Source organism: Mobula hypostoma, chromosome 24 (assembly GCF_963921235.1).
Source record: "Mobula hypostoma chromosome 24, sMobHyp1.1, whole genome shotgun sequence".
Lineage (NCBI taxonomy): Eukaryota > Metazoa > Chordata > Chondrichthyes > Myliobatiformes > Myliobatidae > Mobula > Mobula hypostoma.
In genome coordinates, this window is record NC_086120.1 from 28,881,461 (window position 1) to 29,025,639 (window position 144,179).

At 40.7% G+C, this 144,179-nt stretch overlaps 2 protein-coding genes across 4 annotated transcripts; one reads left to right on the top strand and one right to left on the bottom strand.

Moving 5' to 3' along the window:
• Window positions 1-3,469: 3,469 nt before the first annotated feature.
• LOC134337583 (semaphorin-4E-like) lies at window positions 3,470-80,025 on the bottom strand. Of its 3 annotated transcripts, none has more exons than XM_063032726.1 (16): window positions 79,960-80,012; window positions 73,219-73,294; window positions 50,455-50,846; window positions 49,042-49,187; window positions 45,639-45,701; window positions 43,418-43,516; window positions 37,024-37,123; window positions 34,111-34,221; window positions 32,889-33,040; window positions 31,532-31,707; window positions 28,886-29,042; window positions 20,589-20,811; window positions 16,475-16,590; window positions 16,200-16,366; window positions 15,954-16,006; window positions 3,470-12,770 (listed from the first exon to the last, which is right to left on the bottom strand). In XM_063032726.1, the coding sequence occupies exons 3-16, from the start codon at window positions 50,564-50,566 to the stop codon at window positions 11,980-11,982; spliced, it is 2,466 nt and encodes an 821-aa protein (XP_062888796.1). In that variant the 5' UTR covers window positions 50,567-50,846; window positions 73,219-73,294; window positions 79,960-80,012; the 3' UTR covers window positions 3,470-11,979. The 3 variants fall into 3 exon arrangements, with proteins under 3 accessions (XP_062888796.1, XP_062888798.1, XP_062888799.1); XM_063032728.1 differs by lacking the exon at window positions 79,960-80,012 and adding an exon at window positions 79,530-79,953; XM_063032729.1 differs by lacking the exon at window positions 73,219-73,294 and having other exon boundaries at window positions 79,960-80,025.
• Window positions 80,026-107,783: 27,758 nt separating this feature from the next.
• LOC134337564 (growth arrest and DNA damage-inducible protein GADD45 beta-like) lies at window positions 107,784-109,699 on the top strand. Its single transcript, XM_063032693.1, has 4 exons — window positions 107,784-107,983; window positions 108,131-108,232; window positions 108,368-108,581; window positions 108,849-109,699. The coding sequence occupies exons 1-4, from the start codon at window positions 107,907-107,909 to the stop codon at window positions 108,960-108,962; spliced, it is 507 nt and encodes a 168-aa protein (XP_062888763.1). The 5' UTR covers window positions 107,784-107,906; the 3' UTR covers window positions 108,963-109,699.
• The last annotated feature ends 34,480 nt before the right edge of the window (window positions 109,700-144,179 follow it).

Here is a 144,179-nt window from a genome sequence, read left to right on the forward strand (position 1 = left end):
TTGGAAGCAGGATAAAGGAAAACCCCAATGCATTCTACAAGTATGTGAAGAACAAGAGGATAAGACGTGAAAGAATAGGACCACTCAAGTGTGACAATGGAAAAGTGTGTATGGAACCGGAGAAGATAGCAGAGGTACTTAATGAATACTTTGCTTCGGTATTCACTAGGGGAAAGGATCATGGCGATTGTAGGGATGACTTACAGCGGACTGAAAAGCTTGAGCATATAGACATTAAGACAGACGATACGCTAGAGCTTTTGGAAAGCATCAAGTTTGATAAGTCACAGGGACCGGACGAGATGTACCCCAGGCTACTGTGGGAGGCGAGGGAGGAGATTGCTGAGCCTCTGGTAATGATTTTTGCATCATCAATGGAGACAGGAGAAGTTCTGGAGGATTAGAGGGTTGTAGATGTTGTTTCCTTATTCAAGAAAGGGAGTAGAGATAGCCCAGGAAATTATAGACCAGTGAGTCTTGCTTTAGTGGTTGTAAGTTGATCGAGAAGATGCTGAGAGACAGGATTTATGAACATTTGGAGAGGCATAATATGATTAGGAATAGTCAGCATGGCTTTGTCAAAGGCAGGTCGTGCCTGATGGAGCCTGATTGAATTTCTTGAGGTTGTGACTAAACACATTGATGAAGGTAGAGTAGTAGATGTAGTATATATGGATTTCAGCAAGGCATTTGATAAGTTACCCCATGCCATGCCTATTGAGAAAGTAAGGAGGCAAGAGATCCAAGGGGACATTGTTTTGTGGATCCAGAAATGGCTTGCCCACAGAAGACAGAGAGTGGTTGTAGATGGGTCATATTCTGCATGGAGGTTGGTGACCAGTGGTGTGCCTCAGGGATCTGTTCTGGGACCTCTTCTCTTCATAATTTTTATAAAGTACCTGGATGAGGAAGTGGAAGGATGGGTTAGTAAATTTGCTGATAACACAAAGGTTGGGGGTGTTGTGGATAGTTTGGGGGGCTCTCAGAGGTTACAACAGAACAGCGATAAGATGCCATCTGGGCTGAGAAGTAGCAGATGGAGTTCAACCCAGTTAAGTCGAGGTGGTTCATTTTGGTAGGTCAAATATGATGGCAGAATATAGTATTAATGGTAAGACTCTTGGCAGTGTGGAGGATCAGAGGATCTTGGGGTCTGAGTCTATAGGACGCTCACAACCATGGGATTGAGTTCAAGAGCCAAGAGGTGATGTTACAGCTTTATAGGACCCTGGTCAGACCCCACTTGGAGTACTAAGTTCTGGTCACCGCACTACAGGAAGGTTGTGGAAACTAGAAAGGGTGCAGAGGAGATTTACAAGGATGTTGCCTGGATTGGGGAGCATGCCTTATGAGAACAGGTTGAGTGAACTTGGCCTTTTCTCCATGGAGCGATGGAGGAAGAGAGGTGCCCTGATAGAGGTGTATAAGATGATAAGAGGCATTGATCGTATGGATAGTCAGAGGCGTTTTTCCAGGGTTGAAATGGCTAACACGAGAGGGCACAGTTTTAAGGTGCTTGGAAATAGATACAGAGATATCAGGGGTAAGTTTTTATGCAGAGAGTGGTGAGTGCATGGAATGGGCTGCCAGTGATGGTGGTGGAGCCGGATACAATAGGATCTTTTAAGAGACTCCTGGATAGGTACATGGAGCTTAGAAAACTAGAGGGCTAAGGGTAACCCTAGGTAATTTCTAAAGTAAGTACATGTCTGGCACAGTTTTGTGGGCTGAAGGGCCTGTATAGTGCTTTAGGTTCTCTATGGAAATGATCAGGCAACGTTTCATGACAAAGGGTTCCGGCCTGAAACGTTGACTGAGGATGCTGCCTGACCTGCTGAGTTTCTCCAGCGTGTTGTGAGTGTTGCTTTGACCCCAGCATCTGCAGATTATTTTGTGTTTAGGTTTTCTATGTTTTGTGAAAAGTAAGAATTTCAGGTTGTATACTGTATACATCCTCTGATATTCAATTGAACTATTGAACTTGAATAATCATTCTCTTGAAGCTGTTGTGCAGAGTCAGCATTTTCTGGTTTTATTATACAGTACATTTTTGTATCTGCAGCATTTTCTTCCTACATCACCATTTAGTTTTAATTATTTCAAATCAAACAGTTTAGTTTTCAAGCAACATACATCAAAGTTGCTGGTGAACGCAGCAGGCCAGGCAGCATCTATAGGAAGAGGCGCAGTCGACGTTTCAGGCCGAGACCCTTCGTCAGGACTAACTGAAGGAAGAGGGTCTCGGCCTGAAACGTCGACTGCGCCTCTTCCTATAGATGCTGCCTGGCCTGCTGCGTTCACCAGCAACTTTGATGTATGTTGCTTGAATTTCCAGCATCTGCAGAATTCCTGTTGTTTGAGTTTAGTTTTCAAAGTTATTTTAAATCAATGTATTTTAAACTATCCCACTTTGTTCTTTTAAACTTACTCTCGAATCTGGAGTCAGATACAGGTCAGACCAGACAAGCATGGAATACTTCCTTTCCTGAAGGACATTAACAATTTAGACATGTTTCTATGACTACCTAATAATTGCTGTTTCCCATTACTAAAACTAGCTTTTTCTTAACCTCAACTACTTACCTTTACTTACTTTTAAATTCCCCAGTAACCAGGAGATGATTTGAACCAAGGATCCAGAATTCGAGATATGATTCCAATAATTTAACTTCCATACCAATTTATCCCCATATTACTCACCCCAAAGTAGAGTTACCTGTGAAATCTTCAAATCCTAGTCCAAAATTTGACACAAGATCCGGCTGACAATTCGCTACAAACCTGAGGGAATGTTAAACTATCCTTAAGATGAGACAATAGATAGAGGTTATCTCAGTTGGGCTCAAAATGATCCATACTATTTAAATCAAAGGATTTCTCCCCAATGTCCCAGCCAGTAATATTGGTTTAATCCACATTTAGAAGAGTTGTCTAGTTATGGGCACTCAAAGGTTGCCAATGACATCCTACATCCATGACTTCATTTCACATATAATTTATTGACAGCACCTTGGTAATTTGAGATCATGAAATGTGTCATTAGATAAATACAGTTTTATTCCTTCATGCTGATCCATTATTAGGTTTTGTTGATACCACTCATGAGATAATATGAAACATACCTGAGGGATTTATGAAATAGTAAAAAGTGTCCATTAAACCACCAGGTAAAAACTTTTTTTTAATTCATAAATTGACATTTTTAGAGCTTTTTAAAAAAAATTGTGCTCCTCCTAATGCAGGTATCTGGAGACCTGCGTGACATTTTGTTCAGATATAGGAGATAGAATTAGCAACAGACCTCACGTATAAATATTCCTCTGAATTAAAGTATACTGAAGCTGGCATAATTTGTTCAAATCTGTTTCATCAATAATAACTGAGGTAACCTGTAGATTTCCTCTTCATTGCTGATTCACATTAAGCCCACACAACAATTTCTAAAAGATTATGGCACTGATATGTTTAGGGATGCAGTTCTACTGCCTCCCTTGCCTGAAATGTCATTCTTTATAAAACAGCCTAAATAATATGTTAATTATTTGGTTTTCAAAAAAAAGATTGTTGACATCACATCTGTTCACATGACGTACTTGAATGCATAATAATAGATGGGAGCACAACTGAAGTAGGCAGATCAAATCATTACTGAAGTGACTGCTGGGGCTATTTAAGTTCTTGTACAAGAAAGGCAAAACAATTCAGAAAACAATAGTATTTTTATCTTTATTATAAAAGAATTTGAATTCAAGAGAAGAGACATCTTGCTCCAATTATATAGGACCTTGGTAATACTGTACCTATAATATTATTTACTAGTCTTGTCTATCCAACTAAAGAAGAATATATTTGAAATAGAAGAGTGCAATTAGTTTGCCATATGTGTGGGCCTATGTTCTGGTCAATTTAGAGAAGTCAAATTAATTGAAAAATGCCAAATACTTAAGGGTTTGACAGGGTTGATGTGGATTCAATTATTTCTTGTTCTAGAATAGAAGAAGACATTAGAAGAAATGTCTTCACCCAAAAAGTAGTGATCTTTGGAATTCTTTACCAAGAAGCTTGTGGAGAACCAGTCATGACCAGTATATTCAAGACAACAATCAATAGATTTTTAGATATTAAGAGATTCATTGACAAAGTGTTTGTGCAGGAAAGAAGCACTAAGATGAAAGATTAATCATGATCTTACTGAATGGCAAGAGGGTGTGAAGGTGAACAGCCTTTTCAAGCTTGATAATCGGGATAATCAAGGACATGACCCACTCAGCCAACACAATTTTCGTCCCTCTTCCCTCCGGGAGAAGGCTCAGGAGCTTGAAGACTCGTATGGCCAGATTTGTGAACAGCTTCTTTCCAACTGTGATAAGACTGCTGAACGGATCCTGACCCAGATCTGGGCCGTACCCTCCAAATATCCGGACCTGCCTCTCGGTTTTTTTTGCACTACCTCACTTTCCCTTTTCTATTTATGATTTATAATTTAAATTTTTAATATTTACTATCGATTTGTAATCCAGGGAGCGTGAAGCGCAGAATCAAATATTGCTGTGATGATTGTACGCTCTAGTATCAATTGTTCGGCGACAATAAAGTAAAGTAATATGTTCTTCGGCTTGGAAGTGCTATAAAAAGAAAATGTATCTGGCATAAGATTAAACTTTAAATTCTCATTTAATCACAAACTTTGTACAGAAATTTTTTCTGAATGGATAGTAGAATACCCAAAATTTAAAAAACTTTAAAACAAGTCTAAATTATAAATCATTTTTATAAAGATTTCCAGAGATAATGTAAAATTTTAACAATACGTTGCTGTAGCATCTCTTCATCAAGATGTTTTTTCCTTTTACTTCCAAAAATGTTTCATTTAAAACTATTCTTGAGAAATATTTTGTTTTTGTTATATTTGATACTGAAATTGATTTAAAAACTGCCACTATCGTTGCAGAATTTAACACAATTTTTTGTTTTAATCCACTTTTCATACAAAAATTGCTTACATGTTGAAAAGATGCTAATTTGAAAACAACTACTAAAGCTTTGATTAAAATATTTACAAAGTAGAACTGTACAATTTTTATGGTTTTCAGAAAAACACAGTGGAAAAGTTGAAAACATGAGGCCAACTCATTTTCAGTTTTCATTATGGTACCCTCTTGATCATGCACAATAGATTCTTCCTTTTGTACCACTTTCTTCCCTTGTATATTACATGAGTCTAACATCTTTAACTTTCTATTTTCCAAACCAGTTTTCCCTTCCTTCATCTGCTTCTGAACTCAGACTTGTTAGGATGCAATTCCATAAGCACAACTCCATTGTGCTGTTTCATCAGAGTAAGCAGTTCTCTGATGTATTTTGGTTCCATTGATCATTGAAGATATAATGGTCATTCCTAGCACTGTCCTCATCTCTGGGCATAGAATCCACAACTCAGTTCTTTTTATTTTCCCAGCCATGGAGGTGTAGACCCCAGGTGTAGCTCTGCTCTGGCTTTGGATTCTCTGATATTCAGTTAAGATTTAATAGTGGAATGCTAAACCAAAGGGAAAGGTTTTACAAGTACATAGCTATGAATGGCCCTTTTGCTTTCTCTTAAAACTGTAGCTCCCTGCAGTAAATAGACAGTGAAAAATATTGTTTAGAATAATGTAATCCATTCATATTCTCTAGTAATATTTGTCTAATTTAAAATAATGACAGGTAACAGACATGAATCAGTAATAATAAATTTGAAACACAAACAGGAGAAAATCTGCAGATACTGGGTGTGTATTACTATAATAAATTTGATTCTCATTCTGAAGATTATTATATTATTCACTGGATACTGAAGACCAAGATAGAGAGCTCAAAAACTCGGTAATCATGGCTAATAGAATGTTGTGATTGTAGCTGATACTACAAGTTCTAGTTCCTGCTTTCAATTATGCTACTGGGACCAGTGTCAGACTTCCTCACAGGAAGAGAAAAGAAACAAAACACATACGTTAGGTCAAAAGTCTCAAGTTGTTAATTCCTTTCTATCTGCACAACTGAGTGCTTGGGCTGCTTCCTAGTCTACTTCCTAGGGCTTAATATGGAGCAAGAAATTTAAAAAAAAATTGTATGCCAGGTCTGACAACATCCCACAACATGGAATACCAAAAAATGGAGGTCAGCAGAAAACATGCAATAGCATAGCATGTTTACTGAGAATGACAGTAGACTGAGGGTAGTGGTACAACCACCACCCTAATTTTAATAAAATACACCAGCAAGCACAGATCAACATGTCATATTTAACCAAGACAATGATAGTATCCCAGAGATGTACAGGATTTCAATGGAAAATGCCATTTTCAATCTTTAAAAAGGTTGATGGCATTTGACAAATATTGCGTTTCATGGGTTTTACAGGATATATAGCTCAAATTTATATATATATATATATATATATATATATAGCTCAAAGTTCTCATATTTAAGTACAATATGCAAGAATATCAAACCAAAGTTCATTTGTATATAATATAAATGTACAATAAGGAATTTATGTGGAGTTGTGAGGTAGAGATGATCTAATAAAACAGCACTTTCAGCTACAATATGCACATTGAGTGTAAATTTGGTTGCAACCAGTAAATCCTCTTTCAAGGAAAAACAAATGAAAAGTCATAATTTAAAATAAAAAACATTTTTGTAATGTATCTTCAAGACAGCTTTTCTGGACCAGCAACTTCTATTTATGTTGAGCCTTGAAAACCCAATCTACTCAACTAGAGAATTAGCAAACAAATTTCCACACTGAGCATAAATATCGGGATAAATGAACTAAACTTACAGCAAAAGCTTGGTTTCAACATTCACATTAAAAGAGAGAGAGGTAGAGGAGAGGATGTAATGAGAGTATCCCGGAGTATAGAATCATGGATGATGAATTATGGAAAGTAAACCATGGTGGAAGCATGGAAGTTGGAAATGCAAATCACCAGAATTGAAGGTGCAGAGATCTCAGACCACTGTGGAGCTGAAAATTATGTTTACAGAAAAATGTTGAGAACTCTGGGTTCAAAAACAGAATTAGATGCCAATTATGCAAATAAATATAGGGAGTTAGGCTGAAGTTAAAAAAGCATGACCTCTAGGGTTCTAATCTCTGGATTACTCACTTTGCCACACATTCGTGAGGGCAGGAATAGGACAGAGCAAATGAATGCATGGTTGAACAGCTGGTATAGGTAGGAGTAATTCAATTTTTTTTTGCTATTGGGATCTCTTCTGGGGCAGGAGAGGGACAGGTTGCATGTGAAGTAGATGGGGATCAATACCCTGGCAAGATATGCTAGAACTACTTGAGTAAGTTTGAACTGGTCTGGCAGGGAAGTGGGACCCAAAGTAGTACTGTAGCAGATGTGAAAGATGAAGCAAATAAAAAGGTTAGAGCGATCAAGGCCAGATAACGGCAGCACAGGCAGCAAGGAAGGTCTGACAGGTGTATTAAAAGCAAAAGGGTAATTAGGAATAGAGTAATGATCAGTGTGCTTATACAGACCACCCAGAGGAAACCCATATGTTCATAGGGAGGACGTACAAACTCCTCACATATGGGATCGGAATTGAACTCCGAACTCTGATGCCCCGAACTGCAATAGCATCACACTAATTGCTGTGGAGCTGTGGGAAATGGGTGAGGTTTTAAATGAAGACTTCTCATCTTCATTTATTGTGGAGGGCATGGAAGCTAGTGAGTTTAGTGATGCCTTGAAGAATATTGACAATATGAAGTTGGAGATGTTGGCAGTTTTGAATCACATAAAAAGAGGACAACTCCCCAGGGCCTGACTGGATGCAAATTAAATATGTAGCAAGCAAGAGAGTGCTGGGGTCCCAGCAGAGATTTTTGTAATTTCATTCTCCACTGGTGAGGTACCAGAAAATTGGAGAATGACTAATGTGCCGTTATTTAAGAAGGGCTATAAGGATAAGTCAGTAAGTTTCAGACCAGTAAGCCTTACAACAGTGGTGGATAAGACAGTGGAAGGGATTCCAAAGAACAAGATTTACATTAATTTAGAAAGGAAATGACTAATTAGGGATTGTCAATATGGCTTTGTTTATGGGAGCTCATGCCTCACAAATTTGATTTAAATGTTCTGAGAAGGTAGCTTAAAGGATTGATGAGGGTAGAGTGGTAAACGTTGTCTACATGAACTTCAGCAAGGTATTTGACAAAGTCCTGCATGTTACCCTAGTCCAGAAAGATAGAGTATAGGGATCCAGGGCAAACTGGATACAAAATAGGCTCAGTAGGAAGAGGCAGAAGGTGATAGTGCAGAATGCTTTTCAGATTAGAAACCTATGACCTGTGTTGTGCTGCCAGGATTGGTGCTGGATCCTTTATTGTTTGTCATGTATATTAATAATTTGGAAGAGAATATAGGAGACATGATTAGTAAGTTTACAGGTTGTCGAAGGTTACAATAGGATCTAGATCAACTGGGAAAGTAACAAGGGCGATAGAATTTATGCCGACAAGTGCAAAGAATTGCACTTTGGGAAAGTAAACCAGTTCAGACCATACACACAGTGAATACCAGGGCCATGGGGAGTGTTACTGAACAGCAAGACCTAGGTGTACAAGTTATATAGTTCCCTGAAAATGTTAACATAGGTATACTGAGTTGTGAAGGTGTATGATGTGCTTGTCTACATTGGCTGAGTATTGAAGTTCATACATATTCATAGAGTTGTACAAATGATTGGTTAGGCTGCCTTTGGAGTATTGTGTGCATTTCTGGATGTAATTTTGCTAAAGAGGGTGAATAGAAGATTCACAGGAACATTCCTTGAACTGGACAGCTTAAGTTATAACAGGCTGGGCCTGTTTTCTCTGGAGGGAAGCATGGTGAGAGACGACTTTACAGAGGTTCATAAAACGATGAGGGGCATGGATAGTCGAATCACAAAACATGGGAAAACCCAAGCAACACACACAAAATGCTGGAGTAACTCAGGTCCTGATGAAGGGTCTTAGCCTGAAACATTGACTGTTTACTTTTTCCCATAGATGCTGCCTGGCCTACTTAGTTCCTCCTGCATTTTGTGTGTGTTGCAGGGGCATAGATAAGGTTGATAGTCGCAATGGTGGTTGAGACAGGTACAATATCTAAGAGATATTTTAACAAGTACATGGACAGGAACTTTTTAAAAGAATGCAGACAAATGGGATTAACATAGATAGCCATCTTCAAGAGCATGGATGATTTGGGCCAAAGCCCTGTTTCTGTCCTGTATAACTATGCATTAAGAATGTTCATAAGTCCATAGCTGCATGGGATTTCTTTATAATAAGGAAACAACACTGCATGATTTGTCTCACCATTGTAATTAGTGTTGGATCATTTAAAAATTTGAGTAGTTGCACGATTTAAAGAAAATCTTTATGATTTATTACAATTGAAAAGCTACTCAGTTCAGGTGCAAGAAATACACTTGACCTTGTATTTTACTATCAGTAAGGCTGTTTGACAAAACAATGTTGCCTCATCCAACATTATTTCTCCCCAGATGTTCTAACTCATGTTAGATTATATCCCCATGACACCATTCTAGTACCTTACCATTCATATGAGCATGTTAATTGGTGAATTAGATTCAGCAACTGGATGCATGCAATCAAGAATAGGACCCTCGGAAACTTTTATCCTTCTGATGTAGTCCAGAACCTCTGAAGAATAATAGGGCCACTGTATACTTCTTTACATCCCAAACCATTGGATATTTTATATCCATCTCAGATCCAAGTGGTGAAAAAAAAAGAACAGTTAAAGTTACAACTCAAAAAGGACAATAAGCTTCCCAAAAGGGAGGTCCATCAAAAAAATGCCTAAAGTTATCAGATTTGTCTTTATATAATGACTTTGAACAAAAAAGTCTTAAGGAAACTTTAAAGCTTATATGATTTCCATGAGCACTAAATAGTCCAGGCCTACTGGTCGCAGGAGAGAAAAGTCTGACATTTCATAGATTTTTCACACCTTTCCATTTTCAAGAGACAAAAATACCTTTACAGACTGGTCCATTATATACTTAGCAGCTAACATTTGATTGTGCTTACATTACTATGAATTAGTGAAAATAATGCACAGGATACTGCAAACTGGGGTTTAATTCAAGTATCTGTAATCTAAATACTGTTAAGACCTGTGCTCGTTACAGTGGATCAGATTTAGGGAGAATATGGGAAAAGTTATGTTTATACAAAGACTGGCAAAACAGATAGTGTTAATCCTAGCATTGCATTTCTATGCAGATATTTTGGGGAAGATTTATCGCTGCCAATTTTCTGCCTTTATTTCCTGAAGGTGTTGACTCAGTTGGGAATAAAGTTCCTGCACCTTGCTCAACTAACTGAATTTTACGCACGAGCATAACATTAACCCAATATTAACTGGGAAGAAGGCCCTACTTTGTCTGATCCTGTCCAAAGCTGATATCGCCATATGGTCATTCCACCAGGAATCTCTGTGAAACAACAGGGGCAGGAACTAGAGCTCATTTCCTACCTCTCCAGTAATGTGAAAAGGTGACTGGTTGTTAGAGTCTGACTGATGCCTTTAAATGTTACTCTCAATTACAAGGATCAACTCTACTTGTTGCTCCATCTCCAGGAGTAGCCATACATAATCATAATCTCAGAAGCAGGGAAAGTAGTCAGAATAGATGAATCCCTCAACAGCTTCATGCATGAAACTCTGAATACAACTTCTCCATACCAGAAGCAGTCTTACAAACAGGTTCTTTGTATTTAGTGCCCAAAGATTGGGAATACAGGACTGAAGAGCAATCAAAAATTGTAGAGCATCCCCTTCAATTGATGTCTCAGTTGCAAACATATAGATCCTTGGATATTACATGTTTCATATACATTCTAACCTGTTTAACACAATCAGTGTGCTGCCTAACTAACCACAGAAATACTATTTTACACAAAACTACAGGTTTACCCTTCGATTTCTGATAGCTTTGCTCAGAATATCACTGTGGTGACTGGCTCAGTGTCAAAGGTCTAAAGTTAAATATACAAAAGGAGAGAATAAAAAAAGGCAGGACAACTTAATCCAGAATGTTATAGAAAACTGAGATATGTTCACAAGCAAGACTATTGAAGTGATGGCTAAAGCGCATTCAAGAGGCAAGTGAGTGAATAAGTGAATTCAATTGAATAAGTGAGAAAGGATTGAGATCTGTGATGATAATACACAGGGAGATTGAAATAATCCACTTGTAAGATAGCGTTTTTTCCTGTTCTTAATAATTCTTGTGTTAAAACGGTTTATGCCAATATTAGTCATAAAACTAAAAGTTTGACAAATGTATATTCATTGTGATTACATGAATGTTAAATGTTTTATCACATGCATTTTAATACTACATGGAAGGACCTAAAAAGAGCAAGCAAAACACAGCAAGATTCAATCCTAGTAGCATTAGTATTTGTCTAGAATGAAATTCTAAGGAGAAATTCAGTGATTTCATGCTCCCAGGGATTAGCTAAACTCACACATGCGTATATGAGAATTAATGTTGCAACTCCATCTTTATTGACCATCCACAGTGGTTTCAAACAAGCTTATTGGGAATATACTGTATGAACACCTAACTAAACCAATAGTACCCAACTATGAAAAGCCCATGGCACTTTTAAGTTTAGAGTTTTTTTTAATATGCACTAGACTAAAGGAATATTGATTTTCTCCTGGGGTGAAATATATAAAACATATATTACTGTGCCCTTTTACAGAACTTATAATGAGATATAGTCTATTATTGAATGTATGATATGGCTCCTTCTTCCATGTTAACCCTAGATCAGGTAAAACAGCCTCTCTCACAAGAATATCTAAGTGAGAGACGTATTACGGAAAGGATGAAAAAAGGCTATACTGCATTACCCAATATTCACAGCGTGTAGATTTTGTCATTTCCATAGTCTTACCCTTTTGATTCAGTCTGATCAGCATCAATGTATTCCAATTCATCACAAACAAGTAATGGTCTAGCACAGCTGGAGTTAGTATTCTCTAGTGGCATTGAATTATTGTTGCTGTTTGTCACAAGTGGGCTTGTATTGGTGATACTTGTAAGTGGAAGGTCAATATTGTTCAGAGCACCCTTTAGTTGTGGACCCCCTGACAATGGTGTTTTCACCTCCAGCTGTTGTTCCAAGTTGTTCAAAATGGTAGCTTCTGTTCTTCTTCTATTTTCACTTCCAGATGGTCGCAATAATATTGGCACATGACCTTTATAAATATTCCATGCAAGAAGTAGTATGAACATAATGATGAAAAGTACCAGGAAACCTTTCAGTGTTAATTCAGTTTGAAGGTTATCTTGTATCACAGGCAAGTTGCCCCTGCGAAGAGTATTGCCTGGTGAAGTTGGCACACTGGCTGATTTAGCACCAACATCTGTCTTATTTAGAATGGGATATTGACCCACTCTAGGTTTATATGTAGATGAGTAGAGAAAATAACTTGCTGAGACTTGTGAAAGTAGTTTACCAGCCACTGTTTCAACAGAGAGGCAGTCATACTGTCCTTCATCTTCTGCAGAAACATTAAATATTATTAAGCCAACACTGAAGTGGTGGTATCGTGAATCTGCTGCAGGAATTGCTCTTCTTTTGTGTAACCATTGCATTTGAGCCAAGTTAGATGCAGGATAACAATTCAAAACCAGGTTGTTTCCAGGAATAATTATCTGCTTTTCTGCTTTATAGATTTCTGAACAAGAGAATATTTGTGTTATTATAATTACTATCAGCAAAATAGTACTACTAAGAAATGCTAAAAACTACATATTGCCAAAAATTACTTAGACATGGATAGAAATTTGAACAAATGTAGTACAGTTAACATTTCATGCAACACATGATAAAATATGGATATCACAGGTCTTTGCAACATGGATCAATAGGTAATCATTTAGCAGCAGAAACTCATCTGATTCTATACTTCCTGGGCCAGAAGGTACAGAAACCATTGTCTCGTGATCTTGCTTGATTTTAGCCCCTCAAAATATTGTGAGTTGCCAGTCTTATTCCACATCCAAATAAATTTGAGATAACTTACTGACAGAACAATCTACAGTAATTTGCTACATTAGATTGCAAAAAATGAAGAAGCAAAATGGTGGTATACATGTAGTACTTTTTAAATATTCAGTCACAGGACATAAGTTTGCAGGCTGAGTCAGCATTTAATTGCCACTCTCTAGTTGTCCTTGAGAAGGAGGCAATGAGCTGCCTTCTTGAATTGTTTCATTTCTTGAGGTGTAAATATACACCAAAATGCTGTTCAAAGAGAGAATTGCAGGATTTTGACCTAGCAACTGTGAAGGAGCAGTAATATATAAGTCAAGATGCAGTGTGACTTAGAGGACGTAGAGGTGGTGTTATTCACTATAAAATCACTATATCTGAACTCTTAAGGAAACAACTCTGTGAGCTTGAGGGAAGGTGAGGTTGATGGGCAAGAAGATGAAAGAAAAACTGGAAGGAGAAAGAGAAAAAGTAGACAACTCAGACAACCCATTGCTCTACTCTCCCTACAGTCATGACTGTGTGGCTAGGCACAGGTCAAACGCTATCTATAAATTCACCATTGATACCACTGTTGTTGGCAGAATCTTAGATGGTGATGAGCAAAATAGATCAGCTGTCACAACAACCTTGTACTCAATGTCAGTAAGAGCAATGAATTCATTGTAGACTTTAGTAAGCAAAGTTGGGAGAACACAAACCAATCCTCATTGAGTGGCCAGTGTGGAAAGGGTGAGCAGTTTCAAGTTCCAGGGCATCAACATCTCAAAGGATCTCTCCTGGGCCCACCATTTTGATGCAAACACAATGAAGGCATATCAACAGCTATACTTCATAAGGAATTTGAAGAAATTTGATGTGTTACAAAAGACCCTAGCAAATGTTTACAGATGTAGATGTTCTGTCCATTCACCAACTGGTATGGAGGTGCCAATGCATAGGATTGTAAGAGGCTTCTGAGCATTGTAGGACCAGCCAGTTCCATCAAAGGCACAAGCCTCCCCACCACTGAGGATGTTTTCTAAAGGCAGGTGATTCAAGAATGCAGCATTCATTATTAATTGCTTCAAGACTTTGGCCTCAATATTTCCTTGTGCAATTGGATCTTTGATTTCGTCACTTGCAGACCCCAGTCAGTTCAGATTGACAGCAACATCTCCTCCATAATCTTCATCAGTACAGGTGCACCACGAGGCTGTGGGCTTAATCCCTGCTCTACTTGCTTTACACGTATGACCACAGGCCATATCAAAGGTGATGACGGATCAGTACATTGGAGGGAGATTAAAAATCTGGCTGAGTGGTGCCACAACAACAACTTCTTATTCAATGTCAGCAAGACCAAGGAGATGTTTATTGATTTCAGGAGGAGGAAATCAGAGGTCCATGAACCAGTCCTCATCAGAGGATCAGAGATGGACAGGGTCAGGAACTCTAACTTCCTTGGTGCTATTATTTCAGAGGTCTTGAAGATTTGGCATGACATCTAAAACTTTGACAAACTTCTACAGATGTATGGTGGAGAGTATATTGACTGACTGCATCACAACCTGGTATGGTTTGTCCTGTGTTTCTTGTGATATCTTTCTGGAGGAACATTGTATCATTTTTAAATGCATGTATTTCTAAATGACAATAAACGAGGACTGAGTGTCCTCATAATCTAAAAAAAATACCAATGCCCTTGAACGGAAAACCCTACAAAAAGCAGTAGATACAGCCCAGTCTATTATGGGTAAAGCCCTCCGCATCATTGAGCGCATCTACACAGAGCGTTGTCACAGCAACCATCATCAGGGACCCCACCCGCTAGGCCACGCTCTCTTTTCACTGCTGCCATCAGGAAGAAGGTAGAGGAGCCCCAGGACTTGCATCATTCAGGAACAGTTAGTACCCCCCCATCCATCAGGCTCTTGAACCAGAGGGGATAACCACTCATCTTCATTAACACATAGGCTGTTCCCACAACCTATGGGCTCACTTTCAAAGAGTCTTCATCTCATGTTCTCGAAATTTATTGCTTATTTATTTATTATTGTTATGTGGGCACATGGCCAAGTGGTTAAGGTATTGGACTAGCAACCTGAAGTGAGTTCGAGCCCCAGCCGAGGCAACGTGTTGTGTCCTTGAGCAAGGCACTTAACCACACATTGCTCTGCGACGACACTGGTGCCAAGCTGTATGGGTCCTAATGCCCTTCCCTTGGACAACATTGGAGTCGTGGAGAGTGGAGACTTGCAGCATGGGCATCTGCAGGTCTTCCATACAACCTTGCCCAGGCCTGCGCCCTGGAGAGTGAAGACTTTCCAGGCGCAGATCCATGGTCTCGCAAGACTAACGTTATATTGTTATATTTTTATTTTTCATAGATCAAGCCGGTAAAATTATTATTGTTGTTGTTAATACTTCTTTATTTTCTTTCTTTTGTATTTGCACACTTTATTGTCTTTTGCATACTGTCTGCCCTGTTGGTGCGGTCTTTCATTTATTCTGTTATGATTATTGGATTTAATGAATATGCCACAAGATTTGTATATGGTGACATATATGTACTTCGATAATAAACTACTTTGAACATCTGGGACATGTTATCTTCTCATTACTACCATCAGGGTGGAGGTATCAAAGCTTGAAGACTCAAACTCAATGTTTTAGGAACAGCTTTGCCCCCTCTGCCATCAGACTTCTGAATACTTTTTCTCTTTTGCACTGTATGTTTATTTTCACTGTAACGTATGCAGTAATAAGTTGTTATGCCTGTATTGTATTGCTGCACAAAACAATAAATTTCACAAGTTAAGTTATTAACAATAAATCTGATTCTGATGTAAGCAATATCTATGAAACAGATAATCATGAAACATACCCTGGTCAGGACATTTTGAAGGATATCCATCATCTATATTCTGAACTAAATTCCTAAGGGTGGTAAAAATAAATATTAAATTAGAGCACACAATAATGCATCAACAAATAATAATCATAGTAATTGATACAAAGTTCTGTAGCTGAACAGCCCTGACCTTATTAAAGACATTTAAATGCCAAATGATGAGAAATTAATTTAAAACTATGGCACAAAGATATTCATATTCTTGCATAGTTTACTCACTGTATATCAATATTTTTCTTTGAAATGTAAACACATTGGCCTGTCATTTTATCCCATCCACAGTAAGGGTCTCTAGAGAGTACACAGTCCCAACAGTTGATGTATTGTGTGCAAATAGCAACCGGCACTTGTACAACCAGTGATGGGGATCCAACATACAACTGACCCTAGGAGACAAATAAATGTTCTGAAACTGATACATTGATAAATGAAATTCCTATTCAAAGTAGAATACCACAAAAGCAGAAAGGTATTTGACTTTATGGTTGTTATACCCTTTCTGAAGAAAGCTGTAAGTTTTGTACTGGCTCTGCAGAAAGGAACAGCTGCATCTCTTCAATGATAAACATATCTCTCTCCAAACTAAGGGCTTTGTGCAGGTATCCTGTATCTATAAAAGAACACAGCTACATTAACATGCAGTGGTCATAAAAGTATATCCTCATGATTATAAATCCCTTGCTATGTTCTGGAAATTATTATAATACACTACAGGGTCATGCTTTTGCTGCAAAACTGAATTTGGTCTGATGAGTGATACTTCCATCCTTCTTTGCTATAAGGTAGGATGGAGTACCCAATTTAAGTAAAACTGCTGCAAAAATCTTAGCCCCCTATCTTTTTTTTTTAACCAATCACCAGCCATTGAGCTGGTCCCTTTTCTTTCAAAATCAGAAGCTAAAGATCAAGAAACAAGAACTGAAAATATCCAGTTAATTGGAAGTCTGCATTAAACATATGAATCTGCCCTGTCTTTACCAGACAGAGGATACAAATTGTAATTCAGTTCTCAACAAATTTGTTCAGAACTTATAATGTTGTGAAAGGAATTGATCATCTTTGTGTAGACAAACTATTTTAGCAAGAAAGTCAGGCTCCTATTCTCAAATTTTGTAAAGGTGTAAACTACATTCAACGCTAGAACACATTTTCCCAAATATCAGCAGACCTACAAAATAGAATGACCTCTCACGCCATGAACATGAATGTGTAAGTTCCTTCAAGTGAGAGACTGTTCCCTTCCTGGCTGAGAAGAAGATCACATAATAGAACAGGAAGGTATTGTATAATGCTTATCAGAGCTAAAGTTCTTTCCTGGACAAGTCTGATCACCTAAGGAAGAAGGTAAGGTACTCAATAGGCCAACTTTTTAATGAAATGCACTTTCAGTTCTCCATATACAGTACTGTGCAAGAGTCTGAGTCACATATATATAGCTAGGGTGCTCTGATCTGGGTCTCTATTGTGGACTGAGAATGGGAAGATGGCAGGGAAAGGGGAATCTTGGATGGGAAAAGGGGAAGGGCGGGGGGAGTGGGAAGCACCATCCAGGCATTCTGTAATGAACAATAAACCAATTGTTTGGAATCAAATGACCTTGCCTGGTGTCTCGTGGCTGGGTGTGTCTGCACCTGCGCCACCCCTCCTGCACTCCTTCTCTGCCACCTGTCCTACACCCCTCATGTGGTGCTCTACCCTCTCCATTCCCAATATCCTTTGCTGCCGTCAGATATACAAATTCACTCTTTGCTCCACATCGACAAATATAGTACTGTGCAGAAGTCTTAGGCAGCTTAGCTACGTACAATAAATTTGCCTAAGACTTTTGTACAGTACTGTAGGTTATATGGCTTCTGCTCAGCATTTCAACTCAGCATTCAACGCTGTTGTCCCACAGACCTTGGTGAGCAAACTCCTATTCCTCAGTCAAAATACACCACTGTGCAGCTGACCTAAGCAACAGACCTCAGACAGTCAGATGCACCTGCTTCGCACTGCCCATCATCCTCAACATAGGCGCCCTCCAGTACTGTGTGCTGAGCCCATTGCTGTACATTCTGCTCACACATGACTGCCTGGCCAGATATCTGAGTAATCACGTTCTGGAGTTTGCCAATCACATGAAAATGGTGGAACTCATCACCAACAACCATGAGATGGCCTACTGAGAGAAGGTGAAAGAGCTCAAGAACTGGTGGCAGGCAAATGACTTCCTCCTCAATGTCATCAAGACAATAGAGATGGATATCGACTTCAGGAGAACTTGCAGCACGCACACCCCTCTTTACATTGGTGACCCAGCAGTGGAAACTGCAAGCATTTTCAGACTGCTGGGATTGCATACCACGCACAACTTCTCATGGTCCCAGAACACGTTTCACACAATCAGGACAGCTCACCAATATCTCTGCGTTCTGAGGGGGCTGAAGGGAGCTGGACTATGCACATCTATATTAAAGTCAATCTACAGATGCACAGTAGAGAGCACCCTAACATGCTGCATCACTGCATGGTACAGAAACTCAGAATCAGAATCAGGTTTATTATCACTGGCATGTGACGTGAAATTTGTTAACTTAGTAGCAGCAGTTCAACGCAATACGTAATATAGAAGAGTAAATAAATAAATAAATCTATTCTGTATACGTATACTGAATAGATTAAAAATCATGCAAAAAACAGAAATACTATATATTTTTAAAAAGTGAGGTAGTGTTCACGGGTTCAATGTCCATTTAGGAATCGGATGGCAGAGGGGAAGAAGCTGTCTCTGAATCGCTGAGTGTGTGCCTTCAGGCTTCTGTACCTCCTACCTGATGGTAACAGTGAGAAAAGGGCATGCTCTGGGTGCTGGAGGTCCTTAATAATGGACGCTGCCTTTCTGCTCCTTAAAGATGTCCTGGGAACTTCGTAGGCTAGTACCCAAGATGGAGCTGACTAAATCTATAACCCTCTGCAGTTTCTTTCAGTCCTGTGCAGTAGCAGGATGCTGTCTATGGTACATCTATATAAGTTTTTAAGTGTATTTGTTGACATAACAAATCTCTTCAAGCTCCTCATAAAGTATAGCCGCTGTCTTGCCTTCTTTATAGCTGCATCAGTATGTTGGGAAATTGCACTCTGGTGGACAGGAAAGCTCTACAACAGCTGGTCAAAATTGACAAACACATGACCAGCACCAGCCTACCCACCATCAAGGATGTATATACAGAAATATGCCTGAAAAGGGCTAGTAACATCATAAAGGATCCCACCCACCTTGCTCATGGAATGTTTGTCCCACTCCCATCAGGATCACCAAAAAACAATTATTTTCCCCAAGCAGTAAAGCTGATCCACAACTCCATCCACTATCCCACCTCTCTACACCACAACCACCACTACTATATGGACGACAATGAAAACAGCTGGCTATCATGTCAAATATTATTCTCTCAGTGGAGTATAAAAGTGCACTTGTAGAGATAAATTCATCTTGTGATGTCATTACCCATACAATCTCATATGAAATTTGAACACATTCTTGCAATACAGCTTTTTAATACTTTTAAAAGAATTGCATTTCTCCAGTGCCTTTCAGATCACTAGCAGAACATCCCAAAGCATTCTGTAACCAATGTGTAGTCCATGTTGTAATGGACAAATTGCAGCATTCAATTTGTGCACTATAAATTATCACATAAAGCCATAAGATAGCATCAAAATAATCAGTTTTAGTAATGTTGTTCTACCTAAGCTGTATTTATTTTTTCGGTAGAAAAGGCATTGCAATGGTTCCTTAAATCTGAAACCAGATCACATAAGATTACAATTAAAGGATTTCATTAAAATCATTTTAAAAATTTGAGTGTCATGTTACAATTGCATGTTAGAAATACAGCCTTATGTCATGAAATGAGAATCATCTCTGTTCAGCTCCCAGAAATGTTCACTTGGGGATAAAACAGGATTCAAACTCATGTAGTCCTCAGTGTCACTTGGCTGTGTTTATACTGCAAATGATCATTTTAAAATAAAAAGGAGCAGGCTAAAAATAATTACATCTTGCAACCAAAAGACAGACAATGGAAGATGAATTTAAGTCCATACGAAGTTATCAAAGCTACCCACAGCATCAGTGATTCATCAGTAAAGTGACGAATGCATTTGATTTGGTTTACACAAGGGAAAATGCAGCATCAAAATGGTATTCTATGTGCAACCCATTCTAAACTGACTTAAGAAGGTAAATTGCTTAGTGCTAAATATACATGGCAAGCAATGAACTATAGTTACTTTCCAACATTTACTGTCTTATTTTGATTAGTGTATGCACAGCAAGCTGAAAAATGAATTGCCACCTAAATGTCAGGTATCTCAAGATGTGAACTCAAACAATACTGATTATTTATTTAATGAATCAATGCCTTGAAACCCAGTGTTAGTCATTTAGTCAATGCTATGCATAGTGCAGATCTCAGTATAATGCAAATTCTCTGAATAAACTAGTTTCAAATCTTCTGTAAGCCACATTCTTAGGAGGCTATTAAGCCATGATATACTAGTTTAAGCAGTTAATATGTAAAAGGGATTACTGACTGTACAGTATATGCACAGAAAATAATTTACCTGTTCCCAGAAAAATGACATCATATTCTTTTCGGTTGACAGTTGTAACTCTGTCCACAACTATCTGGGTGTACTTCACACCCTGCTTGATTAATTTGGGTTGGTTGTTGATGGGAGTCACTAAATCATCCATTAAAGGGTGATCTCTAACAAACTGGAGTGTTTTGTCTGGCAGATCCAGTGAAGTCTTAAAACCACTCTTTCGGATATTACTGTTGATACACTAAGGGGAAAACAGAGGAAATAAGTTGTCAATGTTATTTGAGGGTTCAAATGTTACAAACTCAAAATTTTTACAATAATATACAGTATGTGAACATTATTTGTAAATATGAGATGGAGCTGGAATTGTTGGATAAATTCATTTTTTTCAGCCATTCTTGTCTTCTTAATGAAAATGCTGGGTTGAACTGGAGGATGGTCTCTTGTGGGCAAGCAGAGGTTCTTGCAGGAAAGTGAGCAATGAATGTTGGCTTGCTACTTTCTTTGGAAATGGCAGAGCTAAACAGGAACCCCTGTACTTGCTCAAAAACCACACATCTGAACTGAAAGTTAAGCAGTACTATTTAGTGTTTGGGTGTGGAAAACATAGATGATATTCCCCATTCCTAACCACTGGAGCTTAAGACAAAATGGAAAGTACATTTTCTTTCAACTTGGAACATCCGATGATCAAACCTAAACTTTTGTGGACTGCAGGTTGTGGTACATGTATTGTTAAAGTAGACAGGAAAGCTGCTTCATTGGAATTCTTTATACAGTATATTAGAATTTTTGGGTAAGTCTGCTGAAAGGATCAACATACAGAATACAGTTTTATTTTACATATTAATTTTTTGGCTAAAATGCTCAGATCAAATTTAATAACACAAAATGCCAACATGTGGCTGTACAGAAAAACAATCTAAATAGTCAGCACGGATCATTGAAACCCTTCTGTCATTATTCAATATGTCAGACAAGCTATTATTTCAGAACGTTATAGAGGACTCTGTTTTTCAATCAAATATAGTTGATTTTAGCTGAATTAACGCAAAAGTAATCAAGTAAACTCTCACATTAGGGAGAGTAGTAAAGCATCAAGCTAAAGTTCTGATAGCTGTTCAGTGGTATACTGGAATGTGCCGCATGAGAATTTCCTTCAGGAAATGAAATCATCTGTAAAATTCTTTCTGACATGGATCAGTTCATATGTGCAAAGAGGAAACTTATGAGGGGAAAGAAGTGTTAAGGGACACAAATTAGTCTGTGGTCATTTGTGTTAAATGTGTGATAGAGGATCAGTTACAAATTGCACTCCCACATGACATTTACTGACTTCAATGGATCAGAACATGTGCTTTCAGTTTAATCCTTATGATCAAGGTAAATGTCTATCTCTAGGTCATGGAATTGTACACCACAGGCACACACTTTCTCTACCTTGTTCAAGCTGACTGTAATATCTATCTAAGCTAACCCCATTTGCCTGCATTAATCACACATTCTTACCAATCCAAGAATCTGTTCAAATGTTTTTTAAATGTTGTGTTTCTATCTGTCACTACCACCTCCTCGGAGGGTTTCTTCCAGAAAACCAGCAACCTCTGTGAGGAAAAAAAAACAACTCTCAGATCCCCTTTAAATTTCTCCCTTCCTACTTTAGACCTGTGCCCTCTAATTCTAGACTCCCCCGCCCTGGGAAAAAGACTATATATGCTAACCAGCTCCATCATCATTTATCAACCTTTAATAGTCATATCTCAGCCTCTTATGGTTGGTGAGCATAAAGCCAGCCTATCCAATATCTTCTTATAACTAAAGCACTCACTCCGGTGAATGTCTTCTGCACTCTCTCTATTGCTTCCTTCCTGTGATGTGGAAAACCAGAACTGTACACAATACTCCAAATGCAGTTTAATCAATGTTTTTTTTTTCACAGCTGCAACCCAACATCACAATTTTTACTCTCAATGCCCAGCCTATGAAGGCAATCATGCCAAAGGCCTTTTTCACTACCCTATCCACCTATGAAGTCACTTTCAATAAGCCATGGACTTGAATCCCAAAGTTCCATTGTAATCCAGTGCTCCTGAGGTCTCTGCCATTTACTCTATATCCAGCCACAATATGACTTCCTAAAGTGCATCTCCTGACGAAGGGTCTCGGCCTGAAACGTCGACTGTACCTCTTCCTAGAGATGCTGCCTGGCCTGCTGCGTTCACCAGCAACTTTGATTTGTGTTGTCTCCCATGCTTGTCTGGATTAAATTCCATTTGCTTCCACTCTGCCCCACTTTTCAGCTAATTTATGTCCTATTCTATCGTTTCTTTGCTAACTATGACTCAACTCACTGGGTTTGTACTGACTATAATTCCTATCTATACTAATCCCAATTGCCTGTATTAATTTTATGATCCTCTAAGCCTTGCTTATTCAATCGTTCTTCAAAGTTGCTATTGTTTCTACCTCCGCCTTATTCTAGATGCCAACTACTCTTTGTGTGGAATAATTACCCTTTAAATCTCCTTTAAACCTTCTCTCTCTCTCATCTTAAACCAATGTTCTATAATTTCAGATGTCCCTACCATGGTAAAAAGGCACAGGCTTTCTATCCTTATCTGTGCTTTTCATGATTTTATGTACTTCTGTCACAACAACTCTCAGCCTCTTTCAATCCAGGAAAAATTGACCCACCCTATTCAATCCCTCCTTATAACTCAAATCCTGCAATCCAAAAAACACAACACATCTTTTCTGCACCTTCTCTAGTTTAAACACATTCTAATGTAGTGTAACAACCAGAACCTCACACAATATAGTACTCCAGGTTCAGCATAGCTAATGTTTTGTATGACTGTAACATGACTTTTCAATTCCTGTCCTCACTGTGTGTGTTCTTTGCTGGTTTCACTTTCCAAGGTGCATCACATTGCACTTTGCCAAGTTAAATTCCCTTTCCTATTTGTCTGTTGTAACTTTAGACACCTTCTTTACTGACCACTACATGAATAACTTGGACATTATCCAAGTTATTAGTCATATACCCTACATTCTCATCCAAATTAAAAGATGTGATAGAGGACTCAGTATTGATCTTTGTGGCAAACTGGCCTTAGGCCACCAATCTAAAAAAAAAACCAACACTTCTGTCCTCTATTTCTCACCACCAGATCAATTTTGAATCCAGTTCACTAGCTCTCCCTGGATATCATATGTTTTAACCTTCTGGAGTAGCCTACTCATTGAGACAATGTCAAAGGCCTTGCTAAAGTCCATGCATACAACATCTCCTACTCCACCCTTATCAATCCTCTTGGTCATCTCTTCAAAAGAAATCTCAATCAAAGTTTGTGAGAGGTGGGGGGAGGGGAAGGAGGGCAAGCTAGCAGGTGAGGGGGGAAGGGGGAAGTGATAAGCTTGGAGGTGATAGGTGGGAAAGGTAAAGGGCTGAGAAAGAAGGAATCTGATAGGACAGGAGACTGGACCATAGAAGAAAGAAAAAGAGAAGGAGCACCATGGGGAGGTGATAGGCAGCTGAGGAGAAGAGAAGAGGGGAGCCAGAATGAAGAATGGAAAAGAGAGAAACGAGAGTGGAGAAGTTACTGGAAGCTAGAGAAATTAGTGTTCATGCCATCAGGTTGGAGGTGACCCAGACGGAATAAGAGGTGTGCTTCTCCAACCTAGGAGTGGCCTTGTCAGGGCAGCAGAGGAGGCCATAGACTGACATATTCAAATGGGAATGGGAAATAGAATTAAAATGGGTGGCCACCAGAAAATTCCATGTTTTGTGTGGATGGAATGAAGGTGCTTGATGAAGTGGTCCCCAGTCTATGTTGGGTCTCACTGATGTAGGGGAGGCTGCACTGGGATCACTGGAAGCAGTAGATGACCCTGACATACTTACAGATGACGTGGCACCTCACCTGGAAGGACTGCTTGCGACTGTGAATGGTGGTGTGGGAGAAGGTGTAGGAGCAGGGATAAATGCCTGGAGGGAGATCAAGGGGGAGGACAAGTGAACAAGGGAGACATGTAGAGAGCAGTCTCTGTGAAAGCAAAGGGGGAAGGGAAAGGTGTGTTGAGTAGTAGGATCCCATTGAAAATGGCGTAAGTTATGGAGAATGGTATGCTGGATGCGAAGTCTTGTGGGGTGGTAGGTAAGGACAAGGGGAGCTCTATCCCTGTTTTGGTGGTGGGAAGATGGAGTGATCGTGGATGTACAGGAAGTGGAGGAGAAGCCCTACCTCAAGGACCAATCTTACCTTACCAAGATATGGTCACTGTCCCCTAAAAGTTCATGTACAGATGCTTCTTTCACTTGTCTATCTTCATTCTTTATGATAACGTCTAATAGCAGGACTCTCGGTATACTGCTTCAAAATTTACACCTATCTAAGCCCCTTGCATTAAGGCAATACTGGGCAAATTAAAATCCTCCACTACTACAACTTGATTTACATCCATTTGAAATCTACCTACAAGTAGAACATAGGACAGTACAGTACAACACAGGCCCAGGCCTTTTAGCCTATGGTGTCTGTGCCCAATGTGCTATCAAATTAAACTCAGTTTTTTCTTTATGCACATGATCTCTATCCTTTCATTCCCTGTGTGTTCATGTGCTCATATTAAGGGCCTTCTTAAATGCCCTTAAATGTAAATATTTTATCTTTTGCACCCCGTCACATCGATGTTATTGCTCTGCTCATTGAGCTGCCAGTCCTGCCATGCCATCAAACATGTTTCCAAGATTGGAATAATATCATAATCCTTTGTTTGATCCATGCTTCCAACTCGTCCATCTTATTTGAACAACGAACAAAGTGGATGAGCTTAGAGCGTGGATCAGTACTTGGAGTGATGATATTCTGGCCATTTCAGAGACTTGGATAGCTCAGGGGCAGGCATGGTTACTTTGAGGGCCAGGCTTTAGATGTTTCAGAAAGGAAGGGAGGAAAGCAGAAGAGGTGAGGGCGTAGCACGGCACTGCAGATTAGATATAGTGTCACAGCTGCAGAAAAGGAGGAAGTCCACTGAGTCTCTGTGGGTGGAAGTTAGGAATGTGGGGGGGGGGGTCAATAACTCTACTTGGTGTTTTTTTATAGACCACCCAATAGTAACAGGGACATTGAGGAGCAGATAGGAAGACAGATTCTGAAACAGTGCAATAATAACAGGGTTGGCATGATGGGAGATTTTAGTTTCCCCAATATTGATTGGCATCTCCCTAGGGCAAGGGGTTTAAATGGGGTGGAGTTTGTTAGGTGTGTTCGGGAAGGTTTCCTGACACAATATGTAGATAAGCCTACAAGAGGAGAGGCTGATCTGATATTGGGAAATGAACCTGGTCAGGTGTCAGATCTCTCACTGGGAGAGCGTTTTGGAGATGGTGATCACAATTCTATCTCCTTCACCATAGCATTGGAGAGGGATAGGAAAAGACAAGTTAAGTGTTTAATTGGAGTAAGGGGAAATATGAAGCTATCAGGCAGGAACTTGGAAGCACAAATTGGGAACAGATATTCTCAGGAAAATGTACGGCAGAAATGTGGCAAATGTTCAGGGGATATTTGCGTGGGGTTCTACATAGGTACATTCCAATAAGACAGAGAAAGGATGGTAGGGTACAGGAACCGTGGTGTACAAAAGGCTGTTGAAAATCTAGTCAAGAAGAAAAGCAAAGCTTACGAAAAGTTCAAAAAGCTAGGTAATGATAGAGATCTAGAAAATTATAAGGCTAGCAGGAAGGAGCTTAAGAATGAAATTAGGAGAGCCAGAAGGGGCCATGAGAAGGCCTTGGTGAGCAGGATTAAGGAAAACCCCAATGCATTCTACAAGTATGTGAAGAGCAAGAGGATAAGATGTGAGAGAATAGGACCAATCAAATTTGACAGTGGAAAAGTAAAATTTGACATGGAACCAGAGGAGACAGCAGAGGTACTTAATGCATACCTTGCTTCAGTATTCACTACAAAAAAGGATCTTGGCGATTGTAGAGATGACTTACAGTGGACTGAAAAGCTTGAGCATATAGACATTAAGAAAGAGGATGTGCCGGAGCTTTTGGAAAGCATGAAGTTGGATAAGTCTATTGCTGAGCCTCTGGCAATGAGCTTTGCATCATCAATGGGGACAGGAGGATTGGAGGTTTGCAGATGTTTTCCCCTTATTCAAGAAAAGGAGTAGAGATAGCCCAGGAAATTATAGACCAGTGAGTCTTACTTCAGTAGTTGGTAAGTTGATGGAAAAGATCCTGATAGGCAGGATTTATGAACATTTGGAGAGGCATAATATGATTAGGAATAGTTAGCATGGCTTTGTCAAAGGCAGGTTGTGCCTTATGAGCCTGATTGAATTTTTTGAGGATGTGACTAAACATATTGAAGAAGGTAGAACAGTAGATGTAGTGTATATGGATTTCAGCAAGGCTTTTGATAAGGTACCCATGCAAAGCTTACTGAGAAAGTAAGGAGGCATGGGATCCAAGGGGACATTGCTTTGTGGATTCAGAATTGGCTTCACAGAAGGCAAAGACGGGTTGTAGATGGGTCATATTTTGCATGGGGGTTGGTGACCAGTGGTGTGCCTCAGGGATCTATTCTGGGACCCCTCCTCTTTGTGATTTTTATAAAGTACTTGGATGAGGAAGTGGAAGGATGGGTTAGTAAATTTGCTGACGACACAAAGGTTGGAGGTGTTGAGGATAGTGTGGATGGCTATCAGAGTTTGCAGCGGGACATTGATAGGATGCAAAACGGGGCTGAGAAGTGGCAGATGGAGTTCAACCCAGATAAGTGTGAGGTAGTTTCATTTTGGTAGGTCAAATATGATGGCAGAATATAGTATTAATGGTAAGACTCTTGGCAATGTGGAGGATCAGAGGGATCTTGGGGTCCGAGTCCATTGGTCACCCAAAGCTGCTGCGCAGGTTGACTGTGTGGTTAAGAAGGCATATGGTGCATTGGCCTTCATCAATCATGGGATTGAGTTTAACAGCCGAGAGGTGATGTTGCAGCTATATAGAGCCTTGGTCAGACCCCACTTGGAGTACTGTGCTCAGTTCTGGTCACCTTACTACAGGAAGGTCGTGGAAACTATAGAACGGGTGCAGAGGAGATTTACAAGGATGTTGCCTGAATTGGGGAGCATGCCTTATGAGAATAGGTTGAGTGAACTCGGCCTTTTCTCCTTGGAGCGACAGTGGATGAGAGATGACCTGATAGAGGTGTATAACGTGATGAGAGGCATTGATCATGTGGATAGTCAGAGGCTTTTTCCCAGGGCTGACATGAGAGAGCACAGTTTTAAGGTGCTTGTAAGTAGGTACAGAGGAGATGTTAAGGGTAGGTTTTTTACTGAGGGTGGTGAGTGTGTGGAACGGGCTGCCGGTGACAGTGATGGAGGTGGATAAGATAGGATCTTTTAAGATACTCCTGGATAGGTACATGGAGCTCAGAAAACTAGAGGGCTATGGGTAACCCTAGGTAATTTCTAAAGTACTTGTTCGGCACAGCATTGTGAGCCGAAGGGCCTGTATTGTGCTGTAGGTTTTCTATGTTTCTATTTGTGAGGCTCCTTGCATTAAAGCAAATGCTGTTAAGCCCGCGGGTTCCTTTACGCTTCCTCTTTTGCTGCTGATTGCTGTGCTTACTGGACTTGGCTGTTCTATTTTCCACAAACGAGTCAGCATCCTCACTAACTACACTGCCTCATGAGTTGAAAACCTTCTGTGTAGCACTACCAAACTTTCCTTGAAGGATTCCTCATAGGTCCCCTTCCAGAATCATAAAGAAATCTTCACAACTACACAAAGAGAGGGGGAAATCAACTTCCAATACAGGCAACAGGGATTAATGACATCTGAGCGCTGAGTAGGTGCACTGCTCACCCAAGCCCACACTATGAGTCTTCGTAAACTCTGCACATTGACCAACGCATAATTCATTTATGGGGCATGCTTCTTGACTGCAGGGTTTCACTTCAGGTTCCTAGTATAGCAATGGTGTGGGCAAGGACTTGCACCATGTTCTGGTCTGACAATACCCTCAGAACATCTCTATATATATAGTGGCATAATGGCCCCTTTTGATGCTGATTCCATCCATTTCTCATTTCTGGGAAAACTTCCTGAGCATTGAGTAGAGTAATAACATAAAGCCTAAGCTCATTTCAATAGCCTTGAAGTTGAACTTTAAATTATTGCTTATTGAATCAAGGAAAAATGTCAATATACTGTGGAAAAGCCTGGAAAAGTACCGTATCTATTAAATTACTCAGAAGACTCATTTTCTTTCAAGGGAAATCTTAATACTTACAGCACCTGGACGAGGGACAGGAACTGTTCCACTGTACATCACCCACTTGATACGAGATTGTTCTACTGTTACAGGTGCCTTGAATTTCCCTTCATTGAACACCTCCTGAATTTTTGACATTCCAAAGGCACAAACTGCAGACATGTCTTGTTTCCCCCTAAACAATTTAGTGTTACATTATATTTTTATCAGAAGACAACTGTTCACAAACCTGCATGCAATTTTCTCTCCATAACCAACATTATGCCTTTTATTAAATGATTGCTGACAGACCCCATTCAATTTTAAAATACTTCTCATTTACCTCATTATTAATGTAATGATGAACTGACATAATTATGCACCTTACTGATTCAGTGTGGTAAGTTTGTAAAATTATTCTTTCTTTTCTCCAGTCAAGTTACAACACTTTTTTTGACCGAGAGTGGAATCAATCAGCACAAACACAAGTACACTGTTGAGATACAACTGTTAAGTGGTCTCCAGGTTTAGTCAGGCCTTCACACCTGGGTCTTACATGCTCTTTGCTGAATAGATGAAAGAATAAATGCCATTGGCATATTAGGCAATGACAAAGTAACGACAATGCTGTGATAAAATAAAATTTTAAAAAAAACATGAGCAGCAAACTAGTAAATTATAAAATGCTGCAGATGATGAACACCTGAAACAAAAACAAAAAAATGGAAACAGTTATAATTCCTGGCCAATACTCTTAGTTGATCTCAAGCAGAGTGACAAATAGAACATTATAACAGTACTCGTTTTTACTGGACCATAGAGAAGGAAAATTGTCTGATTCATCAGGCCAAATTGCCATCCATTTGCACCAAGAGTTCCTTTCTTTAATCTTTCAACTCTTTTGTAAGAAAAGCCAAAAATCTACTTTTGCATCATACTATGCATGATTTCACAGCACTCTTTTTCATTTTGGGATATGATGCCTTATATAGGTATCTTGCCAAATGAACACTGTGCTGTGAGCTTGGAACACTCTGTGGCACCAGGCTATTCAACAACAAAAAGTCTGATGACCAAATCTGGTCCTATCATTGCCTAAAATTCCCAACATGCTTTATTTTTCAAATCAGCTTTCTTGGTGTATAAGGACTATACCAATGCTTTCCAACATTAGGAATATTGTATTTATCCTTATTTTGCTCATTGACTTCTCCCCCGGTATAGTAAAGTCCAATTTTGCATCCCAAATAATGTCCAGATTAAGTTTAGTTAATTCAGCATGTCTATAGAACTAAATATGAAATTTAATGGTTTCTTGGGTTGATAAAAAAAGATGAACTTGTATATTCAGTAAGTCAGTGTTGGATTACTATACTGTATATCATTTGGGGCAAAGAATCAGTTTTCAATGGAATAATGCTGAACAAAACAAAGTTATGTAATTGAATTTTAAAGCAATTAAACACATCAGGAATTGCAGAGCACTGAGGGCCAGTGGCAGTGAGAAACCTAGAGCAATTAATAAAATTGAAAATACTTGACAAATGAAGATCACTAAAGCCAACAACTCCTCGCATGATATGGATGCCAGGATTCTAAAGGAGGTGGCTGCAGAAATAATCAAGGTTATGCAACAATTTTCCAGAATTTACCTGTAAAACCAATTTAGGAAATGAGCACATAGAAAGTAAAATCATATCTGGCCCTCTGTTGGTCGAGGTTGACCATGGATGTTGTGTCCTGGCTGTCAAAGTCAATACACAAGCCAGTATGCAAGTCAGGGCAGTACGATATGGAGAGTAATCTGTTGCCCATGTAGCAGGCTGCCCCTCTCCATGCAGGTGATGAATCCAAAGGAACAGCAGAGACCAATAGGGTTTAGCATCAGTGGCATCACAGGAGCTGCCAGTCATGTTGAACTCAACATCAGACTGACTGAGGGACTCCAGCACTGTATTTTTCTTTGGGGTTTACTCCCAAAACTATCCCCATGAATGGGTATAGCTGCAAGGAAGCAAGAGATTTCCTTGTCCTAGAGGAGCTGCCAACAATAGCTGATGAGCCCCAATTGCCTGAAGTGACTGGTTTTGAGGCACCAGTAATCTGCCTTTGCCCTTTCTTCCGTCAGTAAAAACAGTTCTGCCCAGCTTAGTAGCAAAGCCACACGTGAAAGCCAAGAGCCGGACTTGGCTGTCAGAGACTGTTTGAGATGCATGTCATTGGGAGCATTTAATAGGTAGTGGGAGCTTATCCCCACTACCCACTTGCCCCGGCTATGACAAACCTTCAGAAACACAATAGTAAAATAGTATTTAACAAATCTTATTGAACTTTTTTAGGGTTTAACTGAAAAGATAAAGGGGAACCACTGAATGTGGCATATCTAGATTTTCAAAAGGCTTTTGGCAAACTATCAACATAAATCTGAGCAAAATATATAGTTCATATATGTGGACAGCAGTGATTCAAGATGCTTATCGCCATCTTTCCATGGAGAATTAGGTTTGGATTGCCAGCAACAGCTTCATCATCTATCAACGCTATACCTAGTATACTCTAAAAAGAGTCATTGTAAAGACAAGGAAAACCTATTGAAGAAACAGAACTACAACATAACTATTAAAACTTTAATTTCTTAAATAGATTTTACAAGATTTTGGCTTACAAACAACTGGTTGTTCTTACCACTGCGGAGTAAAAACTGCATAGAAAATATTGTCTCTCCAGTTTGCTGCCCTCAATACAAAGACATCTTGAACAATATTAAATGGAAAGTTTATTTCAGGAGCAGAACATATTAAACTGGCTTTCAGGAAGCTGGTCCACTTCCTCTGGAGGGTTCGCTGGCCACCTAGATCTCCCTGAATAAAGAAATGGGCAAGAATCAACAGAAACTCATTTAAAGTCTCCATCTTAAGCTTGAGTAATACATCTGATTCAACTGCCAGATCTCTCTAATAGTAATACTGCACAGGGTACCAAGACGAATGATTCAATTTTGTGACATTTCATAACACCACAAAATCAAGCAAAGCTCTATATAAATCCAAGGCTTTCTTTTCTCCCTGGCTTACGATGCCTGTAGATCTTGTCACCATTACAACTTCTGGGTTTCCCAGCATTTTTTAAGGTACATGCATGCCACGTAACCTATAGCCATAAAAAATATTATAACATGTTCATGCCGTAGGTTTAGGGACTTCCCTTAAAACATTTAACATCCTACCCCTGAATCACTTCCCTCCTCCACACATAGATTCTCTGATCCATTATGTAGGGCATAGTTGGGGAAGGCAAATTAATATTCAAAAGGTTGTGGTGAAAGGTCACACATCCTAAAAGTTAATTTTGTTTGTTTCTGTCTCTAAATATTGTGTAATCTGCCAAGTATTTCTAAATTTTTCAGAATTTAAAATAAATGTGAATAAATATGACTGACTCATGTTCTTTGTGTAAAAGAAATAGTTCCAACACATATTTAGAATCCAGTTTAATATGCTAATGCAATTAAATTTAAAATGGTATACAATGGCCAGTTGTCTGCAGGGGTGTTTGAAATAGCTGCAATTGCTCCAGTCTCTGTTAATTGAATTAATATGCCTTAATTTCTGAAATTAGTTAACTACTGGGAACGTGAGGTCATATTCTCAAGGGATGAGACCCACCACATCCACCCTTTCCTCCCCACCCTTACAACAAACTATCATAAAATTACTGCACTGTCAGTAAAATGTAGTGAGACTACTAACCCAATGTGTAAAATTACTCTACCAGAGTGTTATATCAAGTTCTGGAGAATTTAGACATAGTGCAAAATTAATACAGGCAATCCTTGCAATATGGCCATTTGGATTATGAAAATTCACCCTTGCAAAATTCAGAAATCACAACCCAAAGATTTGAGAGTCAGAATAAAATTAGCTCTCAAGGAACTTATGTGAAGAAAACGCAGCTTTTTTCAACTCATACAGAAAATTACAGTATGTCATATATTCTAGAAGTGAAATCCCCTAGTCTCCATATGAGAGATACCTATGCCTACCTTACATACTCGTGCAATTCTCGAAACCAGAAGTTTATTGTAGAATTCGAACTCAACAGCAGTTTCACTGAAGAACAGGTATATCTTATCATCATCTCCGTCAGTTGTATCTTCACTTTCTTGAACCACATCCAAGTATATAAAGTTAGGCTCTGTTTCAAAATAAAGAACAATTATCTAACAACCATAATCAATTTAATAGAGGAATATTAAGTTGACATTGTATAGATAATGATACAAACCAAGTTTTTGGAAAAAACCTCAAAGCTCTAAAACAAATTAATATTACTGAAGAAAATATTGGCCTATACAGTATTTATATTGGTGATAGGCAGACCAGGTGGACAGAGCACGACAAGTGAATGGGGCGAGGGGATAGAAGCAGTGAACAAAAGTGAGAAGAAAACTAAGTGAACAGGTGAACACCTATCAGCCTCTGTTTCTTGACCCCCCCCCCCACCGGTTTCATTTGCCTATCATCCCCTTTCCATCTGGTTCCACCTTTCACCTATCAGCCTCTATACTGCACAATATCTCCAAAACTGCTATATACTGGCGGTCTCTCCTGCTTCCTCAGAGTCCTGATGCAGGTCTCAACCCAAAATATCAACTTGCACCTTTTACCTTCATAGATATTACTTGACCTACTGAGTTCTTCCAGTATTATTTCTTTGTTAGGGCTAAGGCATGTTGATTCCTTGGAGGCAGATACTTTTTTAATAATTAATCTTGCTGTGCTTCAATAAATAGCCTAGTTTTTCATTTCTCAGTCGTAGTATCTCTCACCTTGATACAAGATCAGCTGGAAAAATTTCACCCCACCTCTCCTGACCCCTTTGCTGTCTTTTATATGTTTCTCTTTTAGGAGTCAGTATTTCGATGATCTTACTTCATAATAAATATAATCAAAAAATTAGATTAGTGTTTAATTCACAAGAATACCAGATAAAAATGTTAGATTTAGTTTCTCGCATTTTTGAAGTAGATTAATGGAGAGGCCTATTTGAATCAACACCTAAACTGCAAAAAGAAAAACAATCTTCGAATGAAATTCACCATGGCTTTAGACTACATTCTGTACTTCTATACTGCAGTAAATGAAAACATCAAATTATATGCAGCTCTCCATCCCACTTCCCTCTATCTCTTACCCATAAATAAATCTGAATAACAAAAAAATTGCCACCGGGGACCTTCAACAAAGTACATAAGATATGCTCACCATTTAGCCATGAAGTCTTGTACTCGGTCCTCAGGTTGTTCTTCAGGCTACGGAGTAGAATAGGCTCAGAACCAAGAAAGTTATTTGCTGTTGCAGAGTAAAATTCTCCATCTAAAATATATTAAATCAAAATGGTGCTTTCATTCCTACTTGATAAATGGCTTTGAAATTATATTTATCACATCTTGCACTCTGAACTGGCTGGAAATTAGTGTTTGTTTCGAATTAACAGAATGTGATTTTGGTTTCGATCTTCTACCAGATTGATTGTATTCAATACTATTAACTACTTACAGCTCAATTACATACTTCATCTAGTTCAAAAGTATTTATGGCGTCAGGTGTTTAACAGATTTCACAATTATTCTCTGTTCTGTCCTATTTACCTTGAAACCAATAATTAAATTTGAAGCATAATTTTGCCATGGTTAATTTCATGTCAGAATCAAAAGACTTGGTTGGAGCCTTGTGCACCAAGAAGATGCTGCTTTATCAAATGTATTCTCTTTCAGACAAGATATTCAACCAAGGTATGCCTTTCATCTCATTTTATTCATTTACAACTCAAAAAGGATCATTAAAAGCAGATTAGTAATTATTGTTTTATTGCTCTCTCTGTGAGGAGGCTATCTGCAAATTAGTTTCCTTCTTTCCAACATAATATTTCATTAGTTGATCTGTTTTTGGAACAGTCAATGTTCAGGAGTGGCTCCTTCTCCTCCGCCATTGGATTTCAGAATAGACAATGAATCCATGAATACTTCCCCACTATTTTTCCCTCTCTTTTTTGTACTACTTATTTACTTTTTATTTATATTTATTGTAATTTATAGTCTTTATTATGTATTGTATGACAAGTTTCATGACATACAGTATGCAAGTGATATTAAACCTGATTCTGATTCTGATATGACGATCACGAAAGGTGCTAGTTATTTTTTTTCAAACAATAATTCTTTGGACAATGGCATAATCTCATGTACCTCAGCCAACAGGGTATTTTGAATTCTTGGCTTTTAAGGTTGATGTTATTTAATAATAAGCCTTATCTTTCATAAAAGAGTCTAAGTTTGTCTGCACCCAAAGATAATACATAATCATTGACCAAAAGGTCAAAGGACTTATTCTGGAGATCTGCTGCTAGCGTGTTCCACAGGCATCTATTCTGGGACCTTTGCTACTTGTGATATTTATGAATGACCTGAATGAAAATATGGATAGGTGGATTTCTAAATTCCCAAGTGATACAAAGATTGATAGTGTTGTGGATGGTGCAGAAGACTACCTAAGGATACAGCAGGATTTAGATCAGTTGCAGAGTATGGGGGAGAAATGGCAGATGGAAGTTTAATCCGGCCAACAGTGAGATGTTGCATTTTGGAAAGTGAAATATAAAAGGACAATATATTGTTAATTGCAGGATACTTAAGTGTGATGTTCAGGGGGATTTTGGAATTGAAGTCTATAGCTCCATGAAAGTGACTGCACAGGTTTAAGGGTAGTAAAGAAAGCATATGGCATGCTTGCCTATCTTTATTAATCAAGGCATTGAATTCAAGAGTCAGGAAGCTTTATTAAACCTAGGTTAGACTGCATCTGGAGCATTGCATTCAATTCTGGTTGTTCCATTATAGTAAGAATGTGGAGACTTTGGGAATGGTGCAGAAGAGGTTTATCCGTACACTGTTTGGATTAGAGGGCATGTGTTAAAAAGAGAGATTGGACAAACTTGGGTTGTTTTCACTGGAGTGGTGGAGGCTGAGGGAAAACTTCACAGAGGTTTATAAGATTAAGAGAAGCAAGGAAAGAGTAGACACCTAGTATCTTTCTCTCAGGGTTGAAATGTCTAATATATGTGGGCATGTATTTAAGATGAGAAGAGGCAAGTTCAAAGGAGATGTGCAGGTCAGGCTTCTCACTCCTCCATACAGAGAGTGGTGGTTGCCTGGAATGCCCCGCCAGGAGTGGTAGTGAAGGCAAATACAATATAGACATTAGGAAGCTCATAGATAGGCATGTGGATGTGCAGAGAATGGAGGGACATTGTGGGCTGAAGAGTTTGTTCCTGCGCTGTACTGTTCTGTCTCTTAAAATTACAGGACTGCTACTGTTTTGATATCCATCTCCTTGTCAGCTGAATGGTGTGGAGCTAATGGTGAATCCCCACCACATCCACAATGCTTAGTGTGCCTTCACTGCAAAACCACACTAGGTTGTTTCCTCTTACTCCACTACTAGGCTTAATACTTACATTTAAACATGCATAGAATATACTGCAAATATTCCAGTCAGGTAACTGCTATCGAGTAAGTTAATATTCCTATTGCTGCCTGATGTGCAGAAAGCATTTACAGATATAAAACATTACACTTTTAATTTAGGTTTCTAGAATCTGGAATTATTTTGGGGGAGTAGTTATATCTTCTATAGTCCGTTCTTTGGGCACACAACTGGAAGCTGCATTTTATTAAATTACTTTTCTTTTAGATTATGACTTCATTGTTTACTCGAGGATAACATCTAAACTGACATTTGAGTGTGATACTGAGGAAGTGTTGCATTGCCAGAGGTGTTATCTGTTGGTTATGACGTTAAATCAAATTCCTGTTTCCCAGATCAGGTACAACATAAGGATCCTATGGCACTAATCCAAGAGCCTTCAGCAGCATTTTCCTTTTGGTTACTACCAGAAAATAAGAATAAGAGATCAACTTCTTTACTGTTGTTTGTGGCACCTTACAGTATGCTGCCTCCAAAATACTACTTACAAAACAAGACGTAATGTGTTCGATCTCAAGGACACTAAATATAATAAGAAACATTTCATTTCTTTTACCAGGTTTCCCACATGCAATGTGACAGATTTAAATTGAAAAAAAATTTCATTTAGTTTTATTAAAGAACAGAACATACCGACCATTACAGATGCATACTTCTGAGTCGGGTCAAATGGACACTTCCCTTTACTTTCTTGAGGACTTTTTTCTAGAAGGATTTTGCCATTGTTAATCACCTGCCAAACAATAAATCATCATGGTAATGCTTTGTTCCATGTGTTCAGCTGAGGTAATTTCCTGATGACAATGTGACAATAGTTTTTGTTTGAAACTTTGTAGTGATATGAATGCGACAGCCCAGTAGTACTGAACATTTATATAGAGTAATTGCACACAACAGTTTTCCCTGTAAGAAGCTCTTTTTACACTGTATTTTGTTGTTGGTCAGAAAATTTTCTAGCCACCACTATCCAAAAAGGGCCAGTTACAAGATTAGAAATACTGGCATACTATATTTGCTTGCCAACCAAGTTCCTATTGGAACTGAAGCTTTACCCAGTATAGATAGTTGGCCTCACTATGTTTTGTATTACAAAGGAGAAAGCAGGCTGCATACAGAAAGAAAAATATATATATAATTAGGCTGATCTCCAAGTTTTGATCAAAATTTAAGATCACTGTTGCAAGATGGATGAACCTTGGGTGAAGAAAAATTAGGGTACAGCTGCAATTCCATTAGCAGCACAGTATCGCTTTGACATGAGAAGAACTGGATCATTCATAATCAAATAGGTAACGTCAGTTCTCAAGATCCTTGACCATTGCTTTCACTTATGAATAGAAAAACAAGGCTTTTGAGAACTAATATTACCCATGGATTGTTTGTCTGTACAAATCCATGACTTCAGGACACTTGAAAGGAAAATCACAGGAGGGAAGGAAGGAGGTTTTAGAAGAAGAAAATCCAACAAGTAAAAATGTACTTGAAAACTAAATCACAACTATAAGTAGAAAAATTATGCTGAGAATCTTCATAGAGAAAAAATGTGTAGGGCATTATTTACTTCACCATGATGTAAAATGGTGTAAATGAATCAAAAGAGCCAGCAAGTGCAGCCTTGAGTCATGAAATTCTCAGTTAAATGCTGAAAACATTCACTCACTGTGTTCTGGTACCCATGGTTAAATCAGCAATTTAACTTGTTTACTTGAACAATGCCAAGTTTCAAATAGATATTGCAAGCATACACATGGTGGTAACCAAGGGTTCAGTTCTTAAACAGATTTGGATGGATTTGGATTCTGTTCAAGATAATCCTAAAAATACAATTTCTCAGCAATGGAGCTAGTAGGCATTATCAAAAACCACACCCATCCAAAACATTCTCTCTCCTCCCTTCACAAAGCCTGAAAGCACGTATCACCAGGCTCAAGGACAGCTTCAATCCCACTGTTATCAGACTCTTGAACAGACGTCTTGTATGATAAGATAGACTCTTGACCTCACAATCTACTTCTTATGATTTTGTATTTTATCATTTACCTGCACTGCACTTTTACAGTGGCCTTTTCACTTTATTCTGCTTTTTTTAACGTTTTACATTATTCTACCTCAATGCACTGTGTAATGATTTGATCCATATGAACAGTATGCAAGACAAACTTTTCATTGTATCTTGGTGCATGTGACAATAATACTCATTTAGCATTCAGAAGAGGGTGAGGCTTTAGAATTCTCTACCCCAGAAGGTTCAGTCATTGAGTTCATTCAAAACAGAAATCAATAGATTTGATAGCATTGGACAAAGTTGCTATAGATGAACAGCAGGGTAGATTGAATAGTGAAATGGCCTACTCCTCCTCCTACTAATTTTTTGTGTTCTTATAAAATGTTTTAGAATAAGAGGAATTAAATTATTATGTTGAAATTTCACTTATAGGGCAGATATTACATGTACCAAGCTGAAGATGGTATTGCATATCATTGCATTATTTTTAGACAGTAAAACCAGATTGGTTAAAAATCTGCTCAGAACATCAGAGTAAATCAGCATTTCTCTTCTAAAAGAAAAAAAATCAAAACAAGATCTGTTAATTCTAAGATTTCCAGAATTTGAAGAAACTCTAAGACAAGAAAATCTGCAGATGCTGGAAATCCAAGCAACACATACAAAACGCTGAAGGAACTCAGCAGGTCAGGCAGCATCTATGGAAAGAGTAAACAGTTGCCGTTTTGGGCTGACCCTACATCAGAACTGGGAAAAAAAGATGAGAAGTCGGAGTAAGGCGATGAGGGGAGGAGAGGAAGAAGTACAAGATGGTAGACGATAGATGATAGGTGAAACTGGAAGAAGGGGAGGGGTGAAGTAAAAGAGCTGGGAAGCTGATAGGTAAAAGAGATAAAGGGCTGGAGAAGGGCGATTCTAATAGGTGAGGGTAGAAGACCATGGAAGAAAGAGACAGAATTATAATGTGTTGCTCTACCAACCTGAGTGTGGCCTCATCACGGCAGTAGAGGAGGCCATGGACTGACATGTTGGAATGGGTGCCCACGCTCCATCTGCCAGAAAAAAGTGTAACTCCTGGTGGCCACCCATTTCAATTCTACTTCCTAGTTTCATTCCTTATATTATACTGAATCCCATTCCTTATATTGTAGCCTCTAACCTGATGGCATGAAAATCGAATACTTGAACTTCCGGTAATTGCCCCCCACACCCTTCACCATTCCTGTTTCCCTCTCTCACCTCATTTCCTCACCTGCCCATCATCTCCCTCTGGTGCTCCTCCCCCTTCCCTTTCTTCCATGGTCTTATCCATGGCAGTTCAGGAGCCTAATGTTTGTAGAGTAGTAATTGTTCCTTAACCTGGTGGTGTGGGACTTAAGGCTTCTATGCCTTCTGCCCAATGGTAGTAGTGAAAAGAGGACATGTCCTGGATGGTGGGGGTCTTTGATGGTGGATGCTGCTTTATTGTGGTAACGCTCCAAGTACTGTAAATGCATTCAATGATTTATCGATGTAGTCAATGCTTGGAAAATTACAACTATAGAAACCTGCAAGGTTCTAAGCAATGCCTACCTCTTTGTGGGATACGTTATTTAGGCTCCCTCGCTCACCTGCTTTCCTGGTAACATATTTACTATACATGGCCATTTTGGCCTATCGAGCTTATCTGTCACCTAGAGTATCCCATTCTCAAAGAATTTTCCCTGTGACCTATTGTCCTCATCTTCCCATTAACTCCCCCTGATTCTACCACTCGCTCATAGAGCAGCAGCAAATTACAGTGGCAATTTACATCTCTAGGGTGATAGAGGAAACCAAAGCACTCAAAACCTACCCTTTGAGGAAGTTCCATTGACATTCAGTAGTGTCACCATCACAGAATCTCGTACTATCAACATCCTGGGGGTTACCATTGACAGAAAACCAAACTAGTTGAGCCATATAAACACCATGGCTACCAGAGCAGGTCAAAGTCTGGGAATCCTATATGTATAACTCACCTCTTGACTCCCCAAAGCCTGTCCATCATCTACAAGGCTCAGGTCAGGAGTGTAATGGAATACTCGCCACTCGCCTGGATGAGTGCAGCTCTATCAACACTCAAGAAGCTCGACACCATTCAGTACAAGGCAGCTCACTTGATTGGCACCCCTTCCACAAGCATCCAATCCCTCCACCATCGACGAACAGTTGCAGCAGTTGTACTATCTACAAGATGCACTGCAACAACACACCAAAGTTCCTAAGGCAGAGGTCGAGAACAGCAGATACCTGGGAACACCACCACTTGGAAATCCCCCTCCAAGTCACTCACCATTCTGACTGGGAAACATATCGCTGTTCTTTCATTGTCACTGGGTCAAGATCATGGAATTCCCTCCCTAACAGCACTGCGGGTGTACCTACACCTCAGGGACTGCAGCGGTTCAAGAAGGCAGCTCATCACCACCTTCTCAAGGGCAACTAGGGATGGGCAATAAATGCTGGCTTAGCTGGCAATGCCCACATCCCGTAAATGAATCAATTTTTAAAAAGTTGAAACTTCAGACAGATACACGTAGTGCTGAAGGTCAGGTTTGTCTCCGGATCTCTGCAACTGGAAGACAGCGGCCCTTTGATGCATGTAGAAATATAGGTACAGAATAAAGAGATGACTCTGTTTTGTACTGCTTCTTGCTCTCATAGAGAAAGAAAATTTCAGCATCTTGCAGTTAATTTCCATTCTACTTTCATTTTCACAGCATCCATCTCTGTCTCTTCTCTTTCCTTGACTTCAACACCTGATTTCAGAATCAGGTTTATTATTACTGAAATAAATTGTGCAATTTGTTATTTGGTGCTAGTATTACAATGCAAGACATCAAAATTATTACAACTTACAATTGATAGATAGATAGATAGATAGATGGAGCAGAAGAGGAATAACAAAGTAGTGTTCAAGGATTCATGGACCATTCAGAAATTTGATGGTGGAAGGGAAGGATCTGTTCCTGAAATGTTGTGTGTGGGTCTTCAGGCTCCTGTATCTCCTCCCCAATATAGTAATAAGAGAACATATCTCCGATGGGGAGGGTCCTTAATAATGGATATGATCTTCTAAAGGCATTGCCTGTTGAAGATGTCTCAATGGCAGGGAGGGTTGTGCCCATGATGGAGCTGACTGAGTCAACAACCTTCTGCAGCTTCTTTCAATCCTGCATATTGCAGCCTCTATACCAGGTGTTGATGTAACCAGTCAGAATGCTCTCCATGGTACTTCTGTAGAAGTATGCTAAAGTTTTTGATAACATATCAAATTTCCTCAAACTCTTAATGAATTCAAAAAGCTGCTGATGTTCCTTCTTGATATGTTGGGCCCTGGGCAGATCCTCTGAAATGTTGATGCCCAGGAACATGAAACTGCTCCTTCCATCAAGAACAAGATAAAGCTCCCCTTATCTTCAACTTTCATCCACTAGCCTGCATGTTCAGCAGGTCACTCTTCATCATTTCCACTGTCTACAATGTGATCCAGTATCAGAAAACCTTACTCTCTCCTTTCCTTTCAGTAACTGAACAAACTACTACTGGACAACTGTGACACTCCAGTTCAATCTTCTATCTTCACCAATTCTTAATCCTCATGGCAACTTTCTATGCAACCTTGGCCCTCTTCTTTCTTTCCCAAAATTCAGAGATCCACACATTTATTCCAGGTAAAGCTGCAATTCATTTGTACTTCTTCCAGTTTAGTGTATAACACTCAGTGCCCATTGTGATCTTTTCTTTATTGGAGAACAAAGCATATTTTGGATGAGTTTGGCCTCTTTGACGGTTCTGATGAAATCCAAGGTAAGCACGGGGAATAGCATCTCCATAGCAGGTCATTACAGCAATTAAAACATTTAAAAAACAGGCTTTCAGATTATTCGCCTTTCAGGTTAGCATCAGAACTGGCATCAATTTTAATATTAAATCTGTTTTATTTCTTCCTCCAGCACAACAACTTGAGTCACAACGTAGACAAGATATAAGAGGTGATTATGGACTTTAAGAAGGTGCAGGCTGACCAATCCTTGCTGTACATGCATAGCTCCTCTGTGGAGAGAGCTAGGAGCACCAAGTTCCTGAGAGTACACGTAATGGATGATCTCACCTGGTCTCTCAATACCACCTCTTTGGTCAAGAAAGCACAGCAGTGTTTCCACTCCTAAGGAGATTGAGGTGAGTAAGGCTCACCCCCACCCTCTCTTTTTAATCAGTTTTTACAGGAGTATCATTGAGAGTGTCCTGACCAGCTGCATCACTGTCTGGTATGGAAGCTGAAAGGCCTCTGACAGCAAGTCCCTGCAAAGGATTACGAGGACTGCTGAGAGGATCATCAGGATCCCTCTTCCACCCATTTGAGATATTTATCAGGAGTGCTGCATGCACAGTGCCCTTAGCATTGTCAGTGATCCCTCCCATCTGCTCCCATTTAATAATATCTTTGACCCTCTCCCATCAGGCAGGAGGTGCTGTAGCATTAGGACAAGAACTGTTAGGATGGGAAACAGCTTCTTCCCCCAGGCCTTAAGATTATTGAACTCCCTACCATCACCCAGGTCTCATCACGTATGAAGTACCAGTAGCGTTATACTGTTTACTTTATAGCTCGTGTCATAAATACACCTTGTTATTTGTTAATTTACCAGTGGTAATATTACTTTATGTGTTATGTGTGTGAGTTATACGTGCTGAGTTGTGCACCTTGGTCTGGAGGAACGTTGTTTCATTTGGCAGTTGAATGACAATAAACTGAAGTTCAACTTGAACTTATTATTGCTTAGTCAAATAAGTATCTGCAACATACTGCTTACTGTTTTATCTTAGATTTCTGTTATTAGTAATCATAGCTATAGAGAATTACAGCACAGAAACTGGGTTTTAGCCTACTAACGTACACCAAACCTAAGGGTACCCATTTTTACACTCAGCCTACAGTAAATAATTTTATTATCTCACTTTTGGATATGTAAAACATGTATCTGTATGAGTACTTACCAAATTATCACATGTTGGTTGAAATGCATTTGTTCCGCATACATATATTCTAGATTCATTTAACCAGTGGAGAATGCGTATATAGTTACGGCAATCGGTCTGTAATGCAAAAATATGTATAAATGCTGAAGACAGTGAATTTCCAAAATCAATTCAAACAGATCAATTCCATACACTTTTCTACCTTTAAATCATATAGCATATACTACAAAAACAAGAGTAAGGAATTTTACTATTGTTGAAGTTTCTATGTAGATTGATTTGGGTTCCAATTTTTATCCCTCATACATATCACCATTACATTAAAAACTGCATAATTGAGAAAATATATGTTAAATCTTTTACATCATTACAAAAGGGAAAGATATCTCTAGAATAAAATTAACTCTACATTATTTTCACTACAAATGACATGGTATTTTGCAACAAAACAGGCTCCAGAAGCTGAAATACACATTGCCACTGATGAAAAGCTATCCTTCTGACTGACATTATGCCATGAAACAGATAAATATAAGGTTGGACATATAAATAGTTCCTCCCTCTGAGGATCTGACCTATACTTACTGAACTCTTTCAAAGTATGAGTGATAAATTCAATTTATTACTAATCTATAATGACAAATGGCTTAAGTTTGAATGAGAAAGGAATGGAAAATGTTCTCACGGAGGTAGATGGAGAAGGAAGAAGAGGTTGGAAGAAACCATAAATATTGATTGGTTGGGCAACACACACAAAATGTTGGAAGAATTCAGCAGGCCAGGCATTTCCCATCCCCTTTTCCCTCTCTCACTTTATCTCCTTGCCCACCCACCACCTCCCTCTGGTGCTCCTCCGCCCTTTCTCTTTCTTCCATGGCCTTCTATCTCTTTCACCAATTAACTGCCCAGCTCTTTACTTCATCTCTCCCCTTCCAGATTTCATCTATCATCTGGTCGTTCTCTCTCCCCTTCCCCCACCTTTTAAATCTACTCCTCTGCTTTTTTTTCCCTCCAGTCCTGCTGAAGAGTTTCGGTTTGATACGTCAACTGTACTTTTTTCCATAGGTTCTGCCTGGCCTGCTGAATTCCTCCAGCATTTTGTGTGGGTTGCTCAGATTTTCCCTTGTTTTTGTATTGACTGGTTGGATTAACTTCTCTCTTTCTGTGCTAATTATGCAATTACACAAAAACAGTAAAGTAAATAATAAAAGCTGTGGAACATAAATTAAAGGTGCATAATAACTTCAAAAAATATTCAGGAAAAACTCAATTTAGACACAGGTGGAAAAATATTTTTAAATAAACCTGTTACACAAAAAAAGCTTACTTTAATTGGAAATGATATAGTCAATGATTTGAATGAAACACTGAAGTGTAATTCTTTCAATGATACCACATTTAATGTGATATTATAACCAGGGAGTAATAGTTCAAGTAAATCAGTTGTAACATAGAGGGAGGAAAGACTTAATAATGCTTCAGGTATTGTTGGAATCAAATCATGTTCAGTGAATCTAATAAGGATGAAATAATAGTCTGAATGTTCTGAACAACTTCCAATTGATCTTAAAGAAAATTGTTAGAGTTTACTATTCTTCTTGTTGAGGACAATAAAGAAAGCAAAAATTAAGAAAAGAGGCTGCAACCAAATATGAACAATTACCCTGTTCAGTCTCAGTGGAGGAAAAAACTGGAGATAGCACCCTTAATTTCAATAACCCTGGAATGAGCAAGAAAAAGAAAAGAGTAGGCTGGACTCACCGTCTTAATCATAAGCATTTATAAAAAGAGAGGCAAAAATCCACATACAAATATTTAAGTAGCCTGTTCCCACTTCTGTTTTTAATGTGGTGGCCAATGCAAAAGGCAACTGAAAATCTTCACCTGGTTTCACACTTGAAACACAATTACTTTAAGGCAGCTTAAAGTCATACCTTAGATAAGCACAGATATAAACATTTATTTTCAAAAAGAAATTTCCATTATTTTGATCCAAATGAATAAATTTAGGAAAGTTCACATGCTGTGTTTCTGTCATAAAGCCAGAACTGATGGCAATTATCAGATTATGGAAATTTTAATATTATGAACTCTAATATGTTTAAAAAGCATCCTTGATTAACTGAAAAACAATTCAAAGAACCTGCCTTTGTCAGTTGTCTGATTCTCAGCCATGCTTTATTTTATTATCAATAACTGTGATTTTTAGAACTGAGTATTTAATAATTGTGTAACGTACCTCTTGCGATTTTCCTTTGTACATGCATTCTTTCTGTTTCTGTTCCGAAACAGGCCACATCTCCTAGAATAATGGTTTGGAGATATAAAACTGTGCAATTTTAAGAATGAGCAGTCATTATTCAGACAAGATTGGAAGACCTTAAATAGAATTTTAAAAAGAGGGAATAGGATGTATTCAGCAGTCCAAATAAATATCATTAACCATCCCTGGGGCTAGATTTTACTGACAAAGGGCATTTATAAAAGGAACTTATAAAAAAACAAACACAAACACGTGGAAGAATACTCTATTATGAGAACAGACATTACAATCACATGTTAGATATAATGTTAGCCAAAGATAAAGGGTGGCATAAGAGCATTCAAAGAAATGAGAAACATATAATCAAGACCAAGTCTGATAAATGGAAATCAGAATCATAGGATTACTACTGCTAGGGAGACTGTCAACACAGGTGTCAACCTGCTTTTAAAACTAGATGTCCAAGCCACTGTAATCTCCAAAATGTTTTTCCTGTATACAGCTGCACGCCTCTTCCCTGCTGCATTTTTTGAATAGATGCATCAATAAAATCACTCAGTGATGAGGAACAGTTGTACATCCAGAACAAAGAGCGACTCCCATTTTTCTGCATATGTTGCCTGACCAGCGACCAAAAAGAACTGGAGGACTATACAAGAAAGTGGATTCTCAGAACTGGGTCATTCATGGTTTTACTAAATGATGGACCAGGATTAATAAGACACATTGTCCATTCCTGTTTCTATTTTCTGCTGCTTACATTGCTACTGTTGCATTATGGAAATTCTATCAGATAGGTGATTGAGAAAACGACATAATTACAGTAGCCAAACCATATTTCCCTTTCAAAATATATTTGTGGATAGATACTGCATTCTCAATATTTCCTTGAAAATTAATTATGTTTCTTTGCATTGACTGGAAAAAAGAACAAGGATGGAGCAAATCCTACTCCATCCAATCCCTTAGCACTGTGGCTGTCTCAGGTAATATTAGGGAAGATAGAATTATCTATCTATTCTTAAACCTCTATTATTTGTACATATTCTCCTTACATATTTTCTTCTCTAATTCCTACTGGCTACTGGGGGGAGGTCTATAGTACAATATCAACAAAGTGATTACCCCCCTTTTTAATTCTAAGTTCTACTCATATGGCATCATTGGATAATTATCCATGCATTTCCTCTTCAAGTGCTACTACTGTCATATTCTCCCTAACCATAAATGTAACTCCCCTACACACTTTCCTCAATAGCTATACTGTAATATCCCAGGCCGATGTACTGATCCACGTTTATTATCCTTACCTATCAGTTTTCTTGTTCCTAAATTTTATCTGCTCTTCTTTGACGTCTCTGCTCTTTCCTAATTTACATTAATTTTGACAACTGAATCAAAATGGTTTTCATGAAAATATTGCTTTAGCGGTTTCATATATAACCTAAACATTTAAAATAATTAGCCGGAAAACATTATCATAACAATAAACTGTGTCCCACTCCTTTCTCTCTCTCTCTCTCTCTCTCTCACTCACACACACACACACACAAAACATGATGAAACACTTCCATAAAAGTAAGGTTCCTTTTGCTAAATTAAATCTGAAAGAAATGACTTGGTCCCCATTAGTTAAATCTCAGTTCCCAACATGAAATTACATTAAAAGTAACTCCTTGACCTTGGATAAAGAAACTCTGCCAAAGTCAAAAAAGAGTTTCCAAAACAAAGACATAACAGAACAGCAACTTCCTGCCCTCTGTCGGAAAGACTCGTCCTAGCCAGCTGTACAAACGCGTGCTAATCCCATGGTACATGATGTCTGGAATATAATCGTGTAGTAAAATTTTGAAAATTATATTGTTATTCAATTTAATTATTTATTATAAATTAGAACAGTCAATGGGTGTATTTATTCTTCCACAATGGTTACGCTTCACAACACACAGGTTTAAATTCTTCCACTACATCCCTGTTCCTACACTTTTCACCACTGCACAAATCATAAGCAAAACTATTTTAAAGAGTCCGTGTCCAAGGTCAATTACCCTGTTAGCAGCAGGGCACTTCATCTGAGCAGGGTTGTAAACAGATGTCTCTCCTACCCAAATATATTGTTACCATGTTTTATAATACTAAGGAACTTTCTTTCATTACACCTCCTATTCACATCACAGCTACATTTAGTGAACATCAATAACATTTTTGGTAAACACTAAACCTGAGTTCATTAGAAAATGTGCACTACTCTTAAATCAAATTATTAAAAAAGTTAAATTCTTTGAAATTCGCCTTTTTCCTGTCATTTAAATAACACTAGAGAATACTTTTATAATAAAAGATATGATAAACAAGCAGTGAGTTTCAATATAAGCCATTTTTATGGGACTGAAAAAAGTTTTATTTGGGCTAAAGACTCATTGCATAACCTAAGAATATAAGATGGAGCAAATTTTATTTTGGTATAGAGCAGAACTAAAATTAAAAATAGAATTTTATTTCTTACATCCATCTCACAACATGAGGAAGTAATAATCTTTATACTATCTCAAAGTATAAAACTAAAGACTAAAAATATGGTGTTAGTATGTTTGAATTAGGTCATCTCTGAAACATTAATCATTCTTAGTCCTTCAGATATTTCAGCACATTTGAAAAATTTTATTTTATTCATAGATAGAGCATGGAATACGCCCTTCTGGCACAACAATTCTCTAGAGTACTGTCATGTTTACCATGATATCCTAAAGTGAAAAAGAGCAATAATTCCGCAAATGCCATCCCAAAATTAGCAACTATGCTTTCAAATGGACTTGTAAAAACTAGCCATCCACGGTACTCAGAAAAAGAGAGTCTTCACAAAACCTTGGAAGTTCACATTAATTCTATGGGCCTCAAATATCCTTCAGTCTCACACTCAACTCCCTTTTTATTAATTTGAAGTTCATCAATAAACTTTTCAACCATGTGTATTCTCATACTCGAACATAGCTTGTCCCTCACTGGCACTTATGCATTGACTTTCAGGGTCAATGGGTACTAGGTTATTTTCCTCTCCAATACATCCATATTCCTAGTTAAAATGACTGAACACAAGGAACTAAAGGACCATATGGCTCAGTTGCACAATAATTTTACAGGCAAACAAGGTGATGCCCTCAAACTTCTTACAAGCAGGAATTCCACTTATCTTTATGCGCAAGAAGCACAGACATATTTAAGATGTAAACAGTGATAAATGGGAATAATTATAAGAATCACCAGAAATAATTAACTTTGCATCATACCCAGTTCTACAAGCACTGATTCCGTAGTTTTACCAATTTGGTACTCAAAGCAACAGGTGTGAACCACAAAAGATTTTTCTTGATATCCTTACTTGTGAAATACAGTCTGAAACATTTTCAATGTTGAGGGCAAAAATGGCATCTCTAGCTCCTACCAACAAGAGGCCATGTTCTTCACTCAACAGCAGTGCTGAATAATCGGAGATTCCTTGTTCAGCAAATGTTTTCAAGTTTGCATCTACAAAAGGTAAAAACATATATCTTTGTCAAAAGTATTAAATGATAATATTGAGGACATTCTTAAATCAGATATGTTGTACATTAGATGTTTGTCAATATACAGATTATGTGCAATCTAAAGTGATTATGTTCATAATTAAGATTGCTTGAAGGATAATAAAGATACACTATCATGCTGTCATTATCTGCACATTATTTGCTTTCTACTTTTCAAGTATCAGAACTGTGGGCATTTTCTAAAATAATTATGCTTCTCATAAATGATCTACTGAGTATTTGATTAACTACTAGTTTCTGCTGTCTACAAAATTATTCTTCTAGAACATTTCTATGTATATGAAATGTATTTGCTTCTCTGTTATTCTGTACCCAGATATTTTGTTAGATTTCAGCAAAGTACAATTAGAAGTACATAAGTATTGCATGAACTGCCTATAATTTCATGAACTAGCAGTGTGTGACAGTGGATGACAAAACCAAAGTATGTCCAATATGGGAGATATATACACATATTGAGGGAATTAAAGCAGATATTGAAGTTTATGATTTTTAAAAATCACAGATATTTGATATTTGAGATAAAAACAGAAAATACTGGAAACTCTCAGCAGATCAGCCAACATCTATGGAAAGGGGAAAGCATTAATGTTTCAAGTCTAAGGGTCTTTGTCGGAACTGAGAAAGAGCGAAAACAAGTTAGTTTTCATTTCAGAGAAATAAGGAAGGGATGAGACCAAAACAGGTTATTGCAGCAGTTAGAAGCAGATTATGCTTTCTTGTCTGTGCTACGTATTGTTAAGAGAAGAGCTACGGGACATCCCTAGTAGGCCAGGATGTACTCATGAAGAGAAAGAGAAGCTGATCTGAAAATCAAAATGCATAATTTACAGCAATGGCTAATTTTGATACAGACTGAAAGAAAGAGTGAATTTACCTAAAAATTTAACATTGAGTCCAAAGGCTGCAATGTGACCAGATAAAGTATTGTCTCCCATGCTTGCTTTGGGCCTCAACATAATAGGAGGATGAATGCTTTGCAAACTTGAGTTCAGCCCACAGAAGTGACCCTGAGCTTCTGGTTGCCTGACATTTTAATTCTCCATCCCACTCCCACATTGACATGTGTTTTTTGTCTTGAGTTCTCATCCAGATCACAGGAAATGAAAAACAGATCAATTCACATAACTACAAAGTACCATTAGTGTTTGGGTGAAGAGGATTTGGAAGAATTAAGTATAATTTCTTAGACAATAAACTGTTCTTACCTTCATAATTCACAGTTTTTCTTGGTGTACAATCCAGTGTATAACAGGCTTGAGTATGTAGTAGAAATGTAAACAGCAGATTATGAAACAGGAACACAAAGCCCCTAAGCATTTTCAGTATCTATGTTTGGATAGTTAATGCTTTGGAACAATGTTGCTGATAAACACATTTAAGGTAATAGTTAATCATTTCTCCAGAGAGCTTCAAGAACCACTTTGCTGAAGAGGTTGTTGTTCTGCAGGTCCAGGGTCCACATCCATCGCTACCATGGTGCCAGATTTGAAATGTAGCTCCAGTAAAGTCATTAAAAAATAAGCATTCAAGTGAAAAGCAAGTGCCTAGGTTGTATCCTTCAATAACAGGTTGGTGGAATCTTCTGTGAAGCATTAATCTGAAATGAAAGTTGCTCTTCAGTATCTTTGTTAAGGTTCCCATTCTTCAATGCAAAAACTTTGCCTTATAATTTAAACCTTGAAAATTAAACTATTATAATAGCCTTCATAGATATTACTTCCTTGGAAAACCTAGAAAGATAAATCTAAACATTTTTATGACTTTTCTAAATGCAGAAAAATCTAAAGCTAATGCCTGTAATACCGAGAAGAAAAAAGCTACTGCTGCTTATGCTGCTGCTCTTGCACAAAACAAATATGCAAAAAATATTGATTTCTATAAGCCTTGTAGCTAAAAACTGTACTTACCGTTTAGGAACAAAGTGGAACTGAGCATAAAACTAATTGCTGGGATCAGCAGGATGAGCAGCATCTGTGGGGGGAAGGAACTGTGAATGTTTTTGGTTGAGGGGCCGCATTGAGACTTGGCAGTGGAGATGGAAAACAGCCTGTATGAAGATGAGAGGGGATGGGATGAGACAAGACAGGGGGCATTAGGTGATAGGTAGGCACAGGGGAAATGAAGTACAAAAAGCAAGTGGAGCCAGGTGAGAAACAGACGCAGATCGTTGATGGGTGGATGCAGATAAGGGAAAAAAAGGCATATGGAGCCAGGTGGAGGAGGGAAGGGTGAAGGTGGAGACACAAAGGCTGTCAGAACTGTACACTGATGAGCAAGAAATATGACAATGGGAACCATTAGGGGAAAGATGAAGGGCAGGTGGAGAAGGGAGCAATGAAAATGTATGATTGGGGCTGGAGGGGAGTATGGGAAAGAGTTCTAAAATGGGTGGGAAAGAGTTCTAAAATGGGTGGGACATAGGTGGACTGAAAAGGGTGAGGGAAAAACAAGCACAAAAGATAAGGGTTACTAGAAATTGGAAAATACGACGTCCGGATAATTGGGTTATAGACTACTCAGGTAGAATATGAAGTGTTGTTATTCTAGTTTCTCCATGGTGTTACCCTAGCAGTGGAGAAAGCTGAGGAAGGACGGGTTGGTGTGAGAATGGGAAGAGGAGTTGAAATGGCATTCAGCTTAAGTTTTGTAACTTAATTCCTGCCACACAGCTAGTTCTAGGTAGATTTATAGCTTGATCTAACTGATGACTTCCCCTCTTTATCATGTCTGTTTTCCAATCAATGTTCCTACATCACAGAATTAAAAATAGGGGAAATATGGGGAGGAAAAGGAAAGTGTCTAATTGAAATGGAAATAATTAACAGCATACTAGAACAAAGGCTTTCAGTTCTTTGTGACATCTCACCATTAAGTATCAGGTGAGATATCACTGCGCTCCTAGAACAAGGCCATAAAAAAGAAACAAGCATAAGCTATTCTGTTCCTTAAGCCTTCCTCCACCACTTCAGATGATCATCACTGGGCTGACCTTCCTTTAAACTAAAACTAAAAGATGAGACAATGGCCAAATTAGCCATGATCTTATTCAATGGCGGTGCAGGCTCAATGGGCCGGATAGCCGACTCCTGCTCCTATTTCTTATGTTCTTATATTCATTTCCCATTTGTGCAACACTTGATTCTCTTGTTGATTAAAAATCTATTTCAGCTTCAAAAATAATTCAGACTCCACAGTTTTCTGGAGAAAGGAATTCCAAAGATGGCCTTATGAAAAGAAGCATTTCTTCCTCAACTCAGTCTTAAAAAGGATGACCCTTGTTTTTGAGACTATTCTCTTTGATCCTAGAATCTCTCATGTGGGGAAACATTCTCCCAGAAGTTATCCTGTCCAGCCTACAAATCTTAAACCTTTCAATATAAATACCTTTCAGTTTTCTAAACTCCATTGTGTACACATCCAACATGATCACCATTTTGACAAGCACCCAAATGGAAGATGATCCACAAAGTTAGAGCCCATAGCAAATTGGATCCAAAAGTGACATGTAACATGAGCTACACACATAAAAGTTGCTGGTGAACGCAGCAGGCCAGGTAGCATCTATAGGAAGAGGCGCAGTCGACGTTAGCTGGAGGGTTACTTCAGTGATTGGAAGACTGCAGTCAATGGTGTACCACAGGGATTGGTGTAGGAAGCCTTGCTGTTTGTTTTATATACGACTTAGATAAGAATGAAGGAGGTACAAATGGAAAGTTTGCAAATGACATGAAAACTGGTGTGTGATTGATGATGAGGAAGATAGTCTTTGTTATGAAAATGATACTGATCAACCGGAAAGTTGGGCACAGCAATGAAAATTTAATTTAATCCTGGTAAGTGTGAATGACGTGTGTGAGACTTGGGCAGAGCAGACCTCTCAGCTGCTGGATGAGTGGCAGTGCTCTGATGATGAAAAAAGACAGCGATTGGTTGAAAGTTTGAAGGGGCTGGCTGCTGACGTAGTGAGATCTGTAAAGATCCGTAAAGACAGAGAACCCTCTTGCTATATCTGTGGCCTACATGCAAGCGCTAGAAAAGGTGTTTGGCATGACGGGAAGCCCATTGGAGCTTATGATGGGGTTTCAGAACATGTTTCAGGAGAAGGGGGAGAAGTTTTCTGCCTACATTTTTTGGCTAGAGAGGCAGCTAAGTTGCTTGCGGCGTAGACAGGCCATTCAAACAGCTGAGGCGAATACGTTAAGAATGGACCAAGTGGCGAAAGGTGCCCATTCGCTGGACCTGATTGCTTGGGGTCTCTGAATATCTCATAAGATGCGCCCCCCCCCATTTGTTGAGCTGATCAAAGAAGTAAGCGAGGAGGAGAATGCGATAGAGGCATGGGAAACCTCCGTCCGCAGGGTACATTCCTTGGTAGTAGTCAGCATGGCTGACAGCCCACCCAGGGAGTAGTGAAGGAGCTTGTGCCAGAGTTTAGGACTGAGTTGTCCCAGTTGTTATCAGCAGGTGTGGCCCCCCAGTACGATAGAGCTGATAGGGAAGTGGACCCCTAAGGGGATGAACTATGCAGACGGCTGCTAATGGCCGGGGTCCCACAAGAAAGGGAGTGGCCAGTATTGTCTGTTATAACTATGGTAAAGAGGGACAGTCCAGGCAGGAGTGTGATTGATGGGAAGCCCCTCAGAGGGTGAGACCCCGGGTACCTAAGCAGAGAGACCCAGTGAGGGAACAGCCTGGCATCTCAGGGGGAACATATTCCCAGCAATATATCCAGGAACACCCTATAGAAAGAAACCCTGTTCCTGAAGGCTTAGTAAGACCATAAGACCATAAGACAAAGGAGCAGAAGGAGGCCATTCGGCCCATCGAGTCTGCTCCGCCATTTTATCATGAGCTGATCCATTTTCTCCTATTTAGTCCAACTCCCCTGCCTTCCCACCATAACCTTTGATGCCTTGGCTACTCAGATACCTATCAATCTCTGCCTTAAATACACCCAATGACTTGGCCTCCACTGCTGCCCGTGGCAACGAATTCCATAGATTCACCACCCTCTGACTAAAAAAATTTCTTCGCATTTCTGTTCTGAAAGGGCGCCCTTCAATCCTTAAGTCATGCCCTCTCATACTAGACTCCCCCATCATGGGAAACAACTTTGCCACATCCACTCTGTCCATGCCTTTTAACATTCGAAATGTTTCTATGAGGTCTCCCCTCATTCTTCTAAACTCCAAGGAATACAGTCCAAGGGCCAAGATCCAGTGTATCGCTATGGATTGAGGGTATTTATGCTACAGCCATACTTGCCACCAGCTCTCAGGTTACTCTGCTGTACCGTTCATTTTACAACCGGTATTTAACGCATTTATCATTGCGCTAGAGATCTGAGGTCTTAGTACGGATGATTATCCGTACGATGGTTACTTGTCATTGAAGCTGGAGTTTTTGGAGGCGGAGGTGGGAGTAGCTGAGGTCCTTGTTCCATTAATACTCTTTTGTCCGGACCCCGTCGAGAGGAACAAAGCTTCAATTTTCGTGGGGATGAATACTCCTATTGTAAGGGGGCTAGTGGGACCCTACAAGGAGAAAGTTGGAGAGAGCTCTCTGAAAATATTGTCCATTCACCCTGTGTTCCCAGCTGCTCTTGAGGAAATGCATAGCCGCACTGGGCTGGATGGTGAGTATAAACAAGGGCCTGTGTGGTTCACCCAGTCAAAGCCAATCATGTTATGGCCTGGGGAAGTAGCGAGAGTGATGGGAAACCCCAAATTTCCAGGAGTGCTTGAGGCCGAGGCCTCTTGGTGGATGCTCCAGAAGACCCCGAAGAGGAGTCATGTTTACCTGCAGGGGCCTGAACTGCTCAAGCCCTTGGTTGTACAGGTGAACAGGATGACAGTGAATGTCAGGAACACTTCGGAGTGGGAGGTCACCCTCAAGCGGGGGATGCCAATGGTGCACCTCTTCCCGGTGACGGTAATGTCTAGAGTCCCTATGAGACAAGCCAGGGAGAAACTCTCTCCAAAAAGATGAAAGGTGACTGCTGAGTCATTCACCTTTGGGGACTCCCCGGTACCTGGACGTTGGAAGAAGAGGTTGATAGAGAAAATGTTGAAGCTGGAAGATGTCTTTTCTGCTGACGAGTTTGATGTGGGTTGTTCCAAGAGCACTCGCCACACCATCCAGGTGACAGAGGGCACCCTGTTCTGAGAAAGGTTGTGGCGACTGGCACCTGCAGAGGTGGAGGACAGTCAGCAGCATCTGCGGAAGTTGAAGGAAGCTGGGATCATCACTGAGTCCAGAAGCCCTTGTACGTCTCCAATAGTAGTGGCCAGGAAGAAGAATGGGAAGGTATGGATGTGTGTGCTGAACAGACATACAATCCCGAGAATCGAGGATGCGCTAGCCTGCCTGAATGATGCAACATGGTTCAGTATGCTGGACTTGAGAGGTGGCTATTACCAGATACCCATGAGTGAAGCTGACTTAAATGTTAAGTATGTGTCTAATTTAAGAAGGGAGCTGAAAATGGCTTATGAATTAACTGAGGTCTTGGCTGCCAAACATAATCAAGGAAATGAGCGGAGGTATGACCAAAAGGTGAGGTTCTCCCAACTCATGCCTGGAGACCGAGTCCTCATAAAGAATTTGGGGCTACCTGGGAGGCATAAGTTGGCTGACGGCTGGGCAGCTATGCCCTATGTGGTGGAGAGTCAGATGCCAAACGTATCAGTTTTCTGGGTGAAACCAGAGGATGGGAATGGGCCTGTCAAGTTCTCTATCGGAATCACCTTCTGCCTCTGGGACAAGAGGTGCTTGCTGACCCAGAGCTTGTTCTGGACCCTACACCTAGTCAGAGGACTCTGCGGCAATGTGGAGAGACTGAAGGACCAGCAGTAGGAAAGATTAGACCTGCCCCACCCCTGAGTGGGATATGGATTCGGAGGATGAGGAAATGGGGGTGTGGTATATGCTGCCTTTTGCTAACTCCCCGTTAATTGAGGAAGAGATTCCCAACCCTTCTCACGCTAAGGCAGATGAAATCAGGGGACTATCTGTAAACAGGCAGGCTTGCAGCTGGAGCACGAAGAGGGGCTGGGCTCTAAGGTAACTGGGAATGAAGCTGAGCTCAGCCAAGTGGCAGAAGGACCTGAGTTTCTGGAAGGCACGAGTGATAAGACAGGGGGAGGCTTCGCCATGTAGACCAGAGGTATCCCAAGGAATGTATGAAACTGAGTACATAGGTGATGGGATACAGAGGTCTCAAAGAGTCAGGAGACCCCCAGATAGGCTGGCCTATGTAGCACCGAGGTAACAGAGGGTTGCAAGTATCCCCCTGGTGAGATATGTCACTACCATTTACAAATGGGTTGGAGGTTCCAACATCACGGAATTCCTTTGAAAATGGTGTTTTTAATGATAGGATGACTAAATTATTTCAAAATCATGAGGACATGACTATTTTGGTGGGGGGAAGTGTAATTCCCTGGTTCATATTTTTACTGTTATGCTGTATGTATTTCATTTTGGTAGCTCTGTAAGAGCAGTCTGTTCTCTTTTCAAGCTTGTTTGCATTACTGTTCGAGATAAGAGAGAGGAGAAATGTGTGCCATCTGATTAGGATGGTAGGATCAAAGGGAGGTTTCTTTGGTGAGGGCCACTAAGGTTGGGCTTGGAGCTTCTGCGAGAGGAGATGAGAGGGAAGACGCTGGGGAGAACCCATACAATCTGGTGAGAGACCCATTGGTTTGAGATGGGTTACAAGCGACATTTGGAAGGTGGTATGTACTTTCACATTGCCCGAGGGCCCAGTGCAGTGAGTGACAGAGAAGTTCAAGATGAGCTCCAACTTGTGCACATTGGACTGTTTAATTAGATCAGCACTTTTCTTTTTGTTATTCTTTATTATCCCTTGAATTAAGATCCATAAATATAATTCCTTTAATCATATGCAGTGTGCTGTCTGTCATTTTGTGGCATTAATTTGTAACAGTGTAGTGAATTACACAGCATCCACGCAAACCGGGGTTTGGGTGAGATCGAGCATGCCTCAGACTCACGAGTTTGGCAGGGCCGGAGGTGGACTTCCCTAGACTTGTACAGACAAGGAAACCAGAGTGTTTCAGATGCATTCTGGTGGAGGGGACTTATTCAGTTTAAGACATATAGAATAAATGAGTATTGAGTACGAGGAACAGAAGGATCTTGATGTACAACTCCAAAGATTCTTGAAGATGGCAGCACAGGTAGATGAGGTGGTGATGGCACATAGGATGTTTGTCTTCATTAACTGGGACATAAAATACATATCCAGCAATCTTTGGAATAACTTTAAAAACATTGGTTAGACCAAAAGTGGAATAGTGTGTGCAGTTCTGGATGTTCCACTATAGTAAGGACATGCTAGGTGTACTGAAGACGATGCAGAAAAGATTTACCAGGAGTTGCCTGGATGATTTTTTTTTTAAGTTATGAAGAAACTACCAAGGAAATGAGGCCAGGTTTTCTTTGGAGCAGAGGAGGCTGAGGGAGGACCTGGCAAAAGTACACAACATTATGAGCTACACAGATTTGGTAGATAGTGAGAAGCTTTTTCCCATCTTGGAAAAATCTAAAAACAGAGGACATTGGTTTAAGGTGACAAACAAGAGGTTCAGAGGGGAGAAGAGGGAAAAACATTTTTAAACCCAGAAGGTGGTTGAAGCCTGGAATATATTGCCTAAGAAAACACTGGAGTCTGGTTTTCTCACAGCATCTAAGAAGCGTTTGAATGAGCACTTGAATCATTGAGTCATAGTAATCTACAGATATAATACTGGTAAACAAGACCTGCATAAATAGGTACTTGATGGTTGGAATAGATATAATGGACCAAAGGGCCTGTTTCTGTACATTACAAGGTAAGCAGTCCACGGTATCATCCGTACAAAGTTCCCCCAAAACCACACACCTTTCCCCCCCAACATCAGCTACTATTAACTTCTTAAAATTCTTCATATGTATATACGACACGTAGAGCTCAAAAAATAGTTCATGCACTGTATTCTTCTGGGCCATTTCGATGCTCCTTAATCAAAACAATTAATTCAGTGCCCACTATTTATTAAAAATGGCTAAATATTATCACTGGCACCCAACAAAGAGGGCCACCACAGGATCCCTGATTATCAGTGAGCTGAAAGCTTGTTTGTGAATTGAGGGTTTCTTTGGAAAGATGAGAATCTAGCATCCACACATAATGTCCAGTCCAGTGGAATTCTGCTGAAGAATCATTCTGATATTACTGACATTAGCTTCAGCAAGGCTATTGGCATTGGTGTGGAAAGCCTCCCACTAGGTACATAGGACCCTCTGGGAGTATTGCTAACCATGCCTCTCCTGACTCTTGCAGTATTGTCAGTAGGTCACAAAGGTTTTGCATTCAAAGAGTAGTGTTGGGTTACAATTGCAAGATGAATCAGAATCAGAAATCAGATTTAATATCACCAGCATATGTCATGAAATTTGCTGATTTACAGCAGCAGTACATGTCCTGGGTGATGGGGGTCCCTAATGATGGATGCCTCCTTTCTTGAGGCATCACCTTTTGAAGGTTTCCTGAATTCTGGGAAGGCTGGTGCCCATGATGAAGCTGGCTGAGTTTACAATTTTCTGCAGCTTTTTCCAATTGTGCAGTGGCCCCTCCATACCAGATGGTGATGCAGTTAGAATGCTCTCCACAGTGCACCTGTAGAAATTTGCAAGTGACTTTGGTGACATACCAATTTTCCTCAAATTCCTATTGTTGTGTCCTCTTTGTAAGTGCATCAGTACATTGGGCCCAGGATAGATCCTCAGAAATGTTGACAACCAGGAACTTGAAATTATTCACCCTTTCCAGTTCTGACTCTTGATGAGGACTGGTGTGTGTTTCCAAAACTTTCCCTTCCTGAATTCCGCAATTAATTCTTTGGTCTTACTGACGCTGAGTTCAAGATCTTTACTGCGACACCACTGAACCAGCTAATCTATCTCACCCCAGTAAGCCTCCTCCTCACACTCTAAAATTCTGCCAACAATAGTTGTGTTGTTGGCACATTTGGAGATGGTGTTTGAGCTGTGCCTAGCCACATAGTTGTGGGTGTAGAGTAAAGCAGAGCAGTGGGCTAAGCACGCATCCTTGAAGTACACCAGTGTTAATTGCCAGCGAGGAGGTGAGGTTATTTCCAATCCGCACAGACTGTGGTCTCCCAATGAGGAAGTCAAGGATCCAGTTGCCGAGGATGGTACAGAGGCCCAGGTTTTGGAGCTTCTTGATTAAAATTGAAGGTATGATTGTATTGAATATAAACTGTAGTCAATTAACAGCAGCCTGATGTAAGCATTACTACTGTCCAGCTGATCTAAAGTCGAGTGCAGAGCCAGTAAGATTGCATCCGCTGTAGACCTATTGTGGCAATAGGGAAATTGGAGCAGGTCCAGATTCTTGCTTTGGCAGAAGTTGATTCTAGCCGTGACCAATCTGTAAAAGTACTTCATCACAGTAGATGTGAGTCCCACTGGGCGACAGTCATTGAGTCAGCTCACTCTGCTTTTCTTGGGCACTGGTGTGATTGTTGCCATTTTGAAGCAGTTGGAAATTTCAGTGAGACATTGAGTATGTCCTTGAACAGTCCCGCTAGTTGATTGGCACAGGTTTTGAGAGCTCTACCAGGTACCTTATGCCTGATGCCTTGCAAGAGTTCACCCTCTTGAAAGATGTTCTGATGTCAGCCTCTGAGACAGAGATCACAAGGTCACTGGTTGCTGCTGGTATTTGCATAGATGTAGTTTTATTCTCCCTTTCAAAGTGTGCATAAAAGGAATTGAGCTCATCTGAGAGTGAAGCATCACTGTCATTCCTAATGTTAGGTTTCACTTTGTATGAAGTAATGGTCTGCAAACCCTGCCAGAGCTGACATGCATCCGATGCTGCTCATTTGGAATTGTTTTCTCACTTAAGATAGCCTTCTATAGATTATACATGGACTTCTTGTATAGTTCTGAATCACTGATCTTGAATGCCACAGATCTAGCCCTCAGCAGACTATGAATCTCTGGGTTCATCCACGGCTTTTGATTTGGGTATGTCTGGTACGTTCGAAGGCACACACTCATCCACACAGGTTTTGATGAAGTCAGTGTCAACTGTGGCATATTTATTCTCGCTTAAAGATGAATCCCTGAATATTATTCAGTCCATTGACTCAAAGCAGTCCTGTAAATGCTCCTCTGCCTCCCTTGACCATACCTTCTTTGTCGTCAGCACTGGTGCTGTGGATTTTAGTCTTGGTCTATATGGTGGGAGTAGTAGTACAGCCAGGCGATCGGACTTTTCAAAGTGTAGCTGTGGGATGGTATGGTAAGCATTCTTGACGGTGGTATAACAGTGGTCAAGTGCATTGGGTCCTCTGACTTCACAGGTGATATATTGGTGGTAGTTATTCAGACACTTCTTCATACTGACCTGGTTGTAATCCCTCTTAATGAGAGGAAAGGCACCAGGGTGTTCTGTCTCTTGCCTATTGATTATGGAGCCTAGCTCCTCCAGTGCCTGTCTGATGTTATTCTGAGGTGGAATATACACCGCTACCAGGATAATGGCAGAAAACTCCTTTGGCAGATAAAAGGATGACATTTGACCATAGATGTTACAGGTCAGGTGAGCAGAACTAAGACAGAACTGCCAGGTCTATGCACCATGATGAGTTAATAATGAGATAAAAAGCATTCTCCACCACCTTTGCCTTTAAACACAGTCCTGTCTTTATGGTGAATGGTGAAGCCATTGATTTCCAGCACTGCGTCCGAAATGGTGGGTGTTAGCCCTGTTTCCATGAAGCAAAGTACCTGGCAGTCCCTGATGTCTCTATGGTACATCAATCTTGTTTTGAGGTCTTCAGTTTTATTTTCCAAACACTGTACATTCACCAGAAGGATAGTCAGGAGTTGGAGTCTAAAACCTCTGCATATTAATTTTACTTGCAGCCCAGCACACTTTCCTTGCTTCCTTTATCTTAAAGAGAAACTGCACATGCAACCTCAGTCTGCAATTTGGCATCCGTCAATTTTGAGTATGGATAGATTCCTAAAAATGTCTTAAAACAATGTTGCTTACTGAAGTACCAGTGGCTGTGACTGTGGATTTCAGCTGTATCAGTCCTAAATGGAAATATCTGATGATTCTCATCGGAACTATACACAACAGGTCGCCCCTTATCATGCCATCTTTCCAGAATCATTATTTTAGTGTACTGGACCAGTGGTCTCATGTTTTGTTAAGCTCACTTTCTAAGCACAGCTACTGCTCCTTGTAAGATGAAACAATTGCACATTAATTTCCAACTATATTGCTTTGTTTATTTTCTGGTCGTAAATGGGAATCAGTCTTCAGTTTTTAAAATGTGAATAGCAAGCAGTAATTAGTTTGAATTAAAAACTGAGTGTTATCAATAGACCTGCTTAGCAGATGCTCTGTCTGTGAGAAGTAGGATGTAGCTCACTACACTTGGTTTATCAATGCTCAAAAGTGCAGTATAAGACAATAGGTCGTTTAATTTGGCTTGTTTCAAAACAGACCAGCTAACTAAGTGGCTTAGTTCAAAGAAGCTTGCAGACCCGATGAATAATATCATTTAGTGTATCAAATAGCTATAGTTTACAGTTATTGTAATAATTGGGAGTCTTATGCACTCAAGGAAGTTAGCTTTACAGCATTAGCTGAGATCTATGCCTCCAAGAGACTTTCAGACCATTTATGTAAAAAAGAGTATCTGAAGAAATATCATATACCTGTGAAGTCACTCAAGTAGAAGAAACTGTATGAATGTTGAGAGCAATTAAGGCTTATTAGGAATGAGGTAAAGACCATAAAGAAGTTATGGAAGAAACAGTGAGTGAACTAGAATCCATTCCTCTGGCTTCAGTTTCTGGGACATATGATTCATTCATCTACATCATTGGTAGGTCTTTTTAGCTTATAGGAATTGTATCGGTGTTTTGGAAATCCTTTGTGTTTTAGAAATGATTTGCAATTTGAAAATGTTTAAGATAGAAATATTCCGTGACTTTTAAATGTGTTCAAAAAGTGTTGTTTGGATTTAAATGTGCATCACTGAAAATAAAGGGACTATGTTTTAAATTATGTTGTTAGCTGGAAGTATCTTCTCCTTGGTTGGGAGAGGAGACCCACCGCTTGAATAGTGGGTATTAATAGGGAAGTAAATTAGTCTTTGAAGATTGGGTAATTACAGTATAATCCCTCTTTAGTGATAGTGCTTGTTGTTATCCATATCTGATAGGGTTTAAGGTCTTTGACTGAGTTTGGAAGTTTGCAGTTAGCAAACCTAATATCATTACATATGTAGGGCACAATTAGCAAAATGGTGGTAGAATAAAAAAAATGTTCTGAAAATCTTGGTTCAGTCAGTGAAAATATAGGTTCAAGAAAACAAGCTTGGATGAACAATTGATTAATCAGCCTCAATGTCTCTACATCCTCCATAAGGCAGTATCCTTGTTTGAGGCAAAACGGTACATGGAAGCTGAAAGGAGAGATGGAAAGAAAAGCAAAAATCCACTTTCAACATCTCCTGAAATGTCTGTACCTTCTGCAGGCATATCTGCATTTCTAGGATCAGGGATCAGAGAACGCAAATCACTGATGATGATGTACAGTGCAGCATTTATAGTTGGCATCATTTGGAATCAGAAATTTTATGGGATTTTGTTCACTGATATCAGGTAATTTTCCAAAAGTTAAGTCACTCCTCCAATATCCATGCAAAAAAAATGTACAAACAAATAGATATTTTTCTAGCTGCCACTTATTTTAAGTATTTTACTTAATGAGTATGTGAAAGCATGGTAGTAACAATGGATCTCTTTCAAATTGCAGCCACTTTTCTGCAGGAAAAAGTAATTTCTGCATTGAGTGGAACCTCACAAATACCAAACAAGTGAGCAGCTAGATAGTCTGTTTTGAAAGTTGGAAAAACTAGTTACATGTTGCCAGGGCTGAAGAATTTTTATTATGGTGAGACACTGTTTAAGTTGATCTTTCCCAAAAAGGAGATTTGGAGAAACTTTAACTGAGTTGTAAATGATTATGAGAGACCCCAACAGAGTTAACAGGAAATATTTTTTTCTTCACAGAGATTGTTAATTCAGAAACAAGCTTTAAGTTAATTGATAAAAGAGTATGAGGTAATCAAGGATTTTTTTTTAAACCAAAGAATAATGGAAGTCTTTTTGGTTAATGATCTGGATGAAGGAAGTAATGGCATTGTGTAAGAGTTTTCGGATGATATCAAGATAGGTGGAGGACCAGCTAGTGTCACAGAGGTAGGGAGTCTGCAGTAGGACTTGGACAGACTGGGAAAGTAGGCAAAGAAGTAGCAGTTGGAAACTGTGGGGTAATGCACTTTTGTAGAAAGAATCAAAGGTGTACATTATTTTCTAAATGGGGAGAAAACTCAGAAGTCAGAGGTGCAAAGATAGTTGAGAATCTTTCAAGTTCAACTTGCAGGTTAAGTCAGTAGAAAAGAAGGCAAATGAAAATGTATCATTAACTTCAAGAGGACTGGACTATACTGTAAAGGCAAGGATGTACTACTGAGGCTTTATAAGGCATTAGTCAGATTGCATTTGGAATAGTGTGAGTAATTTTGGGCCCCATATCCACGGCATGATGCACTGGCCCTGGCCAGGGTCCATAGAAGGTTCACAAGAATGATCCCATGAAAGAAAGCCTTAACGTATGAGGAGCTTTTGATGTCTCTTGACCTGTATGTAATGGAGTTCAGAATAAGGGAGCATCTCATTGAAATATATCAGATACTGAAAGGCCTAGATAGAGCAGACATGGAAGGGCTTTTCCATTAATGAGCATCTACAATGGAGGGCAAAGCTCAGAATAAATGGATATCTCTTTGAAACTGAGTTGAGCTGGAATTTCTTCAAACAGAGGGTGCTGAATCTATGTAATTCATTGCCACAGAGGCCTGTGAAGGTCAAGTCAGTTGGTGTACTTAAGGAAGAGATTGATAGGTTCTTGATTGGTAAGGGGGTTATGGGCTACAGGGAGAAGGCGGGAAAGAGGTTAAACAATAAATCAACCGCGATTGAATAGCTGAGCAGACTCAGTATGCTGAATGGCTGATCCTGATCTTTTAGCTTCTTTTATCAAACTGCAGATTCAGAGGCCTTATCACATTGAAATAGTTCCAGGTTGAACAGTAGAAGAACAGTAACATTCAAGGTAAAGTACTGAAAGCCGAGAAGTAGGAGTAACCTAAGCAGCTTAATTTTTCACCACAGTGGGCTCATTCTGTCTGCAAATTTGTATGATTCTATGGTCTCTTTGGAGAATAAAATTGGCCAGAATACATCTCAATGAAAACATGTCCCCTTTACCAAATTCTGAGCAAAACTACATAATGGCTTTAACCTTCTGACTCAGAGGGGATTGCTTCCAAATAAGACAGGTTTGAATTTTTGTAGGATTTAATCAGTCTCCTATTCCAACTCCATTCTGCCACTGCAGTTAGCAAGCCTGTAATTTTATCTGAAGTTTTATTGTTTTCTAACAATATGAAGTCCATTATTAAGACAGATATCTGCCAAGTTCTCATGTTTTCTAGACTTTTTTCCAAATACTTAGTATTTAGAATTACACATGTAGGATTCTAGAAATGGAATAAATTTGATCCTTCCTAAAACTGTGAGGTTAAATTTTTCTTGCAGATTTTTAAAGGTTCTTAATGGAAAATAACATAGCCAGGGTGATAAATCTTCTAATGCTCAAGCTTTTAGCTACCAAACTAAAAAAAAACAGAAACATGACGTTACACAGATTGGTTTAGTTATTAACATCAGATAGCACACCACACAGCTTGATTTAAAAATGATAAAGGGTGCAAAAGGTACTCAGACTGGTTTTGTAACATCTCAACTTACTCAAGCCTTAGAGAATTTAATAATGTTGGAAACCTGACATCTTTAATGGCTAATCTTGTAGGGTTTCAATCTTATTTGGTTTCCTTTCATATATTTTTTTCAAACAGCAAGTCAGTGTTTATTAGGATTTTAATTGGCAGAGTAACCGAAACCAAGGTCAGGTTGCGTTGAAGTGTTTGTGAAATACCCCACCAGCTACTGTACCAAGGAAGGGTACTCGCAGTGTACTTCTGTTGCACAGAACTGCTCATAAAATAGTTTGGATAAAGAGTCAAAACAGGTCATAAATAATACTGTGAGTGCAACAAGATGTTTCTCATTTTCAGAAATGCACAATAACTGAAGTAATGTACATCTCAGAAAAAGCAGGTAAGGAGGACAATAAATTATTCACCAGTCTGTAAATTATGGTACTGAATTTTAATCTGTAATCCTAAAATACCAAATGAAAAAGCCACTTTCATTAAATAATGTTCTTATCAATATGGATCATAAAGGAAATTTTACTGAAATATAATCTGGAGATAACAAAGATACACAAGGGTATTTGGCAACAGAACAGTGAACACAACATTAAAGTAAATGAAAAGAGTATTCATTTAAAGCTCAACTCAGGTCTCAGCAGTACAGTTTTATCCCAAGATTGTGGGCAAAAAAGTAAATGGTGCCAGAATATAAAAATGAAACTGGGTTTCAGCTTCAACAGTAGAATTAGTTTTCCTGCAGAATAAAAATATGAGCGTTTTCATCATGTAAAAACCTACATATTAATTGATTTCATACAATCATAGAGTTATAGAACACTATACTACAGAAACAGGGCCTTCGGCCCATCTAGCTTGTACTGAACCATTAATCTACCTAGTCTCATTAACCGGCACCTAGACCGTAACCCTCCATACCTCTCCTATCCATGTACCTATTCAAATTTCTCCTATCCAATCCTGCATCCAGCTCATTCCACACCTTCAACACCCTCTGAGTGAAGAAGTTCCCCCTCATGTTCCCCTTAAACATTTCATCTTTCACCCTTAACCTATGACCTTTAGTTGTAGTCTCACCCAACCTCAATGGAAAAAGCTTGCATTCACCTTATCTGTGCCCCTCATAATTTTGTATAACACTATCAAATCTCCCCTCAATCTTCCTATATCTCAGGTCCTCAAGTCCAGGCAACATCCTTGTAAATTTTCTCTGCACACTTTCAATCTTATTTTCATCTTTCCTGTAGGTAGATGACCAAAACTGCACATATAACTCCAAATTAGGCCTCACCAATGTCTTATAAAATTTCAACATTACAACCCAACTCCTGTACTCAATACATTGATCTATGAAGGCCAATAGGCCAAAAGTCTTCTTTATGACCCTATCTACATGTATCACCACTTTCAAGGAATTATGGATCTGTATTCCCAGATCCCTTTGTTCTACCACATTCCTCAGTGCCCTACCTCTCCCCATTTAAGACCTACCCTGGTTGGCCCTCCCAAAGTGCAACACCTCATGCATGTCTGCTTTAAAGTCTATCTGCCACTTTTCAGCCCATTTTTCCAGCTGGTCCAGATCTCACTGCAAGCTTTGATAGTCTTCCTCGCTGTCCACTACAACCCCAATCTTGGTGTCATCTGCAAATTTGCTGATCCAGTTTACCACATTATCATGCAGATCAATGAAAAAGATGACAAACAACAATGGGCCCAGCACTGACCACTGTGACACACCACAATTCACAGGTCTCCAGTCAGAGAGGTAACCAACTACAATCACTCTCTGGTATCTTCTGTGAACCCAATGTCTAATCCAATTTACTAACTTCTTGACCAACCTCCCATGCAGGACCATGTCAACATCCACTGCTTTGCATTCATCAACTTTCCTGGTAAAGTCTTCAAAAATCTCTATAAGATTGATTAGACACAACTTACCACACACAAAGCCATGTTGACTATCCCTAATCAATCCCTACCCTATCCAATTACTTATATACTGTCTCTGCTCCCTGGGAATATCTTCCAAAAACTTTTTCACTACTGATATCAGGCACACTAGCCTATAATTTCCTGACTTATTTTAAAGCCTTTCTTAAACAATGGAACAACATTATCTATCCTGCAATTCTCCTTAACCTGTAGCTAAGGATGTTTTAAGTATTTCTGATAGGGCCCCTGCAGTTGCTGCAGTAGCCTCCCAGGAACTGAGTAAACACTTTATCAGGCAATGGGGTTTTATCCACTCTAATTTCTCCTAAGACAGCAAACACCTCCTCCTCTGTGATCTGTATAGGGTCTATGAAACTCAGTGCTGCATTACCTCACACCTATAGACTCGGTGTCCATCTTCCGAGTAAATGCAAATGCAAAAAATCCATTTAAGGTCTTTCCCATCTCTTTCGGCTCCATGTATAGATTACCACTCTGATCTTCCAAAGAATGAATTTTGTCCCTTGCTATTCTTTCATTCTTAATATATCTGTATAAGCCCTTAGGATTCATCTTCACCTTGTTTGCTCAAACAAACTCATGTCTTCTTTTAGTGCTTCTGCTTTATTTCTTAAGTGTTCTCTTGCATTTCTTATATTCAAATGCCTTATTGGTTCCTGCCTGCTTATACCTGCTATGTGCCACCTTTTTCTTAAACAGGCCTCAACATCTCTCAGAAACCAAGGTTCCTGTTTTCCTTGCGTTTTATTCTGACAGGAACATACAAGTTCTGCACTCTCAATATTTCACTGAATAAGGACTCTCATTTACCAAGTACACCTTTGTCAGAAAACCATAAGACAAGATATAGGTGCAGAATTAGGTCATTTGGCCCATCGAGTCAGCTCCACCATTTCATCATAGCTGATTCATTTGCCTCTCAGCCCCAATCTCCTACTTGCCCCCTATATCCCTTCATGCCCTGACTAATCAAGAATTTACCAACCTTTGCCTTAAAAATACCCAATTACTTGGTCACCACAGCCACCTGAGCCAACAAATTCTACAGATTCACCACTCTATGGCTAAAGAAATTCTTCTTCATCTCAGTTCTAAATGGATGTCCCTCTATTTTGAGGCTGTGACCTCTGGTCTTAGACTCACCCACCATAGGAAACATCCTTTCAACATCCACTTTATTGAGGTCAACATCGATAGGTTTCAATAAGATCCCCCTCCCCATTCTTCTGAATTCCAGTGAGTACAGGCTCAGAGCCATCAGCCAACACTCCCAATCCACACTTGCCAGATCCTTTCTGATACCATCAAAATTGGCCTTTCTCCAATTTAGAATCTCAACCTGAGGACCATATCTATTTTTTTCCCATAACTACATTGAAACTAATGGCATTATGGTTATTAGATGCAAAGTGTTTTCCTGCACAAACTTCTGCCTGCCCTGTCTCATTCCCTAAAAGGAGATCTCATATCGCACTCTCCCTCATTGGGACTTCTACGTTACAATTAAGGAAACTTTCCTGAACACACTTGACAAACTTTTCCCATCCAGCCCTTTATCAGTATGGGAGTCCCAGTCAATATGCGGAAAGCTAAAATCACCTGCTATCACAGCCTTAGGTTTCTTACAACAGTCTGCAATCTCTCTACAAATTTGCTGCTCTAGATCCTACGGATGGTTAGGCAGGCTATAATATAATTCCATTAATATGGTCATACCTTTCTTATTCTTCAACTCTACCTTCACTAGATGAACTCTCCAGTCTGTCCTGACTGAGCACTGCCATGACATTTCCCTTGACTAGTAATGCCACTCCTCCCCTTTTAATCCCTCCCACTCTATCACGACTAAAACAGTGGAACCCTGGAACACTGAGCTGCCAGTCCTGCCCTTCCTGCAACCAAGTCTCACTTATAACTACAATATCATAACTCCACATGTTGATCCATATTCTAAGCTCATCAGCCTTTCCAACAATACTCCTTGCATTGAAATACATGCAGCTCAGAACATTTGTGCCACCATGCTCAACCTTATGATTCCTGACCTTGTATGTAGACTTAATGACATCTTTCTTCTCAACCACTCCATATCTATTCTGACGCTCTGGTTCCCAACCCTCTGTAACTCTACTTTAAAGCCCCCTGTGCATCACTAGCAAACTTTCCTCCAAGAATATCAGTCTCCTTCCAATTCAGGTACAAACTGTCCCTTCTGTATATAACCCACCTTCCCTGGAAGAAAGCCTAATGATCCAAAAAACTGAAACCCTCCCTCCTGCACCAACTCCTTAGCCATGTGTTAAAAAATATGATCTTCCTGCTTCTAGCCTCACTGCCATCTGGCACAGGTAGCAATCCTGAAGTCACAACAGTGGAAGTCCTGTCCTTTAACTTAGCACCTAACTCCCTGAACTCACTTTGCAGGACCCCATTACCCATCCTATCCATGTCATTGGTATTGACATAGCCCACAACCTCTGGCTGCTCATCCTCCCACTTAAGAACCCTGTTGTCTGGATCCAAGATGTCCCTGGCCCTGGCACCCGGGAGGCAATAAACCATTTGGGAGTCTCATTCTCATCACAGAACCTGCTTTCTGTTTCCCTAACCAACAAATCCCATATCACTACAGCTCACCTCTTCTTCTCCACCCACTCCCACCTCCCCCCCCCCCAACACACCGCCTTCTGAGCCACAGACCAAACTCAGTGCCAGAGACCTGTTCGCTGTGGCTTCTCCCTGGTAGGTCGTCCACTCCAACAGTACTCAAAGCAGTATACTTATTATTAAGGGGAATGGCCACGGGGATTCCCTTTCCCTCTCTTGACAGACACACAGGTACCTACCTCCTGTAGCCTAAGGGTGACTACCTCCCTGTAGCTCCTATCTGTCACCTTCTCATTCTCCTGTGTGAGCTGAAGGTCATTGAGTTGCAGTTCCAGTTCCGTAACAGTCTCTAAGGGAGCTGCAGCTGGGTGCACTTCATGCAGGTGTAGTTATCAGGGAGACTAGAGGTCTCCCAAAACTCCCAATCTCACACAAGAAGCATACCACTAACTCTAGATCCATTCTCAGTGCACTAGTTGTTACTAAAAGAGGGAAAAATAGTAGAAACTAAATTAGATCCTTTGTCTGTGCTTGCCAAAGCCTGTTCTTGCCCAAATGTGTTGAGGCAAAGCCGAACCACTCTAACACTACCTCGCTCACACAATGGCCATTCCACCAATGGCCACTCTGCTTACACCTCCTTTCTTTTTACCGGCTCAAATAACGATTCACTCTTGACAAGACTTGCTGTTTTCAAGTGGCTCCCATCTGTCAAGATGTCACTTTCTCACGTTATATCAAACAGTGACTCACTCCCGACGAGACTTACAGCTTTCAAATGGTTGTTAATCTAAATTTCAGATAATTTTTTTCACTACACCAAGAAGTCTATTTGCTGTAACTTTCTCTGCATCAAATGAAACTTCTACAGACCCTGCAGCTCCACATTCAATCACTGTGGCTAGGTATAGTATTCCAACTTACTGACACAAATACACAATGAAGGACTCCTCTTTTTCAGACATCCCCATTCTACCACTGAATTTGCCAGAGTAAAGTCAGTTAATACGCTCCAAAATGTGACATACAACACCCAGAGCCTTAAAGGAGATTATTGTGGACTTCAGGCATGCTAGGAGCCACATTCATGTCCCCATGTACATCAACGGAGCTGTAGTGGAGCATGTATCAAGCTTCAAATTCCTTGTGTTCACATTTCTGTTGATCTCACCTGGTCCCTGAACTCCTCCATCCTGATCAAAAAGGCACAACAGCACCTTTATTTCCTGCGGAGCTTCAAGGAAGCCCACCTCTGTCCCAGGATACTGACGGACTTTTACCGCTGTACCATTGAGAGCATACTCACCAACTGCATCTCAGTGTGGTGTGGCAATTGTCCCGTATCAGACTGCAAAGCACCCCAGCAGGTGGTGAAAACTGCCCAGCGGATTATCAGCACCCAATTGCCCACCATTGAGAACATCTACCATAAACGCTGCCTGGGCAGGGCGAAAAGCATTATCAAGGATGCATCTCACCCTAACCATGGACTTTTTACTCTCCTCCCATCTGGTAGGCGCTACAGGAGCCTCCGCTCCTGCACCAGCAGGCACAGGAAGAGCTTCTTCCCTGAGGCTGTGACCCTGCTGAACCTCTCATCACAGCGCTAAGCAGTATTGCATCCGTATTGGACTGTCTCAGTACTTTTATATTTGTGTGCTGTAGCACTTACTTTTTATTCGCAGTTATTTTGTAAATACTATTCTTTTGCACTTCTGGTCAGATGCTAATTGCATTTCACTGGCTTTGTATCTGTACTCGACACAATGACAATAAAGTTGAATCTAATCTAATCTAATATAAATGAAGATTTAAATTGAGGAATTGTTTCAGGGTTGAAATGAACAATTTACAAATATCAGTACCTCTTCAAGATTCAAGATTGTTTAATGTAATTTCCAGCTCAGAAGTATAAAGGAGAACAAAATAATTATTACTCCAGATCCAATACAGCACAAATCAAAACACAATAAGATAAAGAACATAATAATAATAAAAAACAATAAAGATAAATATATAAGATAGCTTATAAACTGTACATAGATTGGGTAGGTACGGGAGTGTCTGTACATTGACAGGAAATTGACAGGAGACGCAATCGGCGATCGCCTCTGATCTGGGCTGACATTTACGTGCCGGGCGGCACCTAATCAATTAGCTTGTTTATTTCGGCTTTATTCTTAAAGATGTGCTGGGGGTGTTCCGGCCACCGCTGTATTCTTCGCAGCCCGGAGGTTGGGGACAACTGAATTACTGTATAAGTCACTTAGAAGTCAATAGCATCATAACATTTTAAGTTAAACACACAGCGCATATTTTCCTCGTACGAACATATAAAATCATTGCAACACACCAATATCGCTGAATCAGTGGGAGCCCTGGGCTTGTTTTCCTGCAACAAGACGGTGCCATCGAGGGGTGATGGGAGACAGTGATACTCGAAGGGGGTTCCCTATGTCCAGACTATTCTGCAATCTAGTTTTTGTTACATTCATTGCAGAAAACCCCGCTTCACAGAAATACGTTGGAAATGGAAGCAACGTTTTCAGTGCTTTCGTGGCTATCTCAGGATATTCAGCCTTGACTTTGATCCGGAATACCGGCAGAGATGTTATGTCAAACATACTTTTTAGCCCACCATCATTTGCAAGCTCGAGGAGTTGATTTTTTTCCCGCGCTGACATGGTTGATTCACCGGGGACATTCACAAATGGGTCACGGACCCATTCCTTTGCACGTCTTGGGTCACTGATGACCTCGCGAGCTTTAAAATTCAACAGTGCGTGACAGGGATTGAGGAAAAGTGCAGCTGACTCATATCGTTTCCTCGCGGCCCGGTGGTTGGGGACCACCCTTAGCACGAAGAGATACCAATCAGGATGCTCGCTCTCCCTCTCCCTCTCAAAAAAATCTATTTCCGGGATATTGTATATAAATTCCGGGCGTCAGGGAGCCACTATCGAAATGCGGGAGACTCCCGGAACTTCCGAGAGAGGTGGGATGTCTGGACATGAGCATTGATGTGCATTGTCCAGCCCTCTTCAGCCTGCACAGAAAGTAGAGGCATTAGTGTTGTGGGACCATCGGAGGATGCGTAAAATGTGGACTCTGGAGTTTGAAACTGCTTGTAGTTTCCACTGCTGTGCCACGATGTAAAGAGGGGTGTGAGTGGTGCAAGTTCTCCTGAAACTGATGACCATCTCCTTTTGTCTTGTTGACATTGAGGAAAAGGTTACTTGCTTGGCAGCAGACCTCGAGCTCTTCCACTTGTTCTTTTGACCATCTTTGGCCATGCAGTCATGTGTGAGCAGAGTGTACAGCAGTGAACTCAGCACACAGCCCTGGCGTGGGGTGGGAAGGGAACCATGTTGAGGATGATGGAGAGAGAGGAGCAATTGTGCATCTGACTACCTGAGGTCTGTTGGTTAGGAAGTCCAACACAGAGTTGCGCAGTGTAGTATTTACATTGTGGAGTAGGAGTTGGCTTACCAGGGTCTGTAGGACAATGGTGTTGAACGCCGAACTGAAATCCAGAAAACAGCATTCTGACACTTCTTCTGCAAATCTAAGTTTAACAACCAAGGCTATGTGTTAGAGAAGTTCCACTCCTACAATAGAAATGCTCTTTTCAAATTGGAGTTCAAGAGTTTTAAATGCTCACAATTTAAAGTTATTTTACTCCTTAGCCTGATCATGTACAGATCACGTACACACAAAAAGGAAGGAAAATCCACAAGAAATATAGGACAAAAGTCAAAGATGTGATGTAATCAGTCGGAGCAATGGTCAGAATTTGTTCCTATGAAGAGAGAGTCAGAGTCAGAACCAGCATGTGTCATGGAATTTGTTAACTTAGCAGCAGTTCAATGTGGGACATAATATAGAAGAAAAAATAAACAAATAAATAAATTACAGTCTCAAGTAAAATCAAGAGGTTGGGAAAGCGGGGGAGCTGAATGGTAGAGTCAGGTTAGGTATAAATTTACCAGGTCAGCGAAATTGGCATTCTTCTGCAGTAAAGTTTTAAAAAAAACTCAGTTCTCCCGTTGTGTATTTACTACAGAACAGTTCGGAAAGCCTCAGATTCACAACTCTTTAAGTTAATTGTGCTCAATTCTTCTCTGGTGAAGATCAATGAGGGAAATTCTACTCCAGTTTACTATCTGGGCCACTGCTGCGAATTCCACCATTACATCTAAACAGACAACATGATTCATTCATTAGCCTAACCTGCAGAATTTTAGTCTGTGTGAAGTCGGTTGCAAGGACTGCTGAGAGGATAATTGGGGTCCCTCTTCCACCCATCTGAGATATTTATGAGGAGCACTGTGTATGTAGATCCCTTAGCTTTGTCAAGGATCCCTCCCATCCGTCCCACAATCTCTTTGACCCCCTACCATCAGGCAGGAGCTACAACAGCATTAGGACAGTGACAGTTGAGATGAGAAATAGCTTCCTCCCCCAGGCCATGAGACTACTGAACTTCCTACGACCATCCAGGTCTCATCACTAATGAATAGCCAGAGCATTATAAGGTTTACTTTTTAAACTTGTGTTGTAAGTACCCCTTATGCTAAATGTCAATCTTATGGAATACATCTTATTATTTATTAATTTATTTGAGGTAATATTACTTTATTTGTTGTGCATCAGTTATATGCATTGTGTTGTGCACCTTGGTTTAGAGGAACGCCGATTCGTTTGGGGTATATACAGTATATATATGGTGAATGACAATCAGATTTCATTAAGATTGGGTCCAAACACAGACAATAGAACCAAATTCTGAAGGCAAGGCGAGTTGTGGCCAAACAAATAGTATTTAATTTCACAGTATAATATTAAATCAATGAGAAGTGTGGAAAGGAGGGAAAACATCTTAAATGGCTTGCTTTATAACCGCTACAAGGAACATGAGTTTACTTGTTGGAGGCCGATCACCTCAACCCCAGAACATCGTGGGTCTTTGAGATGGATCTCCTAACCCAACTATATTTAACTGCATTTCATTGATCGGAATTTTTATGTTCAAAGGACTGCATAACATCCAGCCTCACACAGAACTCTTCGATAATGAAGTAGTCCACACTTGCCCGGATGGATAAGTGCTTGTAATGCTTGTATCACAATGGCCATTATGAAAAACTGAATCCAACAATCTTCACATGATATTCAAAAGAATTAGCCAAATCCATCATTATTAATACCTTATATGCCAGGTGATACCAAACCAGATTAGGAATAGTATGGCTGTGCAATAAATAGCACTGCTGCCTTACAGCTCCTGTCGCCCAGGTTTAATCCTGATGGGAGTTTATGCATTGTCCATTACTGTACAATTTCTTCCTAGGCCAAGAAGATTAATTATCTACTATAAATTGCTTATAATGTGGAAGGGTGGCAGGAGAATCAGGTGTGTAGGAGTTGATGAGCATGCAAGAGGGGAAAATGGGATTAATGCTTGATAGTCAACATGAAACTAATCAAAGCTTCAAGACCTTGGTCGCAATACTTTCTTGTGCAATTGGATTCTTGTTGTTCTCACTTGCAGACCCTAGTTAGTTCGGATTGGCAACAACATCTTTTCCAGAAACTCCATCATCACAAGTGCACCACAAGGCTGTGTGCTTCGCCTTCTGCTCTCCTCGCTTTACACTTATGACTGTGGGGCCGAGCACAGCTCCAAAGCCATATTTAAATTTGCCGATGATATCACTGTCAATGGCCAAATCAAGGGTGATGACGAATCAGAATATAGGAGGTGGATTGAAAATCTGTTTGAGTGGTACCACAACAAAAACTTCTCACTCAATGTCAGCAAGACCAAAGAGCTGATTGCTGACCTCAGGAGGAGGAAACTGGAGGTCCATGAGCCAGTCATCCTCAGGGGATCAGAGGTGGAGAGAGTTAGCAACTTTAAATTCCTCAGTGTTATCATTTCAGAGGATCTGTCCCAGGCCCAACACATAAGTGCAATTACAAAGAAAGCATAGCAGTGCCTCTACTTCTTTAAAAGCTTGCAAAGATTCAACATGATATCTAAAACTTAGACAAACTTCTATGAGAAGTTTGGAGAGTATATTGACACAGCCTGGTATGGAGACACCAATGCCCTTGTATGGAAAAGCCTACTAAAAGTAGTGGATACAGCCAGTCCATCATGGTTAAAGCCCATCCCACCAATGAGCACATCTATACAGAGTACTGTCACTGGAAAGCAGCATCCATCATGAATGACCCCCCAACATCCCAGCTATGCTCTCTTCTCACTGCTGCCAGCAGGAAGGAGGTACAGGAGCCTTAGGACCCATACCATCAGGTTCAGGAACAGTTATTACCCCTCAACCGTGAGGATCTTGAACCAGTAGGGATACCTTCACTGACCCCTTCACTGAACTGTTCCCACAAATTATGGACTCACTGTCAAGGTCTCGTCATCTCATATTCTCCATATTTATTGTTTATTTATTTATTATTATTGTCTCTTTTTTTGCTTTCTTTTTGTATTTCCACAGTTTGTTGTTTCTTGTACACTGGTTGTCCACCCTGTTGGTACAGTCTTTCATTAATTCTATTATGGTTATTGGATTTATTGAATATGAAAATGAATCTCAGGGTTGTATATGTTATCATATATGTACTTTGATAATAAATCTACTTTCAACTTTGGATTCAGTGGGCCATGAGGCTTGTTTCCATACTGTCAGATGTGCTAACAGAAGCACTACTTTTGCAGAAGTAGTCTGGGGTAAAAGGCAACAACTGAGCTTCTACACAAATAAGAACATAAGAAATAGCAAAAACAACAGAAAATCTGCAGATGCTGGATCCAAGCAGCAGAAGTAAGCACACTGCTGTTTATGGACCTTCTGTTAAAAAAACAGCCCTCCACTATGACCAAGTCAATTTTATATCCAATTGTCTAGTTTACACTGGATCCCTTGTGATCTCCCCTTCAGGGCCAGCCTACCATGCCAGATATTATCAAAATCCTTGCTAAAGTCCAAGTAGATAGCATCTACCACACTGCCCTTATCTCCTCTTCAAAATACCTAAGCAAATTTGAGAGACACGATTTCCCACACACAAAGGCATTCTGACTATCCCTAATCAGCTCTTTGTCTTTCCAAGTGCAGACAGATCACATCTTTCAGATATCCTCTAGTAACTTTTCCGCTATTGAAGTTAGGCTTGCCAGCCTGTAGGATACTGGCTTGTCCCTGCAGTCCTTTTTAAATAAAAGCATAACATTAACCACCTTCCAATTTTCTAGTATCTCGCATACACTGTAGCTAGGGAAGGTACAAAAATCTCTGCCAGAGCCTCAACAATTTCTTTCTTTACTTCCTATAATGTCTTAGGATGCATTTGATCAGGACTTGTGGGTTTATCCATTTTTATGCACCGTTTTGACAGAATTAATATACTGTATTCCCAGGCATCACTTCTGTAAAGTCCCTAATTTCTATCACTTTCTGTTTACAGCCCAACAAGCCTGTTCTGCACTGCCCAATTACACCCATGTGATCAATTAAACTACCAACCCATATGTCTTTGATCGATAGATAGATAGATATACTTTATTGATCCCGAGAGAAATTGGGTTTTGTTACAGCCGCACCAACTAAGAATAGAGCATAAATATAGCAATACAAAAACCACAAACAATCAAACAACGAGCTGCAAAGTTCAATGGCCACAGGCAGGAACAACCTCCCGTGATGCCCAGTGTTGTATCTCGGTGGAATATGGCTGGAGTCCAACAGCAAAAAGTTCAATATCTGGTCTACAAACACGTTCCTCGATTGTAATATGACCAGGATTGCACCATCCATTGTTAACCAGAACAGTAAGCCCCCAACTCCTTTACGCTTACCGCTCTCAGTGCACTTCCGGTCAGCCCAAACAGACTGGAAGCCATCCATGGAAAAGTTTGATTGGGTATGTGGAATGTGAAAGAAAACTAGAGCACCCGGAGGAAACTCACATGGTCATAGGGAGAATGTACAAACTCCTTACAGACAGTGGCAGAATTGAATCTGAGCTGCTGGTGCTATAATACTATTTTGCTAACTGCTGGGCTACAGTGCTATCTTAAACATGGAGTGAAATGTATTAGTTGCATCAATAACCATCACAGACCAAGGATGAGCAGGGGACAGCGTGCAAGTGTCACCATCCTTTTGGTGCCAATTCTGCATGCCCACAACTTACTAACCCTTTCCAGTACATCTTTGGAATATTGGAAGAAACCAGAGCATCTGGAGGAAACCCACGCAGTCATGGGGAGAACGTACAAACCCCTTACAGACAGCGGCAGGAATTGAAACCTGATCTTCTGATTACTTGTGGTGTAAAGCCTTATGCTGCTATGCTACTGTGTTGTTACCTTCTCTACAGTAAATACAAGTGTTCACTTAAAACTTCACACATCTCTTGTAGCTCAAAATATAGCCAACTATGCCGATCCTTGAGAGGAGCTATTCTCTCCCTAGTTATCCATTTGCTATTAGGATTCTCCGCTAACTGATATGTCAAAGATATCATGTGTCCAATTTGTCTAATTTCCTTCCTACATATTTTGGTACCAATGTGCTGGAGTCTATTATCATGGAAGAACTGGCTGTTGATTTAGGAAAGCTTAATGCAATAAGTCAATGTGGTTTTATGAAAGATAAATCATATTAGAAAAATTATCCTGTTCTGACGAATGGTCTCGGCCTGAAACATCGACTGTAACTCTTCCTATAGATGCTGCCTGGCCTGCTGCATTCACCAGCAATTTTTGTGTGTGTTGCTTGAATTTCCAGCATCTGCAGATTTCCTCATGTTTGCGTTAGAAAAATTAGCTTGAGTCTTCTCCAGGATCTATAAAGTAAATTCTACAAAAGCACATTCTATAGATCCAGTAGATCCAGTGTGTATTTGGATTTTCATAAAGCATTGAAGGGTGCCACAAGCAGGCTGGTGCCTTTTAGATTTACCAAAACTGGTTCAATGTCAAGTGAGTCATGTTCTGCCTTATGTGGTAGACTGGAGAAACAAAACTTACTGGAAAAGAAGTCACAAAGTATGCTGGCAGAGTTATTTAAATGTATGTTAGACTAGCCAAGTAGAAATTATTCCCATCAACAGAGTGGCCAAGGATTAAAGGACAAAGAGCGAAGGTGATTGGCAAAAGAACAAAAAGTGACACGAGGAAAAACATTTTTTGGAAAAGTCTAGGTTCACTACCACAGATTGTAGTGGTGACAGATTCAATCGTAATGTTCAAAAGGAAGCAGAATAAGTAACTGATAGGGAATAATCGATAGGACTATGGGAGAAAGGTCTAGCTTAATTCCTTTTGTATGGAAGCAGTATAGGGTCAGGAATCTCTGTCAATTGTGTGCCCCTAGAAACTTTCTAATCTATCTGACAGAACAAACAATTCAGTATTTTATTAGAACGGGAAAATCTTCGACAATGTAACACACCCTCTCTGTCGCGCACTGGAATCTCAGCCGGATTTTCTTTTGTTTTCAAACCTCCTGGAATGGTCCCGAACCCGTAAATTTCTGATTTGGTGGCGAGTGGTTGGTCAAATAAGTCACAACTAAATGGGTCCACATCAGCTATTGCACATCTCAGTCCAACTGTCAGACCAATCCAAACACTGGAAGCTGGCTGTCCACCCTCACAACAGAAGAAATACACTGGTAGTAGCTCGGCAGAAGTCCCTCCAGCCCAGCACTGAAGTCGCCGCTTGGCTGCCCATGCCCAACATTTTGAAGTAACAGCGTCGCTTAACAACTACTTACCAACGCGATCGGTAAAGTGGAGTAACATTTCAGTCAGAAACGCTGTGATCTCCCTCAAGTTACGGCTATCCGAGTCGATATCGTCGAATGAAGCCGTCTTCCGCCCAAAGCCTTCTCGCAGTGCCCTGCCCTGCCCTGCCCCTCGCCTAGTGGCACCAACGGCCGGGCACGCGATGCCAACCCAACGGCCAGAGCTCGGGGAGGACGAGCGCTGGCCACGCTGGGCAGTGACTCCGGCGTCCGCCCACAACATTAGGCATCGACATCCCATTTTGCAGCGTAACTTTCGTCTCAAACTTTTAGTTATATATATAAAAAAAAATTCCCAGCCCTCTTCACCTGAGACAGGTAAATCATATATCAACAGGAAGGTATTTGTTTATGTCTTTTGTAATTGATTTATCATTTACTCCAATTTTTTACAACTTACATTCGGTTTCCGAGTCAGAAGAAAACTCTTGCAACTTCCACCAAGCCTTCGTAATTGAGTTTTGAACAAGAGCAAAGTCCAGTGGAAAGGGTTCCCATGATTCAAACTGTTGGAGAAACCTGGCGGCAATTGGGGGTGGACTTGACACGCCATCAACTGGCGAGAGACTGAATTTTGTCCTGGATTGTGGGATTCGATTAAATTAGTTGGGTTGTAAATATCTTGGTTCTTGATCCTCCAAAATATTCCGCATAGAATTTAAACTGGAGGTGGCGGAGGGTGGGCTTAAGAAGGAGATTTTTGAAGAAGAAAAGCTGCCTTAAATTTAGTTGGGTTTGGTTGTGTGACTGTGGTAGGATGCCTTAATTGTGCGGGGGCAAATGAATTGCTGTACACATCTGACTGGGTAGTCAGTATTTCAAATTGAGTTGAGTGCGCTCGTCTGCTCCTAGTAGGTTTGGGTTTGATATGGGATTGGTAGTCTATGTCGAGCTGACCATTGAACATTTTGTAAAAACAGGTCAGGCAGTGTGCTTCACGTCTACCTTGATATACTGGCCAATTTTTTAAAAATGGGGTTTATCAAGAAGAAAATTTCTGTGGATAGTGTAATTCTAAAATTCAAAACAGAATGCTTGAGTCCTTTATCTAAGAAAAGATGTGTTGGCACTGGAGAGGGTTCCGGGGGTGGGGGGGTTGTTCTCGAGATCCCAGAAATGAAAGGGTTAACCTATGAGGAGTGTTTGATGGCTCTGGGTCTGTGCTCACTAGAGTTTAGAACAGGGGTCGGCAACCTTTTCGCCTCTGTGGGCTGGATCGCATATTAAAGAGCGGACGGTGGGCCAGATAAATGCCATAAAAAATTTGAAATATGGGAATTATCCATTTAAATACATCTAGGTATGTTTTGCCTCAAATTAATGAATAACACATGCTAGAAAATCATTTGTGTTTAACCAAGGATGCCAATTAGTAATCAAAGAACTCAGTTTAGTTTTTCTGTCCCACCATTGCTGGTGCCCCATCAGTTATGATGCCAATTAGCTTTGACACATTAAGTTTCATTTCTGACATCATTTTCAGCAAAGCTTCAAAAATGTCTGCCCCAGTAACTGTGTCCTTCATAGGAATTAGTTGAATAAACTCTTCAAAAATTTGAAAAGTTGAGGGCACTCCACACACAAACACTGCAAGTTGAGCAGTGTCTCTCAAGTCTGTACTCTCATCAAGTGCAATTTTAAAAAAAATGCAATTTGTTGCAGGCATCCCTTAAACAACTTTTAGCATCTGCTGACATTTCTTCAACTCACCGTGTGATCGTTCTTGCTGACAGGCTGATAGATGCAAATAAAGATTTCTTTTCAGGACAAACAATATCCACCACTGCCAGTAAACATTTTTTGACAAACTCTCCATTTGTAAGAGTTCTTTTCTGCAACACGTTTTGAGACTTCGTAGCTGGCACAGATATTTCCTTCATTTTCATCTTTAAATCTTTTTATTAATTATTGTTGAAAATCAACAACAAAGAAAATTACATCAAGATAATCAAGACAACATATCCATATGTAAAATAAGAGTTAAACTATCAACCACACTGAACAATATGTCAATAATAATTAAAAAAAACAAAATGTTAAAGCTATTTTTTTGGAAAAAGGAAAGAAGGAAAAAAGAACCCCTACTAACTAAAACAAAAAATAACCCTGATAACAAAAAAAAACGGGGAAAAAACCCATTTGGAGCACAAACCCGGAGCTATACGCCATACAAGCTTCCGTAAAAAAAGATATCATTCCGCCAACCAATCCATATACCCAAGCATCAGAAAAGGACCATCTTAATTAACTCAAATCAAATGATAATAATGGGCAAAAGACCCCCATCTTTTCTCAAAATCAAATCTAGGATCAAAAGTTCGACTTCTAATTGTTTCCAAACTAAGACATAACATCACCTGAGAGAACCATTGTATCAAAGTGGGAGCAGAGGCATCTTTCCATTTTAATAAAATAGCCCTTCTAGCCAATAACGTGACAAATGCAATTACGTGTTGGTCTGATATAGAAATACCATGAATATATTGAAGAATTATACCAAACAAAACTGTCAATTTATTTGGTTGTAAATTGATTTTTAAAGCTTTAGAAATTGTAGAAAATATAGATTTCCCCAAAACTGTTTCAATACAGAACACGACCAAAACATATGTGTCAATGTAGCTATCTCAGTTTTACATCTATCATACTGACTATTCACATTAGGAAATATTTTAGACAATCTCTCCTTTGTCAAATAATAACGATGTACAATTTTAAATTGAATTAGAGAATGACTAGCACAAATCGAAGAAGAGTTGATCAACTTCAAAATTCGCAACCAATCCTCTGTTATCAAGATCATGTTAAGCTCTCTTTCCCAATCTTGCTTAATCTTAAGTAAAGGATAGTTATCCTGTTGTAATAGTAAATCATAAATTTTCCCAATAAAACCTTTCACTAAAGGGTTCATTTCCTTCATTTTCACTGCTTTTTTGGCACTCAGCGTCTACCTTCCTGCGTTTTGTATTCATTGCCATTGGAATTTACTTCTTTGGAAACGCGAGTTATTCAACAAGTATTGAAGCACATGTAAATATCTGGACATTTAGCATGGATTTCTTGTTAAAACACAGTGACGCTACGTCTGTTTACAAATTTGAATGATCCCATCTGAAAACCTGTGCTTGCACAGAGAGTATCTAATACATATTAATAAGGCAGTCTGCCTTCCCGTCATTCGTATACAGTATACCAGTGTTTGGTTTGGAATAAAACGGAACCTGGGACCAGTGTAACAAGACGCAATGCATGTCCATCAGTGTGGTCGCGTGAAACACTCAGAATAAGGAAAAATTGCTCACGGGCCGGATAAGCATAGTATATCAATATTTGCTCGCGGGCCAGTCAAAATACCTCCGCGGCCATAGGTTGCCTACCCCTGGTTTAGAAGAATGGAGGGGGGGGAGAATAATTCAAACCTATCGAATATTGAAAGGCCTAGATAGAGTAGATGTGGAGAGGATGTTTCCTGTAGTGGGGAAGTCTGGGACCAGAGGGCACAGCCACGGAATAGAAGGACGTCCCTTTAAAACAGAAGTGAGGAGGAATTTATTTAGCTAGAGAGTGGTGAATCTGTGGAATTTATTGCCACAGACTGCTTTGCAGGCCAAGTCATTTGGTATGCTGTATTTAAATTGGAGATTGATAGGCTCTTGATTAGTAAGGGTGTCAAAGGTTATAAGAACACAAGAAGTAGGAGCAGGAGTAGGCCATCTGGCCGTCGCGCCTGCTCTGCCATTGAATAAGATCATGGCTGATCTGGCCATGGACTCATCTCCACCTTCTTGCCTTTTCCCCATAACCCTTAATTCCCCTACTATGCAAAAATCTATCCAACCTTTTCTAAATATATTTACAGAGGTAGAGAATTCCACAGATTCACCACTCTCTGGGAAAAGCAGTTCCTGCTCATCTCCTTCCTAAATCTACTCTCTTTAATCTTGAGGTTATGTCCCCATGCTCTCGTCTCACTTATGAGTGGAAACAACTTTCCTGCCTCTACCTTATCTATCCCTTTCATAATTTTATATGTTTCTATAAGATCTCCTCTCATTCTTCTGAATTAGACCATAAGACCATAAGACAAAGGAGCAGAAGTAGGCCATTCGGCCCATCGAGTCTGCTCCGCCATTTTATCAAGAGCTGATCCATTCTCCTACTTAGTCCCACTCCCCCGCCTTCTCACCATAACCTTTGATGCCCTGGCTACTCAGATACCTATCAATCTCTGCCTTAAATACACCCAATGATTTGGCCTCCACTGCTGCCCGTGGCAACAAATTCCATAGACTCACCACCCTCTGACTAAAAAAATTCCTTCGCATTTCTGTTCTGAATGGGCGCCCTTGAATCCTTAAGTCATGCCCTCTCATACCAGAGAGGGAAACAACTTTGCCACATCCATTCTGTCCATGCCTTTCAACATTCCAAATGTTTCATTCTTCTAAACTCCAAGGAATACAGTCCAAGAGCGGACAAATGTTCCTCATATGTTAACCCTCTCATTCCTGGAATCATTCCAGTGAATCTTCTCTGTAACCTCTCCAACGTCAGCACATCCTTTCTTAAATAAGGAGACCAAAACTGCCCATAGTACTCCGTGAGGTCTTACCAGTGCCTTATAGAGCCTCAACATCACATCCCTGCTCCTATACTCTATTCCTCTAGAAATGAATGCCAACATTGCATTCGCCTTCTTCACTACTGACTCAACCTGGAGGTTAACTTTAAGGGTATCCTGTACGAGGACTCCCAAGTCCCATTGCATCTCCGAACTTTGAATTCTTTCCCCATTTAAATAATAGTCTGGCCGTTAATTATTTCTGCCAAAGTGCATAACCATACACTTTCCAACATTGTACTTCATTGGCCACTTCTCTGCCCATTCTTCCAATCTATCCAAGTCTCTCTGCAGACTCTACGTTTCCTCAGCACTACCGGCCCCTCCACTTATCTTCGTATCGTCAACAAACTTAGCCACAAAGCCATCTATTCCATAATCCAAATCGTTGATGTACAATGTAAAAAGAAGCGGCCCCAACACTGATCCCTGTGGAACACCACTGGTAACCGGCAGCCAACCAGAATAGGATCCCTTTATTCCCACTCTCTGTTTCCTGCCAATCAGCCAATGCTCTATCCACGTATTTAACTTTCCCGTAATTCCATGGGCTCTTATCTTGTTAAGTAGCCTCATGTGTGGCACCTTGTCAAAGGCCTTCTGAAAATCCAAATATACAACATCCACTGCATCTCCCTTGTCTAGCCTACTGGTAATTTCCTCAAAAAATTGTAATAGGTTTGTCAGGCAGGATTTTCCTTTAAGGAATCCATGCTGAGTTCTACCTATCTTGTCATATGCCTCCAGGTACTCTGTAACCTCATCCTTGACAATCGACTCCAACAACTTCCCAACCACCGATGTCAAGCTAACAGGTCTATAATTTCCTTTTTGTTTCCCTGCCCCCTTCTTAAATAGCGGAGTGACATTTGCAATCTTCCAGTCTTCCGGAACCATGCCAGAATCTATCGACTTTTGAAAGATCATTGCTAATGCCTCCGCAATCTCCACAGCTACTTCCTTCAGAACACGAGGGTGCATTCCATCTGGTCCAGGAGATTTATCTACCTTTAGCCTATTCAGCTTCCTGAGTACTTTCTCTGTCGTAATTGTGACTGTACACACTTCTCTTCCCTGCCACCCTTGAGTGTCCAGTATACTGCTGATGTCTTCCTCAGTGAAGACTGATGCAAAATACTCGTTCAGTTCCTCTGCCAGCTCCTTATCTCCCATTACAATTTCTCCAGCATCATTTTCTATGGGTCCTATATCTACTCTCACCTGTCTTTTACTCTTTATATACTTGAAGAAGCTTTTAGTATCCTCTTTGATATTATTTGCTAGCTTCCTTTCATAGTTAATCTTTTTTCTCTTAATGACCTTCTTGGTTTCCTTTTGTAAGGTTTTAAAAACTTCCCAATCCTCTGTCTTCCCACTGATTTTTGCTTCCTTGTATGCCCTCTCCTTTGCTTTAACTTTGGCTTTGATTTTTCTTGTCAACCATGGTTGCATCCTTTTTCCACTCGAAAATTTCTTCTTTTTTGAAATATACCTGTCTTGCACATTCCTCATTTCTCACATAAACTCCAGCCACTGCTGCTCTGCCATCTTTCCCGCCAGTGTCCCTTTCCAGTCAACTTTGGCCAGTTCCTCTCTCATGCCACTGTAATTTGCTTTACTCCACTGAAATACCGACACATCAGATTTCGGCTTCTCTTTTTCTAATTTTACAGTGAACTCAATCATGTTATGATCACTGCCTCCTAAGGGTTCCTTCACCTCAATCTCTCTAATCACCTCTGGTTCATTACACAATACCCAATCCAGTACAGCCAATCCCCTAGTGGGCTCAACAACAAGCTGTTCTAAAAAGCCATCTCGCAGACATTCTACAAATTCTCTCTCTTGAGATCCAGTGCTGACCTGATTTTCCCAATTCACTCGCATGTTAAAATGCCCCACAATTATCATAACACTGCCCTTCTGACAAGCCTTTTCTATTTCCAGTTGTAATTTGTAGTCCACATCCCTGCAGCTGTTTGGAGGCCTATAAATAACTGCCATCAGGGTCCTTTTACCCCTGCTATTTCTTAGCTCAACCCATAAAGATTCTGCACCTTCCGATCCTATATCACCTCTTTCTAATGATTTAATATCATTTCTTACCAATAAAGCCACACCTCCCCCTCTGCCTACATTCCTATTCTTCTGATACACCGTGTGTCCTTGGACGTTCAGCTCCCAGAGACATGCATCCTTTAGCCAGGTCTCAGTGATGGCCACAATATCATACCTGTGAGTTCCAGCGAGTACAGTCCCAGGCAACTCAATCTTTCCTCATAGTCTTTCCACCTCATCTCTGGAATCAACCTGATGAACCTCCTCTGCGCTGCCTCCAAAGCCAGTATATCCTAAGGAAACCAGAACTGCACACAGTACTCCAGGTGTGACCTCACCAGTACCCTGTACAATTGCAGCATAATCTCCCTGCTCTTAAATTCAATCCCTCTGCAATGAAGGCTAACGTTCCACTTGCCTTCTTGCTAGCCTGCTGTATCTGCATACCAACCTGTTGTGATTCATGCACAAGCACTCCCAAGTCCCTCTGCACAGCAGCATGCTGCAATTTTTTACCATTTAAATAATAATCTGCTCTTTCATTTTCCCTTCTAAAGTGGATGACCTTGCATTTACCAACATTGTATTCCATCTACCAGACCCTTGCCCACTCACTTAGCCTACCTATATCTCTCTGCAGACTCTCTGTATCTTCTGCACAATTTGTTTTTCTATTCAACCTAGTGTCATCAGCAAACTTAGATACACTACACTCGGTCCCCTCTTCCAGATCGTTAATGTATATGGTGAACAGTTGCGGGCCCAGCACTGACCCCTGCGGTACACCGCTCACCATTGATTGCCAACCAGAGTAACACCCATGTATCCCAACTCTCTGCTTTCTATTAGTTAACCAATCCTCTATCCATGCTTACACATCACCCCCAACTCTATGCATCATTATCTTATGGATAAGTCTTTTATGCGGCACTTTATTGAACGCTTCTGGAAATCCAAGTAAATAACATCCATCTGTTCCTCTGTATCCACTGCGCTCGTTATGGGGAGAAGGCAAGAGAATGGGATTGAAGGGATATCAATCAGTCATGGTTGAATAGCAGAGCAGACTCGATGGGCTGAATGGCCTAATTCTGCTCCTATGTCTTATGGTCTTATAATACACTGGGAATAATCAGCATCTGTAGAAAGAGAAAGGATGTTATCTTTTCTGGTCAATGTGCTGATACAGGGCAGGAGACAGCCAATTACCAATCATACCCTTGTATCTGCTCATCAATGGAAGTAGGTCATGGCCATTCTTTTATTTCAGTGCTAATTTTCAGTGTTAACAACATACTCAATCTACCTCATTTGAAGTTTGAGGATATTTAGGATTTCTCCAAAGGCTTGCAAATTTCTCTATATGAATGGTGAAGAGCAATCTTGACTGGTTGCATCACAGTTTGGTATGGAACCTACAATGGATAGGATTGCAAGAGGCTGGAGGGGGTTGTAGACTCAGCTAGAACTATCAGGAGCATGACTCAACCCTGCCATTGAGGACATCTTCAAGAGGCAGTATCTCAAGAAGGCAGCATTCACCATTAAAGACCCTCCCCATCTGAGACATGCATTCTTCATGTTACTACCAACAGCAGCCCGAAAACCACTCAACATTTTAAAAGCAGCTTCTTCTCCTCCACCATCAAATTTCTGAATGGTCCATGAACACCTCCTCATTATTCACCTTTAACACTATTTTCCATATGTTATAGCATATAATAATAATTTTTATATCTTGCACTGTACTGCTGCTACAAATCAACCCATTTCATTACATATGTTGATAGTAATAATCCTGATTCTGATATCCCTTTATTTACTTATCCGTTATTTATTTATATACACACATTCATTCTTTCTCTCTCTCTCTCCTTTTTCTCCCTCTGTCCCTCTGACTATACCCCTTGCCCATCCTCTGGGCTTTCCCCCCCGTCCCCTTTCCTTCTCCCTGGGCCTCCCGTCCCATGATCCTCTCATATCCTTTTGGCCAATCACCTGTCCAGCTCTTGGCTCCATCCCTCCCCCTCCTGTCTTCTCCTATCATTTCGGATCTCCCCCTCCCCCTCCCACTTTCAAATCTCTTACTAGCTCTTCCTTCAGTTAGTCCTGACGAAGGGTCTCGGCCCGAAACATCGACTGTACCTCTTCCTAGAAATGCTGCCTGGTCTGCTGCGTTCACCAGCAACTTCAATGTGTGTTGTCTGATATCCCTTTATCCTCTTCACATCCAAAATGAATGATAAAATTGTTTGTCAAAACTGGAAACTGTGAGTTGCGCTTTAAAAGGAACAGAGCAAAAGGAGAGAAGTAAGAAACATGCCTACATAAAAATTACTGATTCTAAGAATCCAGTTTCACCAATTGATCATTTCACAATGGCTCTTTACCCGAAGTCTTTCTAAAGCATTTTACAACCAAGTTCTTTAAAAATATTGTCATTGCAGTAAAGATAAAGGAAAAAGAGCAATTTAAATTTGTAAAGTAGCACAGATGATAATGAGGTAAAGGATCAGATTACCTTTTTAAGTAGTATTGTGTGGTGATGTCAAATTAGATCATGCACTTGAATTACAATGATCTGACTCAGTACAGTGGCTGAAGTCATGCCTCTATGGTTAAAGCAGAACTAAGGAGTAGAATGATCCCGGAGTGAGTCAGCTGGAAGAACAGTGCCAGGAAGGTAAAATACAATGTCATTCTGGTGAAACTGTATATAACTCAGTCACTCCTGTTAGCAGTTAAGGGAACCCCTGAAGAGCATGACATTATTTCATGTTTTCTACTGATTCAGCTGGTGTTTACTGGATACTGATACATTCCACCACTGTGCAACTTGGCTCAACTGTTAGTGACAATCTTCCCACAACCATGGATAAACTACCTGTGGTATAAGTAAGTTAGCATTGGTAGCGCATAGAAACCCTCTGTTCCGTCATTTCATCATGGCTGATCCCTCTCGGACCCAATCTCCTGCCTTTTCCCTGTATCCCGTCATGCCCTGACATAAAGTTTCTAAACTGCATATTGATGCTATGGAAAAATGTAAAAGTGCAGGAATGCACTGCCACCAAGGTAAGAAATATCTGAATCATTGAATCAAGAAAGTAAATCATTATAAATTGACAGGTAGCTTTTGAAAGTAAATAGATGCATATGTAGAATATTTTGTATAGTGCTTACAAGACTGTGAGACTTCTGAAGTCTCTGCTACCATCATATGCACACTATTTATGACAGCACCAGTAGCATTATACTATTGTATGTTTAACAATATGCCACATATGCACTTGCACATCTACAGAATTTTTAATTATCTGTTAATACTATTTTATGTGCTGTATGTGATATATGTACTAGGTTTTGCACCTTGGTCCGAGAGGAAGGTTGTTTCATTTAACCGGAGACATGTGTATGGTTGAATGACAATAACCTTGAACTTGAACTTGAAGATTGCTTCACAGTTTGTGAATGGACCAGGAGCTGTTACAAGATGCTCCCTACCACACCACCTTCCATACTCTCTGGAGTACGGATAGCTGGTGCGGACTCTTTAAGGGCTAAGGACGATGATCATGTTTTGGGTGCCAAGAATGGAGTATTTAAGGAACGCAGTCCTCAATCATAAGCCTACCAGTGATTTCGTCTAGCATTTGTTTTGTGTTCAGTTTCTCTATCCTGTCTGATACTGTGTCTTAAACACAAAATAATCTGCAGGTGCTGGGATTAAAGCAACACTCACAACACGCTTGAGGAACTCACACAGATACTGTGTCTTGATCCCAGCCTTGGATATTCCCGCATTTGCGTCTAAGCCAACCTCATCAAGGACTCTCATCACAGTATGATTGAGCCAACATAGACCCAGTGGGGTATCAGTCTATCATCTGCTGTGACCAGCCACAGTGAAATTATTTCCAGACAGAACCTGAAGACTCACAACCTCCAAGTAGCCATTGGTCAACCTTTGCAAAGGAGGCAGCAGGTAATTTTCTGGATGTAGAAACAGCCTGTCGGTTTGATATACTGCTGCGAGAGTAGAGTCAGTCCATGCTCCAACTGTCTTAGACAGCTGATTGCTAGGTTCTGGGCAGATCCAGCAACAGACTGTGGAATTGCAGATATGGATAGCGGATTATGTGGAAGACATTAGTTTCTGCATTATTGACTCTTCACTCATACCCCTGATCCTCGGGTACCCTTAGCTGTCCCAGCATAACCCATTCGTGGACTGGAGGGAGGGAAGAATTATTGCTTGGTCCAGTCATTGTAAGGGGCTTTGTTTACAGCATGGTGTTCCGACACCCAGACTCTCTAGTGACCAATGACCTACAAGGGGTCAGTCTTCAGTGCAAAGGAACCTGAGACCTTCTGGAGACCTAGTCCAGTCCTCGAGAGTAGACAAGCCAGTTCTGGCCAATGGGACAGTGCGAGTCCCGACAGAGTCCAGTTGGAATCACAAAGGAACTCAAGATAGGATATTTCTAGGTCAGGAGAAGACCAAGGAAATGCCCGAGCAGTCTGGGAGGCTTGCTGCTAAGATGGAGGGAACCAGCCACCAGGTGTCAAGGAAGGTAAAGGCTCCTTTACATCGATCCTTGAAGCCTATTCTTCTGTGACACCTCACTGCCATTGCCTGTGGATACAGATGGGGAGTCGGACTCAGATCTGGCCACTGTTTCCACAGATGGACTTTGAGCTTGAAGAGAGGACACTGAGCCCGTCGAATCACCCCTGTCACCAAAAAAAGTCTCAGGAGTCGTCCTTAAAGGAAGGTCCAGTGGAGATAGTATCACTCAAACCAGTCGAAATCCCCTCTGTTTACAAGGACTTATAAGAGGTTTTCAGCAAGGGAAAGGCCTCGACTATTGCACCTCACCGACCCTACGACCGTGCCACAGACCTGTTGCCTAGTACCTGTCCTCCACGGGGTTGTTTGTATGTGCTCCAAGGCCCAGAGAGAAGTGCCATGGAGGAGTATATAAAGGAAGCTCTTGCCACGGGCTTCATTTGGCCCTCCATCTCTCCTGCCAGTGCAGGTTTCTTCTTCGTACAAAAGAAAGATGGGAGCCTGCAGCCATGCATTGATTACAAGGGATTAAGCCACATAATGACCAACAATCACTACCCACTTCCTCTTATGAATGTGGTTTTTGACATGCTCCAAGCGGTGAGGGTATTCACAAAGTTAGACCTCCAGAGTGTCTACAGTCTGGTCTGTATCAGGGAGGGTGATGAGTGGAAGATGGCATTCAATACACCAACAGGGCACTACGAGTACCTGGTTATGCTCTTTGGCCTTGCGAATGCCCCTGCTATTTTCCAAGACTTTATAAACGACCTGCTCCAGGATGCTCTCCATAAGTATGCCTTCACCTACTTCGATGATATCCATTGAGGAGCATGACGCTCACATCAGGGACATTTTAAAGAGGCTACTAGACCATGAACTTTACATCAAGTTGGAGAAGTCTGAGTTTCATGTGATGACTGATTCATTTTTGGGCTTCTTCATCTTTAATGGTAATCTTGAGGTGGACCCTACCAAGACCCAGGCAGTCAGAGATTGACCACCACCATCCAATATTAAACAGGTCCGATGATTCCTGGGGTTTGCTAATTTCTACCAGAAGTTCATTAGGAATTTCAGCTCAGTGGCAGCTCTGCTGACAGCCCTAAGAAATCCATGGGCCCTTTTGTCTGGACTACTGAAGCGGAGACTGCTTTTGCAGAACTTAAACAGTGGTTTACTATCGCTCTCATCTTGGTTTCTCCTAAACTGGACCTTCCCTTCATTGTGGAGGTGGACGCCTCAGACATCAGAGTAGGTGCCATCCTGACTCAATGATCACCTTTGGACTGCAAGCTGCACCCGTGTGCATTTTTCTCCTGGCGGCTATCCCTGGCGGAGAGGAACTATGACATTGGAAACCGGGAAATTCTTACAGTTAACTCAGCTTTGGAGGAATGATGTCACTGGCTGGAGGGGGCCAAGATCCCTTTTATCATTTGGACTGACCATAAGAACCTGGCCTATATTCAGGAGGCCAAGAGGCTGAATTGTGGGTAGGCCAGGTCTTTGTTTTCTAGCCAGTTTAATTTCATCCTGACCTATCGACCGGAATCTAAGAATCAGAAGCCTGATGCCCTCTCCCGTCAGTTTGATGAACCGGAACGAGAGATGCAGCCTACCACCATTTTGCCCCAAGACAGGGTGGTAACACCAATTCATTGGGGAATAGACTATCTTGTTCACTGAGCCCAAGCTCAAGGAGAGATTCCTGAGAAAGGTCCTCCAGGTCGGCTGTTTGTTCCAAGTTCCATCTGGTCCCAGGTGCTCCAACAGGGACTTTCGTCAAAAATGACCATGCAGTCAGGGATTGCCAGGAACCTCAAGTTTATCAAGAGGAGGTTTTGGTGGTCCGGAATGATGAGAGAAGTTCAGCAGTACGTGCAGGCATGCGAGGCGTGCGCCCAGAGCAAGGAGCACCGTACCCAACGTCAAGGGCTCCTCAGTCCCCTACCCATTCTGAAGAGACATTAAGCACACATCTCCATGGACTTTGTAACAGATCTCCTGCCATCCAAGGGGAAGTTGGTCATCATGGTAGTTTCAATCAGTTTTCGAAAGCCTGCAGGTTCACTATTACCTTGGAGAAGCTACCTTCTGCAGCGGAGACAGCCGAGATTGCTCTAGACCAGGTCTTCAGGGTCCACAGATTCCCACTGGACATAGTATTGGATCATGGTCCACAATTTTCATCACATTTCTGGAAATCTTTCTGTAAACTGATAGGGGCAACAGCAACTCATTCCTCTGGGTTTTACTCACAGTCCAACGGACCAACCAGGATTTAGAACGTACCCTAAGGTGCCTGATCTCAGAAAGACCAGACGAGTGGTGTGACCATTTAATATGAACAGAGGTCGCCCACAACACCTTATAGCACTTGGCACATGGGAACAAGAAGCCAAGGTTGGGGTCCATGTGGCAGAAGATCTTGTCCAACGCTGAAAGGAGAAATGGATGAGGGCAAGAGAGATTTTGCTGGCCTCTACCCAGAGAGCGGAGACCAAGGTAAACTGAAGGAGAAATCTGTGACCCATGTTACAGCCAGGACAACAGATCTGACTGTCTACTCACTATTCACCCCTCCCAGTGGAACCTAGAAATTTGGTGCCCAAGTCCATTGGTCTATTTAAGATCCTGAGGAAAGTAAACCTGGTAGCTTACACCTTGACCCTAAAGATCAACCCTACCTCCCACATCTCTAAAGTAAAACCTGTCTGCACCAGCCCCTTAGCCCCACCACCAGCAGACCTGCCGCAACCCAGGTTTATCGAGGGGAAACCTGTCTTCATGGTGAAAAAACTCTGGACTTGCATACTGTTCAAGGTGTTCAGCAATACCTAGTGGACTGGGAGGGAATCAGACCGGAAGAAATGTGCTGGGTGCTGGAAAGAGACATCCTGGATCCAACTCTCATTCACGATTACCATCACCGTCTCTCCCAGCAACCAGGGCCATTGGGGCAGGGAGGTCCTGTCACAAGACGCTCCCAACCACGCCTGTTTCCGAGATTTAACTCTCCGGAGTAGGAATAGCTGGTGCAGCCTCTTTAAAGGCTTAGGATATTCCTGTTAATTGATAATCATATTTTGGGTGCCATGAATTGAGTACTTAAGGAACACAGTGCTCAATCATAAGCCTACCAGTGATTTTGTCTAGCATTTGTTTTGTGCTCAGTTTCTCTATCCTGTCTGAGACTGTGCCTCGATCCCAGCCTCGGATACTCCAGCCTTTGGGTCCAAGCCAACCTCATCAAGAACTCTCCTCACAGGAGCAACTTTGTAACCCTGTCACTTCCCCAGTTCCCTAATTTGTAGAGTGCCAGGTGCCATTCTTAGATCACTTGACAGCAGTTGCTTGAAAATCAGGCTCTGAGATAATATTAAAAATGTCTTTCCAAAAAGTTTCCAAAGTAGGACAGGACCAAAACATATGAGTTAAGGAAGCTATCTCCCCATGACATCTGTCACAAAGAGGGTTAATATGAGAATAAAAACGAGCTAATTTATCTTTAGACATATGTGCTCTATGAACAACTTTAAATTGAATTAGGGAATGTTTGGAACAGATAGAGGAAGTATTGACTAGTTGTAAAATATGCGCCCAGTCATCCGCCAAGATAGTAGAGCCCAATTCCTTTTCCCAATCTGACCTAATCTTATCGAATGGAGCTTTCCTAAGTTTCATGATAGTTGTTTAAGTCTACTTGATACCTAGGTAGCCCATTGCTTTGCTTTGCTTTTTAGATTAGTTGCATGGTGGGTTTTTTTATGGGGTCTTTTTTCGGGTTTTTTCTTCTCTTTATTGATATATATGGAAAATTAGTATACTATTATATTACCTCGTTATTTTATATCTAAACTGCACTGTTTGTACTAATTTTTTTGTGTATTAATATCTCTTGTAAATTTATATCGCAACAGTGTATTAGTTTCTACCTGGTTTACCTTTTGTGTACTAATTCAATAACAAGATTTAAAAAGAAAGTAAATCAGGCTCAGTACATTCCTGACCTGCTCTGAGGAGCAATGCTTCCCACTAAGGGGGCAACAGTGGTTATTCACCATGACTGTTCACATAGCAGATAGCACGGTCTCTCCCATGGAATTTAAAGGATCTCTCAGAGGTATTTTGCAACAGTTGGTTGTAAATGTAGCTGGCCACTGTCCCAACTTCTGAGAATAACAGAGAGTGGGCAGCCCTAATTATCAGCACATACCAGATAGCAAATTGGATTCAAGGTGTTAAAAGACATTCTTGTAATTATCCTAAGAGCAAACTTTCAGGTATACTCAATTAAACACCCTTTCCTGGCCAGTTACTTACAGTAATTAGTATTTTCCATACTTCATGAAAATCTCTTAAATCCTCTACATGGAAAGTATGCTTGTTTTTTGCTATAACAGGTAAACATATTGGCTGCCCAGTAGTCTGGATATAAGATTACACACTGCTCAGAACTTTTAAAAAATGTACTCAAAATTTACTTTTTTTGTAATCATACAAAAATCATATAATCTAGAATCAAAGAATGATAAGATCATAAGACACAGGGGCCATTCAGTCCATTGCATCTACTCTGCTATTTGGTCCATTAAGTCTGCTCTGCCATTCAATCATGTGGATTTACTTTTCCTTTCAACCCCATTCGCCTGCTTCCTCCCTGTGACCTCTGATGTGCTTACTAATCAAGAACCTTTCAACCTCTGCTTTAAATATGACATTGCAGTGAAAGAGGCAACTCAGTTCATTGTCCATATACTTACTCTTTGAAAGAGCAGGACAAATAGTCCCAGCTGCTCCAGTTTGGTAGGTTAATTGGCCATTGTAATGGCCCTAAAATGTAGTAGGGGTCTTTTAGATTCTGGAGGAGTTCAAAGTTCAAAGTAAATTTATTATGAAACAACGTATTAATGTTGTTCCTTTCTCGTGCCTTGTGGTGCATCTGGTGGCTTTTTTTTCCATTTCCCTGGCATTTGACTGCTTTTTACGAGGCTGAGTTGCCAGCTCGATGCTCACCCCAGCAGGATGGAAAGAGTGCAAGGAGTCAGCTGGTTTGAAACTTGGAACCATTTGCCTCGAGTCTGGTGCTGATGAACACACCACCGGCCGGCTATCAAAGTACATATATACCACTATATACAATCCTGAGGTTCATTTTCTTGCAGGCATACTCAATAAATCCATAATTGATTAGTTAGAATGAATGAAAGAGCACACCAACTTGGTGCTCAACCATCATATAAAAGACAACAAACTGTGCATATACAAAAAAAAATAAGCAATAAGTATTGAGAACATAAGTTGAAAGTCCTTGAAAGTGAGTCCATAGGTTACAGGAGCATTTCAATGACGGGACAAGTGAAGTTGAGTGAAGTGAAGTTATCCCCTTTGGTTCAAGAGACTGATGGTTGAGGGATAATAACTATCCCTGAACCTGGTGGTGTGAATCCTGAGTTGATGGAATGTGGGGTGGATAAAAAATGGGAGAAGCAAAGGATTAATGCAATGGGATCTCAAAGAACCTGGTGGGCCAGAATTCTTGTTTTCACGCTGTACAATTATATGACAAAGTTTAAACCAAGGATTAGATAGTGCAAATATTTTCTGATGTCCTTCTCACCTGGAAAAGGAGCTCTAAGGAGAACATTCCTTCCCCCTGTCTTGCTTAAGTATGAATAGCCGCTACATAATATACAGTGGACTTGTAAAATCATCTAAGGCAATCCTCTGTCAAACGTGGTGTCCTTTCTTCAGTGGCTGAAGATGAATGAGACATAGAAAAATTGGCTGGTGGTGTGATCACAAATAGAAAACTGTGAAAGACGTCAGCATTTGGTGCATGAAGAAACAGAATTAACAGTCAATTGCCTCCCATCATCCTTTTTTTCAATGCAACTCTTCCATAACATATAGGAACTGAATTAGGCCATTTGGCCCATTGATTCTGCTCCACCATTTCATCATGGCTGATCCTATATTCCTCTCAGCCTCAGTCTCCTGCCTTCTCCCCATTTGCTTCATGCCTTGACCAATCAAGAATCTATCAACCTCTGCCTTGAATATACATCAAGACCTGGCCTCCACAGCTGCCTGTGGCAACGAATTCCACAGATTCACCACTCTCTGGCTAAATAAATTTCTCTTCACCTCCATTCTAAAAAGACACCCCTCTATTCTGAGGCTGTGAACTCTGGTCCTAGACTCTCCCATCATAGGAAACATCCTCCCAGGGAAAATAATGTATTTTGTTACAATGCAAGTGTAAGCTGCAACAGCTATGGTTCCTCCATCCACGTTTAAAAGTGACATAATGAATAAAAATGTTTTTGCCACTGTCAGCACATCCTCATCCTCTCCTTGCACCATGGGCACAAACCACAATACACCTATCCAGCATCGTCTAGACTAGGATAATAGTCATTTGGTTTTGAATCAATAAGTCTGATTCAAAGGAGTGAGCATCTGGTAATTTAAATAATGCCCAGTCAAATGGGAATGCATGTTCATGTTGGTTTTCCTTTGGTATAATAAGGATTTCAGTGTACACTTGGCATTGACACTGTCTAATGTGGGATTATGTATTATGCAAAACCAAATGTTTTGCACGTTTTGTAATACAAAGAAGAGCAGTCATCAAAAAATGCAAGGCAAAACTGATATAACATCCCAACCCCAGTGCTAATTTTTCATACCCAGATATTCCTCAGGATTTCCAGGATCTATGAGATGGATTTTTCCACATTCTTCTAAAATCAATGGGAAGAAAATTGCAGACGTCGGGAAGAAAGCTGAGTCCATCTATGTAAGAAAGGGCATGTAGCATTCCTAAATGGAAAATCTTGGATGTCTACTCTGAGGAAGAGAACGAAATTAGTAAGTTACCAGAAAGATGAGAATGTTAGTGAGGCACTGTTCAATGCAACACTATCAAGATAGGAATGGGAATGAAAGGTTAGTGTTCGTGTTCAGTCTGATAAACTATTTATCTACTAAAAGCTTAGGAGAATTTCCAGATGACCTTGTCGCACTATCTCTCTGACTATTAATCCATCAGCAATGAGCTACTTGCTCCCTATCAACAAATCAGGTAATTTACAGCAAGTGACCTTTGCAGTTGTGATGTAGAAAAGGATTTAAGAAACATTCAGAATTCCAAATCACTGCCTCATAGATATCGGTGTGCAAATCATGTAAGAGTAAAATCAAGTCCAGATCTATAGGATCAAAGGTGCACAGTTTTATGGGTTCTGAGATGGGCATGATGGCTGAGCAGGTAGTTTGTGAAGTGAAACTTTTCTTCTTATGCTAACGCAGGGTTTCTGTATCTTCCCAATATGTTCCCTTGAGGTTCTAAAAACCAACCAGAAAGCTCCTTCTCCACTTTGAACAGTCATATATTACAGGTTCCCAGTCAATGGAGGTGCTGCACTTGTTCAAAGAAGCTTTAAGGATATCCTTTACTCTTTTTCTCTGAAAATCTCTTCAATTGACAAACTTCAAAAGAGTGCTGCTTCAGAAATCTGGTGTCGGCCACAATGTAGCCAACTGAGTGTTTCTGGGTCTCAGTGTTGGGGTTGTTGGACCAGAAGAGGGCAGTAAAGGTAACCTTGTAGTGAACTGGGAAGATTTTGCTGTGATGATGTTGATCATAGAACATAGAACATGAGTACTACACAGGAACAGGCCATTCAGCCCACAATGTTGTGCTGAACCAGCTAAAATGCAAATCAAACACTAATCCCTCCTAGCTACATAATGTCCATATCCCTCCATTTTTAAAAAAAATCTACAGCACATTACAGGCCCTTCAGCCCACAATGTTCTGCTGACCATGTAACCCACTCTAGAAACTGCCTAGAATTTCCCAACCGTATAGCCTTCCATTTTTCTAAGCTCCATGTACCTATCTAAGGGTCTCTTAAAAGACCCTGTTGTATCCGCCTCCACCACCGCCGCTGGCAGTGCATTCCATGCACCCACCACGAGTTTTTCAGTGAATCATATTCTTCCAGTGAATTTTGCTGATTATGGCTCACAGGCTATAATTGCCATAGGTATCGAGATACACTGAAAACTTTAGATTTACAAGCCAACTATAAATACTGTATCATTTCAAAACATAAGTACACTGGGAGAGTATAAAGTAAAAACAATAACAGAATGCAGAATTTAGTGTTACAGGTACAGAGAAAGTACAGTGCAGGTAGATAATAAGTTGTAAGGGCCATGACCAAGTAATCTGTGAGGTGAAGAGTTCATCTTTAATGTACAAGAGATCCATTCAAGAGTCTTACAGCAGTGGGATAGAAACTATTCTTGAGCCCTGGTAGTGCAAGCTTTTTCATCTTCTAACTTTCCAGCTTTTCTAGCTTTAAATGTCTGATATCCAGATTAGAAGAACATAAAAAGCAAGGATCACTGTTGTATGGAAAGTCAAGAGCTTTGTGCCAGGATTGCAATCTTGATCTTCTGTAACACTTTCCTCAGTTGACCAACGCATCAGCTGGGTTAATTTATTCGTGTTCAAGTGCTGTACACTATTCCCATTGTAATCATCAAGGCCTCGAAATATCTGAGGCTCATGCCTTAGGAAGAAGAGTCAAAGAGCTGGAATCTTATGATGAAATGTGGTCATTAGGCAACTGGGTTAAGTAAATCTGAAGGCTATGCTTTTAGTCAATTGGAACCTTAAGGAATCAGGGCGCTGGAGAATCAGGGGATCAGTCCCACAGAGACTTCAACCATCAGTTAGGGACATCAGTTTGTTGGCGAGCTAGAGGATGTGGTGCCAGAAATAATCACAGGGTTGGGTGAGTTTCTGGGCTGAATGGGGCTCGGAGTGTGGGGACAATAGGAGGAAGAGTCAGTACCTTTATGAATATAAATATGACAGTCCTCTTTAAGAAGAATTCGTAATTCTCCATGGAAAGATACTTGTCTTAATGATCATCATTTCTGGGACAATATGAACTAATTTCCCTGGCATGAAGAATGATGTCACTTAATTCACAAGAACACTGCATATCGGGAAAGACAGTGGGTTACCAGAATTGGTCACTGTTATGTTTTACTCCATCTAAAATACAGTATGTATATACTGCATATTCCCAAATGTAGCTCTGAATAATTGATACTGCATATTCTAAGCCAGTATTTCTATCTAAGGACAACTCCAAAGGCTACAAATATAAAATAATCATGAATAAATTACTTTAAAAATTCAGTGGAAAGTTCACTGCTCAGATAAGCTCAGACTGAGATAAACAACAAGGCTGCATTTAAGGGAGGAAAAGGAAAGAAGTAAATTTTGATGAGGTTAAATGACAAAGGTGGGAGGAGTTTCTGTGCTGTAAAATTCTATGTAATGTAATTCCAAGAGGTAGGTGGATTCAGGTGATGGGGTGCGTGTGACAGGCAGATTAAAGAGGGTGAGAGGGGCCAAGAAGAACGATGATCTCACTGTAAAAGTGTGCAGTTTTTGTGAGCTATGCTTGTCAAGGTTATGAACAGATGAGCTGCAGCATGAAATCATTCTCATTACTGCCACATGCATGTCAGTGTGAGTCAGCACGAGCACAGTTCAACTGTACTCGTTTCCCCATGTGATCTCACCAGCACAATGTGACGGCTGCATTAAGAATCTGCAGATAACTCGTGCACTGTTTTAGCCACATGCCTGAATCAAATGCATTATCACTGACTTAAACAACATGAAATGTGTTGTTTTGACAGCAGTACAATGCAATGGCATAAAACAACTATAAATTGCAAAGGCAAATAGTGCAAGAAAATAAAAGAAACAGGAGGTAGTGTTCATTGGTTCATGGACCATTCAGAAATCTGATGGCAGAGCAGAAGAAACTCCATGTGTCTTCAGGCTCCTGTACCTCTTCCCCAGTGGCAATAATGAGAAGTGGCATGTCCCATATGGTGAAGGTGCTTAGGGGTTGGCTGTCACCTTGCATTGGAGATTCCATACCAGGCTGTGTTGCAACCAGTCAGAATGCTCTCCACCTGTAGAAATTTGTAAAAGTCTTTGGTGACACACCGGATATTCTCAAACTCCTAACAAAGAGAGCCACAGGTACACATTCTTTGTAATTGCATCAAAGTGTTGGATCCAGGCTAGAACCTCTGAGATGTTAACATCCGGAAAATCGCTGCTCACCCCTTTGCCCTGATGTCCCTTCAATGAGGACCGCCATGCGTTCTCCTGACTTCCCCTTCCTGAAGTCTACAATTAATTTCAATCACATTCATATGACACCTTTGATAGATTTTTTTTTCTTTCTTTCTTTCTTTCTTTTCTTTTCAAATCTTTTTATTGTTATATTATACAGGAAAAATAACATGAGAACATTGAAGTAACAACACTTACAATGCCTCAAAAAAAAAATTATCTTAAAGATTGAAAAACAATTTTGTGATAACAAAAAAAACCTACTAAGCAGAAAAGTGAGAGAAAAAAAAAGAACCCATTAGGTGTACAACCCTGGAGTCATGCGTCATACAAAAAGCTTCTAAAAATAAACATCAAACCACCAGTAAGAAAAGAAAATATACTAAAAAATTTACAATTAGATTGTGGAAAAATTATATCAATTAACTCAAATGATAATAACGAGCAAATGAGCCCCATCTTTTCTCAAAATCAAGTAAAGGTTCAAAAGTTCGACTTCTAATTTTCTCCAAACTAAGACATAGCATCACTTGAGAGAACCATTGTGACAAAGTGGGAGCTGATGTATCCTTCCAGTTCAACAAAATGGCCCTCCTAGCTATCAATGTAACAAATGCAATAACATGTTGGTCAGACACAGAAATACCATGAATATTTTGAGGAATTATTCCAAAAAGCACAGTTAAGATAGATTTTTTTTTAATGGAGAAAATATCACAAAGGTTTTGCAGGAGCCTCAGCAATCAAAATTTGACATCTAACCCATAAGTAGTCATTAGCACAGATGATAAAAGTAACTGTTATTTATTTATTTGAGATAAAGTGCGGAATAGGCCCTTCTGATCCTTCAGGCTGTGCTGCCCACCAATCCCTCAATTTGATGGTAGCCTAATCACAGGAGAATTTACAATGATAAATTATCCTACCAAGCGGTACACCTTTGGACTGTGGGAGGAAGCCAGAGCACCCAGAGGAAACTCACGCTGTCATGCGGAGAACATACAAACTCCTTACCGGTCGTGGCAAGAATTAAATCCAGGTTGCCTGTACTGTAAAGCGTTGTGCTAATTACTACACTACCATGCCTCCCAGATATTATAGAATATCTTAAAGGAAAAATAGGTTTTGATCTGTTGTGTTAAAGCTTATTTTTATTTTTTTGTGTGGATATTAGTATTATATTCATATTTTCCTCCCTGTTCTTTAATAACCCAGAGGCTAATTGTCATACTAACCCAAGTTATATTCATTCGCTCATTTCACAGTTGAAAAATAACTAAAAGGCAAAGCAATGGATGGGGTTGAGGGCCCAAATCAGTTAGCACCTAAAGGAGACAAACTAATGACTAATCTCATACAAGTTATACTTCATTACTACATATATCTTTCTTCCAGTATCTAGTCCTAAGCAGTATTGATTTTATCAAATATTGTATGGAATATTTTTCAACTTGCCTTATAACCTAACTAGTCACTTTGATATAAGAACATGTAAGTAATGAAGAAAGAAGAATTCATAGCTTCACAGAAACAGAAATAAAACATAGAAACATAACAGAAAAAATGGCCTGGCCTGATCCAACTCTCCTTACAAGTAATTAAGTATTACTTTTCAGTAGTGACTGTGGAAAGTTGGAATTCAACTATATTGGTAACATCAACATTCATCGCCATGCCTATACCTAAATGCCCTTTAAACAAGCTTGTTAGACTATTTAAGAGGACAATTAAGAGTCATCCACTTTACATGGTGCCACCAGTGGAGTAGTGGTATCAGCGCCAGACTTTGAGGCAAATGGTCCCAGGTTCGGCCTCTTGTACGCTTTCCATCTGTGCTGAGCTGGGTGTCAAGCTAGCAACCCGGCCTCATAAAAAAACAGGCAGACAAATGCTAAGGAAACGGCAAAAATGCTGCCCAGTGTGCCACAAGACACAAAAAGGAAGAACAACAACATTACATGGTACTGTATTGCATTTTGGACAGATCAGGTAAGTATGCAAACTTTCCTTCCCAGGCAGAAGTCAGTAAATGATAGAATTTTCATCTGAATTTTCTGGCATTTGTTGTTATTAGTAATAGCTTTTTTAATTCCAGAGTATTTTTAATTGACTGAATTTAAATTTTCCAGCTGATGTGTTGGAATTTGACATCACACCTCTGTATCATCAATCCAGACAGTTCAGACATTGTAAGCCGAGTAATTTAATCACTATAATGTAAAATCCTTAAATTTGTACAAAGCAAGATCCCATAAAAAACAATAAACTTGTGACCTTTATATCTAGTCTTTGGTTGAAGCATAAAATTTGCCCAGGTGGCTCAAGTGAATATTCCCCTTCTTCTTCGTCTTCTTCAGCATTCTAAAATATTGTGCATCCATCTCAGAGGGTAGGTGTAGCCAGAGTTTAATGCAAAAGTACCAACAGGCTAACAGCATCAAAGGTTACTTCAGTATATGCAGATCTAATAAAGAGAAAATAATGATACTGTGCAACAGAGAGTATTATTACCAAATTCAGCTACATTCATATCTCTCAAAGCTTCTTGACCTTGGAGAATTTTTAGATTTTTGTAGAAATACAACTGCAGTCACGTTGGAAATTTAAATTAATCCTATTATTTGTTGTAGTCATGGGGACGCAAGTCCCACAGGCGATGCAGAGAACAACTAAAGTTGATTGCTGCTGAGAGCAGAGATATAAGGAAAGATCAGAACGGCTGTCAACTGTAGCTTGGAGGTAACATTCTCAGATGGTGAGAGGTTCAAATCTTGATTCAGTGCCATGGGGGGAGGAAGAAGCTAGGTTGACACTCCTGTGCAATTTTGACAGAGTGCTGCATTGTTGGACAGTCACTTTTCAGGTGAAAGCTTAAACTGACACACCTTTGCATCATTGCACCTAAGGGATCCCATGGCACCATTTCAAAGAACTGCAGGGAAGTTCTTCCCAATATATTGGCCAATATCTATCCATTAACCAATATGAATAAAATAAAACAGATGGTCTAGTCTAAGTCACATTTGTTGTTTGTGGAGCACTGCCACACCTTTCCTAAAGTATGCTGGTGACCATTTCTGAAGGTTTTCATTAACTGTTAAGAACAACGGAAGTCTCTAAGATCACTGATTTATAATCAAAATAATTCAGCTTTATTTTTCAAATTCCTATCACAACAGATAAACTGTTAGTTTATGTCTCCTGTAAAAGACAATACCCCATGAACCATACTTATCAAAAAAACCCTAGTGAATTTTACTTTTATAGGACATTGCATGATTAGAGTTAAATCATTAATAATAGTGCTATAAATGGTTTGCAAATTTAGTATAGTCAGTTTGGATTCCTCATCATTAAAAGGTGACACCTTGGTTAAAAAAAAAGCAAATTCTAAATTTTATTAAAAAGAAAATTAACAATAGTACTTATGCAAAAATATTTTGCTCATTACAATTCTTCCCCTCAAATTGTAAATATCACCCAGTTGATGTGCTATCATCTCCCTCATTCTACAACCAACACTGAGTAGTTGCGTGGTGTTCTCCTGACCATCTTCAGTCTGAGTCTCAGCCTGGAAAAGGTCCCAATTGTGTGGAAAACATCACGGGTCCCAGTGCCCAAGAAAGACCAACCGAAAGTCTTGAATGACTACTGTCCCGTGGCCCTGACCTCACACATCATGAAGACCGTAGAGAAGCTGGTCCTGGCTCACCTCCAACCCCTGGTCAGACTAGCCCTCGATCCCCTGCAGTTTGCCTACCAGGAGCACATTGGAGTTAATGAGTCTGTCATCTAGCTGCTGAACAAAGCCTAGTCCTATTTGGATAAGCAGGGCTGCTCTGCAAGGTTTATGTTTTTTTGATTTCTCAACTGCCTTCAATACCATACAGACCTCATCGCTGGGGGAAAAGCTTCGTTTGATGCAGATTGGCACTTCCATTATATCCTGGATAATGGACTACCCGACTGGCAGACCACAGTTTGTGCGACTTCAGAGCTGTGTGTCAGGCATGGCTGTAGCAGCATCGGAACTCCACAGAGGACTGCATAGGCTCCCTCCTGTTTACCCCGACTTTAGATTCAACACTATGTTGTGTCATCAGCAGACATCCAATGACTCAGCAATAGCAGGGGGATGGAAAAATGATTACAGAGCCGGGGTGGAGGGCTTTGTCAAATGGTGCAAGCTGAATCACCTGTTGCTCAACATTAGTTAGACAAAGGTATAGTGATGGGCACTGCTCCCTGTTACTATTGATGGTGAGGAAGTGGATGTGGTGAGGACCTACAAGTACCTGGGAGTGCACCTGGATGACAAACTTGTGTGGAGCACCAACACAGAGGGTGTGTACAAGAAGGGCCGGAGTCCCCTCTACTTCCTGAGGAGACGGGTCCTTTGGAGTATGCAAGCCTCTGCTTCACATGTTCTACCGGTCTGTTGTCGACAGTACAATCTGTGGTGTGCTGGGCAATGGCATCAACACGGGTGATGCCAGGAGTCAAGCTGGACACACTGGAGGCTGTGGTAGAACAAAGGACCCTACAGAAAATCCTGGCAATTCTGGACAATGTTTCTCACTCTCTACATGCCATCTTGGCGGAACAGAGGAGCACTTTTAGTAATAGACTAAGACAACTGCGCTGTTCAAAGAGTGCTATATGAGGCAATTCTTACCCTCCGCCATTAGGCTCTATAATGAGTCACCCTATAGCCAGGGAAGCGATGACCCCCTCCTGTGAGGCTATTGGCCGCGACTTATTTTTTATTCTTTCTACTTCTCTTCTAATATTTATGTCTGTGCATTTGTATTTTGCACTAAAATGCCTTCACTATTGCATTCAATCCTATTGCCTTGAAGACCAACATGTTGTTTGACTTGCAGTAACTTTCAGTAGAGTAAAATGACATCGACATCCCTCTGAACACCAACATATTTCAATCTCCCATCATTCATAAAAGTATGCTGTTTTTCTATTTAATTAAAGATTAGCTTTGTTTCTCACATGCCCGTTGAAATATCAAAACACACAGTACAGGGAAATGCACCATTTGCGTTAATGTCCAACACAGTCTGCGGAGGTGCTGGGGGCAGCCGGCAAGTGTTACCATGTTTCTGGCACCAACAACTGAATGAATAAATATAGACCTACTGAAGTAGTCAATGCAGTCTATACTTCGCTTAATGATATACCATACATCCCCTTCAATTGACGAACTCCAACCAGACAGAAAGCAACAATCACTTTCAATTCAGGAATTTAAGAATCACGCGAAGAATTTATGCTTCTCCGATTGACCACCAGATGGAAGCAGTGACCCAGTAACAAGAATAAAAGGCAGTACGCCACGCCAGACGGCGCTGTTCGACTGGGTGAAGCGTTCAATGCTACAAATGCAATGTATTTATTTCTGAATGTGTTTACAAGCTACGTTCTGTTTTAACGGTTTTCAGGGTGGGGGACAGAAACGGCTAATTAAGCATGCATTCTGTTTGGAGTTCAAACAATTTCTCATATTGTCTTAATTTTGCAAACCACCGACGAAAAGTGCTCAAATGGTGGTTTAAAGTTGCCTGCAAACTTTGATTTTTGCCAAGGGCTCAATTTATTGCAGCCGCAAATACAACTAAAATACTTAGGACATTTTGTTTTCCCACAGGAACATTTTGAAGGTGGGGGTGGGGTGGGGTGGGGTGGGGTTGCTTTGAGTAACTGTTACCTATCTTGATGTTACAGATGCAAACAATGCAAACGATCACACAAAGAAGCAGCAGATTTAAAATGTAAATTATAATCATGCAGGGCATGTTTTCGATCTTCTGTGTAATCTTCTATAATTATTGCTATTTTCACATCGTTCAAGTTTACAAAGTACATACAGTCGCTGCAGGTATCCCTGCATGTGACTTGTTTATTTATCGACAAGATGAGTTTTCAGTACTGGTTATGCACAGTAAATAACTCCACATTGGAAACTACGAAGAAGAGAATCTAATTTACTCTCCAATGCATTTTTTCATCCCGCACAGAATGTGCTACCAATAACAGTAAGCAAAGTACATTTAGTTATATAGTACTTTGCACTTCAGAACACCGAAGTGCCTTAGATTTCCGGGTGCATCCAGTTTTAACGAGAAGTTTCCAACTCCCTTTACGCAACTGTTTAATATTTAGTTTCACCTGCAATCCACACGCTAAATTTCCAGTAGTGTCTATTGCAAAACACGACTTCAGGTTGAGCTTGATCAACAAGTGCAAAAAAAAACCTGGCAGAACGTCGAAATTACCCAAAGCTGATTATTCCCATTTTTAAAGGAAATATTCATAACTAATTGCAGGAAAATTCATAGCTAATTTGGAACAAGTGCAACAACTACAATACTGCGGGATTTATTTTTTGTTTTGTTGGTTGTTACCTATTGCACAAGTGTTTTGTAGCATTTAAGATTGAAAATTAAGAAGGTACATTAGATACAGAGAGACAGTATGAACACAGATTCTTTCGGGAAGTCAGAAGGAACTAATGTTGCATTGCGATTTTATTGTTAAAGATTGAGATTCATTTCATTGCAACAGATAAAAGTGTGCAATTTAATCATCCCCACAGCACGCGAAACTTAGTCACGGATAAAACTGCAGACCAGAAACAGGGAGCGAAACAAGGAATTTCCCATAACCGCGGATCTAGTGCCCACGTGCTGTTGCCTGCCAATTGCAAGAGTGATATGTAAATGAGCCGGTGGGTGGTTTGCAATACTACTTAAAAGAGCGACGAGCTCGGCTTCCGAGCTACAGAAGGAGCTGGAGATCGAAGTGGACTTTGTATCGACCTGATAAAGATAATCTACAACGACATTGGGAATTGTTACATTCAACGGCGAAGTCTGCAACGAATTGTTTGGTTGTTGCACTCGCATGTTCTTTTACCTTGGACTTAATCACTGCAATATGACTCTGGAAGACACGACTGGAACTGACAATACCAATAAGAAGTAAGCGCATTTAATTATTGCTCAATTCAAAGTCGTGCAGTTATTCTGTTGGCGATCGGGTTTTAACAGTGTGGGAAAGGACCACGCGTTGATAATGTGAACTTCGTTTCTGAACTCATTCTAATAAATGTTTCTGCTTCTGTTCAGGATGCAAACAATTGACCAAGCTTTAGAAGAATTGTTGGTGGCATCCCAGCGCCAGGGTTGCTTAACCGTTGGAGTCTATGAGTCGGCGAAACTAATGAATGTGTAAGTATTGTATAATTGCATTTACTCCCCGCGTCCAAAAAAAGTGCAATTTATTGCAAAGTCATTTTCTGTATCTTTTTGAATTGAGTTGATTTTCCTTCAATTATACTGAACTTCTCGTCTTGCCCCTTGCAGTGACCCAGATAGTGTCGTTCTGTGTCTCTTGGCGGCTGACGAGGAGGACGAGAGCGACATCGCCCTGCAGATACACTTCACTCTCATTCAGGCATTTTGCTGTGAAAACGACATTAACATCGTGCGGCTGCGAGGTGTCAAGCGGCTGGAGGAGATTCTGGAAGCCGGGGAAGAGAGTGCTGAGCCCCTGGATGTTCACTGCATGCTTGTCACGGTAGGTTCCCTCATAATGCAAGTTTTAATGTAATTAAATTATTTCTGTTTAAACATCGCCGCCGCACTTGTCCGCAAATACGTAGTGTAGAATAAAATTAGCTGTTAACGAGTAGTATAGTGCTTAGTTGTTGACGGCACTTATAGAGTTAAGCTGTTGCAACAGACGTGTAACTGGAGGTTGCGTGATGAGGGAGAGGCTGACTGGAATTGACGCGCTGGTTATGCTGACGCGATTCTGAACTAACCGTTTTAATTTTGTTTGCAGAACTCTCACACCGACGTTTGGAAATGTGAGGCACTGGAGGAAGTCGGAAGCTACTGCCAGGAAAGCAGAAATAAGAACCAATGGGTGCCTATTGTTTCCCTGCAGGAACGCTGAAAGATCTGGGTGAATTTTTTAAAAAGCAGCAAAATTTGCCATCTTTTAAATAAATGTATGCCGTTTTTAAAAAGAGAGACGTGGATGAGGAAAATCTGGTTTGCGAAGGCAGTATTTTTTTAAAGATGCAAAGAATCGGCGTAGCTGGCGGGACTTGGCTGTTTTCGAGACGGCAAGTGGATTGCAACGGCTCCCGGAGCCGAGAGGGAGCAGAAGAGGCGAAGTTGCGATGAGAAAGCAGATTTGGAAATGGAAGAGGGGTTTCGAACTGGGACATTCTGTATATGTATATTTTTTTAAAAGATTGGACTGAAATGCAAAGAGGAGGAATATTGATAGACCAAGAAGGACTGACGTCGTGGTTTATTATATAACGATTGACGGTCGCGCCCAATCGCACTGGAGTTTCTCATTATGGAGAATAAAAGGAAAGGAAACCATGCGAAGCTGCACAGGATTTTGGGGGCCGTTTTTATTTCTAAACGGGAAACCTTGCACAAGCCACGGCTGTTGCACAGGAGAGAGATGCAGCAGATACGGATAGTAGTTGCATTTAATTTCAGCTCGGAGGCCAATGCAAGGAATCTCAATTGTAGTGGGCGTCGTGCAATTTGATTCGAGACTTGTGAAATGTCATGACTTTCTCGATAAGTGTTTTGTAATTATATCTGATCTTTAAGATGTGTATTAAAATAAACTTGAAAATTATATTTACAATAAATTGACATTTAAAATTACTTATTCGTCTGACTTGCCTTTAATTTCGTTTTTTTTAAGATTGGGTGAAATGCTTGAGTCAGATTCTAACAGCAGGGATGAAAAGCACGAGCCGCGTTGGGGGAGACAATAGTTGCACCTGTCTGCGCGGATAGGCATCTTGCTCTTCGGATCTATTGTTGGCTTCTGGTAAATCGTCTAACAGTTTGAGTGCAAATATTTGACTGCAATTTCAAAGAACACTGCAACCAGGCAATCTGTCTATTGCAGCCAACGTGTGCACAGCTAGTTCCCTCACATGGGTGAGGGATAGAGAGCAGCTGAGTTAGTCAAAGCATCTCATTTTCAGAACTTGCGACCCATTGACGGAGCAAGTAGGGAGAACTCCCCTGCCTCTGCCTGTTATTCACTTGAGGGGTGGTCTCAATTTAACGTGACCGTGCACTGAGTCCCTTGTTGCTGCTCTTCCTGCTAGGATAGAATTGTGCTACATTATCTGGAAATAAATCCCAGAAACATCTGATTGGAGCTGAGCCAGCTTAATATTGAGCCAAGGGGGTTGATTTTGGAGGGGGGGGTAGAGACAGGAGGAGGGGGGAGAGAGAGATTCCACATACACTCCATTCAATCTAAGAGTGGATGAGCTGAAAAATCTAGTTTTACTGAACACTGTCCTGCAAGGTGACATTTATTCCAGAGCATTACTGGTTCACATTCACTTTCAATAGCTGTTAACTTTGTGGTGATGCAACCTTAATATTTTAAATGCATTATTAATTTGGGCTAATTAAAATTAAGTTTTAAAGATGTTTTTAAAAGTTAATCCACTTCAATATCAAGTTGTGCATCAATACAGGCTAAGAGAATGAGGTTGGAAGGGATAATATATCACAAGAGAGAACCTGCAGATGCACAGAAGACACAGACACACCCCTAAATGGCCTCATTCTGTTCTTAGCTATTGGTCTGAAGTTTGGTGTGTGGCTGCTAAGCTCATGCTGTACTAGTCATTGGGCTTTGTACAATGAGCGCAGATACTGAAAAACAAGTTTGATTCCCATCATAAACACAAGGAAGTCCAGAGCTGATGGTAAAATTGGAATGAAAAGTAGAATCAGTCATGGGAATGACAAAATGAAAAGATTCTTATGAGAGCCCTACTTTTATGCAAATGGCCTTTATAGTGGAAAATCTGCCTTCCTGCTCTTGTTGCAGGAGCGATCTCTCTCTCCCTCGCTGGAGAGACAGCCTGTCTGTGATACTGCAGTGCTGGGTAATGAACCGTAGTTTTTGAAGGGCTCACGATCAAGGTTGTCTTTGCCATTGCTTGCATGGTTGGGGAAAAGGGGGGAGGAGGCTTTGGGGTTCTGATGTTCCTGTCATTTATTCTTTGGGTTTTTTTATTTCGGTGTAAGAAGTAAAAGAATTTCAGCTTGTATATTATATGCATTCTCTGATATTAACTTGAACCATTTGATCTTTAGATGGTCTGACTTGTTTGATTCCCAACCAACAAGTGTGATCAGCACTGAACTGCCTCTGGTTTGGCCTAATAAGTCATTTTCTCTACCCCAGGAAACAACTAGGAATGGACAATAAATGTCAGCATCAGCAACATCCACATCCCTTTAAGGAATATGTTCAAAAAAAGCTATTGTTGTTTTTTAAATTTAATCCTTACCTCATCCTTTGGTTTGTGCAAGCATTTCTTCCAGATGATAGCAATAAGGTGGCAGCTACAAGTTCTAAATTACTGTTCAATGTAGTTTTATTTTAACTTAAACCAAACAGCTATTATCTATGGCCTTTGGAATGCACTATACTATAATTGTATTAAATTATCAAAGAACTAAATCTAAAGAAATGATCTAAAGGCAATTTGTGGCACTTGGCATACAACCAATTCTTTCAGCCTAGACTAAATAGTGTATCAGGGTTGGAGCGACTCGGGGACTAAGCTTTCATTAGTTGTTAAGATGCTAATCCTTAGAGCAGGGCTCCCAACTTTTTATGCCGCGGACCCCTACCATTAAACAAGTGGTCTGTGAACCCCTGGTTGGGAACTCTTGCCTTGGATGGAGGCCAGTGAAAATAAACATTTGTGACCTTGGTCCTCGGGGCCAGTGAAGCCTCAGACCCTAGTGCTCCTAAAGCAGAGTATACCATTGATAAGTTCCATCAACCTATTGAACCAATAACTGCAAGCTTACTGACTTTACTGCCTGTTATGTGCTAGCATTTATGGCAGCAATGAAGTGGCTAGAGAAAGCAGGATCTCCCAGTGGCCGCACATTTTAATTCCACATCCCATTCCCATTCTGACAGGTCTATCCACGGCCTCCCCTACTGTAAAGATGAAGCCACAATCAGGTTGGAGGAACAACACCTTATATTCTGTCTGGGTAGCCTCCAACCCGATGGCATGAACATTGACTTCTCTAACTTCTGCTAATGCCCCACCAACCCCCTTGTACCCCATCCGTTATTTATATACATACATTCTTTCTCTCACTCTCCTTTTTCTCCCTCTGTCCCTCTCACTATACCCCTTGCCCATCCTCTGGGTTTTTCCCCCCTCCCCCCTTTCCTTCTCCCTGGGCCTCCTGTCCCATGATCCTCTCATATCCTTTTTGCCAATCACCTGTCCAGCTCTTGGCTCCATCCCTCCCCCTCCTGTCTTCTATCATTTTGGATCACCCCCTCCCCCTCCCACTTTCAAATCTCTTACTAGCTCTTTCTTCAGTTAGTCCTGACGAAGGGTCTCGGCCTGAAACTTCGACTGTACCTCTTCCTAGAGATGCTGCCTGGCCTGCTGCGTTCACCAGCAACTTTGATGTGTGTTGTCTTCTATCTCTGTATGTTCTTGGCTATCTTCTCCTCTGTGCCCCAGGTAAGGTTCAGGATCCCCAGTTGCACACGAGTACAGAAGGATTCTTCATTGCTGTTTCCATAACAATTTTTTTTTGAATAGTCAGGATTATTAACCCTGAGCTGAACTCACAAACCTGGAGGACTAGTGGACCACTCTTAGTCTAGCCTCTCCCCTTTGACCTGTTTGGCATGCGTGACCCTACCAAGAGCTGAAGCACAAGGCCCTGACTCCAGCCAACAGAGCTCTCTGGGTCATTGGGACATGCAAGCTATCAAACCCTACTACAAGGTTGTGGGCCTCTTGGAGGAATTACAGCGAGCTGTCATGGTACAATTGCTTTTGGAAAGAAAGGTCTCCTGATGACTGACCACTCAGCCAAAGATTCTTTTGGATGCAAATAGGGAACATATTCAATAAATGTAGGAGACAGAAAGAAGGAAAATATAGGCCAATTAGCCTAAACCTGCCATTCAGTAAATGGTCGAATTCATCACTGCAAAAATAATAAAAGGAGATTGAGAAGTCTATAATAAAATTCAGCACAGTTTTATGAAGAGAAATAATGTTTCACAAATTTATTTGAGTGCTTTGAGGATATAAACTCTGCTAAGGGTGGTCCCAAGCCTGAATGCAAAAAGGAGAAGGGTTAGACATAGGGCTAGCAACCCCATCCTGTAAAAGCCCAGTACTATAGAAATGTCAACAGAAGCTCCAACGTCCTCATCCTTGGGAGAGGAAGGATCTTCAATGATGGGCTTCACCTTGGTAACAATTTGAAAGACAGAGGCAACACACACAAGATGCTGGAGGAACGCTACAGGACTGGTAGCATCTATGGAAAAGAGTCCTGAAGCCCTGGAGAAGAGTCTTGGTCCGAAATGTTGACTGTTTACTCTTTTCCATAGATGCTGCCTGGCCTCCTGAGCTCCTCCAGCAATTTGTGTGTGTGTGTGTTTTGCTTTGGATTTCCAGCAGCTGCAACCTTTCTCAAACTCGAAAGTCTGGTATAGGTCAGAAGACTGTGGTGAGCTACCGTTGCCGGCCTAAACCCCAGCTGGGGTGATAGGCTAAGTAAGTAAACTGAGGATGTAACCAGAAGGACGATTGAAGAAGTGTACATAGATTTTTTTAAAAACATTTTATATGGTGCTACTACATAATGAAAGAGCTCATGACATCAGGAATAGTATCTACGAATTGAAGATTGCCTAGTAAACAGAAGTAAGGAGTTGGGATAAGCAGGCCACTTTCAAGTTGGTAAGTTGTAACAAGTGAGCTGCCACAAGTTTCAATTTGCATTAATAATTAAAATTAAAGGACTTAGTGTATTCAAGTAAAACTGCTGACAATTGGTGGAAAAGCGAGTTCTGAGGAAGACACAAAGTCTGTAAAAGTGTAAGATTGGACAAGTGAATGCATATATTAATTGGAAGAATTTTGTTTAAGAAATGAAAGAATAGAAAATATTGCTATACAAAGAAGTCTATGTGTCTGCATAGAAGTATATAAGGTTGGTATAGACCAAGTAATTAGCAAGACAAGTCAAATACTTGCAAAGAGGACTTAGTGTAAAAGGGGGAAATGTTGGTGCAATTTTATCAAAAGACAAAGCACATTTCATCACTTCTGAGATTCCTTACAAACCATACGTCATTCTTACTAAAAGTACATTACCAATGCAAATTAGGAAGTTAATTATTGTGCAAAGCCTGTTGCCATTTCAATATAACATTTAGCCATCAAACAATTAATTACCCTCTCAGTATGTGGCTCATGACTAACCAAACCAAAGGAGGAACATTTAGGGGTGATTTTGAGAATTTGAACCATGCAGAAACCCACCTGAAGAGGCAGGAGGAGCACCCTACCTCACAACAAAGTTTAAACATCCATAAATACAAGAGATTCTGCAGACACTGGAAATTTAGAGGAACAACACAAAATACTGGAGGAACTCAGAAACGAGAGAAAGTCTGCAGATGCTGGAAATCTGAGCAACACACACAAAATGCTCAAGGAACTCAGCAGGTCAGGAAGCATCCATGGAAAAAAGTACAGTCGACGCTTCGGGACATCTGCCCTGTTGGCATCCCTGCCCCAACTGTGGAAGAATTTGTAGTTTCCACATGGGCCTTGCAAGCCACACCACAACCCAGAAATCCTGGGTAGTAGCAGGGCATTCTTAGTTAGTACATAAGATCAAGAATGTAAATACTTAGGAAAAACTTTCTCAGAGATTTTGAGATAAGCAAACAGATTATACCAACTGCAATCAACTACAGATTTCAAGCAAATCTTCTCAAATTATTATTGGGGACCACAACTGGAATACAGTACTGTTTTCAGCTTTGGTCTCCTTATTTAAAGAAGGATATTATTGGCGGGAGGACATTCAGGGAGGTTTCATGAGACTGGTTCTTGAAAGGAAGGAGCCATCACGTAACAGGCTGGGCAGAAGTTCGGAGATTGTTTCCTCTGCTAGAGGAAGACAGAAACTTTCCCTTTAATTAAGTGCAATCGTGAACAATAGCCAGATCAGAAATACTGATCAAGTCAACTTGTTCCCACGGAGAACTCTGATAGGCCAGTCAGATGGTTCACTGCTGCTCAGTGATAAAACACAAAAAAAATCATATGTACAATTAAGAAACATTAAAAAATAGTTGAAATGCTGGAGTCATGATGATCATGATGAAGTCTGCTGGAGAGAGACATTTATAAACATGCTGTCCTCCATAATTCAAAGAGATTGAAGGATAAGGTTGCAGGGTGACAAAACATGGCAGGAGCACTTGGAACTGATAACAAGGAACTGTTCTTTGGAGACTGATGCGAGAAGAAATTTCTTGTGGTGAATTGATGGTGGTGAATTTTCAAAATTCTCTGTCCCAGAGAACTGCGGAAGCAGAGTCATTGAACTTATTTAGGCTCAGATATATTTTTGGATTTCTAGGCTCTCAAGTTTCATGTGGAGCAGGCATGAAAGTGAAGTTAAGACTAAGGTCAGATCAGTAATGATCTTACTGAATGGTGCATAATGGCTGAAGGGATTTGCAGTCTTACTGCTGATCCTATTACTTATCCCTCCAGGTCCTCCAATAAACTTTGGCCATTTTTTTTTCCAGATGGATTCTATAAACTACTTGAGAATGTTAACTTGGAATCAATAATATATTATATTTGTGTGATGCATTTCCAAATCTCTAGATCTCTAAATATTAGCTAAAAAAAATTCTGCTAAAGCTCTCATAAACTAACCTGGTCATGTATAGGGAGAATTGGAAGTGATGATATGTCAGTTGCTCTTCAGGGTTCTAAGTAAATTTATTATCAATTTACATAAATTTCACTACATTCTACACTGAGATTCATTTTCTTGCAGGCTTTGACAGGAAAAAAGGAATACAGATTAGAGAGGATCTGTATTTGATACGTGAACAGTGAAATGCATCGTTTGCATAAAAATCAAATCAGCGAGGAATGCGTTGGGCTGCCTGCAAGTGTTGCCAAGCTTCTGGCACCAACATAGCATGCCTACAACTCACGTGCCCTGACTTTACAATTTTGGAATGTGGGAGGAAACCAGAGCACCCGGAGGAAACCAGAGCACCCAAAGAAAGCCCACAGGGTCACAGGGAGAATAGGACTTGAACCCCGATCAGTGATCACTGGCATTGTAAAGTGATCATTACACTATCACCACCCCTGACAATAGAATCTTATGAAAAAACTACATGTAGACAAAAACTGACAACCCACATGCAAAAGAAATCTGTAGGTCGTAGAATCATTGTTTGTCTAGATGGGAGAGTCCTGTTGTACACAAACAACTAAGTGTGTGATTGCATGCCTCAATTAAAGACTAGCTATAATTACTCTGTTTTTCTTTCTTTCACTCAGGGTGCCTCTACATCCTCCTGTAATTTCAACTAAAAGTTAACCTGCCCTTACACAGCATCTTTGACAACTCAGTGAAAAACTCTGCAAAAGTAGGCACTCGTAAACTAGGAGATAAAGCAACACACACAAAATGTTGGCGGGTCAGTCGGACGTTGACTGTTTACTCTTATCCACAGATGCCGTCTGACCTGCTGAGTGCCTCCAGCATTTTGTGCTTGGATTTCCAGTATCTGCAGATTTTCTCTTGTTTGTGTTTTAAAGCAAGGTGATCAAAGTGCTCACAGGGCTGCTAAACTGTTCTGATTAGGGTTGCGCCAATTTTTAAAATGCTATTTTACTTACAATGATCTCTGTCTGATACCGAGGGACAGCTCATCAGAGGAATGATTGGATTATAATTTGTTAGATGTTCGTCTGAATAGGCCAGATTATTACCTCATTATTCACTAACTACTGCAGTCTAGCCAGGACAATAAGTGCATTTTAACAGGGCCACCTTGACTGATATACTATCTTATTTGGCGCGGCTAAAAATATGTAGGTGAGAAGGCATGATGGTATCAGAGATTAGCACAGAATCCAAGCAAATAAATTTTATCACAAACATGAGAAAATTTGCAGATGCTGAAGATATGTATATTTTATCCACATGACTGCACGGTGAAGGAGTTTTTTTTTAACCCCCAAATTAGAAGGAAAAGACACATTTAAAAACAAAAAAAATACTTGACATAACAAACACAAGAAATTCCTCAAATACTGGAAATCCAAAACAACATGCACAAAATGCTGGAGAAACTCAGCAGGCCAGGCAGCATTCCTGGCCCGAAATGTCAACTGTTAACTATTTGCCACAGAATCTGCTTGGCCTGCTGAGTTCCTCCAGCATTTTGTGTGAGCACTTGATTTAAGACTACTTAGTACAACATAGCCGCATAGCATAGGTACAATTCATTAAATTGTCTCCTGTGAGGACACTTAACGAGATTAAAACCAAAGTCTTGGTGATGGCTGTTTTGTAGTTTGGTGCTAACTCAGCCTTCATTTAGCAAATTCAATTAGAGCCTACTTTTTGGAATCTGCATTTTCCCAAGAGTCATTTTGGCAATTTGCATTTCCATGGCACTGATGATTTGCCTTTGAGAGCTGCTCAAAGCATTTTACCTGTACAGCCAATTAAGTATTTATCTGAAGTGTAATCACTGTTAAAAGATAGGAGGCAGGGCAAACAGTTTGTGCATAACAAGTTCCAACAAGTAGTAATATAATAATAATAATCAGTTTTTAAAATTGTAATTAAATTCTGCCCAGCTCACCAGGGAGAACTTTTCTAACTTTTTGATATGGTGCTATTTGTGGTGCCAAGAGAGGGAAAAGCAGGTTTTGTTTAACTCATAAAAGATGCCTCTTCTGATGGTGCAGGACTACTTTAGTTCTACGATCAGTGGCAGCCTAGATTTCTGCAAACGGAATGAAGTCAAATTGCCACAGATGCTGCCTGGCCTGCTGAGTTCCTCCAGCATTTTGTGCGTGTTGCCTGAGTTTCCAGCATCTGCAGATTTTCTCTTCTTTGGGAAGGTCAGATTCGAGTTTATTATCATAAGAGCAGTTGCAATGAAAAACATACTTGCAGCAGCATCATGAGCATGTGGCAATATGGCATCATATAAGCAGCATTCCCAAGATGAACAAATATTAAGCACAAAATATACACAATTTTTTTACAAGAAAACACAATTCACGTTGTCTCAAAGGTAAATAATGGTCTAGGATACAAGCGGAACTTCCCAAATCTTGAAGATAACGCCATGAATTAGTTTCTGACCAAGCCCTGAAATGGCACGTCATGCTAACAGCTCAGGCTCCTTAGGCTGCCACACAGCTAGAAGCAGTGAAGAATGGAAAAGCAGGCAATCTTACACATCTGTCTAGATTCCATCATGTGTCAAAACTTCAAAGAATGAGAACAACTTAAAAAAAGCTTTAAAACTGAACCTAAACAATTTTAACCATCCAGGCTAAGCCTTTTTCTCACGACTGCCATTGAGTAGGAGGTACAGAAGCTTTGTGTCCCACACCACCAGGTTCTGAAACAGTTATTACCCTACAACCATCAGGCCCCTGAACCAGCATGAATAACTTTATTCACCACTACTCTGAACTATGGAGATTCTGTGACTTTCTGATAAGAGGAGAATTGCTTTTTTCATTTTTTAAAATTATATATTTTATACTAGTTTAACAATACCTATGACTTTGGCAATGTTTATCTTAATCTCAGTTTATATTGTTACTGATATATATATTTGAGATAATTCTCCTCTTGATTGTATTTATGCTCCTTTTAAATCAATAAAAAGATTAATAAAGAAAGAAAGAAAGAAAGGAGATTCTATGACGAAGGGTCTCGGACCGAAACGTCGACTGTACCTCTTCCTAGAGATGCTGCCTGGCCTGCTGCGTCCACCAGCAACTTTGATGTGTGTTGTTTCTATGACTTTCAGACTCACTTTCAAAGACTCTTTACATCCTAGTCTCAGTATTATTTTCATTTGCACAATTTGTTTTCTTGGTGCTGGTTCAAAGTTCAAAAAAAGTTGATTAAGTAAGTAGATATATGTCTCCATATACAACCCTGAGACTCATTTTCTTGCCGGCATACTCAATAAATATTATGATAGAAGAATAACCATTATAGAGTCAATGAAAGACCACATCAACTGGCCATTTGTTTAACCAGTGTACAAACAACAACAAACTGTGCAAATACAAAAAGAAAGAAATAATAATTATAACTAAATATTGAGAACATGAGATGAAGAGTCCTTGAAAGTGAATCCACAGATTGTGGGAACATTTCCGTGATGAAGCAAGTGAAGTTATCCCGACTGGTTCAAGAACCTGATGGTTGAGGGGTAATAACTGTTCCTGGACCCGGTGCTATGAGTTCTGAAGCTCCCGTACCTTCTCCTGATGGCAGCAGCAAGAAGAGAGCATGACGTGGGTGGTGGGTTCCCTGATGATTGATGCTCCTTTCCTGTGACAACGCTTCATGTAGATGAGCTCAATGATGCAGAGGGCTTTACCTGTGATGGACTGGGCCATATACAGCTACTTTTTGTAGGATTTTCTTTTCGAGGGCATTGGTGTTTCCATACCAGGCTGTGATGCAGCCAGTCAACATACCACATCACACATCTATAGAAGTTTGTCAGAGTTTTAGATGTCATGCCAAATATTCACAAACTCCTAAGGAAGTAGAGGCACTGCCGTGCTTTCTTCATATTTCGCACTTACTGTATGTGCTGGTTCCAGGACCGGCCTCCTCCTGAAATCAGTAATCAGCTCTTTGGTCTTGCTGACATTGAGTGAGAGGTTGTTGTTCTTGTGGTACCACTCAGCCAGATTTTCAATCTCCCTCCTATGTGCTGATTTGTCACCACCTTTGATTAAGTCTATGACAGTGGTGTCATCAACAAACTTTAATATGGCATTGGAGCTGTGCTTAGCCACACAGTCATAAGCGTAAAGTGAGTAGAGCAGGGGGCTAAGCTCACAGCCTTGTGGTACACCTGTGCTGACGGAGACAGCGGAGGAGATGGTTTTGCCAATCTGAACGTCTGCAAGTGAGGAAATTGAGGATATAATTGCACAAGGTGGTATGGAGGCCAAGTTCTTGAAGCTTATTGATTAGTTTGGAGGGGATGATAGTATTGAATGCCAAGCTGTAGTGATAAAGAGCATCCTGATGTATGCACCTTTGCTGTCCAGATGTTCCTGGGTTGAGAGAGGGGTCAATGGGATTGCATCTGCTATGCGCCTATTGCACCGGTAGGGAAATTGTAGCAGATTCAAGTAAGTCGCTTCTCAGTCAAGAGTTGATATGTTTCATCACCAACCTTTCAAAGCACTTCATCACTGTGGACGTAAGTGCTACTGGACAATGGTCACTGAGGCAGGTTATCACCTTCTTCTTAGGCACCAGTAGAAGTGAAGACTGCTTGAAGCAGGTGGGTACCTCCGACTGCTGAATCAAAACGTTAAAGATCTCAGTGAACACACCAGCTAGTTGACCAGCAACTGGCTGGTGTGTCAGTGTTCGTTCCTGTATAGCTTTTCGTAAAATTCTGTTGTATTTCTTCCGTATAAATGTCTGGAGGAATATAAATCTCAAGGTAGTATATGTAACATACACGTCCTTTGATTATAAATTTAAACTTTGAAATCCTCTGGGTTATTTCAAGTACTATTGAAAGGAAACTTTTGTATCCATGCACAAAGCAAGTAGTAAAGGGAGATTATAATGTGTCTTAATTTAGGAGACCAGCTCACATATGTGGGTGTTTCAGTAATTCTACAGAAAATAGGAAGTGAAATGCAAATTGAGTGTGCCTGAACTTTTGTTAACATCCTGTTTGTAGAAGACACCCATTTAGCACAATTTAGCACTCTGATGCACAGCAATTAGATTTTGGTGGAAGAATCCAAGTTATTCTGGAATGCCTAGCAGTCTCTACTGTTGCAGTTATTAGCTTCATATACGTAGCAGAGTGTCCCTCCAACGACAAAGCAGTGTACTCTGGATCAGCAGTTATCGTGAATGTCAAATAGAATTTGCCGCAAGCTTATTTTATCCCTTTTTTTGCCAGATTCCAGTCCTTCCTGTGGACACCGAAAATTGTAGAAAACTGCAATATTATCAATAGGCAATCAGGTATGATTCTTGATGGTGCTGCTGATTACAGCATCACCACTCTTTTAAGGCTGGCTTTGTCCTTACCTGGTGATTTCTAGCGGCTTTGCCAAATGGAGATTGTATGTGATCTCCATCTAATCTCTTACTCCACGAAATATATCTGCTCCCCACTGTTGTGCCTACTTATACCGGATAGCCTGGCTGGTTGAGCAGTGCCTCAACGATATCATGCACTCAACGTCAGCAAGGCCAGAGAATCGACTGATCTTCGGGGAGGGGAAGGTGGGAGGACACACACCAGTCCTTATTTGTGGAAAGGGCAAGCAGCTTTACGCTCTGGACATCAACAGCCCCAAGGATCCTTCTTGGGCCAAGCACGTCAATGCAATCGCAAAGAGTCACCGCCTCATGAGGAGTTTGAAGATCTTCAAAGACTTGCAGGTTTTGATAGATATTGGGTGGGGAGCATTCTGACTGGTTGCATCACCACCAGGCTATGGAGGTTCGCTTCTCCGTGGATTGTCATCCTGTCGTGGTGGAGAAGCTTGTGTGGTCCTGAGATCCCAAGAGCAACGCCGTCTGGAGCTATGCTCCTGGTAGGGTCACCCATGGCTGTAAGGTCGAGGGTGAGGTCCCTGACAAAGAACAATCCAACCAAGACCTCAACGGTGGAACAGGTGGACGGAAGCTTCTTCGAACTCAACGGCTGTGAAGGCGGATGAAGGCTGCAACAAACCCATCAGCTCCAATCGTCGTGGTTTCCATGCCATTAGAATCAGTTGGTCGATTTGTGAAGTATTGTGTGCTTCTTGGAGTGCAACATCAAGTACACGTTAAACAAATTATACACACAGGCATCTTCGCTCTGTGGGCCACTTCTTCAGAACGAAGACCATCATCCTTGACCTCGAGGGATAGCCACGACGATAATGGAGGTTCCAATGTGTAGGACCAAGAGAAATTGCGGAAGGTTGCAGACTCAGCTAGTTACATCTCCCCCACCATCAGAATTCTGAACAGTCCACAAACCAGCAAACACTGCCTCATTATTCTTCTTTTGCACTGTTCATTTATTTTTATAACTTACAGTGTTTTTTTATGTCTTGCGTTGTGCTGCTGCTACAAAACAACAAACTTTGTGACATACAGTATGTCAGCGATAATAAACCTGATTCTGATTCAAGTTAAAGGAGCTCAAAACAGACTGAAAATTAAATCTGGAACCTTGTTGGGTTTGTACAACTCGAGAGGTTGTGGGGGAAATAAAGGGCATTAAGGCCAAAAATCCTTCTGAAAATAAGATATTATCAAAAAAAACCCCTCCACAGTACCTACATCTTATAAAAGATATCATCTGTTGATACTTCACATTTAGTGTTCAATATGCAAACAGGTTAATTCCCTAGAATGCACGAATTGCACAAAGTGTGGGCACAGTTTTATGCCTGAAAGATAAAGATACAAGATTGAAAATAGCTGGCTCTGAAGCACGTTTTCATTTCTTTGGTTTCATGTTTTTCAGAGATGTAACTTATTCTGAATAAGTATCACTGGAAAAGAATATGAGCCAAATTTCACAGAGCACACACACAAAGAGCCCAACTTTATTTTCATTGGCTGATGCTCTGAGCAGCTTGTTGTAGGTTATTTGGTTGCATTGCTCGATGGCCAGACCCATTGCTGGCATGTGTTACCTTTAAATTTTCCTTCTCCAGTTCATCAGCATACCCTTCCAGTCATTTTTCCTTTTAACTCCACCTCCAAGTCCCCTCTCCCCCCAGGTTATACTTGGATTACTTTTCAAGCACCATCAACACTTTTCTGATTCTGAAACGGGGGAAATATGCTACTTTAAAATAAATAATCGGTGATTAGGATCATCTGCAGCATTGGTCAAGACGGTGATACACAAACATGCTGTGCAATCTCTTCCTCACTCACAGATGCTGTTTGACTTGATGAATTTTCTAATTTTCTATTTTTGTTATAGTTTCAGAAGTAGCTATTACATTGTCATAAAGTAACTATTACACTATTTAGAATATCATCTATATGAGATTCAGAGCTGTGACTAATTACAAGGTTAGAGCTGGGCTTGAATTTTTCAATTTTTAGTTTTAGTTTAATTTGGTACCTGTTTTCAACAAAATCAGATGCATTAATTTTTTTAAAGCATCACTCAAGAAAATGATCAAATTACGATTTTAGCAACTTAGCATAGTACAGATCCTTCAATCCGTAGTGTTGTGCCAAACTTTTTATCTTCTCTAAAATCAACCTAGCCCTTCCCTCTCACATTAATGTCCTCTTTTTTCTCCTTTCATCTATGTAACTATCTGAGAGTTTCATTTTACACACTTCAGGCAGGGTTCAATTCTTGAGAACTGCTTGCACCCTGAACAATTTACAAGTCGGAAATGAGGCCACAAGCTGCATTGCCATGCGGCAGAAGATGTCCGCAGCCCCACAGCAGCTGGCAAATCCATTCCCCCACTCTCCTAAAGGCTCAATCAGTTGTACGGACTGTACACAAGTCGGCATTTGTAATCTAGAAAAAACCACAATGGGCAACTAAACTGATATTGTTAATGAAAGCCGCAGATGGCCATTCAAACATAGTAAACTTTATTGTCTTCTGTATGCTTACTAACTAACTTATTATTGCACCCACAATAGTAAGGGATCAGTAGTTCTTAATGTGCATTTAGAAAATAAGATGCAATATTTTTAAAACAAAATGAATAGAGTATTTTCTGCCTTGATGACGTTATTGACAGCAAAGAGTTTTATTAGCTTAAAAACTATTAAATTCCAGGTAGGCCTTTGGGGATTTTTATTTGTTTATGTCAATTGGTTAAAGCTGAAAGTTTCAAGCTGTGGTTGAAGGAAACAGTCTTGGTAACATTTAAATATGGATTATTTGGGGGCATACAAATCTTGGTGCATTTAAATTTATTCCAAAGAGAATAATTCTATGGGAGCAATTAAGTAGATATACAAAACCAATATAATGTTGAACTGTATTCATATAGTCCTCAAATACAAGGAATTCTGTAGATCTTCAACTCAAATTCTGTAGATGGCAGAAGTCCAGAGTAGCACACATCAAATGCTGGAGCAACTCAGCAGGTCAGGCAGCATCTATAAACGGTCACTATTTCAGGCCAAGACCTGTCATCAGCACTGGTAAGGAAGGGGGTAAGAAGCTAGGACAAGAAGGTGGGTGGGACGGGGGGGGGGGGAGTAGAAGCTGGAAGCCAGGTGAGGGGGAAGGTCAGTGAGGGAGGGGGTGAAGTGAGAAGCTGGGAGGTGATAGGTGGAAAAGACAAAGGCCTGAGGAAGGAGGAATCTGAGAGGAGAGTGTGGATCAGGGAAGTAAGTGAAAAGGAGGGGCACCAGAGGGAGGTGATACGCAGCTGAGGAGAAGGGAAAGGGTAAGAGTGGAGTAAAAATGGGTCATGATAAAAGAGAGAAGGGATAAGGGGGAATAAATTACCAGAAGTTTGAGAATTCAATGTTCATGCCTCCCGGTTGGAGGCCAACCAGATGGAATATGAAGTGTAGCTCCTCCAATCTAAGAGTGGCCTCTTCATAGTCCTTCTTATGTAGAGGAAGTTACACAGTAAAGGAGGATTTGGCAAACTTGGGAACTACTGGGAATCTACTTTGAAAATTTTGTAGGTGTCTTAAATGATGCAGAGTACACATTTATGTGTACGTGTGGTTAAAAACATGCAAGTTAAATGGTAACAGGGGATTTCATGGCACCAGGGAATATTGCAGGGTAGAAAGAGGCTACACAACTCATTATGACAGCATGAAGTTTTTGAAGTGTTGCCCAATTCACCTCACCTTTTCCCCATAAAGCTGCTACCGGATCTAATTCAAGGTTCAAAGTACATTTATTATCAAAGTATGTATGTGGTATACAAACCTGAGATTTGTCTTCTCCAGGCAGCAACGAAACAAAGAAAATCATGGAACCTGTCCAAAGAAAAGCAACAACCCCCCACTCGCAAAAAAAAACTGCGCAGACGGCAACAGAAACATCAAACCCCACCTCCCACATGCAAAAAAAAATTCTGCAAACAGAAGAAAGCACCCCAAAGCAAAAAAAAATAATGCACATACTTGATAACTAACAGAACAAACTGATGCACGAGGAAATCGGCAGACGCTGGAAATTCAAGCAGCACACACAGAATGCTGGTGAACGCAGCAGGCCAGGCAGCCTCTATAGGAAGAGGTACAGTCGACATTTCGGGCCCAGACTCTTTGTCAGAACAAACTGATAGTTGTTTTTTCAGATTGGAGCCACTGCTTCTCTGAAAATTCCAGTGATCCCCAGAGTTCTCAACTAATCTCTTGGCTAAATGGCAAGAGGGTTGCTGTCCAATCAGCAAAGGTTAAATTTTCTTCTCTTAAGTCATGTACTGGTCAAGACAAATAAATTTGGTAAAGTCAGTGAATTACTTAACAAAACAGACTTCAGAGGTGACAAGTTCAATAATAAGGAGCAGACTGGGCTGGAAGGCAGCATCTATGGAAAGAGAAACTGTTAATGTTTTAGGACCAGGACCTGTGATCAGTTCTGACAAAGAGTCCCGGACCTGAATTGCTAACTGTTCCTCTTTTCACAAATACTGCTCGATATGCTGAGTATTTCCAGAATTCTCTCTTTTATCTTTATATAAGTATAATCACATATACTTGCGGGTGAGATCTATAAGTGTAACAGATATCTACTGAAGTGTATCAGGCTTTCTTTACTGTGCAACAGTTTGACCATTTGTTTGTGTATTCTTTATTAAACATAGAACATAGAGCATAGAAGAGCATAGAGAAGGAACGGGCCACTTGGCCCACAATGTTGTGCCGATCAGCTAAAAAGCAAATCAAAAACACTCAAACACTCATCCCTTCCACCTGTACAATGTCGGTATCCCTCCATCTTCCTTACATCCATGTGACTATCGCATGCCTCTTAAAAGCCTCTAATGTATTTGTCTCTACCACCATACAAGACAGCGCATTCCAGGCATCCATGGCACTCTGAGTGAAAAACCTGCCCCTCACATCCCCTTTGAACCTACCCCCTCTCACCCGATTGGCCAGCCACAGCAGAACAAGTTAAAGAGACTAAGACTTGGAAGAGAGCCACGAGCAAGTTTAAAGATATTTCTCCACTCTAGGTCTGCACTGGTGTCATCATTCAAAGAAATCTAAGTTGAAGGGTTGATGGGGGCAGGAAAGATGCTCAATATGACTGACTGAAGATAAAAGTGGGAAAAAGCCAACATCCTCTGGCTGTGATAGAGCACACTGACGACAAAAAAAAAGAGAAAACTAGAGAAATAGATGAGTGGGAAAAATGAGTTAACCAAGCTACCATTAACTGAACTTGCCAGGGGCTTGTTTCTATATCTATTACTTTGTACATTGTGGGAAAAAGATTTTTTAATCTCTGTTTTGCTTCAGGCTCATCAAGTTTGTACTCATGTCCCCTTGTTCTATGACCTCTACGTTGACTAACCTACATCTTTTATCATTTCAAAGGCATCTTTTAACAACTTAAAAGCATGATTATGGACACACCATGAATGATCTTTTCCTATCGCAGCCCCACGGCAATAAAGAATATTAGCGTAAGTTTAAAGGCTAGCATTACTTTAAAATGAGCTTCAGTTTCAAAGCAGTAGTGCTACTTCATTACTTAGTAGTACAATACCTCACAAACTAATGACCTGCTCATATCAGCAACCTCCTGCCTCTCTGTGGAAGACAGTGTGCTTCCAATGTTGACCTCATGCTCATCTCAGAACTTCAGTGGAATCAGGTAATCATTAATCCCAAAGAACAGCCTAAGGAGGAGGAGGATGAGAAGTTCAGTACCCCAACTCGTGTGCTACAGATCATTTTCTCCTTCACCTTCTAACCTCCTCCAGATCCACAACCCTTTGAAAACTCCTGCCCTCTAATCCTGGGTCTATGCATAGCCCAAATTTTCTTCACCCCATCATTTACATCCATGCCTTCGACCACCAAAATCCATAGTTCTGAAATCCCTGACCCTCACTTCCATTGACATTCTTCAAAACCTACTGTACCTATTTGTCTAAGCTTTTCATCTTGTCCTGGTATTTCCTTGTTTGATGATGCTTTCATGAAATATTTTACACCATTTTCTGTGTTGAGGTTGATACATTAATGCAATCTGTTTTCATGGGCCAAATATCTTTCAATGTCTTCAGTCCAAGAGAACTTCATAAGCAAAGGAGTTTCCACAAAGTGTAGTAGTTCAGATAATGACTGTACATTAGCCTATTTGGATTCTGGAAGTTCCCACAAAGAAAAAGGCAATGATTAGATTTTACTTTGAAAGAAACAGTTGTTTTAAGAATATTAACAAAGATATTTCTTTGCAACACACATCAAAGTTGCTGGTGAACGCAGCAGGCCAAGCAGCATCTATAGGAAGAGGCGCAGTCAACGTTTCAGGCCGAGACCCTTCGTCAGGACTATACCTGTTGTTTGCGTTTAAAAAGATATTTCTTTGTTGTTTTTAAATAAATACTAGCTTACTAAATTGTTAGGCTGATCATGGCAAACGTTGAAGATAGAACATTGTAGCATAGTACAGGCCCCTTGGCCCAAGATGCTGTGCCGTCCTTTTAACCCACTTTAAGATCAATCTAACCTTCCCTCCCACATAGCCTTCCATATTTTTTTAACCATGTGCCTATCTAAGAGTATCTTAAATGTCTCTAATGTATCTGCCTCTAGTGTACCCCTGGCAGCACATTCAATGCACCCACCATTCTCGGTGTAAAAAGCCTGAAATATCCTGTTCAGCCCGAAACGTTGACTGTTTATTCATTTCCATAGATGCTGCCTGACCTGCTGAGTTCCTCCAGCATTTCGTGTGTCTTGCCCCTGACATCCCCCTTATACTTTCCTCCAATCACATTTACAATTTTCTCCCCTCATATTAGCCATTTCCGCCCTGGGAAAATGTCTCTGGCTGTCCACTCTGCTTACACCGCTTATCATTTTACACACCTCTATCAAGTCACCTCTCATCCTCCTTCACTCCAAAGAGAAAAGCACTGCAGGATGGATGTGGATACTATAAAGAGAATGCAGAGGAGATTTACAAGGATGTTACCCGGATTGGAGAGCATGCCCTATGAGAATAGGTTGAGTGAACTTGGCCTTTTTTCCTTGGAGCGATGGAGGATGAGAGATGACCTAAAAGAGGTGTATAAAATGATGAGAGGCATTGATCATGCGGATAGCCAGAGGCTTTTTCCCAGGGCTGAAATGGCTAACATGAGGGGGCATAGTTTTAAGATGCTTGGAAGTAGGTACAAGGGGGATGTCAGAGTTAAGTTTTTCACACAGAGAGTGGTGGGTATGTGGAATGCACTGCCAGTGAAGGTGGTGGAGGCGGATACAATAGGGTCTTTTAAGAGCCTCTTAGATAGGTACATGGAGCTTAGAAAAACAGAGGGCTATGCAGTAGGGAAATTCTAGGCAGTTTCTAGAGTTTCATGGTCAGCACAACATTGTGGGCTGAAGGGCCTGTAATATGCTGTAGATTTCTATGTTGCTATGTTACTAGTTCACTTAACCTATCCTCATATGACATGCTGTCTAATCCAGGCAGCATCCTGGTGAACCTCCTCTGCACCCTCTCCAATCCTTCCCAATCCTTCATCTTATGAGGGAACCAAAGCTGACGTTGTACAACATTAATTTTGTGTTACACTGAACTGTTGACTTAAATTTCATGCCTATGTCTCTTTAAGATTTGAAACCATCAGCTGACTCCGTGACAGTAAGTGTGCCCACAGAAACAGTAGCCCTCCAATTCCACTGTCATAGTATTACAATTAACGTCTACATTTTGGACACGACTAGGCCACACGGTTGCATAGCAGTTAGTGTGATGTTATTGCAGCTCAGGACGTTTCAAAGTTTGGAGTTCATTCTGGTGTCACCTATAAGGTGTTTGTACGTTCTCTCTGAGAGCATGTGGGTTTCCTCCGGGTGCCGTGGTTTCCTCTCGCAGTCAAAAGATGTATTAGTTAATAGGTTAACTGTAAATTGTCCTGCGATTAGGGTAGTGTTAAATAGGTGGGTTGCTGAGCGATGCAGTTTGTTAGGCTGGTAGGGCCTACTCCACATGGTATTGCCAAATAAATAAATAAAATTGGGGAAAACTAGCGAGGATTTGAAACACAAGAAATCCTGCAGATGCTGGAAATCCAAAGCAATGTATGCAAAATGCTGGAAGAACTCAGCAGGTCAGGCAGCGTCTATGGAAATGAGAAGTTGATGTTTTGGGCCGAGACCCTTCTTCAGGCCGAAAGGAAGGGGGAAGATGCCAGAATAAAAAGGTTGGGGGAGAAGAAGAAGGATAGTTAGAAGGTGATAGGTGATGCCAGGTGGGTGGGGAAGGTAAAGTGCTGGAGAGAAAGGAATCTGATAGGAGAGGAGAGTGGACCATTGAGAAAGGGGAGAGGTTATAAGCAAGTGAGAAGAGTGGGGAATAGAAGAAGAGGGGAGGGGGAGGAAAAATCGATGTTCACGCCATCAGGTTGGATGATTACCCAGATGGAATATAAAGTGTTTCTCCTCCACCCTGAGTGTGGCCTCATCATGGCACAAGAGGAGGCCATGGACTGACATGACGGAATGGGAAATAAAATGTTTGGCCACCAGGAAGTTCCACTTTTGGTAGAAAGAGCAGAGGTGCTTGACGAAGCAGTCCCCAAGTTTACAATGGGTCTGACCAATAGCCCGTCGGTGGCACCAGATACAATAGATGACCCCAACAGATTCACAGGTGAACTGTTGCCTCACTAGGACTCTTACTCTTTATTCAGTTAGAGAGTATGATGATACAGAGTTTTGACAAATCCCAGTTCAAACTTTTATGCACGCTGTTGAATACCTTGCTTAGTGGCTCTGGTAGGTCTCCACTTGGGTGGGGAGCTGGAAGGAAGTGCACAGAACAAGAGGAGAAACACAGACAGGTGTTACTCATTTTTAGACATGCTGCCTCATCATAAATGCAAAGATTATTTGTTGTGTTTGAAAATGTTCCGAGCTCTGTGGCATTTTTATTAAAATACTAGATTGATGAGGGTGGTTTATAGAAACTGAGTAAATACTGCAAGGCAGGCTGCTGCTAATTTGTATCATTTCTCACATAAAGACTGTGCCATTCATCTGAATAACTGACTCTTTGGCTTCTGTACGAGCAGGTTACAAATTTCCACTACTGTTACTGTGGAAGTTGCCCAACTGATTTCCCTTCAAAATAGTATAACTATAATTTTAAAATTGTGCCCTTTTGTTTTCGACTTCACCAGCGGAAACTTTTTCTGTTTATCCACCCTGTGAAAAGCCTTAATCATTTTAAATTCCCAATTAGATCACCCTTCAAACTTCAAGATTCAAGAGAACATGCCAAGTTTGTGCAGAATGACCTCAGAGTTTAACACTCCTGTGACATTCTACTGATTATATGCAATACCCTTTTCATACTTTGGCATGCTAAGTTAAAGTGAGTGTGACCGAGATTTCCTAACTGAATGTAACTGCAAACAGATCACAGATTGTGGGCATTTAAACAGAATGCAAAAGGTGTGTATCTCTTCAGTAGGATTTTGCATGTCGTTGAGACTTTAGTTCAGTGGTACATTGCACACTCTAATGTGGAACTAGGCAACACAAAAAGAACATGAATTTATAGAGCATTTTCTAAGAGCTTGATATACTCCACAGATCATTATAACCAATTAAGTTTTTTTTCAATGGTAGGAACAGTTGGAATTTAAAGAAACATTAGATTAGATTAGATTAGATTCAACTTTATTGTCATTGTGCTGAGTACAGATACAAAGCCAATGAAATGCATTTAGCATCTGACCAGAAATGCAAAGAATGGTGTTATTTACAAAATAACTGCGAATTTAAAAAAGTGCTACAGTGCACAAATTTAAAAGTACTGAGACAGTACAATATAGATGCAATACTGCTTAGCGCTGTGATGAGAGGTTCAGCGGTGTCACAGCCTCAGGGAAGAAGCTCTTCCTGTGCCTGCTGATGTGGGAGCGGAGGCTCCTGTAGCACCTACCGGCTGGGAGGAGAGTAAAAAGTCCATGGTTAGGGTGAAATGCATCCCTGATAATGCTTTTCGCCCTGCCCAGGCAGCGTTCATGGTAGATGTTCTCAATGGTGTGCAATTGGGTGCCGATAATCCGCTGGGCAGTTTTCACCACACGCTGGAGTGCTTTGCGGTCCGATACTGGACAATTGCCATACCACACTGAGATGCAGTTGGTGAGTATGCTCTCAATGGTACAGCAGTAAAAGTCTGTCAGTATCCTGGGACAGAGGTGAGCTTTCTTCATGCTCCATTTCTTCATGTCAGCTATCATAGACAGAAATGTGACAGCGAACACATTTTTATAGTTATGTTGATTGAGTACTTAAATATTGGCTAGAAATCAGTAGAGAATCCCAATGCCCTTCTCCAAAAAAGCATCAGCCTATTATGGCAGATGGAGTGAGAATTTTCATCTGAAAGGTATTAGTTCCTTGATTATGGTGTGTATGGTGGATACTGTACATGATTGAACCAGATTATCTGAACTGGCAATTGCCAATTACTGACAATATTGTTGGGAATGGGTGGCTTGCTGATGGCTAAGCTGGTCAGTTTCTGACTTGCCGTTCAAAGACACAGCCAATTCCTAAACATGCCATTGGAAGTTGGGAGCTCTTCATAAGTGGACCCATCAAGAATAATTCTGCTCCATTGAGAGTTATTGAAGAAATTGTTCGGCCAAGTGGCAGGAAGCCTTTAGTTTAGTTGGATGCTGGCCATTTCCAGAGTCTGTACCTCTACTCTCAATTAGGCACGGAAGCGAGGAGCATGAGAATGAAGTGAATTCTGTAAATACTGTTTGCCTGTACAATATTTTGCTCAAACTGCCTGCCAACTAGACAAGTTTGGGCAAACAATTGTACGGACATGCAAGATAGGAGATAGAAATTGATCCTAATAACACGTAAAATACTTTTTGACTCCTGCTTGCCTTCTCAGCCAATGTGAGTATAACATTTCACCCCACCACAAAAAAAAGGGAGAAGATTGGGATGATATTAACAGCGTAGCAGTTAGCACAACACTTTACGGTACCAGCGACCCAGGTTCAATTCCTGCCGCTGCCTGCAAGGAGTTTGTACGTTCCCCCCACGACCGCGTGGGTTTCCTCCCGCAGTCGAAAGATGTACCAGTCGGTAGGTTAATTGGTCATTGTTGAGTTTCCCATGATTAGGTAGGGTTAAACCGGAAGTTGCTGTGAGGAGCGGCTCAAAAGGCTGGAAGGGCTTACTCCGTGCTGTAACTAAATGAGTAACCGATTATCTGTGAGAGAAAGGAAGAGATCGAGAGCAGGTCACATGGCCTTCCTCTGGATGAAGGGTAATTGGTTTGGAGTATAGTGGGGATCAAGCTCACGAACTCAGGGTCACCTCTGTCTCCCGAGCAGCAAACACTGTGGCTGTGACTGTGAGGCTGACGTCGAAGCAGACTGTCCAGATGCCTGTAAATAAATGGTAGTGGAGCGAGTAGCATCAGTTCAGTGTGGACAGTGATACCATGAGCCGTCTATTTAGCAGCATGTTTCACTTTTGCTAGGTTCTGGGCCGAGGGAAGATACCTTCTGGGAGGAGACTGGGGAAGCATAACCCGGAAGCGAGTGAAAGGACAATATCTGGAATAGACTCATGGTTGGATCATCACAACATTATGGATATTTCTACCCACAGTGATATCCAACAGTGCTGAGGCCGTGAATCATTGCTCTTATGCTGGTAATGTGCCACAAACATACGTCTGATGGAAATGCACCTGTACAAACAGAATATCGTCCACAAAACAACATGCTTCTGGCGCTCAATAGCCCAATAAGTAGATTATTATCTGCCGCTGTTAAAATAGACCATGCAGCCCTGGGTCTGTAGTGAGTAGCCAATGGTGTCCAGATTGGAAAGCCCGAGCTGTAATAGTGTCACGCTAACCCCTACACTACCGTGGTGTCCGACAGTGGTCCCTGAAGGGATACGGAGAGATAAAGGTCGATAAGGATACTGGAGGTAATTTCTCCCATTTTCATGACGGAAAGGGTGTGGGGACTTTGGAAAATTTCCAATACTGAGAATGGTCTGCACTTTGACTCTGCGTGCCGTGATTAGGTTAGGGATAGTCAGGTTTGTCGATTATTTCTAACGCAGTGTGCCTCAAAGGGCCGGAAGAGTCTACTCAGAATCAGAATCCTTTATTATCGTCAAGTATGTGGACCCATACAGGGAATTTGATGCCGGTTTCCCTGAGCTCTCGCTGTACAGAATCAAAAAGCAAACAAAACAATAGTGCAAATAATCGTGAACTATATACAATGAGGTATACCTGTGTATGTACAGGTGGACTTGGTTTGTATCGCTAAATAAATAAAATATTTGTGGTGCTGGTGGTGGTAGGGGGTGGGGTTATGAAGAGGGCCTCAGGGGTAAGAGTTAGGTCAACCAATTTCCCAGTCCAGGCCTGGTGATCCTCTTGAAAAAATGTTCATTTCTGGATGTCTAATTGGGATCAATAGTGCCACCCTTCAAGGTCAGAGTTGAATAATTTCCAGAAGAATGGTCACTCAAGTGAGCTGCCATAGGACCAGCACAGGGAGCAGAGGTGGACCAGGCCGGCCGGTGGTGTAGTGGCATCCACACCGGCCCCCTGGGTTTGAGTCCGGCCGGCTCTTTGCACGCTTTCCACGCATGCTGCGTCGAGCATCGGGACGGCAACTCGGCCCCGTAAATAAGGAGCGGTAAGGTCGCTGCCCACTACGCCATGAGGCGCGGAGAGAAGCAAAAAAAAGAGTAAGAAGTGGACTACTTCATAAAGGAGCCACCTGCACACACTGTTAGTGCCATGCCCTAGAACCCCCGGTTCCCGCATCTCCTCCTGATCTAAAACAGAATCCACAAAACCGGAGTGGAAAACAGCTCCTGTGGGATTGGGCCTCAAATAAAGCGGCAATGCGTTCAGAAGAGAAATAGCAAAACAAATATCACAGGAACACAATTATCGGGTCACCTTGCTTTATTGATTATGGCTTTACAGTTTGGTACCGTACCGAAGTCCAGTTGTTCCAATGGATTCAAAGCAGAGAAAAGAAGGTGACACTTGGCTCTCTGTACATTACTTTCCAGGTAAAAGAACAATTTATTTCCTACAAATAAAAAGGGCAGCCAAAGTTAACTTTAAAATAATCATACTACAATAGAACAGGTTTTCAGTTATTGATGAATGTGAATACCTACACTGCTATTCTGACTCATCGCCAGTAAAATCTGAGCTATTTCAGCCTTCAGAACATAATAAATGAATTGATGTCAGGGAAGGCAGATTGACAATGGGCTGCAGCTGAAATTAGGAATGAGGTGAAAATATCATTTATACCATCAGCAGGCAATGTTATAAAGAACAGCTCCTTCTAGGGCCTCAAGCTTGTAAAGCTTAAAAAAGGAATTGGGAGTGGTAGAGTAGCATGGTGGTTAGCTTTAAAGTACCAGTGACCAATGTTCCCTTTAAGGTGGGCGCGTGTGCGCACACACACATCTTTTGCTACTAACACAGAAAGGAAATCAAACTGCACACAAAAGGTTGTCACCCTCTACCTCATTGGCATGTTAGGTACTTTTCATGATTGTACACAATCATTAGATTATGAGGACACACAGTCCTCTTTTATTGTCATTTAGTAATGCATGCATTAAGAAATGATACAATATTCCTCCAGTGTGATATCACAAAACACAGGACAGACCAAGACTGAAAAACTAACAAAAACCACATAATTATAACATATAGTTACGACAGTGCAACAATACCATAACTTGATGAAGAACAGGCCGTGAGCACAGTAAAAAAGTTCAAAGTCTCTCGAAAGTCCCACATCTCACGCAGACGGGAGAAGGAAGAAAACTCTCCCTGCCATGCCCGACCACAGTCCAGCTCTGAGTCGTCTGAAAACTTTGAGCCTCCGATCAGCTCTCCGACACCGAGTACCGAACACCATCTCTGCCCCCAGCCTCAGTCACCAGCAGCAGGCAAAGCCGGGGATTTTGCGGCCTTCCCTCTGGAGATTCTCGATCGCACAGTAGCGGCGGCAGCGAACCGGGCATTTCAGAAATTTCTCCAGATGTTCCTCTGTGCTTCTCACATCTGTCTCCATCAAATCAGAATTGTGCACGGCCCCTATTTAACAAATACGATATCGTTTCACTGGAGAGCTGCGCACGCTGTGTCATGCCGCCATCTTCTCCTCCCACCTCATATTTCCTTTTCTGGTTTCTGATGTGGACAGTGTTGACAATGTGGAGCTTGTGACGATTTGTCTGCAGATTTTAGAACTAGCTTATTTATACCATTTTTATTGAAGAAATTATTGACTCACTATGTCGAATTCCAAAAGCTCTGTTGAGAAAATCCTTCATTACCCGCTACAGGCCTGCTATGTATGTTTTGTGAGAGTGCAGATGAGCGAGAGCAAAAACAATCAAATCTAGAGGAGATCAAAGTTCTTGACACTGTTTTGCTAGCTGTTAAAATGAATACCTCTAGATATATAAAATTCAGTGCGCATGTGTTGTTGTCACTGGGCAAGAAATTGCTCAGCAGAAGATTTTCCTACACACTGATCATTGCAAGTTAAAGGGAACGTTGCCAGCGACCTGGGTTCATTTCCCACTGCAACCCGTAAGGAGTTTGTACATTCCCCTGGTTTCCACCCACAGTCCAAAGATGTACCAGTTGGAAGATTAATCAGTCATTGTAAATCATCCGGTGATTAGGCTAGGGTTAAATTGAGGGTTGCAGGTAGGCACGGCTCAAAGGGTCACTCTGCACTGCATCTTAATAAATAAATCTCAGAGCACTCCCAGTTCTTTAACGAAGTACATGGGCACTGCCACTGGCTGACAATAGCTGATATCGGATGATTGGAATTGGTACTGTGATGGAGAAGTAGTAGGATTACTCAAGCAGTCATTGTAAAAGGCGCAGGTGGGGGAAACGGTAAAGGAAAAAGTTTGAGGCTTGGATCAGTTGAGCTATAATTTGCGGGTACAGTAGAGATGGGAAATGGTGATGAGAAGGCTTGACAAGCTGCCTGGTGATTTAAAGAGGATGCCAATATCAGAGCACATTGTGTGATGCAGATTCAGGATTTATTGTTGAGAAAAGTGCAGACTGTTTAACCACAATGGAACAAAAGATTCTGGCACCAACTGTACTTTGTGTTTACCAAGGAACTCATTGGGGGGGGGGGGTGGGAGGTTTGACATCCTCTACTTTATTTGACATAGAACCTCACATGCTACTCAGTGAATCAGAAAGTACATAGCTCTGCTCAAACAGAAGTATAGAGGACAACCTACCACTATCCTAAGCCAAGCCAAAACTGACTGTGCGGAGCTGCCCCATTGCTGCAGATAATATTCTGCACAAGATTAATGCTCAGAAGCTTTGCCAAATCCCAACTTCCTCCAACGCATCTTCAACAGAAAGTTCCGAGGTCCAGGATCTCTGAGCTGATTATTGACAATGAAATGCTGTTTATCCCACAACCTGTTTCCTGGCCCCTCCATTCCCACATTTGCTAAATCTCACTGTGGTCTGTGTCATCTATTTCTGAGCTCATCACAGATCTGAAAACCTGGATACTAAAGAGAACTTCATATTAACATAGAATCTATCACAGCTCCAAATATCTCACAATACTTAACAAACAATAAAGTTTTATCAATATAAAGTAGAAAGGATTCCAGTCAATTGTCTTACAGTAAACTCTCAGAGACAGTAATAAGATGCCAGTCATCTGGTTAGGTGATATTTGTAATCCAGGACTTTGGGAAATGCTCTTCAAAGGATCTTATGGAATAGCTTTATTTGTTGCATGTACATCAAAACACAGAAACTCACTGAAGTGTCCGAGGATTGTGTTGCAGGCAGCCCACAAGTGTCACACCACCTTCAGCGTCAACATAGCATGCACAGCATTGGAATGAGGTTCACCTGAGAAAGCAAATCTAGTGCCTCATTCAAAAAGTGGCACCTCCAACAGCACCAGACTTCTTCCTCAATGCAGAAGCATTCCTGCCTAGGTCAGTGTGTTTGTGTCTCAAGAGTGGCCCTGACCCCACAGGGACGTGTGCTATGAAGTGCAGCTTGCCTGGACAAAACAGCAGCTACCAATGCTTCCAGAGTGGACACGAGAAGCAGACGTTGAGTTACAGAATCTCTGGCCCTCTTGTTTTCAGCCTTTTTACCACCCAGAAGTGTTTTCCACTGAAGAGCCTCATGGTAATGCAGCACTTACTGCATCACTTTACAGCACCGGCGATCTCTGATCGGGGTTCAATTCCCGCCACTGCCTGTAAGGAATTTATATGTTCTCCCCGTGATCACGCGGGTTTCCTCTGGGTGCTCTAGTTTCTTCCCACATTCCAAAGACGTACTGGTTTGGGTTGGGGCTCGCGAGTCGTGGGCGTGCTGTGTCGGCTGCAGAAGTGTGGCAATTCTTGCAGGCTGACCCAGCCCAATCCTTGCATAAATGAAGCAAATCTCTTTAAATGGACCAAGTTGAGAAACCCTGTTGAATTCTCCTTCAACTTATTCCTCAACTCATGACACTGTAACCATATTCCTATCATTATGTTGGCTGGGGATGGGTAACCCACTGTAGATTGGAGATACAGATACTTCTTTGGGCCTTTTCCATGCTGAACTTCAGATCATATTTTTATAAAATATCAAACTATCAATAGGCAACACAGGCAAAATGCTGGAAGAACTCAGCAGGCTAGGCAGCATCTATAGAAAAGAGTACAATCAATGTTTCAGGCTGAAACATTGACTGTACTCTTTTCCATAGATGTTGCCTGGCCTGCTGAGTTCCTCCAGCATTTTGTGTGTGTTGCTTGGATTTCCAGCATCTGCAGATCTTCTCTTGTTGTGTTTGGAAACTATCAACAGAATTATGTTTTCTGGAGCATGGTAACTCAGGGCAACCTGCTCCCTGAAGATCCACTCATAACGTCTATCATAATCTTTCTATTGTTTCACCTTGTTCTACCTCAATGCACTGTGTACTTGATTCTGTACGAACAGTATTCAAGACAAGCCTTTCACCGCATTTCAGTACATAAGACACTAACAAACCAATTCCAATTCGAATATTGAAGAATTGTTTGGAGTTTGCCACATGCTCTGTTGGTCAGGGCCCTCCTTAGGGAATGGGATAAGCAGATGGGTCTGACAACTGGATATTGGATGAACTGAGGAGCTACTGGCCAGGTTGAATTGCAAATGACTGGAGATGTCAGCTTCTTCAGGTGATCAATGATCTTCATGGAACCACTGAAGATGATCATTTAAAACTTAAAACTATTTTTTTTTTAAATTGCCTCCAACTTGAGGTTTAATACAGAGACAGCCTGAATGTTTGGCCTATCTCTGTATTAAACCTTATGGTGGTGGTGGTTAACTCTAATTCACAACTCTTCTCTCCGAAGCCTTAAAGCTACCTTGGCATCAGAGTGGGATGGTTGTTCAGTATCTGAGTGTTAATTACAGGGTACATGGGTTGTACCTCTGGGCTCAGTTGTAATGTGTCATGCTAGCATTTCTCTCTACTTTGGTCTCCTTCAGTTTCCCGTGTTTTTCTTTCTTTTTGCTGATTGACGGGTGGGTGATATGTTACTTTTTGCATGGGGGTTGGTTTGGGGATTTGGGGTCTGATGATCTTGTTGTTATTTATCCGTGGGGGCAATCTGTTATTTTTTTCGTGTGAGAGAGGGGTTTGGGGGTTTGTTGTTTTGGCTGCCGTTTTCTGGGTGGGCGATCGTTTAATTTTTGTGCGGGGAGTGTTGGGGATTTGGGATTTGTGAGTTTTGTTTCTTTTTTTGTGCGGGTGGGAGCTGATGCCTTTTCTTTCAACAACTTTCATAGTTTTTATGTATTTTAGTGACTATTCAGAGAAGACAAATCTCAGAGTTTTATCCTGAGTGCATGCTTTGATAATAAAATGAACCTTTGAACCTTTTGTTTAAAACACTATCCAATTTTTTCCATCTCTGAGACTACTAGTCGTAACTTGTGACCAACTTCCTCACTGGTGAGACAGAGTGCAGATTTCCATAATGTGAATTGGTTATGTTATTGATGGACTAGGGAGCACTGTTACACAGGCTGCATTGATTATAATGTGATTATGACTGGGAAAACCTGTTTTAATCTGTGCTTTGGAGGCAACTAAAGCCTGTTCTGCTATAATGAGGTTTTAATGAAGGTTCCTTAGGAATGTAACTAGCATATTATTGCAAAGTTACTTAGTTACAGTTGCAGCATGAAGATTTATGCTGAGATTATAGTGCAATTCTGGAGGCGGGCTGCATTGTCAGAGGTGCCATATTTCAGATTAGCCGTCTTTTCTCTCAGATACTAAAGATCAATGGATCTATCAAAAGGTATGGGATGCCAAGGAAAATATTTTTTTTACAACCAGTCAAAAGGTTGTTTATCCTTCAACTAACTGCTGTATAGGCAAGTTTGCTTCAGGCAAATTATTTCTTGGAAGTCCTTGGAAAAGCAAAAGAAAACGCTGATGTTGGAAATCTGAAATAAAAACAAAATAAGTGAAGATAGTCAGCAGGACACTACCTAACTTGCTGAGTTTCTCCAGTATTCTGTGGTTTTATTTCCTGTGGTTCCTTTATTAGAGCAGCAACCAAACTTTAAAATGCATCATTGGTTGTAAAGCACCCTGTTGGGAAATGCAGATCTCTGTCACTTCCATCCTTTAATGCATAATGTGGGGTTCTAATTTATATGGGCATGTCCTAGAATGTGCAAGAATTTGGTAACTTTAACGGGCTATTCACCCATTCAGCCCCTCAAGTCATATACTGCTATCCACTTATATTCTTTCCCCATATCCCTTAATATCTCAGCTTAATATTTTTTCTTAATTTCCTATTTTAGACAGCTTACTTCCAATTTTTACTAATTTGTGCCCATGTGTTCCCAGAGTCGGAATCATGTTTATTGTCACTGACATTTGTTCGTTACGTGCCGTGTCATATGACATAGGCGATCATGGTCTTTCCATGACCACGATTCTCCTTGGCAAATTTTTCTACAGAAGTTCTTTGCCGTTACTGTTTAGCCTGGTTGATAGTTTAACTTTTACTCTACCTATGGATATGTTATCTTGATTATTTTGATGTATTTTTCTCTGTTGTTGATTTTCAATAATAATTAATAAAAAGATTTTTTTTTAAAAGTTCTTTGCCGTTACCTTCTTCTGGGCTGTGTCTTTACAAGACAGGTGACCCCAGCCATTATCAATACTCTTCAGAGATTGTCTGCTGGGGTCAGTGGAGGCATAACCAGGACTTGTGATAGTCACCAATGTTAGTCATGAAATTTGGTGTTTGGGGCAGCAGTACCATGCAGGCAGAACAAGTTACTATAAGTTACAATAAATAAACAGTGAAAAAGAGGAATTGTGAGATGGTTGTTCATAAGTTCATAGACCATTCAGAAATCTAATGGCAGAGGGGAAGAAGCTGTTCCTGAAAGGTTGAGTGTGAGTCTCCAGGTAGTGCATCTCCTCCCTGATGGTAGTAATGAGAAGGCATGTCCTGGATGATCAATGGCCTTAATGATGGATGCTGCCTTTTGAAGATATCCTTGATGATGGGAGGACCATGTCCATGATGGAGCTGGCTGAGTCTACTCGACTCTGAACTTTGCTCCAAAAGATTGGTCTTCAAAGGCCACTATTATCCCAGACAAGCTAAGTAGGGGAAAGTGTGCTTTACTGTCTACCCTATCTGTTCCTTTCAAAGTTTTGTCCCTAATGTCATGAATATACAAGTGTAACGTTCAGTTATATTGGCTCGTATATGTCTAGGGGAAATCCCACCCAGCACCTGCCTCAACGCTTCCCACAGAGTCGGTTTCCGCCCGAATCAATCCCAAACATCAATCATCAGCCAGCACACCCAGTATGTTTTACCAAGTACACTTTATAGATATTACTAAGTCTATGACATTAATATAAATTTGATACAGAAAAGGGAGTAATGAAAAAAAAGGCGCCAAGACTTATCAAAGTCCAAATTCTTCGTGCGCAACAGTTGGAGCTCAATCAATTCCTGACGACCACCCGGATCCTGTCAACTCACGGCTCAAGACCACCCAGAGTGATCGACCGGAGCCTTTCCGCACGTCCGCCGTCCTCCCCGTCTCTCCTCCGACTCCCCGTCAAAACCCCGTCCGCCGTCCTCTCTGTCTCTCCTCCGACTCCCCGCCAAAAACCCCGTCCCCAGTCATATGAGACAGCATTATCATCCGAAAAAAAAATGATACATGACCATTGGCTAGTAGCACCCTGCTGTCTGTATTAACCCAAGCAACTATCTAGCTAGAGACTTTCTCAGCATTTAACATAACAAAGAAGCATTCCCCAGTATAACATAACAAAGAAGCCACTTTAAATTTAACATACAAAAAAGAAAGACCCCGTACACAAGGTAATCAACGTGGTGCATTTAGCTAATGACTGATTAGTCATTTCACAATGCCGCAAGGTTTTTTTTTGACAAACACCAAGCGTCCAGTCTTGGCTGCAATCCCCCAAACCAATAGGTTCCTTGCATGAAGAAGCACAAACGCAGTCGGCACCGTAGCCAGAGTACTCCTGTGTTCTTCATGCTTCCAGCCAAGGCAAGTTATTAAATAACCCTTAAGATCTATTAGGCAACCCATCACTGGGCAATTGATATACTTAGTGTGCAGACAGTAATTCATAGGTCAGCACTGACCTGGAACTCAATCTCTGAAATACATTGTGTCTTCTTGTGTAACAAATTGTAGCTTAAACAGGATCCACCTGTAGCTCAGTGCTGGCACTGGGTTGGATTAATGCCACTGTAATTAATGATGGAGTCTGGCCAACATTCTCTTTCACTTGTATTCCCAATTCTAACTGCCAAGTTGTTCTGTACTGCTGTAATGCATCATGTCCTTCACCATTAATAGATCCTCATATCTCCACAACCCTCCCCTCCACCACCACAAATCCCATTCTACATCTCCGACGAGTATACTTTATTATTTAACTGTGGGAGCAGGCTTTTCATCTCAACATGTCTTTGTCCATATTAATGTTCTTTCACCCTTCTTCATTTTAAACCACAATCATACCCCTTCTATTCCTATTTCTGTTCTTTGTGCATTTAGTTCCCCACTGAATATATTCATAGAAGTCACTGCAATGGCTCCCACTGGGAGCAACCTTCACCTTCCCATTACTCTTTTGGTGAAGACATTTCTTGTGAATAGATTTAGTGATTATTTTATATGTTGGTCTGCACAATGTTGTCACTTAGCTTTAACAAGTGTAACTCTCTTCAAAAAGAGCTGGGGATAGAAAGCAGGAAACGAGGCCAGTTAGCCTAACATCTGTTGTAGGGAAATGGGACTTGGAATATTCAAGGTAATCAGTCAACATGTGAAAGGGATATCATGTTTGACCAATTTACTGGAGTTCTTTGGAGAAGTACCCAGCATGTAGATCTTTCTTAAGAGCACACTCTGTCAGTAACCTGACTTAGTGCCACACACAATTTATATACATACATTTATATCACACAACCGAACCTCCAATCTCATCTCGTTGACTGGAACACCTGATTCCAATGCATTTTTTTTGAACCTAGACTGTGATTGTTTAAATGGTGTACTCAGCATTGGCAAGTAGTACAATTGTTTGGATGTTATTAGTTGAGGCAGATTGTGTCTGTCTATTATTGTGACTTAAATGAAGACCACATTTTATAATGTGTATAGTAATACACATGTCAGGCTGCTGTTTATTGATTACACTGTGTTCAACACAATCATACCCAGTGGTTCATCTTAGCGTAACTTCGGCTTTGCATTTCTGTCCAACCATAATAAACCTTCAGTTCCAGTGCTTATGAATTGTCTATCTAATATCTTAAAAATATCGAAAACTCTACCTACAGCATCCTTTGAGGTAGAGTTCAAAGACTCACGACCTTTGAGAGAGAAAAAAAATCATCACAACTCTCTCTCGAATATTATTTCCAAAAAGTGACTCCCCACAAAAACAAAATCTCTTTTCCATCAACCTATCAAAACTCATCAGGAACATAGAACCTTGCAATATGGTACAGGCCCTTTGGCTCATGACGTTGTGCCGACCTCTTAACCTACTCTAAGATCAATCCATCTTTCCCTTCTGCATAGACCTTCACCTTTTTTATCATCCATGTGCCTATCTAGAAGTATCTTCAATGTCCCGAATGTATCCAGCTCTACCGCCACCCCTGACAGGGTGTTCCACACTTTCACCTCTCTCTGTGTGAAAAAGCTTACCTGTGACATCCCTCCTATACGTCCTCCACTTAGCTTAAAATTATATGTTTCACTATATATTTCAATCAAGCTACTCAAACTTTCCTAATGTCCAACAGATACCAACTGAGCCTGTCCAATCTTTCCCCTCAGGACAACTTGCCTGTACCAGGTATCTGTTTAGTAAACCTTCTCTGAAATGCTTTCAACATACTGACATCCTTACTAAAGTAAAACCAATACTGCTTGCAGTATTCCACATGTCGCTTCACCATTTCGTATCCCAGCACTTTTTATTTGGTTCTGCTAACCTGAAATATAAGCCAGTTCCCTCCCCACAGATGCTGCTTGACCTGTTGTCTATTTCCAGCCTCCCCATTTTCTATTTCTGATCCAGCTGTTTCAGCAACATGCAGATGTGCACGTCTGGAAGAGGTACAATGGTGCTTGGTCATTGTGACAGCCAGCGTGAAACTCCCCGACAGCACTCATGTCTGGGTTCACATGCAGAGC

Bases quoted from the DNA above. Each gene is read 5' to 3' on its own strand.
- LOC134337583 (XM_063032729.1), bottom strand. From the start codon at position 50,566: ATGCTTAGGGGCTTTGTGTTCCTGTTTCATAATCTGCTGTTTACATTT. The intron at 31,708-32,888 runs GTAGGCATAGGT...TTCTTTATTCAG, and splicing joins GAATTGCACGAGTATGTAAG to GGAGATCTAGGTGGCCAGCG. The intron at 16,007-16,199 runs GTGAGTAAACTA...TACCACCCTTAG, and splicing joins AAGAAAAATATTGATATACA to GAATTTAGTTCAGAATATAG.
- LOC134337564 (XM_063032693.1), top strand. From the start codon at position 107,907: ATGTTCTTTTACCTTGGACTTAATCACTGCAATATGACTCTGGAAGAC. The intron at 107,984-108,130 runs GTAAGCGCATTT...GCTTCTGTTCAG, and splicing joins ACTGACAATACCAATAAGAA to GATGCAAACAATTGACCAAG. The intron at 108,233-108,367 runs GTAAGTATTGTA...TGCCCCTTGCAG, and splicing joins TCGGCGAAACTAATGAATGT to TGACCCAGATAGTGTCGTTC.